Source organism: Dryas octopetala, chromosome 1, assembly GCF_963921425.1.
Source record: "Dryas octopetala chromosome 1, drDryOcto1.1, whole genome shotgun sequence".
Classification (NCBI taxonomy): Eukaryota; Viridiplantae; Streptophyta; class Magnoliopsida; order Rosales; family Rosaceae; genus Dryas; species Dryas octopetala.
The window spans coordinates 12,331,780-12,472,074 of NC_141366.1; the positions used below are offsets into that span (position 1 = coordinate 12,331,780).

The 140,295-nt window shown below is 38.0% G+C and overlaps 16 protein-coding genes and 5 pseudogenes across 22 annotated transcripts; 10 read left to right on the plus strand and 11 right to left on the minus strand.

Annotated features, from left to right (window-relative positions):
- The first annotated feature begins 2,316 nt into the window (after positions 1 to 2,316).
- Positions 2,317 to 4,903, plus strand: HCF243 (Serine/Threonine-kinase pakA-like protein). The gene has a single exon (XM_086230110.1). It carries the CDS (start codon positions 2,471 to 2,473, stop codon positions 4,688 to 4,690), a length of 2,220 nt encoding a protein of 739 aa, XP_086086236.1. The 5' UTR covers positions 2,317 to 2,470; the 3' UTR covers positions 4,691 to 4,903.
- A 2,351-nt stretch (positions 4,904 to 7,254) lies between these two features.
- On the plus strand, positions 7,255 to 8,059 carry LOC147297969 (uncharacterized). Its single transcript, XM_086229838.1, has 2 exons — positions 7,255 to 7,422; positions 7,529 to 8,059. The coding sequence occupies exons 1-2, from the start codon at positions 7,255 to 7,257 to the stop codon at positions 8,057 to 8,059; spliced, it is 699 nt and encodes a 232-aa protein (XP_086085964.1).
- A 525-nt stretch (positions 8,060 to 8,584) lies between these two features.
- LOC147297970 (uncharacterized) lies at positions 8,585 to 10,523 on the minus strand. The gene is made up of 4 exons (XM_086229176.1): positions 9,910 to 10,523; positions 9,228 to 9,449; positions 9,070 to 9,095; positions 8,585 to 8,986 (listed from the first exon to the last, which is right to left on the minus strand). Exons 1-4 carry the CDS (start codon positions 10,297 to 10,299, stop codon positions 8,749 to 8,751), a joined length of 876 nt encoding a protein of 291 aa, XP_086085302.1. The 5' UTR covers positions 10,300 to 10,523; the 3' UTR covers positions 8,585 to 8,748.
- A 428-nt stretch (positions 10,524 to 10,951) lies between these two features.
- Positions 10,952 to 12,278, minus strand: LOC147297971 (serine/arginine repetitive matrix protein). The gene is made up of 2 exons (XM_086229175.1): positions 11,594 to 12,278; positions 10,952 to 11,440 (listed from the first exon to the last, which is right to left on the minus strand). Exons 1-2 carry the CDS (start codon positions 12,179 to 12,181, stop codon positions 11,012 to 11,014), a joined length of 1,017 nt encoding a protein of 338 aa, XP_086085301.1. The 5' UTR covers positions 12,182 to 12,278; the 3' UTR covers positions 10,952 to 11,011.
- Positions 12,279 to 14,490: 2,212 nt separating this feature from the next.
- Positions 14,491 to 16,096, plus strand: LOC147297972 (UDP-glycosyltransferase 79B6-like). The gene has a single exon (XM_086229002.1). It carries the CDS (start codon positions 14,549 to 14,551, stop codon positions 15,956 to 15,958), a length of 1,410 nt encoding a protein of 469 aa, XP_086085128.1. The 5' UTR covers positions 14,491 to 14,548; the 3' UTR covers positions 15,959 to 16,096.
- Positions 16,097 to 34,110: 18,014 nt separating this feature from the next.
- On the plus strand, positions 34,111 to 35,830 carry LOC147297973 (UDP-glycosyltransferase 79B6 pseudogene; annotated as a pseudogene).
- Positions 35,831 to 35,940: 110 nt separating this feature from the next.
- LOC147297974 (P-loop containing nucleoside triphosphate hydrolases superfamily protein) lies at positions 35,941 to 46,161 on the minus strand. 2 transcript variants are annotated; one of them, XM_086227835.1, is made up of 6 exons: positions 44,455 to 46,161; positions 42,890 to 43,030; positions 40,960 to 42,721; positions 39,508 to 39,815; positions 37,427 to 38,286; positions 35,941 to 37,341 (listed from the first exon to the last, which is right to left on the minus strand). In XM_086227835.1, the coding sequence occupies exons 1-6, from the start codon at positions 45,736 to 45,738 to the stop codon at positions 36,177 to 36,179; spliced, it is 5,520 nt and encodes a 1,839-aa protein (XP_086083961.1). In that variant the 5' UTR covers positions 45,739 to 46,161; the 3' UTR covers positions 35,941 to 36,176. The 2 variants fall into 2 exon arrangements, with proteins under 2 accessions (XP_086083961.1, XP_086083968.1); XM_086227842.1 differs by lacking the exon at positions 42,890 to 43,030.
- Positions 46,162 to 47,932: 1,771 nt separating this feature from the next.
- On the minus strand, positions 47,933 to 51,994 carry LOC147297975 (Polynucleotidyl transferase, ribonuclease H-like superfamily protein). Of its 2 annotated transcripts, none has more exons than XM_086229260.1 (6): positions 51,624 to 51,994; positions 50,781 to 50,983; positions 50,197 to 50,277; positions 49,214 to 49,339; positions 48,820 to 48,871; positions 47,933 to 48,236 (listed from the first exon to the last, which is right to left on the minus strand). In XM_086229260.1, the coding sequence occupies exons 1-6, from the start codon at positions 51,879 to 51,881 to the stop codon at positions 48,036 to 48,038; spliced, it is 921 nt and encodes a 306-aa protein (XP_086085386.1). In that variant the 5' UTR covers positions 51,882 to 51,994; the 3' UTR covers positions 47,933 to 48,035. The 2 variants fall into 2 exon arrangements, with proteins under 2 accessions (XP_086085386.1, XP_086085385.1); XM_086229259.1 differs by having other exon boundaries at positions 48,748 to 48,871.
- Positions 51,995 to 54,310: 2,316 nt separating this feature from the next.
- HPY2 (RING/U-box superfamily protein) lies at positions 54,311 to 57,893 on the minus strand. The gene is made up of 7 exons (XM_086228752.1): positions 57,713 to 57,893; positions 57,533 to 57,604; positions 56,842 to 56,952; positions 56,558 to 56,668; positions 55,157 to 55,296; positions 54,819 to 54,898; positions 54,311 to 54,733 (listed from the first exon to the last, which is right to left on the minus strand). Exons 1-7 carry the CDS (start codon positions 57,806 to 57,808, stop codon positions 54,588 to 54,590), a joined length of 756 nt encoding a protein of 251 aa, XP_086084878.1. The 5' UTR covers positions 57,809 to 57,893; the 3' UTR covers positions 54,311 to 54,587.
- A 3,889-nt stretch (positions 57,894 to 61,782) lies between these two features.
- HB52 (homeobox protein 52) lies at positions 61,783 to 62,331 on the minus strand. Its single transcript, XM_086229991.1, has one exon. It carries the CDS (start codon positions 62,329 to 62,331, stop codon positions 61,783 to 61,785), a length of 549 nt encoding a protein of 182 aa, XP_086086117.1.
- A 6,380-nt stretch (positions 62,332 to 68,711) lies between these two features.
- Positions 68,712 to 71,397, minus strand: LOC147297978 (uncharacterized protein At4g28440-like). The gene is made up of 2 exons (XM_086241747.1): positions 70,966 to 71,397; positions 68,712 to 69,085 (listed from the first exon to the last, which is right to left on the minus strand). The coding sequence occupies exons 1-2, from the start codon at positions 71,252 to 71,254 to the stop codon at positions 68,895 to 68,897; spliced, it is 480 nt and encodes a 159-aa protein (XP_086097873.1). The 5' UTR covers positions 71,255 to 71,397; the 3' UTR covers positions 68,712 to 68,894.
- Positions 71,398 to 74,651: 3,254 nt separating this feature from the next.
- LOC147297979 (D-amino-acid transaminase, chloroplastic-like) lies at positions 74,652 to 77,669 on the minus strand. Its single transcript, XM_086254800.1, has 5 exons — positions 77,312 to 77,669; positions 77,105 to 77,166; positions 76,184 to 76,359; positions 75,411 to 76,084; positions 74,652 to 75,264 (listed from the first exon to the last, which is right to left on the minus strand). The coding sequence occupies exons 1-5, from the start codon at positions 77,346 to 77,348 to the stop codon at positions 75,164 to 75,166; spliced, it is 1,050 nt and encodes a 349-aa protein (XP_086110926.1). The 5' UTR covers positions 77,349 to 77,669; the 3' UTR covers positions 74,652 to 75,163.
- An 881-nt stretch (positions 77,670 to 78,550) lies between these two features.
- On the minus strand, positions 78,551 to 83,750 carry LOC147297980 (putative aminotransferase TAT2). Its single transcript, XM_086238613.1, has 8 exons — positions 83,475 to 83,750; positions 81,584 to 81,984; positions 80,553 to 80,892; positions 80,255 to 80,473; positions 80,107 to 80,166; positions 79,698 to 79,853; positions 79,488 to 79,581; positions 78,551 to 78,939 (listed from the first exon to the last, which is right to left on the minus strand). Exons 1-8 carry the CDS (start codon positions 83,586 to 83,588, stop codon positions 78,761 to 78,763), a joined length of 1,563 nt encoding a protein of 520 aa, XP_086094739.1. The 5' UTR covers positions 83,589 to 83,750; the 3' UTR covers positions 78,551 to 78,760.
- Positions 83,751 to 91,423: 7,673 nt separating this feature from the next.
- LOC147297981 (putative aminotransferase TAT2) lies at positions 91,424 to 98,921 on the minus strand. Of its 2 annotated transcripts, none has more exons than XM_086243308.1 (8): positions 98,787 to 98,921; positions 96,598 to 96,888; positions 94,980 to 95,319; positions 94,649 to 94,867; positions 93,929 to 93,988; positions 93,264 to 93,419; positions 93,067 to 93,160; positions 91,424 to 91,653 (listed from the first exon to the last, which is right to left on the minus strand). In XM_086243308.1, exons 2-8 carry the CDS (start codon positions 96,843 to 96,845, stop codon positions 91,535 to 91,537), a joined length of 1,236 nt encoding a protein of 411 aa, XP_086099434.1. In that variant the 5' UTR covers positions 96,846 to 96,888; positions 98,787 to 98,921; the 3' UTR covers positions 91,424 to 91,534. The 2 variants fall into 2 exon arrangements, with proteins under 2 accessions (XP_086099434.1, XP_086099426.1); XM_086243300.1 differs by having other exon boundaries at positions 96,598 to 97,113; positions 98,787 to 98,898.
- A 1,637-nt stretch (positions 98,922 to 100,558) lies between these two features.
- LOC147297982 (L-type lectin-domain containing receptor kinase IX.1 pseudogene) lies at positions 100,559 to 101,134 on the plus strand (annotated as a pseudogene).
- A 7,105-nt stretch (positions 101,135 to 108,239) lies between these two features.
- On the plus strand, positions 108,240 to 111,186 carry LOC147297983 (L-type lectin-domain containing receptor kinase IX.1-like). Of its 2 annotated transcripts, XM_086249632.1 has the most exons (2): positions 108,240 to 110,308; positions 110,969 to 111,186. In XM_086249632.1, exons 1-2 carry the CDS (start codon positions 108,264 to 108,266, stop codon positions 111,009 to 111,011), a joined length of 2,088 nt encoding a protein of 695 aa, XP_086105758.1. In that variant the 5' UTR covers positions 108,240 to 108,263; the 3' UTR covers positions 111,012 to 111,186. The 2 variants fall into 2 exon arrangements, with proteins under 2 accessions (XP_086105758.1, XP_086105768.1); XM_086249642.1 differs by lacking the exon at positions 110,969 to 111,186 and having other exon boundaries at positions 108,240 to 110,409.
- A 1,871-nt stretch (positions 111,187 to 113,057) lies between these two features.
- On the plus strand, positions 113,058 to 113,855 carry LOC147297984 (uncharacterized). Its single transcript, XM_086242236.1, has 3 exons — positions 113,058 to 113,093; positions 113,172 to 113,252; positions 113,342 to 113,855. Exons 1-3 carry the CDS (start codon positions 113,058 to 113,060, stop codon positions 113,786 to 113,788), a joined length of 564 nt encoding a protein of 187 aa, XP_086098362.1. The 3' UTR covers positions 113,789 to 113,855.
- Positions 113,856 to 119,810: 5,955 nt separating this feature from the next.
- LOC147297985 (L-type lectin-domain containing receptor kinase IX.1-like) lies at positions 119,811 to 122,406 on the plus strand. The gene is made up of 2 exons (XM_086230192.1): positions 119,811 to 122,012; positions 122,177 to 122,406. Exons 1-2 carry the CDS (start codon positions 119,905 to 119,907, stop codon positions 122,193 to 122,195), a joined length of 2,127 nt encoding a protein of 708 aa, XP_086086318.1. The 5' UTR covers positions 119,811 to 119,904; the 3' UTR covers positions 122,196 to 122,406.
- Positions 122,407 to 123,669: 1,263 nt separating this feature from the next.
- Positions 123,670 to 125,027, minus strand: LOC147297986 (major strawberry allergen Fra a 1.07-like; annotated as a pseudogene). The gene is made up of 2 exons (XR_015120089.1): positions 124,547 to 125,027; positions 123,670 to 124,377 (listed from the first exon to the last, which is right to left on the minus strand). The product of XR_015120089.1 is annotated as a major strawberry allergen Fra a 1.07-like (transcript).
- A 398-nt stretch (positions 125,028 to 125,425) lies between these two features.
- On the plus strand, positions 125,426 to 126,251 carry LOC147297987 (major strawberry allergen Fra a 1.07-like; annotated as a pseudogene). The gene is made up of 2 exons (XR_015120090.1): positions 125,426 to 125,648; positions 125,784 to 126,251. The product of XR_015120090.1 is annotated as a major strawberry allergen Fra a 1.07-like (transcript).
- A 3,409-nt stretch (positions 126,252 to 129,660) lies between these two features.
- Positions 129,661 to 131,850, plus strand: LOC147297988 (L-type lectin-domain containing receptor kinase IX.1 pseudogene; annotated as a pseudogene).
- The last annotated feature ends 8,445 nt before the right edge of the window (positions 131,851 to 140,295 follow it).

The window sequence follows — 140,295 nt, forward strand, 5'->3', positions numbered from 1 at the left end:
TTCTGTTTGTGTTGGGGAAGAAAGAAAGTTGCCTTACAATATGTTTTAAAAATAAAAAAGAATTATGATGGTTAAGACTTAAGACTTAAGTGTGACCTAGGTATGAAACTTTGGGGTATTTTCTCAATGAAATCTCAAATAGTGGCTTGGGTCCACTTGAATTACTTGGAATTTAATTGTGTGTGTTTATATGCATGGTGTTGCATGGCTTTAATGGCTTTGTTCCTGGGTCTGCAGGGTTGGTTTTAGAAGTCATAGCTAATTGGATTGTTTCGGTCTTTTTAACCATTTTTCAGTTCATCTTCTAAAATTCTTTAGAAATTTGTATTGTGCTTTTACCATTTTTGTCAAAAAATAACTTAGCAGTAAGAAAAGAAAAACCAAATTTAATAAGTTGCAGTTTTTTTTTTCTTAGGTCGGAGTAATAATTATTGTTCAGTTCTTTTGAAATGGCAAGTAACCATTGGAGCTTGGATGGCATTTCTTGGTGGTCCTCACTTGATAATACATATTTTATCTTTTCCTCCCTCTCACGCGCTGCCTATGTGCGGTTCTCTATGTCAAGCGTGGGTGTATGGTACATTGAGCAAAGAGCTCTGCCAACGAGGCCTACCGGTTCCAACAACACTGCCCCACTCTCGAATCCAACGCGCGTGGAAACATTACTCCCAAGTACAGACCGTACAGAGGCCACAGTGTTCCCCACGCTCCGCTGCGTCGCGTGGGTCAAACAGACCTTCCACTATCATTATTAAGACCGTAGCCAATCAAGCATGGTGATGATAATCGTCTTCATAATCGTTGGAGTCCGGTCACGTGCGTCTTTGGATTCTTCTCTGTTTTTCACATCGTCGCTGTCGACACTCCCCATGTGATCTCAGTTTAAGAAAAAGGCCGCCTTTTAGCATTTAATATCGAAACTGCCACTGCGTCTTTGTCATTTAGCGGCTGAGGAAGAACCGAAGAAGGGAAAACGGCTAGTGATCAGCGCTGAGTGGGTAGTGAATAGTGATGGTGGACCGCGGTGGTGTGAAAAGCGGAGGAAGAAATTGCCACACGGATGGTGATTGATATTTCCAAGACACCTCACTCATTTACTCATCCAGTCATCCCTCACTTGTCTCATTGCTTTACTTACACTTATCATCAACCCATGTTGCTCCATGGCCCATTTTTCACATCAAACCACACCATCTCATGAAATATTATACCCAACTCTCATTTAATGAGAATAAGAAACACAAGTCCCATTTCATCATCTAGGTTGTGCCATTACTATATATAAATGTCATGGGATTTCGTTTTCGGTCAAATGTTCTATTTTTTATTTATTTTTTTACATGGTATCAGAACTAACAATACATATGTTAAGTTCAATGGTCATATATCATATCAAGAAGCGTTTTCAAAAAATATCACACATCAAAAATATAAGTCATTACCTTAAAATATAAAATACAGTAAGGACTTAGAGTAGTCAAATTGCTAGATTGTGTAGTCGAAAATACCAATAATTTAGCACGAGTTATTGTCTCACCACTCTAAGATAATTGGTTCCAACTCGACTTTAAATAGTCTGAAATTCATCTTTATATTAGTCAATTATCAAAATTATGATAATAATGCAAAAACGTGACCATGTGGTGAAACTTTATTGACTATTGTTGGCTAGGAATACCCACAAACAAAATTATTGATAAGCACGTAGCACCTAATCAACCAAACACACCACTTTTAAAATTTCCTTGAATAGTAGTTCACTTGATGACAAGTAGTTGCCATAGGCAATGTGGAGTTATTATGGAGCTTTATAAGAGTTTAAAATAAGTAATGTGGCTTAAGCTTGCAGTAAGATGTTAATTTGCTCCCATTGAAGTAAAGAGGTATACCATAATAGCATTACTCATACGATAATACCAAATTAGAAATGAACTAAAGAGTACTTTCCTTTGCCCTTTTCATTTATTTGGGTGGTCTTTGGTGTACCTTCTTTTTCCTCGACTTCCCCACATTTGCGTACTAAGATTCGGCACCTAAAGGGCTAAAGCCATAAAGCCACATGCATGCTCCCTACCGTGGATAGATACACACAACACAACACAACACAGTGTCCCAGCAGCAAGTGTCCAAGTGATATACATCATATACTTACACCCACTCAAAGGGCATTATCGTCATGTAATTGTAGCAGCTTGGTTTCAAGGCCCATGTAACCAGATCCTAACACTCACTCACTTACATTTTGATGAAGACAAACACCATTCTGTCACCTTTCAATACCGATAAAACATTAAAACTCATCTCTCTCTCTCTCTCTCTCTCTCTCTCTCTCTCTCTCTCTCTCTAACGCTCTGCAGCCACAATACCCACCATACAAACCAAACAAACCTTCATCAATCATACTCTTCCAACCCCATCTTGCTCTGCCATGTCAATGACCAAAGCTCTGTAAAAAAAATTATGAAAAACAATGGAGTCAGAGAGACCCCATCGCACCAAAAGTAACAGCAGCAGTGGTACAAGCGAGCTCTTCATTTGCTTCAGTACTTCTCGCCTCTCTTCCGCATCTATGAAGCTCTCCTCCAAGTCCATTCTCAGCCCAGGCCGTGCAAGAGAACCTTCCCAAATCTCCCTCTCCACATCTCTCAGCCGCAGGCTCAGAACCAGTGGCAGCATCAAGGGTGGCCAAGCTTCCCCAATGTTCCCAAGTGGTGGCAAAAAAAGAGGCTGCGCATTCGAAAACCCAGAACCCTCTTCCCCCAAAGTCACATGTATTGGTCAGGTCAGAGTCAAGACCAAGAAACAGGGCAAGAAAATGAGGATGATCAGATCGAAGCGCAGGGGTGCTGAGGCCAGTTTCAGAAAAGCAGAGCACAATGTGCAGACCGGTTCAGCTAGTCAACAAGAGCTTCTTCACAATCGGGAAAACTTCCAAGGTTTACACTTTCAGAATCACCAGATCAGTAATAACCAACAACAGGAGTGCTTGCGGCATAGAAACCAGAGGTGGGTTCATCTTCCTCTGACGATTTGTGAGGCTTTGAGGGCTTTTGGGTCGGAGTTCAACTGTTTCGTGCCGAACCGGTCGTCGTGTATGGCTAGTGATGGTAAAGAGAAGGAAGAGAATAAGGGAGTGAGATCGGAGAGTGGTGGGAGCTCATCTTGTGGGGCTGTTTTTGCGAGGTGGTTTGTGGCTTTGCAAGATGGGGATGGGAAAGGGAGGGAGATAGAGCTGGTGGTGGGAGAAGAAGAGAGAACAGAGAGGCGTAGCAGCAGCCTTAGCCAGAGGAGGCAAGTGTTTGAAGGGATTGAGTTCAAGGAAGAGAGAGCTGAGGCTGTGATGGAGGAAGAAGAGGAAGCAGGTAGAGTGAGCGTTTGTGTTCCACCCAAGAATGCTCTTTTGCTTATGAGGTGCAGATCTGACCCAGTGAAAATGGCTGCGCTTGCTAATCGGTTTTGGGAGATACCAGCTCCCAAAGATGAAGAAGGTGAAGATGAGGAGGAGGATGAGAAGGAGGGTCATAAAGATAAAGCAGATAAAGCAGAAGGGGATGTAGAAGAGGGTGGTGAAGTACTAGAAAATGTGCAAAATGGGTTGGAGACTGAGCTTGTTAAAGAGGATGATGGTATGTGTGAGAAATGGGTTTCTGATAGTGAAGAGCATGAAGACCCAGAAGAGCAAGCAAATTTGGTTTTTCAAGCAGAGGAGAGTGAGAAAGATGTGGATTATGAGAACCCAGAAAAAAGGCAACAACTTTATGAGCTACAAGAGTTAGAAGAAAAAGAATGCCAACAAGAGGCAGAGCAAGAAGAGGAACTAGGATTAATGGAGATGGATTCAAACCAACCAGCATTAGCAGAAGACCCTGCGCTAAATGGTTCTTTAGCTGAAGTTCTTGTAGATCCAGAAAAGATAGAACTTGAAGAAAATGGCCATGAATGTGAAGCAACAAACAAAGAACAACCGCAAGAACAAGAAGAAGAGGAAGTAAGAGAAGCAAAGCTTCCTATGTCAGAAAAAGAACCAGAAAAAGAAGATGAACACGAAAAAGAAGAGAAAACAGAGACTGAGGCTGAGGCTGAAGCAAAGGTTACAGAGGAGTCAACGGAGGAAGAGAAGGAGAACAGAGAGAGGCCTTGGGAAGCAGAAGAGACAGTGACCCGAGATAGACCAGAACCCGAATACCCGAATGCCCTCGTGGATGGACCCGGGTCAAAGCGGGCGAGTCAAAGCCCGGTCTTGCCGGACTGCTTGCTGTTAATGATGTGCGAGCCCAAGTTGTCGATGGAGGTGTCCAAGGAGACCTGGGTCTGCAAAACGGACTTCATCCGATGCCTGCCAGAGCGACACATCAGCAACAAAAAAACCAACGGCCCAGATGAGGCCAAGAAGCGGGTCAGCATCGAATCCAAGCCTGCGCCGCCGCAGAAGCAGATAATTCAGCCGCCGAGGTCCTCCTGCTCTTTTCCGGTGCAGGCGGCTCCGGTGTCTATGGCTGCGATGATAGGACAGAAGCTGGTGGGGTCCAATGGATACGAGCCGTTCGTGCTCACGCGGTGCAAGTCGGAGCCGATGAGGTCGGGGTCCAAGCTCGCGGCGCCGGAAAACTGTTTCTGGAAGAATAGGAAGCTTGAGCCGCATCATCGTCCGGGCGCGCTTGGAGTCGGCGCGGCTGGAGTCGGGTTTTGAACCGAGGTAATTAATTTGGGAATGTGAAAAAAAAAATTGTAGGATTGATTAATTAGTTGTATCATCATGTACTGGGTGAGTAATCATGTACTGGGTGAGTGTAGGATTTCAGAGTGATGTTATTGCTCTCTCTTGTTTGTAAATTATTATTTTAATGATTTTCTATAAATTCTTTTATGTTTCTTATATAAATTTATAATTCATTTCAGTTAACTTTTTTTGTTTTTTGTTTTTCTTATGATCAGTTAATTTGATGATTTTTCTGTAAATGATGTGCTTGCCATATACATACATATCAAAACTTGTATAGTGGTGATTTTATTGTTTAGAAATTGAATAGTAGTACAGTACCACTTTTTTTTGTCTTTCTTTTGGCTTACATGAATAAGGTGAAGAGTAACGCTTTGAATAAATACAATTACTCGCAAATCATTTGCATCATCTGGTAAGTTCGAGCATTTCATTGCTTGTGAAGTTCGAACTCAAGGTGTTGCCACTTGATTTTATCATTGGAGGGTTGCCACTTGATTTTCTAGTGTCACTAATTTATGGGTTCCTCTATTTTCTCGTTTGGTGAATGAATGATGATGCAGCTTCCTTTTTGGTCATCAATGGTGATACAGTAAGAATTAGTTTTGCCATGTGCAGTTACTTGTTGGTGGTTCTGTAAAGGAGCCTTATTTGGTCCGTGTGCTAATAATGATACAGTGAAAAATAGTTTAGCTCTGTGCACGTTTGTAAGGTGGTGAAAGTGAAACACTATGGGCTAACTTAGAGCAGCGTGTAGAGTGCAGTAACAAAATGCGGTAGCAGAGGCCAGAAAGCGACCATTGAGCCAGAGTCAATTTAGAACCTTTAGATAGGGAGTCGAGCTACTACAGCTGGAGTCATGTTGGAAGGTGGAGGAGGAGAAGATGAAAGTTGAACTCTTGTTATAAATGTGGCGGTCTGCCACGAGCACGAGGAGAAGGAGGAGATGAAAGTCGAACTCTTGTTGTAAGTGTGACGGTCTAGTGCTCCCCCACAGAAATTAATAAGTTAACATTTGAAAAGGCAATTAGAGAGAGATTGAGAATTAGGAGATTATCAAAGTTGGCCAAGTTGTCACATTCCAATATCAACGCTGCTCTGTATTGCAATTTGCAAAGCAAGTAGCAACCAACCCAATGTGATTTGGGGAATCAACATTTAACAAGAAAAGTATATTGCTGTTTCATATCAGCAAGTGCTAGAATGAGTGTTTATTGACATTGTTTTTTCAAGTGACTGATATCTCTCTCTTGAAGTCTTGAAACAATCATAACTTGGAGGACTGATCTATTTCCAAAGCAACAGACAGTAGTGACTTACTGACTTGTATCTTTTACAGAGATTCCATCTTTTCCTAGACAACGATTTTCTTTTCTTTAGCTATAGCGGGTCCTTTTAAGGTAAAGACAAGAATAAAGATATATAATAATAAAATGAATACCAAAAACAAGAAAAGTGGGGGTTGTGCATTTGCCTTAGAGGATCTATAATGGGGCTGTGGAGAGTACACAGTTTCCCACTGGCCTTGTTATATATCTGCAGTTTGCTCATCCACTTAGAAATGGCAAACTCCTATGCTAGTTGTTCAAGCTTATGAGGTGACAATTGTGTTTAGGTCGTATTATTTTATAATTGTGTAGAATACTATTTAGTTCTAATCCACCTAAGCCTTTTATGTTAAGTAAGCTGTTATGGAAACCCATTAAAACAAGACCTACACTAATCATCACATCAAATACATGTAGGCCGCAAGCTCCAAGTTGAAGGGCCCAATTAACCCATTTTCATAAATGTAAATCCAATTAAAATGCCCATCAATGTCCAAATGCATATGAAAAATCAATCAAAAGTCAATATATACATTACATGCATGTAGTTTCCTTCGATTTAATACTTCTAAATAGGCATCATGTGATATATGGACTGCACTGTTTCCATAATTTTGGTACGTTTTAAAGTTGTTAAGAGATGTCGTTTGTAATACGTTTGATTACAATGACAAATCGTGGTGGATTGGTTTTCCTTTGTTCTTCATTCTTCGATCTTCTCTTTCTTTTAATCGTCGTAGTTGTTAAAAGATGTACGTAAATGTTGTGAACCAAACTTCTTGTTTAGTCTTATGTGTTCAGTGTTCCTAACAATAAAAACATGTGTCCTCAACTTTCATTTCCATGTGAAGCAAGTAAAAGCTGGTATTTATGAGCTCTTTTTTCTCACTTGCTATTTTAGTATTTAGAAGTAATTGTTATCCATAGGTCAGCATCATCATCTTTATTTAATCACTAAATGAGAGGTCGGTCAAGAGTAAAACCAGCCTCTACTTAACCAAACCCACTATATGGAGCTTAACGTTTAGCCAGGATAATATATTTATACAAATTTTATGAATCTTGGCCAAAAACCAACCAAACCCAACAATATATTTGATCTTATTAGTTGAGACTTGAAAGAGAGACCAACCAAAGCCTACAATTTGTTCCTCTTAGTTGAGAGAGAGAGAGAGAGAGAGAGAGAGAGAGAGAGAGAGAGAGAGAATGGTTTGGAGGAAGGAGTACTTAGATTTAGTGCTGGTCCCAACTGGGTTGCTAATCATGTTTTGCTACCATCTCTTTCTTCTCTATAGATGCCTAAGACATCCTGAAACCACAGTCATTGGCAATGAGAACCACTGCAGAAAAGCTTGGGTTGAGAGAATGTTGCAGGTCAGTAATATATATCTGAACCAAATATAAATATCATGTTAACCAGTAAATTCAACTTTAATTATGATCACCTCCATAACTTTGATGGGTCTTAATTAATTTGCAGGTTGAAGAAAAGGACAGAGGTCAGTCTCTAACAGTAATCTCCAGCACCATAACAGCAGCAAATTTCTTAGCCTCAACCTCTTTAGCATTAAGCTCTCTGATTGGAGCATGGGTTGGAAGCTCTTCATACAACACCTTCTTGACTAGTATTATATACGGTGACACGAGTCCTACCATAATTTCTGTCAAATATATTAGCATTCTGGTCTGCTTCCTACTGGCTTTAGCTTCTTTTTTACATTGTATAAGAGATTTTGTCCATGCCAATTTCCTCATTAGCATGCCAGACAGTGACATTCCTGTGGCTCATGTGCAGAAGGCAGTGGTAAGGGGAGGCATGTTCTGGACATTGGGGTTGAGAGCAATCTATTTTGCCACTACTTTGCTCCTCTGGATTTTTGGTCCAATTCCAATGTTTGTTTGTTCAGTGACTATGGTGTGGATTTTGCACTTTCTTGATTCAAATTCCACTCCATTGTATCAGTTTAAACCAGCCAAGAATCATAATATGGTCAGGAAAATTGGTGAATAAAAAAACAGAAGGGAAGGGGTTAGGGAGCAACATGAAAGATCACACATGGATGGAAGCAGAACTCAATAATGTAAAGATTAAGTTCAGAGGCTGCAAGTTAAACTATAGGAGAAGAGGTTTGGAGTATAACAGTAAAGAAAGAAAGAGAGAGATCTAGAAAATCGCATGTTGTGTATTGCTAATTCCTATCTTCATTAAATTTTTGGTAACAATATTAGACACGGTCTGTTGAGTTTGGTAATTTTCATTATTTTTGAATTTTTAAGCATCTTCTTACTTATAGAAACCCCTTAAAAGGATTAATTACCATGGACATTGGTTCTTTTGGTGAAAAATGGTGGAGCTTTGGGTGCGAAGATTCTTGTCAATATTAATACAAGTCTCAAAAGAAGATCAATGGATACAGAGAATTCATGTTGAAAAAGTCAGTTTCCTTCTTTTCACTGATTTCAGTTGACTTACAGATTCTAAAAGACAGATTTTCACATTGGTATACAAGTTGACAAACATTAATAGAAGCTGCTATGAACAATTGCATCTTTTGCAATAATATATTAATAATTGCATAGAGGTTCCACTATTCGGAGATTAATGAATTAGGACATGGCTTCATTCAAAAGACAACGTTCCTAGTAATAAGTTGAAATGAAAAAAATCTATTCCTCTGCGTCAATATTGGTTCTACTACTCTATTTTGCCTCATCTGAACTTTGATCCCCCTCGCTGCTGTTTGCAACACTATTTGTCGGATTCTCAACCGTTGAATTCAGTGAGCCTGACTGCTCTTTTCCTTGATTCTCAGTTTCTGTACTAGTAGATTCTTCCATGATGGAGTTGAAGGTGAGCTGACCAGCATAAAGGACTAAACCAACAGCATTGATGCCAAAAACAAATGTTGCAAGGTAGCACAACCCATTGATAATGGTCCTGCAAATAGCAGATTAAGGGTGATCATTCTTCAGATGAATAAAAAGCAAGGCACACTGGAAGGAAGTAGTGGTAGGAGCTACCTTATGGTTATTGTAATCTGACGAACCTGAAATGAAGTAAACAAGTACTGTGTTCAGAGTCTGGGATGAGTATAGTCGAGTAAAAAGACCAGTACTCTCAACCAATGTACAAGAAACAATTCAATCAAAAGTAAGAACATGGCAATCGAGGAACAAACCGAAAAATTATCAGAAATGGTTTGGCGGTTGAGAGATGCCTCAATTGTGGTAGTGAACTTGTAAAGAATCAGTGCGATGACACCAGCCGATATTCCACCCAACAATGCCTGAACAGGTGAAGGTGTTGTAGGCTTCCCTTCAATAGAAGCTGAAGTCATTGCTTTCAAGCTATCCAAAGCCTCATCCTTCAATGACTTCTTCACTCCAGAAGACCTAAATTTCTATGTACCAAAATCACTTCATCAAAGGCCACATATTGGCTCACAATTACACATAAAACCTGGAGCTAAAATTGATGGCCTATCAGATCCCAAGTTAACCACAATGGCACATTAAATTGTTATATAAAAACAAATAGAATCCAATTAAAATCATTCTTCAAAGTCGAAAATGGAACATAAGAATACTTGAAATGTGGGATTAACCTATTGAAGTTAATGGATTATGGAAGAGCATCAATAAGACCCAGCTGACAAAAAATTGAATTCAAGTTTAATAGTGCATAAAGATGTGGCACTGAAGTTAAAGCAACAAAACCCAGTTCCCCAATGTGTAAAACTGAATCATCAGTTCATCAAAAATACAAAAAACTTATAACTGAAAAATTCCAAACTACAGCACAATAACTTATAAATAACCAATTATTGTAAGCATAAATGAAAAGAAAGGTACAATCTTTACCAGTTCTCTGGCACGCTTTGCTCGGCGTCGTAGAGAGCGAAAGAGAAAGATAGTGATGGCTCCAGTGAGAAGAACACTGGTAGCCACTTGTAAAGAAGAAGGGTCATCGTCGGTAGCAAATATTGGAGTAGAAGATGGCAACAATTGTATGGGACCCTCTGGCTCTGGGTCTGCTGTAATAGTGGTTGTGATGGTGGGTTCTGGAGCTTCGGCTAGCCATTGTACGGGTTTGGGTGTAGAATGGGTTGAGACGGAGCAGAGACTGATGGGTCTGTAGAGAGAGTTGAGAGGAGAAGATGAGAGATTGGGAGGAGAGAGAAAGTGGGTTTGGGGGAGATGAGAGAGACAGATGGGGGAATTGGAACAGAGGAGGTGTTGGGTCTGCAACATTTGATGAGGGTTTTAGAGAGGGAGAGCTGAGCTTCTGAGCTGCTGTTGAGTTTGGTTTGGTTGTTGATTATTACTCTGTTTCTTGGGTTTTCTCTCTCATCAATCAAGAAAATCTCCTTTGCATATTTTGGATATTGGTGGGCTTTGATATTTGAAAATATCTGCTATGCACTTTGGATTTTTGTTTCTTGGTTTTTTGGTTTTATCTTTTTTTTTCGGTGCTCTGGGGGCCAAATCCCAAAAGAAAACAAACAAACTACACTACCTAGGCCTTTCCAAAGCAACATTAAAAGTGTGGAATTTTCAAGAATTCTATATTTTGGATTAAAAATGCAGAATTAATGTAGAATGTGAAAACTAACAGAGTAACGAAAAATGTACTTAAAACTTGACGAAAGTATTTTCGATGTACGAAAACATAATTCCATCAATAACATTCAATTATTTACAATTTCCATAATTTTGAATGTTTACAAGATGAGAAAACACATGAAACCAACCAATCCGTCACTGATCCAATTATGTTGGATTTTTAACTTTGGGACCATATCCGATTGCCCGTTTATTAGAACCAATTAATTTGATTGGATTAAAATAATTAGTTTAGATGAATTAAATGTTACTGATTTAACAAAACCATACACAATTGGCATGCAATTCAAGTTATAAATCACAAAAATCTCCAACACATATGTTATTTTCTTTAGCATTCCTAGCGCACATTAGATGCCACAGCTCTAGCCCAGAACTTGATCTGTGCCTTCATGTCTTCAGCAGACCTACTTGCACCCAAATTTGGAGTTGGAGGGGCAGCACAGCTCTGCACCAGCCATGCCTCAGAAAGATAAGGCCTCCTAACCTTTCCCAGTTCTAATTCCTCAGTACCTTTCTTGTCCTGCAAACCAGGCAGTATGTTAACAACACTAGGGGCTAATTGGTCTTTGTTGTCAAATGTGAACCCCAAGTCCTTGAACCCTTGCACTTCTTCATATTCAAGATCGGTTAGGCTCTTTCTGGACTGACTTTTATTAAGGAATCTACGTCTCATTTCCTTGCCTCCATCTGTAGTACTTATATTGCTTTCCCCTTCTGTGTTTCTTGGGGGCCTACATCTTGGAATGCTACAACTTTGTGTCATGCCCTACAATATTCGAATGTTAAATATGTTATAACATTGTAAGAATAACCAAACAATAGTTGGTCCATGATTTCACAAAATTCAACTCATTTAACTATGAAATTGATTATACTGGTATATTATGTTGTCAGACAGTTAATTGATTATAGCTAGTACCTTATGTCGCGGTGGAGCACTTTCTTGGTTTCTCTGATCTTCCCTTCCTATACGTGGTGCAGGCAAGGATGGTGTCCTTAGCAGACTGCGATGCCTTGATTGCCCATTTACTTTGCTTCTTCTATCATCACTTTGTCTATCTTGAATCTCTTCTGTCTTGCCTATACATGGTGGTGGTTTGGTTGGTGTCTGCTGAAGCACTTTCTGATGCGATTTTTGCCGAGTCAATTTGCTCATACTCTTCTCAATTTGCTTTACTTGAAGCACTTCCTCCTCTTCTCTCCCTAAATGAACTGGTAAAGATGGTGTTCGAGCCAAATTGGGACGAACATCAAAGCCATCATTGCCTTGTGTGACCTTACTTTGGCCATGGGAAGTAGTACTCTTCACTGATATTTCTTGACCAAAATTTGATGATGATGAAGAGCAATAAGGATCAGAATGACACCTTAACATCCTCTGTTTTCTGTTGAGCAAGTTGTCGAAGAACCAACACTCTTCCAAAAGATCATTAGCTTCCACTTTTTGGTTGCTACTTGAAGAAGAAGAACAAGATGCCTCAAAAGAGCCATCATCAATAGGCTCCATGGCTCCACGCAACACAAGTAGTAGCACTACGTCTCTGTTTTCAACCAGTTAAAGGCACCCACATCACACATGTGTGTTCTTGTATTGGTTCACCTAGACGCTTATTGGTTTGTTATTTAGCTATATATTCAAAGCTGCCAAGGAACTCAAATTAAACTATGGGCAACAGCTGGGGTGACTAGGGAAGCCACGTGCTTGGAGTTCAGAATTAAGCATATTTTAGTGTGGTAAAAGATGTTCCATGTTCTGCTCAGAGATAAGAATTAAGATTTCAATGATAGGGACTGAGTCTTACAACTAATAAAATAGGGGATGCAAATTGATGACAGCCCACTCCCCCATGTGATGGGCTTTTGTTTATAGACTTTATATATTGTTTTTTTCTCTCCATGATATTAATGTACAGCTAAGGTCTAGGTATTATATTCGAAATATAGCCTCCCCTTTTTTTTCTAATATTGTTAACAGTACTCACAATATTTGTTGGTTACAACTTACAAGTTTTAAAAAAAAAATACAAAGGAATCAGACATTAATAGAATTCATCAAGAAAAAGAACTATAGTCCTCATCAAATTCTTTTTCCTTTTAATAGAGTCCTAATCAAATTTAACCATTAAGTTTCAGTATTTATACACTATTACACTACAAGTTTTACTCTACTTGGGTTTCAAATACTGAGTTATCTGATTAAGAAGAGCACGCATGGAAAAGCAAAGGATTAGCATCAATGGATATAATCACTGAAATGCTTGCAAGACTTTCCTGTCAAGTGACTCAAGTCCTTACTGAAATTTAGATGTGTGTGCAAGTCATGGTGCTCCTTAATCTCAAATCCTCAACTTAACAAAAACACCTAACTTTATCACCATTGACAATGACAACACTGCCGGCCACTACTACTACTACTACTCCCAAAAGAATGATCATGAATCACATAAGTTGGCCTTACAATCTAATGTGTTACTCGCTTTATTCCACACCCCTTCATGATCAAAGTTCAACATCGAGGAGCTTCATTATGATATTATCCATACAAAAATCTCGAAGTTGATATCATAGGTTCTTGCCATGGTCTATTCTTTGTAAGAGTCCGTGGCGAATGTTTCTTGTGGAATCCAAGCACAAGGGACTGCAAAAGATTACCAAATGTTCAGCACTACTAAAAATGAAACGAGATTTGGATGTATTAGGTACGGATCTGGGCATGACTACAATGGTGACGACTACAAGGTGGTAATGGTTTGCCAAACTCAATCCCACATTAAGTTCATGATTAATTTACAGTTCAAGAACAAATTCTTGGACAAGGATTCAGGACTATAATCCTGTTGGTGGTAGTACTGAGTTTGATGAGTCTGCTATTTGTGTAAGTGGGGTTCTGCATTGGATGGCAAATCCAAGAAAAATTCGTACTTCCAAAACCAAAAGGGTGATATTATATCTCTTGATTAGATAAGTGAGACATACATGGAATATTGGAAGTGCCGAAACCTGATTATGATGGGGCTGATTGTTTGGAGTATTAAGTGGGGGTTTCGAGAGGGTGCATGTGCATACTTGTGTGCCACAATTTCAATGAGTGATATTTGGGTTATGAAGTAAGGACAGTACTTGGGGGCCTCCTGGGTACCCCAAGGTCACCTCACACAATTTCGGTAATGTCCCCCCCCCCCCCACAATTTCGGTAAGGTCACTCCAAAGTATTTGATATCAAAATTATCGAAATGCAACCGAAAACTGAAGTTTACCAAAAATTACCAAACTGAAAAATACCAAATTTTTTGATTTTGATTTGATAAACCCCAATATACCCATCTGAACCGACAGATGAGCAGACCTAATTCTCACTCATACACACACACACTCTCTCTCTTCCCCACTTTTCTTTTTTGTTATATTTTTTTTTCATGTTGGTGAGGTCATTTTTATATTATGAGATGTTGTTCGAAGTCGAACATTAAAGATAGAGATTATAATATTTTAAAAAATTCTAGCATAAGTGTCTAAAGAAGTTGGACGTCCAAAAAAAAAAAAAAAAGCTGAATGTCCAAATCAAAAAATGAAAGAATAGTTGGATGTCAGAAATGTTGGTGTTTCCATTTTTAACCTTATATATACCTATAGTTTGTTGGTGTTCCAATTTTTAACCTGATCCTTGTAATTGATAATGCAAAATTGGAATAATAGTGAATAAGCATTAATTTGATGTAATAGATTACACACTCGGTCAAAATCTTGGCATCATTCTCGTGCATAACATTAATGGAATACAAGTTTTACCTTGATACACGTAGACTAATGGAGAACAAGCACCCTAAAAATTTGCATGCATATAGCCTCAGGGTGAGGCTCGATCTTGGAGCAAATGATCAAAAAAGCAAGTAAAATGGCAGAAGGCAATAGGTCAAGTTTTGAGATAGCCATGTTCCCATGGTTTGCCATGGGCCACATGACCCCATTCCTCCACCTCTCCAACGAGCTCGCCGCAAGAGGCCACAAAATCACTCTCTTGGTGCCCCGAAAAGCTCATCTTCAGCTCCAACACCTCAACCGCCACCCGGACCTCATCACCTTCTGCCACGTCACCGTTCCTCACGTCCAAGGCCTTCCTCCGGGCTCCGAGATTGCCTCCGAGATACCAATTCACCTGACCCGATTCCTCGTCGCCGCCATGGACCTCACCCGCCCACAGCTCCAACATTTCATAAGCGTCAACAAACCCGACTTGGTTTTTTACGACTCGGCGCATTGGGTACCCGAAATTACCAGACCCTTCGGGGTTAAGTCGGTTTGTTACAATGTCGTTTGCGCTGCAGCGCTCGCCATCGCGCTCGTGCCGGCCCGTAACGTGCCCACAGACAGGCCCATTACGGAGGCAGATCTCCGGGACCCGCCTCCTGGGTACCCGTCATCTAGTGTTGTGCTTCGTGGGCCTGAGGCCCGCTCTTTGTTGTTCATTGCGATGCCGTATGGGGATCATGGGATCACATTTTACCACAGGATCACCACCGCCATGAAACAATGTGATGTGTTGTCGATTCGAACATGTAGAGAAATCGAAGGTGATTTCTGCGACTACATGGAAGCACAGTATAACAAACCTGTGCTTTTAACTGGGCCTATTTTGGGCCTCGACTCTACTAAGAAAGAAGTCTTAGAAGACCGCTGGGATAAATGGCTTGGTGGTTTTGGGCCTGGGTCGGTAGTGTTTTGCGCATTTGGAAGCCAGTACATACTTGAAAAGGCCCAATTCCAAGAGCTTGTTTTGGGGTTTGAGCGAACAGGGTTGCCATTTTTGGTGGCCCTGAAGCCACCGGTGGGTTGTAGTACGGTCGAAGAGGCGTTGCCTCCAGGGTTTGAAGAGAGGGTTGGAGGGAGAGGGGTGGTGTTTGGGGGCTGGGTCCAGCAGCCGTTGATACTGGCCCACCCTTCAGTTGGGTGCTTTGTGAATCACTGTGGGTTTGGGTCAATGTGGGAGTCTCTGATGAGTGACAATCAGATTGTGCTGCTCCCACACTTGGGGGACCAAATCTTGAACACCAAGTTACTGGTTCACGAACTCAAGGTGGCTGTGGAGGTAGAAAGGGAAGAAAATGGGTGGTTTTCCAAGGAGAGCTTGAGCAAAGCCATTACAAGTGTGATGGATAAAGAAAGTGAGGTGGGTGTTATGGTAAAGAAGAACCATGCAAAGTGGATGGAAACACTATCAAGTCCAGGGTTTATGAGTGGCTATATTGATAGGTTTGTGGAGAAGCTCAAAGATCTCGTAAGTTGACTTTAATTACTCTGGTTGATATATAGCTAATAGCTGCAGTACTACTCAGAAAGACTGGTGTTTGATTTTTTTTTTTTTTTCTTTCCTCGTTTAGTTTGGATGTGGTTGTATTGTTATTTAGGCTTGTATTATTATATGATCGGGATTTTCAGCTTGTTTTCTCTCTACTAATTGTTTGTGGGAAAATCCACATCAATCCGAACAGCCAGTCACAGCTCGACACGTGGCTGGTCAAACATCCACCTCGGAGTCAATTCTCAGTGGTCAAACTTTGACTTCCACGTCATCATTGATCAGCACTTCCTCAATCAGCTCAGACCGGATCTCCACACCGCCCCTCCTTGTTCGGTCCGAACCGAACCGATGATCTTCCATGGGATCGAGTGTCCATCTTCCCACGATCATCCCGGCTCGGCTCGGCTCGGCACAAGAGATGGCTTCCTTCCGAGTTCTGGCGTCGACCAGTTAGGGCTCGGAAAGACTCCAATCTATGGACCGGCTCGGCCTGGAATCCCATGTCCGATCCGACCACATATGGACTTCGTGTCTTCGCATGGGAACATGTGTTCGTATCGGCTCGGCTCGGCTCTCCGCCGCCGTTCCCAGGAAGATCACGCCAGGATGTACAACCACACTTAAATGCACCTGACACATTCTTCTGACAGATAGAATATCAGGCCTGCATTCATGAATGTTGGAGCAGTCTATCTGAACCCTCCAACCTTGCATTTAATGGAGCATTCAATGCAGCATTGAATGCTGAGGAAGCAAGCAGCTGAGCATGCAACTAGGTCTGACCAGGTGCGTGGGTCTCTGGCAACCATTCATTCACATGCAGGTATCTTACTCATTAAGGTTTCCTTTGCTTATATATACCAAGTCATATGTGCAAAATGAGGCATCTGGTAAGCTACTGATATACAGGAAAAACACTTGCATTCCCATCCACAAAAGAGCCTACCTAACTTGCTGAGAATAACCCAGAACATTTGCCTTGTTCTTCCCATTCTCCCAAGTTCTTCCTTTGTTCTTCCTTACCCACCATCAAACATCACCACTGATTTCATCATCGGAGTGTGTTTGGCTGGTACCACACCGGTCCATCTCCTTTGATCTTGTTTTTGTCTGCAGGAAGATCTCAACCAGTATCCACTTCATCATCCAGCGAAGCACCTGATCAGCCAGATCATCTTATCTAAGTTGTTGCATCTACCCTACGAGAATTTGCATCAACAGATTGGCGCCGTCTGTGGGAAGATCGACTTCAGCCGTTGTGCTCATCACTGCAAGCGCTGAGCTCTTCCTTCAAACAAGTCATCATGGCTACCGTCTATCGGGACACCAGTTCTTCTTCAGGAGCGTCTCAGAATGATGAACAACATCAGCCTGAGACACCTGAGAAAACGAGGGGAGCACAACTCCCCAGAACACCAAAGTCCAAAGGCTCCTCCAAAATCCGAGCCGCTCACAAACTCCTTAAGGAGAGTCAGCGACACCTGGCCGCTGAGAATGCACTCTTGAAGCAGAATAACGAGCTGCTCGCAAAACAGGCCGAGCTGGCCGGGGAACTTGCACGCCATCGTGCTCAGCTCGAGAACAGTGAGGGATCGGGTTTCCGATCGCGCCGGACCCGAACCGAGCAGGAGGTCCTTTCACCGTCTCCTTCTCGGCAAAGCATTCCTGCCGAGCCGAACGACCAGACCGATCGGCAGGATTCTGATTACGTCTTCCCGGGCTTCGGAGACATGCCCCCGGCCGAACAGGCCGAATGCCTGAACGCCCACCGTCTTCTTCAGCAAAAACAGGCGGCTTTCGGGAAGCATGCCCCCAGGAACTCGGGCGGAAACCGTGCCGACCCGAATACAAACCGACGACCCCCGGCCCAATCAAGATTGGGGGCCAACAGTCCGGCCGGTTCAACTGAAACCAGGGGCCCGATTCGGGATAGACTCGGCCCTATCGCCAACCAGGATCCTTCCCCATCAGGAGCTCACTCGGGGAGGCGATCAGTGAGCGACCGACTGGGATCTACCATGATCATGTCCGATCGGCAACCGGCGAGCGAAAGGCTCACTCGTCAGCCGGTGAGTGAGAGACTCGGCAACCGGGCCGAGTGCTCAGGAGAGAATGTGGCCGAGCCGACCCCACCCAATGTGGAAAATCTTGTTCGGACTTTGGTCCAGGACCAAATCCGAAGCGTCCACGATCGGCTCGGACATGTCGAGGTCTCCAGGGGGTACACTGGTAGGGCCGACCACGGAGAGGAACTCCCCCTCCCGTACACCAGCAGAATTATGGATGCTGAGGTCTCTCGTGACACCAAGCCCCCCAAGATGGACCAGTATGACGGGACCAAGGATCCCTACGACCATCTTGACAGCTTCAGATACGCCATGGAGGCCCGCCAGGCATCTGAAGCCACGAAGTGCAGAATCTTCCCTTCGACCTTGAAGGGCTCGGCTCGGAGTTGGTTCCGAACCCTCCAACCGAACTCCATCGACTCTTTCCCCGACCTCCGGAGAGCCTTCCTGGCGAGATATCGGGTTGTATCCGAACGACTCTACAACTTGAACGATATGTCGCTCATCAAACAGCAGGAAGGGGAGAGCCTCAAGGCCTATCTAATCCGCTTCAACATCGAATACACGAAGTGCGACGATTGCGACGATAGGTCAGCTAAGAATGCCCTTATGCAGGGTCTGCACGCCGGGGGACTCCGCTCCCACCTAATGAGGAATCCTCCCTACACTTACGATGAGCTTTCTGCCGAAGCCACTAAGTGGGCGCGGGCTGAGGAGTGGGATGCCCAGGTGGAGGCCCTGAATCCCAGGCCGACCTCGGCCAAGAGGAAGGAGGGAGAGGTCGCAAGTCCCAAACCCCAGGTCCAACCCAAGAAGACCAGGACCGAGGAGCCACGCCAACTTCTGGGCAAGGGACCCAAGTTTGTCCAGTACACGGAGTACACTCCCCTCAACGCCGGTCTGGAGACAATCTACTCCAAGGTCAAGGATCAACTCCCAGTCGCGAGGGAGATCAAGGGACCACCCCCGGACAAAATCAAGGAGGGCGTCTTCTGCAAATACCATTCCAATCACGGCCACGTCACGGGTGATTGCTACGCCCTCCGCGACGGGATTGAGACTCTTGCCCGGGCGGGTAAGATCAATCAATTCCTGGCCGGTGGGCCTAGGGTGCCCAAGGCCGCGCCGAAGAAGCCCACCAACACCATCGAGGTCCAGGATGCTGCCATCGGATCAATCGGCGGGGGACCGACCTTCGTGGGAAGCTCTAACCGATCCCAGAAGGAGTATGTCAGACAGGCGGCTCAAGCTCACGAGTCCCTGTCGATCCAGGCAGATCAGCCCAACACTTCAAAAAGACAGCGGAAGGACTGGGCGCCGGTCACCTTTGAGCCGAACGAGGCAAACGAGATCATCTTCCCCCACTATGATCCGGTCGTCATAGTGGCTGAGGTGGCCGGAACAACCGTCGCGCGTTCCTTCGTCGATGGAGGGAGCTCAGTCAACATCCTCTACCACTCTGCGTTCGCGCAGATGGGCATCGGCGAGGATAAGCTGGAGACCGATACACCTGCCTTGGTCGGGTTCGGGGGAGAAGTGGTTCAACCCCTCGGACACATCTACCTTCCCCTTTCGCTCGGGAAGGGGCCGATCAAGAAGACCTGCATGACGTACTTCATTGTCGTCAAGCGGCCGTCAGCCTACAACATCATTCTGGGCAGACCGGCTCTGGTCGACCTTGACTGCATCGTCCATTACGCCAACCTTCTCATCAAATGTCCGGTGGGCGACGACTGCATTGTCATTCAGGGAGACCAGTGCTCGGCTCGGTCATGCTACGCCGCTTCGATCAAGCAGAAGGGTCAGCTGCCGAACTCGCAGGAGCTTGACTCCATCGCCGATTCGGGCAGGTGGCCGAGGGCGGAGACATTCGACTTCACTTCCGAGCCGAGCTCAGATTCTCGGCCCCTCCCCGCCGAGGCTTGGGAAGAAGTGCCGATCTCGGCCGAGACACCGGATCGGCTCGTCCGAGTGGGGACTCAGATCAGCCCCGAGCAGCGCTCCGCCATAATTGACTTCCTCCGTGCCAACGCGGAAGTGTTCGCCTGGTCTTACGATGACATGCCAGGCATATCGTCTGACGTGATCACCCACAGGCTGAATACTGACCCGGGATGCAAACCGGTCCGTCAGAAGAGGAGGTCATACGATCCGGTTCGATACGCCGCCATGGCTGAAGAGGTAACCAAGTTGCAAAACAACGGGTTCATCCGGGAGGTCAACTACCCCGACTGGCTCGCCAACGTGGTCATGGTGAAAAAGAACAACGGGAAGTGGAGGATGTGCGTGGACTTCACCGATCTGAACAGGGCTTGTCCCAAGGATAGTTTTCCCTTGCCCAGAATAGATCAGCTCGTCGATGCAACAGCAGGACATCAGCTCCTCAGTTTCATGGACGCCTACTCTGGATACAACCAGATCCTGATGCACAAGTCCGACCAGGAAGGCACATCTTTCATAACTGATCGCGGCATGTACTGCTACAAGGTCATGCCCTTCGGCCTCAAAAACGCCGGAGCCACCTATCAAAGGCTGGTCAACCACATGTTCCGTTCTTCCATCGGCAAATCCGTAGAGGTTTACGTGGATGACATGCTGGTCAAGAGCATCAAGGCGGACGATCACGTCAAGGACCTCTCAGACATGTTCGGAGTCCTGAAGGAGTATCAGATGCGGCTGAACCCAGCCAAATGTGTCTTTGGGGTTCGGTCAGGAAAGTTCCTGGGCTACCTGGTCAGCCAACGGGGGATTGAAGCCAATCCGGAGAAGATCCAGGCTTTGATCAACATGAAGCCCCCAAGGACACGCAAGGAAATCCAGAGTCTGACTGGAAGAGTTGCCGCCCTGAACCGGTTCATCTCAAAATCTACTGACCGGTGCCTCCCTTTCTTCAAAGCCTTAAGGGGAGCAGGGAAGAGCATAGAATGGACCCCCCAATGCGAGCAGGCCTTTCAAGATTTGAAAAGGCACATGGGGGAACCTCCCATCTTATCCAAACCAGAGGAAGGTGAAGAACTTTTTCTCTACCTCTCTGTCTCTGACTCGGCTCTCAGCTCAGTTCTAGTGAGAGAGGTCGGCGGTGTACAACACCCCGTCTTCTATACGAGCCGAGCCCTCGCCGATGCCGAGACCAGGTATCCAAAATTCGAGAAAATGGCTCTCGCCCTGGTTAGCTCGGCTCGGAAATTAAGGCCCTACTTCCAGGCTCATTCCATCGTTGTCTTGACGGACCAGCCGCTCAGACAAATCCTGGCAAAACCAGAGACTTCGGGTCGGCTCATCAAATGGTCAATCGAGCTCGGCGAGTTTGACATCATCTACCGTCCCAGGACGGCCATCAAAGGTCAGGCCATGTCGGACTTCATCTGTGAGTCGACCACCTCGACGGAGGATCCACCACGCACCGACGCTATGACAACAGCAGCCGATCCGAACACAATCGGCGAACGCGGCCAGGTTGATCTCCTCACCTGGACCCTCTATGTGGACGGATCTTCCAACGCCATGGGAAGCGGAGCACGGCTTGTTCTGATCTCCCCAGAACAAGTTGTGATGGAGTATGCTCTTCGCTTCAGATTTCAAGCATCAAACAATGAAGCAGAGTATGAGGCACTCATCGCCGGGCTCAGATTGGCAAAGGAGCTCGGCGCGACCAAACTAAACATCTTCAGCGACTCTCAGCTAATCGTCAATCAGATTCTGGGAGAGTATGAGACTCGAGAGTCCAGCATGACTGCTTACCTCGAGAAGACTCGTCTGCTACTTGGGAACTTCCACGAATACAAAATATCCCAAATCCCGAGGGCAGAAAATTGCAGGGCCGACGCCTTGGCACGCCTGGCCTCGGCCACAGACACCGGATCCGCCAGGCATGTTCCAGTCGAAATCCTGGACAGACCTAGCACCGCCGAAACCGAGGCCGCAATTATGCAGACCGAGGCCGAGCCGAACTGGATGACGCCGATCATCAGCTACTTGGTCTCCGGGATCCTTCCCCCGGAGAGGGATAAAGCACGTCTCATCAAAACGAGGTCGGCTCGGTTCAGCATGATCGATGGTCAGCTCTACAAGAGGAGTTTCTCCCTGCCTTACTTACGGTGTGTCACTCCCCAAGAAGGTCAGGATGTGCTGAGAGAAATCCACGAGGGGATATGCGGAAACCACTCTGGAGGAAGAGCCCTCGCCTACAAGACGATCAGACAGGGTTACTTCTGGCCAACACTGAACAAGGACGCAGATCATCTGTCTCGCGCTTGTATCAAATGCCAGCAATTTGCCGCGGTTCCCCATCAACCTCCCCAGTTGCTGACCTCCATATCCAGCCCCTGGCCGTTCGCGCAGTGGGGACTCGATCTGATCGGCCCTATGCCGAAGGCAAAAGGGCAAGTCACCATGGCAGTGGTAGCAGTCGACTACTTCACCAAATGGGCCGAGGCCGAGCCCCTAGCCACAACCACAGCCGAACGGATGGAGACCTTCGTCTGGAAGAACATCATTTGCCGGTTCGGCATGCCGCACACCATCATTGCGGACAATGGCAAGCAGTTCGACTGCAAGAAATTCAGGAGTTTTTGTTCACGTCTGAACATCAACTTGCGCTTCACCGCGCCTTACCATCCGCAGTCGAACGGACAGGTCGAGGCCATCAACAAGATCATCAAGAAAACCCTCAAGACTAAACTAGATAATGGTAAGGGAAATTGGCCTGAACTCCTGCCAGAGGTGCTTTGGTCTTATCGAACTTCCTATCGCAACTCGACGAAGGAAACACCCTATGCATTGGCGTTCGGAACTGACGCCGTCGTCCCGGTCGAAATGGGGACTCCTTCATTCCGGACCGGCACATACAATCCCGAGACCAATGACACCGGACTTCGGCTCGGCCTGGACATGGTCGAGGAGAGGCGAACCGACGCCAATCTCTGCCGAGCCGCCTACCAACAGAGGGTAGCCAAGTACTACAATCAAAGGGTCAGACCCAGAAGCTTCGGATTGGGCAATCTCGTCATGAAAAAGAATCCCCTTGCCATCAAAGAGAGCTCATTCGATCCGAACTGGACCGGACCATACAGAATCACGGGCATAGTCAAGCCCGGCACTTACAACTTGGCCACTCTGGCTGGTAAGCCTCTCAAGCATAGCTGGAACGCTGAACACTTGAAGACTTATTACCAGTAAAAATGTAGTTAGGGTCGGGGACTGTCCGACCTAACACCCATTCCAATCAATGAAAGGATAAACACATTTCTACTCATTTTCCTACTTATTTTTCGAAGCAAACACTGGGGACTCCACTCCTATACACTTCTAACAAAGAGGAAAGATCTAAGTGTTTCCTTCGAAAAAAATAGTAAACCCATGTGCCGAGCCGAAGTGCCATTTTCGGCCCGACGCTCGGTGCATTACAGACTCATCAGGTCTATAAACTCATGTGTCGAGCGGGCGCGCCATTTCTGGCCCGATGCTCGGCATATTACAGACTCATCAGGTCTATAAACTCATGTGTCGAGCGGGCGCGCCATTTCTGGCCCGATGCTCGGCATATTACAGACTCATCAGGTCTATAAACTCATGTGTCGAGCGGGCGCGCCATTTCCGGCCCGATGCTCGGCATATTACAGACTCATCAGGTCTATAAACTCATGTGTCGAGCGGGCGCGCCATTTCCGGCCCGATGCTCGGCATATTACAGACTCATCAGGTCTATAAACTCCCGTGCCGAGCTAGCGCGCCACTTTCGGCCCAATGCTCGGCATGGTACAGACTTATCAGGTCTATAAAAATCCCTGTCTGAGCCGAAGTGACTTCCTACAGTCCTAACGTTCAACAGGATATTTCTAAAAGAAAAATATACACTCCAACCAAAACTTTCATCGTGCATACCGAGCCGATCTGAAAGTAGGTTTGAATATTTTTCTCAAAAAACTGCATTCCTAAATATCTCAATGGGTATGCCGAGCCCATCCGAGATGACTAGGGTCTTTAAATTTTTACTTATCTTGGTTATGCTTATCAAGCTGATCCGAAGACAAGTTCTAATTTATCATTACCATTCATTTTCATCACGATCGACATGCCGAGCCGATCTCCAAGTTCTAATTTATTATGTTTTTCATTTTTATCATTTTCTTGTCCATGTGTTATTAGTTTTGTCTTTAGCTTAATTTCCGAGCCGAACTGACAACAACTTGTATCATAAAAAGAAAATACTGATAAAATTAAACGAGATAAATCCAAAATATAATCTGTTCCAAAATTAGTCAAACCCGAGCCACACCTCGGCTCGGGGAGAAATATAAAAAAAACATAAACTTTACAATTAAGCAAAATAAGCCATCATGCAGATCGCTCGGCAGGGCCTTCCTGGATCGGCTCAGTTGACTCCTCGGGCGTCTCCTCGCCGAGCTGCACCACCTCAACCCCGCCGATCTGCATCTCAGCGTTGGGATCGGATTCGGGGACCGGGGGGATCGGGGTCGGCTCGTACGCAGGCAGTGGAGGGTCTTCCGGAGTCGGCTCGGCTTCTGCGGGGACTTGGCGATCGAGAGGAGGAAGCTCATCCTGATAACTCCCCTGGGTATCTTCCCCCTCGTCATCGGACTCGCCGAGGAATGAGACATCCCAGTCCGGCCTCTTCGCTTTGATCGCCTCCAAGAGCTCCTGATACCCATCAAAGTGGGCATCAGCCAGTGCTTGGGCGCTTGGAAGCCCAGCTCGACGCCGAGACTCGGCCGCCCTTCGTTCAGCCTCATCAACATCCCGCTGGAGCTGGTCAGCAAGTTGCCCCAGGTCGGCCACCTTTTGCTCTGAAGAGGCAAGCTCCTTGCCGAGCCGAGCGACCTCCTCCTCCTTCCCGGCCAGCCTGGACCGCAGACCCTCCGACCGTTCACGCTCGGCATTGACCGTCCGCTCGGCCTCGGCTAGCTTTTCTTTTAGCTCCAGGATTCGTGCCCGAAACCTCTCCAGTTTCGCCTCGGCATCGACGGCGGCCTTGGCAGCTTCGAACTGCCTCATGGCGAGCTGCAAAAAAAAAAAAAAAAAAAAAAACAAACAAAACAAAACAAATTCATTACTAATCCGAGCCGAGCGAATAGACGAAATCCGAAGTAAAAGAGACTTACCAACATGGCCTGGCGGGATGCGATCAGAGCCTGGTGGCTGAAGCCCGGCTCGCCATGATCGGCCCACAGCCCCTCCTGCACCCTCGCGGTCATCACGCGCTTAAGGCCCGTGACGAACGGCTCGAGGCCGGGGTCTACCTCCACCGCCTTGAGGGGCGCCGAACCAGACGCTCCGGCACCAGAACCGCCGGGCTCGGCCCGAGCCCTCTTCTCCACCGGGGCCTCGGCCTGGGGAGCCTTCCTCTTCTCCGCTTGCCGAACCGGTCTCGGCGCAGGAGATCTAGGCTGAGCTGCCGCTGGGGCAGGAACCTGGACCGGCTCGGCGGGGGCCCGTCCTGCGGCCCTCCTCTGGACGCTCCGAGCAGCCTTCCTCCTTAGGCGAGCCTCCAGTTCGGTGGGCGCCATTCCCCTTTCTGCCCGAGGATTCCACCTGGGTACAAACCAGGAGATCCCGCTCTGTCTGATCTGGGTTTCCCCGAGCAGAAACTTGGTTGACAAGTATTCTGCTGGTGAGTCCCTGATCGCGGCGATCTGGTCCTTGAGCTCGCCTCGGAGCTTGTACTTGCCCCAGCTGACTGCAAAGACGAAACCAAAAAGAGTTAGGAAAAATACAATTATTACAAGACATATACAAATTGTCCTCGGACCGGCCCCAAACTCCCAATGCCCACCTGGAATTCTAAAAGCTCTGGGGACCCGAGCCGAGGTGATTCTGTTCGGATCGGCGAACTCCCAATCCCCAGAGACAAAGAAGTATCTTTTCTTCCATGTCTTCTGGGAGGAGGGATTCCCACCGAAGAGTGGTCCCGAGTACGCCTGGAGGTTATAAAATCCGAGCTCGCTCTGCTTCGACCTCAGCGCGTAATTGCAGAACAGGATATCCTTGTGTGGCACACACTTGTGCACTTTGTGCCACAAGATGTGCATGGACAGGATGATCCTGTATACGTTCGGGTTCAGCTGGTGCGGCGCCGCGCCGATCGTCGCGAGCCAGTCCTGCAGGAAGGGATGCAGGGGAAGCCGGACCCCATTTTCAAACATCTCGGGGTACATTGTCACCCATCCAATTGGGGGTCGGCTCGGCTTCTCCCCCTTGTTCGGCAACCTCATCAGCACGGAGTCAGGGACTGAGTACCTATCCCTCAAATCCCTGAGATGATACTCTGTCATCTCATTGGGGATTTGATCGGCCTTCCACGCCAATTCTTCGTAGAAGTCCGGGTCGATCGGACTCCCCGTCACCCCCTGAGCCGAGGTCGACGCCTCGTGACCCCTGTCCCTTTCATCCGAGCCTGAGGTGAGTCTGCTCGGGATGGTGGCGATCGGCTCAACGTCGAGAGGCTCTTCGTCGCCCCCTTCGGCCGTTCCTTGTTCCCAGTCAGAACTCAGTATCTCGGGATTTTCTTGGTCCCCTCGGGCTCGGCGCTCTCCGCCTGGATTGCGATTTAGTGCCGAGCCGGCCTCGTCCAATTCTTCGGACAACCCGTCCCAACTCGCCTCACCCGCAGGTGGGCCTCGGCTCGGCTCGGCCTCACCCACCGATGGACTTCGGCTCATCTCGGCCTCACTGTCTCCTTCAAAGGCTTCTCCCGAGCCGAGCCGGCCACTCGAGTCAGTCTCAGACATTACAAACACTTTCTCACTTTTCTCTCTCTTGCTTTTTGGATCAAAAGACAGTCTCTCTCAAGAACACCAAGAACACACACCCACAAACCCGAAAATACAAAAAACTCAAAAGTGAGGAGAATCACTTACTGGTTTTCCTCCGCCCAAAGTCTCCACCCCTCACACACTCAGACCAACCTCGCCTACGGCCACGCTCGGTCGGAACTGCGGCCGGACTGCTGCACTGACGACGGAGATAGCAGAGGACTCGCGGTGGAGGAGAGGATTCGCAGAGAGAGAGAGTGGAGATTTCTGGAAAAGCTGGAAAGTGAACAGGAAGAGAGAGAGGGGGGCCTTTTATACCCCATGCAAATCAAATCTCAGCCCTTCATTTCTGGCGCTTCGCATGCCACATCTTGACACCTGTCAAGCATTCAAAAATACCCATAACGAGGTGACCCTTACGTTCCCCCATGCAGAAAACCAAACGTCCCTTCACATGTCCCTGAGATATTTTGGCCAATCACAAGTCGTCTTGTGTTCGGATCTTCGGGAATATGGGCTCGCAGGGTTCGACTCGGATCGAGCAACCTGCTATCTTTGGGGTAGCCCTTACACTTCAACTTCCAATCCACGACTGCCCGCTCGGATCGGAAGTTGGGGGACTCCTGTTTGTGGGAAAATCCACATCAATCCGAACAGCCAGTCACAGCTCGACACGTGGCTGGTCAAACATCCACCTCGGAGTCAATTCTCAGTGGTCAAACTTTGACTTCCACGTCATCATTGATCAGCACTTCCTCAATCAGCTCAGACCGGATCTCCACACCGCCCCTCCTTGTTCGGTCCGAACCGAACCGATGATCTTCCATGGGATCGAGTGTCCATCTTCCCACGATCATCCCGGCTCGGCTCGGCTCGGCACAAGAGATGGCTTCCTTCCGAGTTCTGGCGTCGACCAGTTAGGGCTCGGAAAGACTCCAATCTATGGACCGGCTCGGCCTGGAATCCCATGTCCGATCCGACCACATATGGACTTCGTGTCTTCGCATGGGAACATGTGTTCGTATCGGCTCGGCTCGGCTCTCCGCCGCCGTTCCCAGGAAGATCACGCCAGGATGTACAACCACACTTAAATGCACCTGACACATTCTTCTGACAGATAGAATATCAGGCCTGCATTCATGAATGTTGGAGCAGTCTATCTGAACCCTCCAACCTTGCATTTAATGGAGCATTCAATGCAGCATTGAATGCTGAGGAAGCAAGCAGCTGAGCATGCAACTAGGTCTGACCAGGTGCGTGGGTCTCTGGCAACCATTCATTCACATGCAGGTATCTTACTCATTAAGGTTTCCTTTGCTTATATATACCAAGTCATATGTGCAAAATGAGGCATCTGGTAAGCTACTGATATACAGGAAAAACACTTGCATTCCCATCCACAAAAGAGCCTACCTAACTTGCTGAGAATAACCCAGAACATTTGCCTTGTTCTTCCCATTCTCCCAAGTTCTTCCTTTGTTCTTCCTTACCCACCATCAAACATCACCACTGATTTCATCATCGGAGTGTGTTTGGCTGGTACCACACCGGTCCATCTCCTTTGATCTTGTTTTTGTCTGCAGGAAGATCTCAACCAGTATCCACTTCATCATCCAGCGAAGCACCTGATCAGCCAGATCATCTTATCTAAGTTGTTGCATCTACCCTACGAGAATTTGCATCAACACTAATTTTAATTATTTATAATAAATCTACAAGTGTAGCAGAGAATCCATATCCATTTATCCATGATTATAATATATCCAATGCTTGTAACAAACCACAGAACGCACAGGTCTATCTAGCATTACTTTTTTATTTTCTAAAGTCATTCATACATTACTTTTTAGATTTTTGTTCTCAAAATCTGTATTCAACATTCCTCTTTGGTACCTGAAATATGGATTCAACCATTATTTTTGTTCAACATTATTTTTTCATACCAAATCCTGAGAACAAAAATAATGGCATACCAGATCCATGAATCCGTATGCCATATATCCATGGCCAGATCCATGTTCTCTGAATATTCAACATGCTCATTCTATTCTTTAGCCAACCAACCCCTCTCTGCTAATAATGGTACCAGATCTAATCAGACCAAACCCAACTCCATTGCTTTGGTGAATTTTTTTTGTTTTTCTATTTTCTTTATTTTGTGGCTGGGGTTGGGTAAAGATTAAGAGGAAGAAATAATTGTGTAATTTGATCTCATTTGATTATGGTTGAAATTATCACAAAGCAATGTGCTCAATGTATCTCAAAACCAGATCTAGATTCCAATGGAGAATAAGAAGAAAAAGATGTAAAAATTGCAGATGTGAAATTTTCGGTGGACAATGTGAAATTTTCGGTCTACAATCTTCTTCTCCTCTTATGTCGACCGAAAATTTCACATTGTCCACCGAAAAATCCACATATGCAATTTTTGCATCTTCTTTTTATTCTCCATTAAATCCAGATCTGGGGCAGTTGAGTGTGGGCATGTTCGCCGCTTACAGATTCAATGGTGTAATCAAGGAGTTAAATTTTGAATTTCTCGCTGAAAATTTCAATTTTTTGGGGTACCGAAATTTTATTACACTTCCATCAATATTTCGTAATAATTTCGCTGAAATATTCGAAATTTTTGTATTTTGATAACAATTTCCGTCGTTTCCGTCAAATTTTTGTTGAAATTTAAAAATTTTTGAAATTTCCATCAAAATTTCCTCGAAACCCGAAATTTTATTCCTTTAGTGTAATAACTGGGAGATTCTTTATAGGAGACAAACAATTTGTATTATTGATATAAATATATATATTAATTATAATAAATCCAAGGAATAAAATTTCGGGTTTCGAGGAAATTTTGAAGATTTTTAAATTTTGACAAAAATTCTATGGAAACGACAGAAATTGCTATCAAAATACGGAAATTTTGAATGAAACTTTACCATATGTTTATTTAACATATTATCTACTACATTGATAAAAAACATTGAAGAAACTAAATTATATGGTAGGTTTCATGTGATATGTGATGAATATAATGCGCGCTGGAGGCAAATACTGTTAAAAAAATGCTGCAGTAATTAATAATTACTTCAATAACATCTCAATTTTATTTATACTACAATATTACCACATGAATTACAAAAGTAATAAATACCACATAAAGTTTCTAGAAGGTTCAAAATTTTTGCTGTCTTCAGTATCATCATGTCCAGAATAGGTGTAATGCGAAGAATATCATCCCAAGATACTTCTCCAACATAATTTTGATACAATATGTCATACAACCAAAATCAAAATCATACAATCATATAAATAATAAATTATATAATTGTACAATATGTCAATAATTAATGATTTATAGCTAGAAGACCATAAAATAAATCTGATATATAGAGAGCCAACCTCCCAATTGGCTCTAATTAATAATAAGCAAATTGAATTAAGAACTAGCTATTTAGGACTTGAACACCCGCGTGCATGCACTTAAAACTTTCAAAGTTAAAAAGGGAGAAAATATTTTTTATTCAATTTAATTATTCTCTTAAAGATCATTAAATTGTTGGATTGATTGGTTGAATGAGGACTAGTCCGACTGGACTTCTATTTTATCTATATCACTATATCTACATGTATATTTTATATGCTTTTACAAATTAGCTTACAAAATTTACAAGTCTTACAATTTATAAATTATAAATTATAATAGAGTATAGATTTTTGAGCCCTCTATTTCTCTACAGCTCATGCAAACACTAAACACCCCACTAATTCTTTGAGTATATAGAAAAGGATAAAAGAAATAAAATAATAATCAATGGAGGAGAAAAATGCTTCTGTCAGTTCTGTAACTTTTGTTCTTTTTGTTTTTTTATTTTTTTTATTTTCCAATGGAAGAAGTGAAGAACCGACATAGCAACTTTCAATACATAAGCACATGTGAAGAATGAGCAAAGGAAATGACCGAAGCCATAATGAATGTGAAAGGAAGCCATTAGGCATCGTGTAAGTGTAACTCTTACCAGGCAATAGATCTGATCTACGCGCAGGGGAGGAAGCAAGCTTCGAGATGGCTGGGGGAGGACAGCCGGTGGGCTGGGCCGCCAAGATGTGACGGAGTTGGTGAGATCGCCGATGAGAAGACAAAGAGAAAGAAGAGAGGAGTCCAACAAGGAGCACTGCTGCAAGTGTAGATCAAGTTTCTGAAATTCTGGGTAAGTCAGTAAGTTATAGGGAGTTTCGTCCAAATTTCGCTAAATTTCGGCGAAATTTTTCGCAAATTAAAAAAAAATGGCCTTGAAGAGTGTTTGAAATTTTGCGAAATTTTGAATATTTCGGCGAAATTATTACGAAATATTGATGGAAGTGTAATAACATTTCGGTACCCCAAAAAATTAAAATTTCGCCGAAAATTTTGAAATTTAACTCCTTGAATAAACCTCTCATAATTTTTATTAGAAGAAAGAAATTGGAGATGTGCGGCAAGTGGATTGAAAAGAAGAAAGAAAGGAAAGAAAAAGAAAAGAAAAGAAAGTGGCTCAGGAAGAAAGAAAACGAAAGGAAATAAGAAAGAGAAAGAAAAAATAAAAAGAAAGTGGTGTTAAAGATGTGATTAAAGAACTAAAGAAAAAAGATGATCTGGGATGAAGTGGGCGGCGCGATTATCTGGAAACCTAGATGCAAGCTATGGGTTTCGTTAGGTTTCGGATGCAAGCTATGAGTTTCCATCTAGATTAGCTTTATAAATCACAACTAACACCTTATTTTTGCTATCAATTTTTGCAGTTAAATTTCATGTGGAACCCCAGGCGTGAATTGCTGTAGTCTTCAATCAGATGAAGGAGGGAGAGAGCGAGCGAGAGAGATGTGGACTTTCTAGTGAAATTCTCGGTCTATAAAATATATATATAAAGGGGTATTTTGGTGACAACAAATACAAAAGAGCTAGTAAAATAAGTTCTTTGGAGAATGCTGCTATTTGCACACCTCATTTCTTCTTTTTGCACACTGTCATAACTTAATTAGTAAATTTACAGAATTATCCCAATGTAAAAAGACCCTAAAGGACATTTACCCCAAAATCAAAATTTGAATTTCATTACTCTCTCTCACCCTCATGCGCCTTCTTCATTTCCTCCCCCGACAACTTTCTTCCTTTCGCTGCAACTTGATCACCATCAGTTTCCTCAGCCCGGCGGCGTTCTCCGAAAAACCAGGCGACGAGACACCCACCAAACACTTCCTCTCTCTTGCCTCTTCCTTTCCACACCCGCCAACCACCCAGAAAACCAGTGACGGCGTCGAGATCGAAAGCACCACTCCCGCGGAGTTGGGAGACCAGACCACCCTCCTCTTTCTCAAGATCGGCAACCACCCCGACCCTCCAAGCCCAGCCTCGCCATGCCCCGCCCCGAGCCTTCTCCTCTCTCCGGCTTCTCTCTCTCTATGCAGTTGGTTCGGCAAACAACCACCGAACGAAACTAAAAGTTTCGGCGAACCAATGCCGAACGAGGTCTGAGAGCTAAGAATTAGCTCATCCTCCACTTTCTGAACCCACCACCCCAAAATCCATTTTGGAGACTCCACCAATCTACAAAACGTTTGTAAAGCATGAGTTCATAAGCAACAGGAGGAGAAAAACTTTCAAAGAGTTGGATGAGAGAGACAGTGAGGCGCATCTTGAGGGAGGGTGGGTTCGTACTGAGAGAAGAAGAAAAGATGGGGTGTGTATGTTTTTTTTTCTTTTGGTAAGAGTTGATGGGGTGTGTTGGGGTGAGAAATTTGGTGAGATGAGGGTATTTTGATAATAGAAGAGGTATGTTATGAGAGATTTCTAATTTAAGAGGAGTATAAGGGGTGTATTATGAGAAAAGGGTGTGCAAAGAGAAAAAAAATGAGGGGTGCAAATAGCAGCTCTCTTTTTGAAGAGGGGGTAAAAAAAATTAAGTTTGATTAAATAGGACTAGTTAATTAAATTACTCAATATATTTTTACATGCATAGTTGTTTCCTTAATGGTGACGGACACGTGGTTTTTACATGCATAGTTGCTTCCTTAATATATGTCATAGAAGTTAGCTATATTTAAATTTTTATATTCAATACATTTAATTAAAATTTTAATTCATTTTTCAATTGAAAGCCCATAGCTACACATTAACCCATAAAATTTTCAACAATCCTTTTTTAACCCAGCAGCGCCACCAACACCCTCCTCCCCTCCGGCCAGTCCACACCGGTGACCTCCCACCCCTGGCGACGGCGCCGACCACTCTAAACCCTTAGCAAAACTAGGATCTCTGTGTTCTCCTCCCATGGATTCCCTTAAAGAGAGATTTTTTCTTGTTTTTTTGGTGAGATCAAACAAAACCCATATTCCAAATCTCTCAAATCTCTTTTGGAAGTGCAGAAAAACCCAATTGATAGAAGCAGCGATTCAATTAGAGAGAGGTAGGAGTAATCTTTTAATTTTCAAACAAAATGTGGAGGAGATAGTGGACAAGCAGTGGTGGTATAGTGCTAAAGCAAGTTGGAGTAAGCAACAACCTCTATGGGAATGCCCAAGGTTCCAACCCATGTGCTGGGCAAGCGTTGGGATTGAGAGCTTTTGCTAATGAAGAATGAGGCAGAGCTCATACAGAAAAAGTTAAGAGAGAACATAAAGAGGAGAGAAGACGAACATAGCCAAAGAAAGAAGGGTTCATGGTGGCCGGCACCGGCGCCGATAGTGGAAGGTCACCGGTGTGGACTGGCCGGAGGGGAGAAAGATAGTTGGTAGCCAGCTGGGTTTGAAACGTGAAAGGGTTGTTGAAAGTTTTTGGGTTAATGTGCTTTCAATTAAAAAATGAATTAAAATTTAATAAATGTATTGAATATAAAAATTTAAACTCTGAAGTGTAATTTATTTTAATAAATTAGTTTCACCATGTGAAAAAGTACATATAAATTGTATTTAAAAATTATAATTATTGATCTAAAGCCATTGAACTACATCACAAAAAATAAAATTACAATTCAGTTCAATGGATGTCAAAACAGTTTACAAAATTGAATATTAAACAACCATTTCGGATGCTCTAAAAATATCTTCAACATGAATTGAACACTGCATCTGGAATTAGTAGGTGTCCAACGCCCGACGTCATGAATTCGTTGCTTATATATCTTTTTTTTTTTTAATTCTTTTGGTCCGAATAGTTTTTTTTTGCCAACTCCAGCTTCTTCCCTCAGCCACTTGCATATTTTGGACAAATAGAATTCCAATATTTCCTTTCTAACGTGGCGTTAAAAGTAAGCAGGTCCTTCATTGAGACACAAAAGGTCAAAAGCGTGAACATTGAAATATGAGGAGGACCCTTCCTTTCCAAAGTGGTCCAAAAAACTGAATTATTAAAAGCAAAGATTTATAGAGTGATTGAGTAGCAGCAGAGCAGGAGTTGGTAAGATGGCAGAAGGCAATAGGTCAAGTCTTGACATAGCCATGTTCCCATGGTTTGCCATGGGCCACATGACCCCATTCCTCCACCTCTCCAACGAGCTCGCCGCAAGAGGCCACAGGATCACTCTCTTGGTCCCCCGAAAAGCTCAACTTCAGCTCCAACCCCTCAACCGCCACCCGAATCTCATCAGCTTCCTCCCCGTCACCGTTCCTCACGTCGAAGGCCTTCCTCCGGGCACCGAGACTGCCTCCGAGATACCAATTGACTCGACCCCAGTTCTTCTCGCTGCCATGGACCTCACCCGCGACCAAATCAAAGATTTTCTAAGCCTCAGCAAACCCGACATGGTTTTCTACGACATGGCGTATTGGGTACCCGAAATTGCCAGAGCCTTCGGGGTTAAGTCGGTTTGTTACAGTATCGTTTGCGCTGCAGTGCTCGCGATCGCGCTCGTGCCGGCCCGTAACGTGCCCAAAGACAGGCCAATTACGGAGGCAGATCTCCGGGATCCGCCTCCTGGGTACCCGTCATCCACTGTTGTGCTTCGTGGGCCTGAGGCCCGCTCTTTGTTGTTCATTGCGATGCGGTATGGGGAGGATGGGATCACATTTTACCAGAGGATCACCACCGCCATGAAACAATGTGACGTGTTGTCGATTCGAACATGTAGAGAAATCGAAGGTGATTTCTGCGACTACATGGAAGCACAGTATAACAAACATGTGCTTTTAACTGGACCCGCTTTGAGCCTCGACTCTACTAAGACTGCAAAATTGGAGGACTGCTGGGCTGAGTGGCTGGGTCACTTTGGGCCTGGGTCGGTGGTGTTTTGCGCATTTGGAAGCCAGTGGGTACTCGACAAGGCCCAATTCCAAGAACTTGTATTGGGCTTTGAGCGAACTGGGCTGCCATTTTTGGTGGCCCTGAAGCCGCCGGTGGGTTGTAGTACGGTCGAAGAGGCGTTGCCTCCAGGATTTGAAGAGAGGGTTGGAGGGAGAGGGGTGGTGTTTGGGGGTTGGGTCCAGCAGCCGTTGATACTGGCCCACTCTTCAGTTGGGTGCTTTGTGAATCACTGTGGGTTTGGGTCAATGTGGGAGTCTCTGATGAGTGACAATCAGATTGTACTGGTCCCACACTTGGTGGACCAAATCTTGAACACCAAGTTACTGGTTCACGAGCTCAAGGTGGCTGTGGACGTAGAAAGGGAAGAAAATGGGTGGTTTTCCAAGGAGAGCTTGAGCAAAGCCATTACAAGTGTGATGGAAAAAGAAAGTGAGGTGGGTGTTATGGTAAAGAAGAACCATGCAAAGTGGATGGAAACACTATCAAGTCCAGGGTTTATGAGTGGCTATATTGATAGGTTTGTGGAGAAGCTCAAAGATCTCGTAAGTTGACTTTAATTACTCTGGTTGATATATAGCTAATAGCTGCAGTTCTACTCAGAAAGACTGGTGTTTGATTTTTTTTTTTTTTTCTTTCCTCGTTTAGTTTGGATGTGGTTGTATTGTTATTTAGGCTTGTATTATTATATGATCGGGATTTTCAACTTGTTTTCTCTCTACTAATTTTAATTATTTATAATAAATCTACAAGTATAGCAGAGAATCCATATCCATATCCATTATCCATTTATCCATGATTATAATATATCCAATGCTTGTAACAAACCACAGAACGCACAGGTCTGCAACTACTTAATGATGAAAAAATCAATGAAATAATAGTGTCAAAATGCTAATTACATGTTGATTAGCTCCTCGGGGAGCCAAAAACTTCAAAAGGGTACTTGGCAGAAAAGCTTAGACTGACACCAAATTCTGAATAAAATATTCATTTCATTTTTAATGACTCGAGAAAATTTTCAGTCTAAATCCTGCAACAGCACAAAACTTTGCCATGGGCAAGCAAGTAATCCAAGCTGTGAAATCATCAAATCAATGAAAAGGCTTCTTGGTCATTACTATCAACTCTAAAAGTGAACAGAGGCACAGGGTCTCGAATTTACAGTGAAAAGAAACATCCTTGTCAGGATCCATATGAACCAGTACACCATCTCTGAATATAAAATTTGAATCAAGCCTGACCTTAGTATTTGGGAAAGCATTTGCTTTTGCAGTTGTGCTCTCGCTGATGGTGTGACAACTACATTCCACCGGCAAAAGAATCTTATTTCCTGAAAATTTGCATTGACATGCTCCCGAGTCCGGCCTTTCAAAACTCTCATTATTTCTGTGTCTCATTTTATCATCAAATGAGTTGCTGAAACCTCCAGAAACATGAATTCTTCTAACTGCTGAAAGAAGATCCACAGACAGCGAAGCAACGATATCATGAAAATCCTCTACTGTCGATTGGCTCCTATTTGATCCCCATTCGTGAATAAGAATTTTCTGTGTCAAACTGTGGAGGTTATCAAGGCACTCGGAGCAACAACGGTATGAGCATAGAACCCCAGACTCTATAGAAAGACTGGTTTTGCTAGAGGCGAGGTTGAAATCTACAATATGCTCATCAGCATCAGACTTTCCATCATTAGGTCCAATGCCAGCCTCTGTTGAGGACAAACCATTAAGCTGGTTGCGGTCAGTCCTAGATCTAAAGACCTTAACACTGCCAAGTCCATCAGCACTGAGACCATCCTCAGACATGACAACAGATTCAGTGCACGCAAATCCATTTGAATGTTTCAAGGATCCAGAATCTCCATTCACAACTGCATGATTGTCATTTTCTGACTCATGTGTTTTAGGGTTCGCCCCATTCTGGTCATTCAAAATTTCATTGGAATCATGAAGAGATTTATCCAGCGTAGAATCCAATAGGGCGATTTTCTCTCCAGACCAATCTGATATTGCAAGGGTACCCTCAGAATTAGGATAACCCAAATCACCATCTTCATTCAAGTCAATACTAACTACTTTTTCCGTATCTAACCCTCGAGGGCCAATTTCCAGAACTTCAATCTCATTGGAGCATTTTCTAGAAAACTTTGGCTTGGATTCCTCGCTTTGAACTTGATTATCCACATGGTGATCATCTGAAGGTCCCACTTCAGTTGGCTTAGCATTTGCCATTTCCATTGGAGCATCCAGCTCTAAACTGAAATTGGAGCAACCGTTAGTAGATAACAACCCATGAAAATAAAACAAACCCACAAGCACACTAATAGCAATAGCAACATTACCTGTGCAGCGTGTATGCCCAGCTATTAACCACATCTTCCAGATAGGCCACTTGTGACAATAGGCGAACATATTGATATCTATCTTTCCCAGCTTGAATTTTTTCATTGATCTGCTCAACTAGAAGCTCAAGAACCTTCCGTACCTCAAAGGAGACTTCTCTGAGTGATGTGTACACACCTCTGTATGCTGACAAACCAACAGCAATCAGGCCTCTAACTAGACCAAATTTTTCTTTGCTTTTAATATTGCTGGAGTTACAGGCAACAGCTACCTTTTCCAGTGAGTTATTAGGACGAACTATACAAGAATTGAATGGCCAGCCCTTCCAAGGTCCACTTATGTCTGCAGAGGGACCTTCTTTGAGTTTTGAAGTGAACCAACAAAGTTCAGCAAAATGAGGATATCGCAGAATCTGATAGCCAAATGAAGATATTGCTAGCAGCAAGCTTGATTTCCCCTTCACAGTTCTATTGTTAGGTGGTGGAGGAGCTTTAAGAAGAGATTCATCAGGAAATTGTGTTACACTGTTGTTTGCATCAGCTGATCCATGATCTGCACTGTGATTAACCATCTCTGATTGACCATTTGTAATATCAGAAGCTTTATACTCCTTGCAAGAGATTTTATGGATGTGAGATGTTTGATGAATTAACAGGACAATCTGTTGAACTATATCCCTTAACAATTCTGTTGCAGATAGATTGATCACCAAATCATGGTTGAAATTCCCATTGACCTGCACAGAAAATCGGGGAACTGTATGCTTCACAGGAATTGACTGATGGTCATTTGAAATGTCACTCTTGAAGAACTGACTTATTCTAACTGGAAGTATTGGATCTGGAACTTCAGATGTAGCCTGTTGGAAAATTAAAAAGCATTACAAATTAAAAATTCTATTTATTTAACATAAAACAACAATATCATGAATTCATTAAGTATTAATTTACACAAGTTCAATGACAGAAATGAAGCTGAGCGAAAAGGCCAAGAGACAGACTTTATGCAATATATATTAACATTTCCATGATTTTATCTTGTATCAGTAATTTATTGTTATTATTTGGAAGATTGTTCTAAAAGCATGTAGCTTCTTTTCACCTCTCCCCATTCCCAAAATCAACCCAGGAGGGACCATCTCCTCTTATGAAACTGTGAAATACTGTTCACCAGTTACTAGGAACTTATATTAGGGATTAGGTTTAAGGCTTTGGGAAGAAGAGAGAAGCAGAGGATCCCTCCATGGTGACAGAGTTGCACTTATCATTCACCATAAAACATGCTGTTCTTACATAGATTAGAACTTAGATATTGCCAGACAAAAGTAGCTGGTGTTTTTCCATCTGACTGATTTGTCAGATAAGTACTCAGATAATGCCCAACTCAACTAATCAAATTTACTGCCACATAGGTTTGTTTATTTATTTTGGTTTACAATGAGTGTAAGGCCCAAAAAGAAGAAAATTTACAAAATCAAACTAGGCAAGTCCTAGAACTGGAGAAACCTATAACATCTTGCAAGGGCAGCTCTTAAAGGCCTGAAGGGGGGCTGAAGACAATTGGAGCCCATTTGTTGTAGACTTAAAGTAGCCGTGACATCCACAGTAGTTAGTTCTCTGTAGGTGTGGTTGATAGAAATTCCCACCCTATTTATCACATCTGTTCACATAAATTTATTTCGTTTCTAGCAAAAGATTGAATTCAATGCTGACTTTCTAAGTGAGACTTTCATTTGGCCATCATCAGGAGAGGGCATAAACAAATATATATATATATATATATATATATATATATATATATAAACAGTCGAAAATTGAAATCTTACGCTTTTATAAAAAAAAAAAAATACAAGGGGAAACATCTAAATGAATATAGCCATAAGAGTGGGCAACTGTATTATTTCAAATGCAGAAGAAGCCAAAATGATTGAGGTTATTAGCTTAATATAAGCCTTTGCCAACAGAAAAAGTGGCCAGAATCAATACCCTGACAGCAGCTACATGCTACACCACAGCTAAAGAAGCTCTGCAAATATTTGGTAGAAGGAAATAAAAAAGAGAAGAAAGAAAAAGCAGCCTACCAGAATCATCAAGGATGTAGAGACACATATAGATTCCACCTGCTCAACAAATAAGTTCCAGGCATGTGAAGCACTATGAGCAACACCTTGGCACTCTACCATTTCTTCTGAATTGCATTGCTGTGAAGTAGACCCACTTCCCTCTTCAACAACTTGACAATGTGCAGAATAGGATTTTTCATTTTCTGGAAGTTGATGGTTTGATGAATCAGAATCACTATCCTCTGTAACTTGATGAGGTGCCTCCACAGCCCACAAATCAATTCTTGGCAAGTAAACTATACATGACCCAACACTGGCACATTTCACTGCAATAGAAAATAAAAACTGCTCACGTTATTTAAAATTTAATTACCCTTGAAATTCAAATGTTCGTGAAATCTCCATGAATGTGTGTGTGTGTGTCAGAGAGAGAGAGAAAGAAAGAGAGCTATAAGTTGAGCCCAGTATCTCATCAAAAAACAAAAAAACAAAAATTATCTCAGTAGAGCTGGCATCATTAAAGTAAAAGTAAACTTCAACTGAATTATATTTCTTTCTTAGTTCAGAAAGCACATTTTCTGATTTCCAAAATATAATCAGATCACTCGCTATTTTTTTTAATGGCTTTACGCACTCTTATTTGCAGTATCAAAATATTTCATTGAGATTATGATCAGAACTTCACAAATAATTGGCGTGTTGGCAACATCTTCAATGAAAAAATTTCTATAACGTGACTATATTAAACTAAAAGGAAAATAGAATCTTTTCTCCAGGTTCAATGGTTGTTCTGACAAATCATGATGGTGCCTTTATCACTACAAATTTTCTACTGTGAATACTATTATACTCAGTAGAGGTGCTGGTAAATTTCAAAAGATATAAGGGTAAAGCTACCATTTATTGTTCAAACCTAATAGACAACCAACAAAAGAAGTTGCAAATACAAAGCTTGCTAAACTAGGAACCATTCATTGCAAGTGGGACAAAGTCACATCACATTTGAAAACATTACCCCAACATAGCTGTATCAATTATCAAGTGCATGGACAGAAGCTGATTAATGAGCGCAAAGACTGGCCGAGGCATCAGACATGAATGAATCATGCATGAAAAAGAAGAATCCATGTAAACTGCATGGTTTCCTGACATACTCATCTCCCCCCAGGCCCACCCCAGGCCCAACTTATGGATCCACTTCAGTTAGACCCACACCTAACATTTGAGGATCTTATGGTACAAACCCTAAAGGCACAAGCTATGTAAGAGAATTCACAGTAGCACTACCATTCCAGCTTGGTAAGAGAATGTACAGCCACACTACTATTGAGCTTAAAGCATTATATGACACGGGAGTAGGGAAGCATTATCGGTGATAAAAACTCATGTAGTTCAAACTCTATAGCTCAAACTCTATGCTACCAACAAACAAGAAAACCTAAAATATAAGATAAATAGAGAGGAACATACTTAATATTTGTGTTATCCCTTGCACCATATCTCCATGTCCTTCTTGTAAAACTGTAGCCAAATCAACCTTTTGAATTTCTACATTCCCAACAAAACAGTGAAGAAGGCAAGAAGCAAGATGCCTTTGACCAGATCTGGGACTTCCAGCAATCAATATCCGAAATCCTGATCTGTTTGTTGAGGCAACTGATACCTTTTGCAGCAAACAAGGACGAGTACCGCCATGGTGTTTAACAGAAGGCTCAAACTTCAAAACGTTGTCATCAACATCATCATTACAAGCATCAGAATCAGTAAAAGTAGAATCTCTAATTAAGATGCCAGTATGCAAAAGCTTTCTCTCTATGTCCTTTGCAACCTCTGCTTCCTGAAGTAAAACATCAATATGGGACCACCAACGATCACTGGGAATCTTATTCTTATTCAAGACAGAAACCATCACACTTTCAATCAATGTTGCAGCTTTTCTGAGAGGAGCCGGCAACCAGAGGCGTTCATCAAGATGAAGGGAAACAAGCATAGTAGATAATGGTTGTAGGAGACATGGAATAAGGTGGGTAGGAAGCGGAGAGCATACTACATCATTAGCAGCTATTCCTGCTTCTCTACGAGAGCAGGGAGGCGGAGAACATGTCAGAGCCTCCAACCAATCCCTGTCCTCCACTGCAAAGGCAGGAAGAGGGAGGCGCTTATGGTCAGAAGCTTTCTTTCCAGCAGCAGACAAAACTTCTTGCAAAGGAAAATTCCTCTTCAAAGAAATGATGGCTGCTTGAGTACAAAGAGCCTGCAGATCGGCACCAGCAAATCCAGCAGTTCCTTTTGCAATCAACTTAAGTATGGATCCAGTAGCTGGTTTTGGCCATTTTTGAGTGTGAAGTGAAAGAATGGCAGCTCTGTCCTCAACTGATGGCAGCGGAAAATAGATTTCCCTATCAAATCTTCCAGGCCGCCTTAATGCTGGATCAACAGCATCAGGACGATTTGTAGCACCTATCACCACAACTGAACCTCGAGATTTCAAACCATCCATTAAAGCAAGCAGCGTTGACACAACTGAACTATGTGTCTGATCTTGCTGCCTTGTTCGGCATGGTGCCAACCCATCTATCTCATCAAAGAATATTATGGAAGGTTGGCATTTCTCAGCAACCTGAAACAAGAGTCTCAGCTGGCGCTCAGCATCACCAACATATTTTCCTAAGCAATCCGCACCTTTGCGAGCAAAGTATGCTATCCGTTTATCACCACGCGCACATGCACCTATTAATGCCCGCACAACAAGAGTTTTACCTGTTCCAGGATACCCATGCAAAAGAACACCTCTAGGAGGAGTGAGGCTGAGACTATCAAAGAACTCTGGATATAAAAGAGGCAATATGACAACTTCCTTCATGCATCGAATGACATCTTGAAGACCTGCAACAGATTCCCAACCCTGAAATAGTTTTCCACTCTCAGAGTCGGAGCCTCCAATGTACACAGGTGCAATTCTCACCAGGTCTCGATGAAGCCTCTTGCTTTCACGTTTCAAAAACTCTTCATCCTCACCACAATTCTCCAACCATTTTTCTTCTGCCTCAATATCCTTTCGCCAAGAATCATTTGAAAGTTTTCTCAACTCCAACTTCATTTTCTTAGCCTTCAACTTCTTTATGCGAGCTAAATACTGATTACCAAGAGGTTGGAAGAGATTCCGGTGATCAGTACATGCGATAAGAAATTTGCGATGATCAAATACGCAACCCATAGCTCGTGCACAAGGCTGCAAGACACAGAATCTATAAGCCATAAAATATATTTGAACTGAAATATATATTATGGTTGCAGGTGTGTGCGTGTGTTGTCTGTGTACATATAAAACAAGTATAGCACATCAATTCATATTATAAATTAATAAATTTCCTTTGATGACAGAGAGCAAACAACCAACCAAGTGGTAAGTTCTTGGACACCGATCAACACGGCATCCAATAGTCGCTCCTGGCCTTCCACAGCGAGTGCATTTTAATGCTCTCCCTCTACACAGAGCAGCCCTTACATTTTTTAAGCATCCTAAACCAGCAAAGTAAACCTGCAAACACAAATCACATAGAGATTTATTGTAACATGAGAGATGACTGAGCTACCTAACACAAAGTGAAGAATACAGTTTTTTAACTTACAGGAGCAGATCTATCAAGCCGATTAAAGTTAAGAATACAAATAAATAATTGCATATATATATAGACAAAAGTTGTTGATGATCAAGCAATAAAGAATGTTGCTTACTTCCTAATTACTTGTCCATCACAAGGCAAGACAGAGATGGTAAAATGTAGATCCCTAATAATCTGATAAAAACACAGCATCAGTGAACATTCATGCAAAGGTAACCATCGTCTAGATCACCAAGAGCAGAGAGCCAACAAACCCAAACTAACCAGCCAATATTTTCATCAGTATAAGTTAAGAGCAGGCTACTGTATAAAGAACACAAATCAAAGAATAGAACTTAAGAATTTTGGAATGAAAAATTTTTCAATATAATTTCTGTAAGATAATAGGGATTATCAAACTTATCCCTCAAATTTGAGAAGCAGACTTAAGAAGATAAACAAATCCCTCAGTGCCTTTTCAACTTGAAAATAACATTTAACTAAGGACTATGCAGTCTGTAAAGGTTACTAGAAGTTTTGAAAGAAGTAAATGAGTGACCATATATCTTCCTAATGCAGAATGCAAGTTTTTTTTTTTTTTTTTTTATTCAACAGGTCATGAACCCTTGTCATGAGCCCTTTAGACAAACCCTACACCAGCACATATAGAATTAGAATGCATTTGGTTCAAACCAATTTAATCTGTCTAGGAATAATGACAAACCCTTCTGTCATTGGAAGAGCCTTCCCTTTGATATACTTATCATGAAAATAAGGTCCATAACACTATGATGGATCACTCAGCTGAATACCATTTTTAAATCATTTCCTTGATGATGTTGTTCTGGTAGTAACTTTTTTAATACAATAGGCATGTCGCATGTTAGATATACCAAAATTTGACATTATTGCCATGATAAGAGTAAAGAACTATAAATAAGCTATATGCTTGTAAATTTTTAATAAGCATTAAATGCAATGATGTTGTTATAATAAAAAATACAAAAAAACAATCAGTGAATACATAATGTTAAGGTGTGAGAAAGCTCCATGAAGGAGTCAATATGAAAAAATGGCATTGATATGTACGTGGACAACTTCAAAGTTTATCCTTTCAAGCTGTGGACTAGTCTGGAAGAGTGTGGAAGGAGCACCAAGAAGTTCACAACCAAACAATAATTTTTGAACACTTAAAAATTAGATTATCCAGTTCCTAAACTCTTTTCCAACCTGGAAAACAAACAATACTGATACCAAGCAACATGAACATGTTCATAAAGCTTAGTTATTAAAATCCAAAATACAGATCACCTCATGATTAAAAGCACAAAATGTTTAAAAGTCAGTCAAGAAACCACACCTCTGGACTCCACACAGCACAGTGTTGATGAACCCATATTCCAGCAATACCATAACGATCATTTATAGGACCCAAGAGACGTCCAAGCCAGCCTGGTTCATCACCAAAACCATCCCATATGTTATAGTTAGATTCCTCGGAGGCTGAACAGCCACTATCTGCCTCATTCTCACTCTCACCCGTATCCTGAGCTAATCTTTTTGGAGGCATACCGTCAGTCCCTCCCCCACACAAACCACAACGTCTACCCTCCTTAATGCGTGACTTTCCAAGGGTATCGCATGAAGTATGTTTGGACTTATTCACCTCAACTGGAAGCTTTTCATTAAGCTTGGTCAAATTGGAATCTTTCTCGTCATGACACTCTCCAACTTCCACTTCATTTCTTGAAACTCCAACAGCTTCTATGGCGTCAATTTGATTTTCTCCTTCAATCACGCACTCTAATTGTTCCACCAGTTTATCATCATTTTCTTCTTCAACAACACACACTGATTGCTCCACCTGTGTATCAGCATGTTCCATGGTCTCCAGATTGTCCACAGTTTCCACATTCTCGTTGCCAATGCACCCCTCCTCTAATTGTGAATTCTCCACTGCCTCAATTATCTTTGTGGAGTCACCCTCCACAGTTTCCCTCTCAATCCCACCATCCATCCCGCTATCCAATTGCAGAATAGCATCTTCATCCATCCTCATCACCTCCACTTCCCCCACAAGTCCATCTTTAATCACAGGCAACTCATTCTCTTTCTCTTCATGCTTTGAACCATTTGTTGCTCTAATTCTCCCCGGTCTCTTTGATTTAACAACCCTAGGGCTCCCACTTTCCAATCCCCCATCATCCAACTCAGTCCCCACTATCTTCTCTTCATTTCTACCTTCACTCATCTCTTCAAAAAGCTTCCTTTTCCCTTTCACCCCAAAACCCACATTTCTACCCCTCGATCTCAACCTTGATCTCCAACTTCCCGGTGTTTCCAAATCCTGCTCCTTCACATCCTTCTCAGCACCCAATATCACATTCTTATCAATCCTACGCCGCTTCTTTGGTGGCGAAGGCGAGACATCGAGCAAAACTGGGGGACGGCGAGCCCTAGAGCTCCGGCGGACCTCCAACTCACCGCTCCCAGGCCCTGGCCCTGCCCCACCATTACCCTCATTCACTTCAACATGGTTTCTATTATACTCCTTTTCACATATAGCATCAAGCCTCTTGTGCTTCTTCCGAAGCCGAGGTCCAGACCGATTAGTAGCCTCACTTTGCTTTGACGATAATCGCATGACAAGAAGCACACAAAATTTCTGTACAAATTTATATAAGTGTGTGTAGGTGTGTGATTGTATGCCAAAATATATATAATATATATAAATATCTGAGGTTTTGGGCAAATGGGTATTGATGGATCGCTTTGTTTGTCCAATTGGGTGCTCGATTCAGCTGGGATTCAGAAAAGAGAAACTGTAATGAAGCAGAGCTGAGTGACTCACCAGGTCATAGCTGAGCTGATCGGTTCTTGATGAAAACAAAAAAATAAACAGAAATTGGAGAAAGAAATAAATAGAAACCCTAAAAATAAATTTGGGGAAGCATATTTAGGCTTCCTTTAGCTGTTGGGTGGTTCCGTGAAGATTGGGTCATGGGTTCAGGTTTGGGACTCTGTCCCTCTGAAGCTTTCTCTTTTCTCTGCCTCTGAAATTTCTCTGTTTCCTCTGTTAAGTTATAGAAAAGACTAGGGCGAGAGAGCGCAAAGAAGAGAGCTTCGCACTGATTTTTCTTTTTCTTTTTTCGGTGTCTTTCCCACGCGCTATGAAAAGCGCGTGTAATAAAGCTTTGTGATAATCCAGATTATGGCTCTTTAATCAATGGTGAAAATTGTTTTTCAGGGCCTAGGGGGCATGGATTCAGCATTATTAAGAATTGAGTGGGGCTTAACAGTGGTTGGTCTTGGTGAGGTTGAGTACACGCGCGTGGGGAAAGAGTGGGGGTGTGTAATCTAACTAGTGCGATTTTGCTTATTTGCTTCAAGTTTATCTTTGTTGCTACTTGTTGCCGCCAAATATGTTGGTTTCTAATTTCTATAGCTAGAAAGGATGGAGGGGTTTGCAATATGTATGGCTCTTCAAGAGCACAAGTGCTGCACAACGGCTCTTTTTTTTGGTGCCAAAATCTAATTGGGATGATGCCTTTTGTGGGGCTACTTTGTGAATATTCACCATTTTGTAACTTTTATTTGGAAAAAGATTCGGATCTTTTGATAGAGTAGATTTCCTTTCATTGTAGCAATAGGGTAGTTGTTTTGGTAACTCTTCACCAAAACAACAATTTGAGATCTCTACCTCCTAAAATGGGTTGGGCATATGGATTTTTTTAAGATCCTCATTCAGCATATTTAAGAGTATGTCCTACCCACCTACAAATTTTAAGAGTAAAGAGGATAACTAGGATTATAGTTGGATTACGATTAGTAATTATCATTTTTGGAAGTAGATGATCCCAACAACCAATTTTTATATTGATATTATGCTTAACGGTAAAAACCCACAGTTTTAAAATTTTTGATTTAGGGTTTACACAATTTTTAAAGTTTTTTTTTTTTGGCCAGTACACAAATTTTAAAGTTTAAAATGGCTTTGTTTTTATCATAACTACAATATTAACATGATAAATGTATATAGGTCAATCCGCGCTTCATGGAAACAAACCATTTTATTCATGACACCACACAATAACCAAAGCCTGGTAAAGAAGTCACATGAACTAAGTATTATTACTTATTGAAGAAAATAATTGACGAGGTATTCGTTCAATTCATTTCCAGCATATAAATTCCAAAAGAAAAAAAGACGAAGAGAAACATATTTTTTTGTGCTAAGAAAAAATAAAACATGCATTCACAATGAACTTTGATGTGTAAAAGTGTTATGAGCTGGCTCACTCGTCCAGTCCAAAAGAACTTCTGGTTTAGTCCCTGCTTGATAGACCCATCAGAGAATATAATATGGTAACATTTTGACAACATTAGAACCTAAAACACATTTAAACCTTGTATAGTGGCAAATCCCTTGATTTAGTAACAAGATGCCATTTCCAGCCAAAATATTTTACTACTAAGAGAATCACTACATTGAAGCTTAAGATCAGTACAATAAGCACAGTAGGGTTTATATTTATGGTACTAATAAGTTCTTGATAAAATGCAATATGTGGCATCCTCAGAAATTTTTCAGATCTTTTAAGAGGTTACGGGGCAAGAACTTCATGTCACCACAAAGTTTGGCCAGTCTTATTTTCCAGTCCTTGCTTTGCATTTTAACGGTGACGAGAGGGAAAGAAAGAAAAATACTACTAGGGTAGGGCCGCCAGCTGAGACTTCAGAATTGATAACCAAGGGTCTCAGATTTGAATTACTGGATTATTGACACATGAGGTTGCCGTACTTTTGGTGTGTGTGTTTGTGTGTGTGTGTGTGTGTGAGAGAGAGAGAGAGAGAATCTTGAACCGAAGAATTGAATTTTTTTTTTTTTTCGTTGTGTTATAACTAAGTTAACAATTTTTGAAAAAATCCATCTAGAATCAGCTACCTTATTCTATTCTTGCATAAAAATTCAACCTTCTCAGGAGAATCAGGATTCCTCCTTGCGGTAATCTGCACAAGTGCACCATCTGCAAGCATGTTTTGCAAAACCCTTGCTATGTTCTTTGAGTCATCAAATCCAAGATGGTGACTTCCCAACAATGGTATCTGAAGTTCCTTCATCATTGCCATCATTCCTGTGGCCTGTCATCCATAACGAAACAAAAACATTAATGTTGTGTTTCAATTTATAATTTAGAAGAAAATATATGAATTTGGATTTTTAGTGTAACTTGTTTAATAAGAAAATAGAATTATTGATTTTTAGGTTAATGAAATTCACATGTGAATTTGCTATTTTATATATGATGAATGTCAAATACTCAAAAAACAATGCGCTATTTTAAATTCACGCCCTAAATAAATTCAATATAGAATTTTCTTCTCAATCGAAATAAAAAAGTATCAAACTCTTTTATGTATATTAAAATATTTGATGTAACAATTTAAACTAAGTAATCAAATCCAAATCCTTTTTAATCCACTTACCCAAATGCAACCAAAAAGAATTGAAGACAGAAAAACATCCTAAAAAAACATCAAAGTTATAGTAAAGGCAGGTAACATTCATTCTTAAGTTGCATAATGACATATCATTGAGTAAAGACGGGTAACAATTTTTTAAATTTCAAAGAAGAAATAGTGTGAACTTTACCCTCCTCTTGTAAAAGTTTAGATAGACATCTTTGAGATTGATCCATTCCATAAAATATGAGGGAAGCTTCACCTTTGATACTTTGCATTGCTCAGGAACTTTTGTTTTCAAATCCCAGTTTCCACTGATACAAGTTTAACAAAGATATGTCAGAAAAATCCAGAAGTTGTTATGCCTCATCTCAATTGAATAATATAATAAGAGAATATTTATAACAGTTTTTTTAGCAGAAGTCATGGGGTAACTAAATAACGACCTTTTACTAAAACTTGAGGGTATTTACACCCCATGGTTCCATTATGAGGTTTACTGGAAAGCGATACTTCTATCTTGCACAGTCAATATCAGAGCATTACCAGCATCATTTACAGTTTGACATAAAAGAAAATAGAGGAAAAGTTTGATATCATAGGAATAATAAAGTGTTAGGCAAGGTTAATATTCATACAGGAGCAAAGAGATTTACCAAGTTACAAATGCTGCTCGATTAAGACACCCACCCAACTCTTTTCCCCATAACTGATGCTGAATTAGCCATGCTTCAAATTCTTGAAGAACATCCTTAAAAGGTATAGCTGTATCATGCCAAACACTGCAAGTATATGTAAGTCATACTGATGTCCAGTTGCACCATATAAAGGAAATTACAATTGTCTTTCACTAAGATTATTACCATGATTTAGCAATAGAAAATAACATATGGAATAGTGCTCAATCTAACACTGCAATCCTAGTTTATAGTCAGTTCTCTATTATAGAACAACTCTCGTCAATCTCTATCATTGTCGACCCAGTATCAACCTGCCTCTATAAGTCAAATCACTCTCTTCAAGAGTTACCCCCTTGACCACGCCCTTCTTGGATTTTTACCCAAACACTCATTCTGAGCAATCTCTTCCAAATCAGCAGCCTCCGGATCTGGAAACTTCAGCTCTTCTTGTTCAAGGGCACCTAGAACCGCAAAAGGATTCATTCTGACTAGGTCCAATTTGGTTTCTTTCCACTAGCAGAAGTTGTCTACAGATTTATTTGTGCCAGATCTTTCACTTATATGACGTTCCCTTCCTAGATTACGTCAGCAGACATCAGCTCTGTAATTGCATCCAATTGGAACAATTTTAATTACCTACTAATAAATGTGAACCACAAATTAAATGCTTCACTAAAAAAAAAATTCCATCATAGAAGCATATCCAATATGACATATAAATATCTCCGTGTAACCATATTAAACATTTTTTTCCCTTCATCTAGCTTTTGTTAATGTCCTTTCTAAATTTGTCTGCATAGCTTGATCTATTTGAGGTTGCTATTCATTTTCTTTTGGTTTTAAAGGGTTCTCTCTTATATATCCTGTGTATTAGGGGTTTAACTACTAATGAAATCTCTTTTCCTGATCTGCCAATAATGATGTGATAAATGTTAAGCAAATCTGAATTACTAGCATACCGATCGACTCCAAATTTGCCATACTTTCCTTCAATATATTCATTTATTCTTTTCTCGCTCATCTCCGTTGGCCTTACAAACCTGCAAAAGAATAATGTAAAAGTTAGAAAACAAAATTAGCCAGTTCTAGAAATCATGCTCTTCAGATGAAAAAAAACCTTTTTCAAAAAAAAAATATACAGTATGAAGAGGAATGGACTTGGAGGGGAAAAATAAAAAGAATAAAGTAGCATTCCTAGCCAAATTAAGATATAGTAATAGGTACCCCCTTAATTGTCTGAATAATGCTTCTTTACAGACATACCAGACAGAATCATTGTTCCTCCAGGAACATGTCAGATATATTGTTAATAAAAGCATGAAGAATGTACGAGAGCAAATCTTGCGAATAAATTTAGGGAATGTAAAACAAGCAATTGGTGGAATTAATAATAATGATATAATAAATAATAATATAGTAATAATAATATTATTAATAATAATAATAATCTCTGGCTTTCCTACACAAAATACAAAGTCTCAGCTGGAAAAGGCAGATTATTAATTGCATTTCACTAAAATGCCGTGAGGAAGTAGAGTAAAACCTGTGGAAAAAGTCCACAACATCCATGGTTTTTGCATCAATCATCAGAACTGGAAACTCAAGAATTTCAATTTTGCCCTCCAAATCAAGCACAAGAAAAAAATCTAAGTGCTGTAAGCATACGCGGTTTGACATGGAATCTTTCACTTGAAGATCTCTGGAGCAATCATGATTGAACTTCTCCATGTGGATAGGATCCTCCATCTTCAAAACAAAGTAACTTTAATTAGACTACAAGTTTTTATGTATTTGAATAAAAGGCATGAAACACAGTATCAAGCGTATGAGTCCTAATGTTACACTAAATCCAATTTCAGATTTTCTTCTTTTTACATGATAAAATATTAAACCATCAAACATGCATCCTTTCTTCTTAATTATGTTTCTTCGAAGAGAACCTACAAATATCTACCTCAGAAACTGTAAGTTCTGCCCTTTCTAGAATGCCCATATACTATTGCTATCAACGAAAGAAGAAATTTACAGGCTGCTAAACACATATCTCCCATAATTTATTGGTTTGACATATTACTAACCAGTATTTCCCATACAGAGGTTCAAAAAATATACATTCAAGCAGGTGGCCCAAAATTCAAATCGGTTCACAAAGAAAAAAGGCAGCACATTTAAACAGCATCATAATTTAGGACTTACTTTGTTTGAGACATTCAATCAAACAGATGGAATGCAAAAAATATACAGTGCAATCGCAGCGCAAACATTCTCCAAAACGTCGAAACAACAAGATAACCAGATAAAGCTTTCACTAAAACAAATTCATGTGCATAGGTGAATTGTGGGCAAAGATTTAAGACAAGAGGTGTTAGTGGGTTTGAAGCTATACCATGGTGCACTTGCCTTGCGTGTAATACAAACACATGGGCTTCCATGAGTTACCGCTCTTTCTTGGAGACAGGAGCGAAGGAGCTGATGGTGATGGGTCATGGGCTTGGGAAGCTGAGAGAGAAGCAAAGGGGGTGAGGGAGCGCAGTGGAGGAGGGCGTGGCCGTGAGTGAGAAATGGGAATGAAGAAGGGTTTGAGAGTGGCTGAGAAGAGTGAAGGAAGCATTGGCAGAGCAAGTCTTGCTCTGTGAAATGCCATTGCTGCTTTGCTTTGTGGCTCTCTGGGGTTTTTGGGGTTAGGCTTAAAGGGTTTAAGTTGGTTGGGGAATAACGGTCTCTTGGCGGGTAATCGTGAAATGGAAGGAAAATCCAGTGAACCAGTCTGTTCAAGTATGACCCGATGATCCAATCTGATATTGCTAAAAAAATAAAAAAAAGGGTATAAATTCAGTCCAAAAATATTGCGTCATAACCTTTAAAGTAAGGGTGTTTTAACTTTTAGGCATAATTTCAATTTAGACACATAACTATATATGTCATTTCAACGGGGTCCATGAACTTTAAAATATTTTAAATATACACCTAATTTATTATCTAAATTGAAAAATGAACTTTCGTCCATGATCAGTTAAATGTCAGCTTGGTTTTTGTTGACGGAGATTAATTGGCGACGTGGTGCCAACTCAGCATACCTTTCCTGCCAAATGAGCGACATATGTCCATCTGACACGGGCCCACACACCCATCACCTCTTTCTCGCTCGTCAAACGCTCTCCTGACCATTTAGTCTCCTAAAAACATCAGGTTTTTCCCCAAATTCAAATATAAATCCCTCACATGTGTTCGACGAGCGAGAAAAAAATGATGAGTTTGTGGGCTCGTGTCAGGGGTTAGGTGGACAAGTGTCACTGTGTCGCTCATTTGGCGGGAAAAGTTTGCTAAGATGGCGTCACATCGCCAAGTAATCCCGGTCAGCAAAAACCAAACTAGCATTTAACAGATCTCTTAATGAATCAATGGACGAAAGCTTATTTTTCAATTTAGATAGTAGATCGGGTGTATATTTGAAATATTTTAAAATTTATGGACCCCGTTAAAATAGCATATATAGTTATGTGTCTAAATTGAATTTATGCCTAACTTTTAAGTAGAAGCAAAAAATGAGAAAGAAATTTATCTCACTGTCCAGAAGTCCAGAAGCCCAAAAATTCTATCGAGCACTCGGTGGTTATTACCGAGTGTTCAGCGATTCTTGCCGAGCACTCAGTAGCTGCATTTACAACTTAAAACATGCATCTACAACTTAAAACATGTCATTTGAGATAGAGGATGTAGATATAGATGGAGGATGCATCTGCATCCGCTAAGCACTCAGTAGCTTGTTTTTGGCCTCTAGGTGCACGCATGTGAATAAATTGGGTTTTAATTTAATTTTTTATTTTACTGGATTTTCAATTAAAAATCTTTCAAAAATTGGATTTGAGAGTAATTTCCTAACAAATTTTCAAAATATTTTTTTTATTTTACATATAACATATTTTTTCATGATCTTATATATAAATTTGCATACCAATAGGCATGTTTGCTTTATATATAAGATCATGAAAAAAATAATAAGGCTTTTTTGCACTAATAACAACCAGACTATAGGGGTGTGCAAATTTACCACCTAAAAAAAAGTTACAATTAACCATTCAAACTTCACTATATGTGACAATGTGGCACCTACAGTCACATCTTTTGTTAAATCTTAAATTTTGTCCCAAACTTCCCATTTTTTCCTTGAGCACAATTAAAAAAATAAAATTCATTTTAACAAGTATTTCTATATAATTATACAATTTATACTCATAAATCTATTTTTTTAAATGTCTAATTTAAATAATTTTGCCTTTAAATTATATTTACAAACAAAAAAATAGAAAATAAAAAGAAGAAAAACAAAAATTGTTCTTTCTTTTATGAAACAAAATTTTTCTATCTCAATAATTTTGCCTCTAAATTAGATTAAAAATAAATAAAAAAGTGCTCTATCTAAATAATTTTTCCCCTAAGTTAGTTTTGAAAAATTTTATAAAGAAAAAAAAAGTGTTTCATCTAAATAAACTTTCCTTAAATTAAAATTCAATTAAAAATTTTTTTTTAAATGTTAATTATATGGATTGACCGAAATACCTTTTGAGTTAACAAAAAAATTGACAAAACTTTATGGTAGGTGCCACATTGTCACATCTTGTAAAGTTTGAGTGGTTGATTGTAAAAAAAATAATTTTATGTGGTATATATGCACACCTCCTATAATTTGGGTGGTTTTAGTGCAAAAAACCAAAATAATAAATGTATTTGTCCTTTGAACCTATAAGTTATAATAAATGAAGTGAGGGCTTAAAGCTTTAGTGGTTAAGAGCATTTTGCCCCTACAACTAAGGCCAGAATTCAAATCCTCCCTCCACCTTTTTCTTACAAAAATAAACAATAAAAAATAAAAAACTTATAAGTTATAACTAATGCATTAAGCATTCAAACACTTGCAAAGAGCGTTTGAACGCTCACAAAAAATTTGCAGCAAACATTTCACTTTATAATTAAGTTTTTAGAATAAGGATAGTTACTTCCTTTCTTTCGAGTATTGAAGCATACGACAACTTATTTTGACCCCAAAGAAAAAAGGTTATAAACATCGTCCCAACTCCCAAGTGAATTCACGTTTAAATTGAACAATTTGAACCATCCCCAATATTAAATATGAATACAAGGAACTTCCTTTCCTTGAACTGGTTTCCAATTCCCAATTATAAAAACATCCACCGGAACTGCTTTCAACTACTACATATACAAAATCATAAAACCAGGACACTCTACACCACAGCATTCTAGGCAAGGCACGTAGCAATGCACTACAAGCATGTAAAAGTAGCTAGCTCAAAGGCCGTTGTAGAGACTTTCCAAATCCTGAAATCATCAATCACTCTTCATCATCATCAAGCTCAGTGACATCCTCTATTACGTCAGTCATAACAGTCTCTTTCCTCATTGCGCGGAATTCTTCAATTTCGACTAGTAACAATGGATCACACACCACTTTTTCTGGCCGCAGTATCTTAGGGCAAGCTGACAGGAAGAAAAATGCCCAAGGTTGAAGCTGGTTCACCAAAGTATAAGATATTTCTTGAAGGGGAACAAAAAGTAAAAATACCTGCAACAGGGCATCGTGTGTTCTTTTGCCGCAAGTAAAGCATGATTGCACTTTTGTCATAAACATGCTTGCATTCAACACTGCATTTGGGGTAGAAATACACCAAGAAAAAAACTTAAAATTGGAAAGGGTCTACAAAAGTATAGTCTCAACTATCAACAACAACATGCATGAAACCTGGGTCTGCATAATGAAAATTCCTAAACAAGCATAATATATTCAATCTTAGAACATCTATGCTACAAGCCTACAACAACATTCAGCAACACTGAAGAACCTTATAAATTCTAATTCTCCCAACAAGAGAAAAGAAATGTTTGAAGTGACTCATACAGCACCTGCGAACTGGATCCTGCAGTTCAAGGACGGGCTTTCCACTTAATGGGCAAGTGATATTCAAAAGATTGGATTCAGTACTGGTCATAACGATGTCCTCCTGCTCTTCCCCTGGCATAGACTGTCCTGCATGATGAACGTTCTACAGGAAAAGATTAAGAACAACGATTTTTCAGAAAGAAAACCTACTTTAACTAACAGACGATATTATATGACCAATAAAACAATTCAGTATCGTGGTACTTGGTAGGAGAGGTTACATATTTGAAGTTCTTTTATTTTTTTCCTTTTGGAAGTGTGTTTGTGTGAAGGTGTGTTTGTGTGTGTGTGAGAGAGAGAGAGAGAGAGCACAAAATAAAATTACAGGGGACAGAATGATGGAAAATGAAACATGCACCAAGATAAAAATCAAGAGTAAGAAGAATTTACTGAAACCTGAAGGCTATAGTAACCTTACAAGTTTACCACAGTTAACACTTCTGGATGATCTTGCAAATTTTCAATATGCATCAGACTAGGTAAAATTTATAGATATTAATAAAGTAATTCTATTAGTGTCCTTCTTGCAGAGCAGGGATATACTATATGACAACCTATTTTCATAATTGGATTTCTCCAGAATAGGATTACAACAGCACTATTATTCATAATCTGTTGAATGCCTTCATTTGTTTAGAGTCTAGCGTACTCTCACCATAGAAGGCTCTTTCTACACTTGAAGCATACATCAAAAACTACTTTAGACAGTCTCTCCTTGGATCATTTTGATTCTGGAAAGAAAATACACTTAAAACTATCAATTCTCATTTGAAGTGAGACCAATCCAATATTCTTATAATTGTAGTTCTCCGAAAACTTTATTTTGGAGTTGACAACATTACAACCAATATTCTAACACTAAAATAACACTAGATTCATTGCCTAACTTCTTTTTCCGTCATTTATGATTCTATTCATATTCATACCAGCGGTTACTTCCAATGCAGCACCAAGGTTACAGTAACCACTTACAACAGTCTTAGAATTGACAACAATTACCCTGAAGAGAACTTAACCAGTGAAATAGTTGCTCAGTTTCCTCAGAAGTATATATTCATTTAACCATATACATATAATATATTAAGCATTTCCTTCAAATGCAGGAATAAAATAATTAAGTAAACTATTGCTAGGCAGAAAAGTGTTTTCAAATTTTCATCAAGTGTTTGGTTTCTAAACTAGTTGGCATCATTCCAACCAGAATTGCCTGTCATAAAATAGTTGAATAAAAGTTATTACTAAAATCAAAATAAACTTAATGACATTTACTAATTCGTTATGCTTGCTTTATTTAACATTTTCCGACATCAGTGAAAATTTTCAATTTCTTACTTTGTGCATTTAAAAATAAGAAAGACTCATACCCAGACAGCTTCCCGGAATTGGCGTAGCATAGGATGGTTTTGTGGAACTGAAACTGAATTAACCTTGAGCTTTGCAACCTCATCATTGTACAACTTCTTAAAATCAGTAAGCTGATTTTCAAACATCAAATTTACATATCAGTTTGATGTATTACAGAAAAAATTAAACAAGTAAATTAAGATCAGCATAAGAATTTCGCCAAAAAAAAAAAAAAAAAGATCAGCATAAGAATAAGCGAAGTCACTGAATGACAAATTGCGCATGATGAAGAGAATCCAAGCACCTCTGGGCCAGGTTGGTATGTATCTCCAACTGATTGAATTGCTGAGGAGAAATGTGTACAGTCTTCATAGGTAGCCAACAATTCAACAACAGCATTTTCAAGCTCCTTCACCTGTTCAATATTTGGGGTTTTCATATCTTGAGAAAAGATTCCAATCTTGTATCTATGATAACATTAACTACAGTTTCTAATCCAATTTATCTAAAACTACAAGCTAAAACTCAGGAACCAAATGTCATTACAATAGATAGTGTATCTCAGCAGCTACCTTCTGATAGGCTAAAACCAAAAATTAAAACAACTCCAAGATTTCAGAAATTAGCTATAGTTTTAATAGCACCTACAAAGTTCAGACTGATAGCTATCAACCATATTTATGAACTCAGAAGAAAACCTTAAACCCCCACTTGGGTGTTCCATAAACCCATAAAAATTTAAAGAAAAAAGATATATTGAACATTATGTCAGGTCACATTACAATGGTGCCAAATAAAAATGTAAAGAAATGTTTATATCAACAAATTGGCATGTCCTAACGAAATGTTTATATTAACAAACGCTGGTTATCAAATCCATCCAAATATAGGAAAATAGTATCCAAAATTCCATTGGGGGTTAATCTACGTTTTCTTAATAACCAAACAGAGCTTAAAACCAATTTTCGTAAGAAATTTAAAAAGAAAAAAAATACCTTCTCAGACTGATTATCCCTCTCCAAATCAACTGCAATTTCCTTTATCACAGTCACAGCTTTTCGAATATCCTGAAACCAAAGACTCATTCATAATAATAACAATAAAAGCCCTTTTTACTCCTAATTACTCTTTTTCCTGGAAAAAAAAATATCTGAGTATTATAAATAACAGCTTACGGCAATTAGAGACTGGTTCTCGGAGTAGAGAGTGGTTGTAGCGGTTCGGATCCGACCCGCGACGCCGTGAGTCCGAGAAGCGGAGGTCGAGGCCATGGCGGGCTTTGGGTTTTAGGGTTTTTGGGCCGAACGGTTGGCGGTTTGGCGGGTACTTTGCCGGTGAGTGAGGCCACGAGTTCTTTTTTTTTTTCGGCCATGTGTGAGGCCACGAGTTCTTAAATACAGATATATGGGCAATTTTGGAGGGAGTTTGAAGGTGGAAAGAACATTATTTCCAAAACGCAGCGTTTTGCTCTCCTGAACTAAAAAGCATCGTATAAAAATTCAAGAGAAATTCTACCAACAGAAAAATTTTCAATCTTAAACTTTATTTCTGTGTCAATTCATGACATGAATTATGTATTTTACTAATCTGCCACCTCAACTTTAATTTGGATGCTAATATGTCACTTTCGTTAACTCAATTGCAAATTTTGTCCGAAAGTTATCATATGTCATGTACGTGATCACTTTTTTATGGATAAATTTGTCATTCCACTTCACTCATGTGATCATTTTTTGGATAAATAATGTAATTGAATTAACATAAGGGAAAAATTGACTTCAAAATTAAAGTTAACTCATAATGGACAGGATCAAAGTTTAAATTTTTTTTTTAAAAACATTTTCCCTTCTACTAATACTCTTTCTTAAGCCTTGGCAAAAGAAATAAGCAAGAATACTATTTAACAAAACTTTTCATCCAATTATTTACTTTTAATATTGTTGTTTCCTTTTTTCAAAATAAAATGATGTGATAGGCATATCATGCCACATGGTTGAGAAAAAAAAAAAGTTACGATACTAAAGGTACAACTAAGGAGTTAAATTTCGTTTTTTAGGAGTATAGAAATTTTAATACATATTCGTTAACATTTCATCGAAATTTTTGAAATTTCAGAAATTTCGCCGAAATTTGCAGAAATGTGCCAAAATTTTCAAAATTTCGCTCTGTCTTCTCCAACAATTTCTCCTTCTTTGTCTTCTCCAGTAGTTTCTCCTTCTATGTCTTCTCTCTTCGCAAGAGAGGGAGATCCCAGCCAACTTCGGCCAGATCTCAATGGCCCAAGAGAGGGAGATCCCAGGCAGATCTCGGCGGCCCAAGAGGGGAGAAGAAATCGGGAAAGAGAGGAGGAAGAGATCGGAGAGAAGAAGAGGAAGAGAGGGAGAGGAGAATGAGGAAGAGATTTATGCGACTGGGTTGGGGCTTGGGAGAGAGAAATGAGAGGGAAGAAGAGAGTCTCTGCCACAGGAAGGAAAAGGAATTAAGGAAAGAGAAACAAAAATAAAAATAAAATAAAATTCACTCACCAAATAATATTCAAGTCAGCTAGCTAGCTAGCTAGCCTAGCTGTCCACCTATGACCCATGGAGCTTTTATTTCTTCTTTTTTGGGGTAGGCCAATGCCGACAAAGCTAAGGTTCAAGTACTTAATGGATACTATTGTCATGTGAAGAGAAACAAGAAAGGTGATGTGTCATGTACTTAATGGATACTATTATCATGTGAAGAGAAACAAAAAAAAAAAAAAGTTAAGGGTTGATTGGGGTTTGGGGTTTGGGGTTTGGGACAATTAAAAAGATAAAAAAGAGTTTGGAGTTTCGTTTAATTGTTTTTAAGTCTTAAACCCTAATATATTTCTATTTAAAAAATAATAAAAATACCCTAAGGGGCCTAAACTCTAATATCTTATGCCATATCATAAACAATATAGAGTATAGATTATAGAGTATAAAGAATATACTAATTCCGTTTATTCATTATACTAAGTTTATTTAACAGTATTTACCTCATACGTGCATTATATTTATCTTATATAACATGAAACATACTATATAATTAGGTTTCTTCGATGTTTTTTTATTAATGTAGTATATAATATGTTAAATAAACATATGGTAAAGTTTCATTCAAATTTTATGTATTTTGATAGCAATTTCCGTCGTTTCTGTCTAATTTTTGTCAAAATTTCCATCGAAATTCGAAATTTTACTCCTTGGGTACAACATTTGAATCTCATACCTTCAAATGTTATAGACCCTATATTTTGTATTGAGTTCAAATAATGTAAAAAAAGTCATGTGAATGTATATGAAAGGAAAAATTATTTTGTATAACTATAATCCAACTACGTTGTGTAACTACTCCACATATTATAATATATAAGAAATTTTTTTCAAAAATAACTTAAACTTTACCTTATGTTTCAATTCAGGATATGAATTATGGGTTATATTAATTTGACCTCTCAACTTTATTTTTGATGCCAATATGTCATTTCTGTCAACTCGGTTGCAAATTTCGTCCAAAAATGATCACATATATCATGCACGTGACCACTTTTTCATGAGTAAATTCATCATTCCACATGTAATACAAGTACAAAGAAGTCAAACTACTTCACATACATGACCTTTTTTTGATGAAAAATATAACAAGACTAATAGAAGGGGCAAATTGGCTTCAAAATTAAAATTAAAAGAGCACATTGATACAACTCATAATACGCATCTTGAATTGACATGGTCAAAGTTTAAGTTATTTTTAAAAACATTTCCTAAATATAGATGGACAATGTACATATTTATAAATTTATATATTATTAATAACGTTCATTTATAATATAATATGTAAATTAATTATAAAATAATTTCTCCATAAAAAATGAGGATTCCAGTTATATCATTGCCCTCAAGCTCCCAAAAACTCACAACCGACCAAATTGGGAGAAGAGTCAAAACAAGTAACATTATTTTTCATCCATGGACGGAGCTACTAAGGGATAGGGGGGACACGTGTCCCGACCCCCTCCCATGTTTTTCTTATACCTTTTACACATAGATAACCCAAACATTTTACATATATTTTCCTAATTTTTATTAGGATTTAATATAAATTTCATTTTCCTTCTCGATCTTAACTTGTTTGTTCTCTCATTAATTCCTCTTTTTTTTTTTTTTTTTAATGTTTAAGTGGGTTATTGTACCTTTTTTTTTCATGGATTATTGTACTTAATTTGTTGTGGTATACGCTGAATTCTTTTGTACTATTTCCAATCCTATTAGCTTCAAATTTTTGGATAGAGAAAATAATTTTAGAGGTTTCTTAATGATATATCATATACATATTGCTAATTAGAATAAGATTTTAAAGAATTTTTTTCTCTTAATAAATAAGTTAATACCCAAGGGTGCCCCTCCTAGCCTAGTTATCTAGCTCCGTCCCTGTTTCCATCTATAGCGCCATGTTTTCCGTACATCTTACCAATAAAGATGAAAGTCCACTCATACATGAAAATAGCGATTGTCAGAATTAGACAGTTAGGAGTTCATACTCATAAATGATCAAATGCACAAATTAATAGAAATTATAATCACTGGCCAAAAAATGAAATTATTAGAATTAATCAAACATTGTGAGTACTGTTCATAATATTTCCCTTAAAACCATTCATATAAACGTTAATTGTACAACAAACAGATTGTCACACCAAATAATTAATTCAAACGTAACACTTGATAAAAGGTAATCAGAACTCAGGCTAACACTATGTGACATAGCAACATAGAATTATGAATTTATTTAAATTCTAAACACATGCATAGTTATTAAAAATAAAAATTAAAGTTTAGGATCTTATGCATTAATAATTATACATTTGTTATAATTTCAATGAGTACTTCATAACTTCATATGAATATACCAGGCATGCAGTGTTACTATCAAAGATTTCTCAATTTACTGATCGATCCCATTCCACGTGTTCAAATTTAACAAGAACTACCTGTACACAAATTTGTATTATTTGTAATGTCCTTTTATTCATTATCCTAATGACAATATGGTTCACCATGCAATTAATTAGTTGAGTGATATATTAGGAGTACGTGCTAATTCTCGATCAAAACTAAAAGGGTGTGACTTATAACCCAGTACTGCTCTAAAAAAAAAAAAAAAAAAAAGAAGAAGAAGAGGAATATATATATATAATATAAAAATTGAACCCATATCAATAAACCCATCAGTAGTACTACATGCCAATCAAACAAGCATAGAGGTCCTCAAGCTGCTTAACCTCATGATCATGATGATTATTATGATTATTCACATCCTCGTGCTGCAGCTGGCTAGAGCTGGCAGCTCCCTCTTCATCACAAGCAGAAAACATTGAGCAAATCACAGGAAGATGAAGATGATGCTGAGCAGGCCCTACTACTTCTGTTCGGCTCAAAGCCAACACCACTTCATGAGCCCTCTTCAGCTCTCCTCTGAGCCGCTCCACATCTTTCTCGAGCCTCCTCTTCTCGGCCAATGCAGTCTCCAGCTTGGCTTGGATTGCACTGTAGCCGAGCTCCATGGTTTGAGTTTTCCAGCGGGCGCGCTTGTTTTGGTACCAAATGGCGACCTGTCGGGGCGGGACTCCGAGCTGCTTGGCCAGCAGCAGCTTGCGCTCCGGCTCCAGCTTGCTGTTGCAGCTGAAGCTTCGCTCTAGGAGCTTCACTTGGTCTTGGGTCAGCCTCTTTTTGTTGGGGTGGTGGATTAATGGATGTTTGGGTTTTGGGTTGTGGAAGAAATCCATGTTTTAATTAGTTGTTGCAGATGGAGTTGTATGAGCTAGCTTGGAGATTTGGGAGATATTTGAAAGGATATTTGCATGAGGGATATATATTGTGGATTAAATAGATTGGTGGGCTTATGCTGTTTTATAAGGGTTTGAAGCTTGAGGGAGAGACAGAGTTCATGACCCTGTGGTTTTCACGTGGGAGTAGCCCTACCCCTACTCCATCCATGATCGAGATCAGTTTTAAAATATTATCTCTTTTATGCCTTTTGACTAATTGTTAACTCTCTATATTCACAAATATAATATAATATAGTATGCTTGCATTTCATTTCTATATATTTGAATAGATTGTGTGTAAGTCTATGAATTTCGTGCAAGTGGGGAGAGAATGTGGAGTAATGAGTTATAGTTATGTTAGATTCAGAATTTGATTGCATTCAATATAATAAAATAAAAAATCAATTGTGTACTAATATTCATGCAATTAATCTTTTGTATATATAAGTTGAAGTAATTAGTGGAGTGTCCATATATATATATATATATATATAGTACGTGCTGTTTTTTTTTTTCCTCACAACATGGATCTAATTAATAGAATAATATGATCTATTGATATTGTGTTTGTGTCAAAAACGTTTTGAGTCTCGAATTAAGCATTAATGTAGAGTTTATATTGCAAAGTTAGTTAAATGGAAATATGATGAAGCAACATAGTACCAAAGATCTTAAGAGAAACTTGGACTAGAATAATAAGCGAGCCTAAAGAAATTATAAGGACTTTTTGAAAAAATGAAATAGTACATACTTTAATAAGAAAAAGTGTTAAAATGTCGTGCATGGTTGTGAATCTTTTATAATAGATGGGCTGCCAATTTTTCTAAGGCTTATTCGCGCCAATGCCCCCTGAAAGTAACTTCGATTTTCAATTTGCCCCCTGAAACTTCATTCCTCCCACTTTGCCCCCCGAACTTTACAAAATACTATATTCCGTCATGTCCGTCTATGGATCCGTCAAAGCAGCTGACGTGGCGGGGCAATTAGGTCTTTTACCTGATGCAAAGCTGATAAGCCTAAAAATTAATATAAAAAACTAATTAAACTTAAAAAAATGATATAAAACATAAAAATTAAATAATTAAATATAAAAAAACCAAAAAGAGGGTGAAAGCCCAGCAACCTCGCAGCCCCCAGTCCTGCCTCCCCTGCGATGGCTACCCAACCTACCGACCTCCTTCCCCCTTTTCGGCGCCTACCGGTAACCCCTCTCTCTCTGGAAGACTTATCCGAAGGTGAGCTACTTTGGGTTTCTGGCGACTTTGGGTTTCTGGCGATCAATCTTATTGTTTCTTTAATCTTCATTCTCATCTCCACCGTTGCTTCACAGCCAAGTGCTCCGCCATACCCACAAGAACTCATCAACCCCCTCAGCCCCGCTTTTTCCACCTCCTTCTTTTTCTTCAATCTCTTTGAACCCAACATCATCTTCAACAACCCCACAGGCTCCTCTGGTCCCTGTGTTCTTCGTCATCGGCGACTCCTCCGTCGACTGTCGTACCAACAATTTCCTCGGGACCTTGGCTCGTGCCGACCGCCTCCCTTACGTCCGAGACTTCGACACGCACCGCCCCACTGGGAGGTTCTGCAATGGCAGAATTCTTGTTGATTATCTTGGTAATGTTCCTTTTTTAAACACCACCCTTTTCTTGCATAGTGGGAAGTTCAAAATTCTAATGGTTTTTTTGTTATCTGGGTTATATCTGTGTTCTTGGTTCATTTCATGTTCTAATGGTCCTTTTGTTATCTGGGTTGTATCTGTGTTCTTGGTTCATTTCATGTCAATGGTTTCGTTGGTTGGTTTTTTTCTTGAAGATTTTGGTTTTCTTAGAACTCCAAATGCCTGAAATATAAAATTCAAGGAAGAGAGAGAAAGAGGAGAGAAGAGAAGAGAGAGAAAGATAGACAGAAAGAGGGAAGGGAGGTTGGCCGGTGTCTGGGTGGGGTGGGGTGGGGTGGTGCGTCGAAAAGAGGAGCTGCTGCTGGTGGGGCCAACAGCTGGGTTTGAAGTCTGGGATATTCAAAGGGAAGAGGAAGAGAGAGAGACAGAGAGATATTCAGAGGGGTCCCACTTAATGCTGATGTGGAGCTGATTTGGCATCTTGTCAGTCTGATTCAGCTTTGCATCAGGTAAAAGACCTAATTGCCCCGCCACGTCAGCTGCTTTGACGGATCCATAGACGGACATGACGGAATATAGTATTTTGTAAAGTTCGGGGGGCAAAGTGGGAGGAATGAAGTTTCAGGGGGCAAATTGAAAATCGAAATTACTTTCAGGGGGCATTGGCGCAAATAAGCCTTTTTCTAAATTGTTTGATCATATATCATTGGCCAATATTTACTATATATATACAATACTTTCCCACCATATCAATCTCTTTGGTTATTTATAAAGTATAAATTAATTAAAAAGTAGTTAGTACTACAAAAATAGAAAAAAAATGCCTTACGTACATTGCCTCTCCCATATTAAGGGAAAGCAGAGTTTGAAAAATTAATAGCCGTCTTTGAAAATTATGGCAGTGGTTGAATTCGACCGTTAATCTCAATAGCAATGAAAGCTAGAAGTTGACCGTTAATTTAGTTTTTACCTGTGATGTGATGAGACATGCATGATTTGTGAGAGCTGAGATTTTGAGGGCTGAGGAGGACACCTTAATGTTACAAGTTTAGTAGACATGAACAAATAGACAGTTGCCACGTACTGGCCAAAGAAAAAAAAAAACAAGAACAAATAGACAGTTGCCAATGTTGATATTAATTAGTGACTTTGGTGTGTCTTATAGTTGCCTCCTATACCTATCTTCTGGAAGATTAATGGCTCTTTTAATTTAGCCTAAATGACAAATTCTAGACCCAACATATCAAAATACAGTGTCTTTGAAAATGAATCTATTACAAACCCTTCATCTCTAGAAGCTTTTGATGGCTGGTGTATATGAGTAAGTAATGCATGCAAAGATTGATTTATATGGGTAAGTATTTGATTATGTAAGCTTATTACTGGCTAAAGATGCCAGATGAGTAATGTTTAATTAAGTGATGTTTTAATGTAATATTTAATTATAAAAGTTTTGTTTAGGTTAAATTTTATTTGATGTTTTGTTATGTTATTTATTTGAGAAAAATCAAGTGAAGGTGTATAGAATATCGATTTCATTTTTATGATTCGCTTTGAACCCCGGCCTAAAATCCTAGGGCCGGCGCTGATTGAAATCTAATGTTTAATATATATCTTTTGATTTCTAATGCTTCCCTTGTAGGTAGTGCGTGTACATGAGAGGCTTTCCATGGCTTCTACAGTGATTTGCATGTTCTTGGATTGTAAGCAAAAGGTGAGACATTTTGATGGGTGCATGCGTCTAAAAATCTAGTAACTCTGAAAATGCTAAGACCTTAATTGGATTGTAAGCTAATTTGCTATTTTGACGAACATGCATGCATGTTTGATAAGATGTTGTCCTTTTTTTGAATTATAAAATATTCTATGAGTAGGGTCACTCCCTCAAGCCATGGACCTCAAGTTGATTGATGATATATACTACTTGCTTTTGCCTCCACATTGAAAAGCTATATATCATAGTGTAATTGTCTAACTACAACATCCACTTGTAAAGCCTTTAAATTAAGCTGAATATGATGGACCACGAGGTAAACGTAATAATTTGAATATCTGTACAAAGACAATTGAGATTGTTTAAAGGTAAGAATTTGAATACCTATACAAAGTTGATTGAGATAGTTTAGAAAATACATATTTTTATAAATTTGAATCCAAAATTAATTGATATTGTATAGATGAATAGGCTCAACATACAAATTGATCATATCGAGATGATGTCAAATACGTGTGATTAGAGTTTGACATGTAGATAAGTAAATTATTTTCTCTATATAATCATCAAAGTTAGATTAACAAATTAATGAAGAGATTCTAGATTTTATATTCTAAGATGTACGTATTTCTCTTTTTGATTTTATAAGAACTAAGATGTAAGATTTAGAATACCTTTCATATTTTATATTTCTAGTGATGGGCTGTAGAAACATGACTACCACTTATCGTTCTATGGTCAACTATAAAAAAGCTGAAAATCTGAACCAATTAATGAGTAAATTCACATTTTAAATATTAAATCAAAGATTCAACCAAGAAATTAAAAATTCTTGAATCAAATTAATGCTCACTATTGTATACGTTTGAAAAATGTGATGGTGTCGTTTGGAGGGGCACACACTCTTCCCCACAACTCTATCACAATGGTTTGGTCTTTGGTGGTTGGAAATTTTATTCATGCACCACCGTACGTAATGTGATACACAAAGATTAGGGCTTAATTGGAACTATTAATGCCTTACGACTTACGTTACTCATTCAATGTTTCCATGGACGCTTCCCATCTATAATAACAAATAAGTGCATGAACGAACTTTAACCCGCCGTCACGAAACGACACCATTTTGACCCACCATCACACCCCAGCGGCCCCAGCCACCAGTTTCGACCTTAATTTCTCTATTTCCTTTCGGCCTCTTGTTCTTTTTCCTTTTGTGCTATTTTTTGGTTTTGTTATTTGGTAGTTGTCTGTTACTAACCACCAACTAGTGTCTAGTTTTGAGTTAGAAATCCCCTCCCTTCAAATTAAAGTATGTTATAACTTCTGTAGCATAAGAGAATTTTTCTCTAATGCGGGACAAAGAATGCAGGAGGTAAGAGAGTGTTGGCTCTCTCATATACAGTATTGTTTTCACATCTATATATATCTCGTATTTTTCTAACATTATATGTGTGTAAACAAACTCGAAATTTGAAATTGTACCGAAAAAAGTCTAAATATGAATAATCATATTGTAATTTTTTTTAATCTAAATCATACTGTAATTTTTTAAAATACAAAGTCTATTTAGAAAATGTGTTAAATTTCAGAAGTATCCACATATAGATATATATATATATATATCTCTCTCTCTCTCTCTCAGGTATATATCTCTCTCTATTTGGATATGTATATCAGTATATGTGTGCTTGAAATAATGACTCTATGAAGTTCTTTCAACCTAACCAAAAATAAATAAAATTACAAAAGCCTAATATGTATAAATAAATAGCACATCTTTTGCACAAATTCCGCATATATATATATATATATTTCGCAACAGAGAAAAACGCTTTCTGATTGATTTTCATTCAACATCAAAGAAAAATTCATCTTAATGTTTATAACAATACAAGCCATGTGATTCAAGCCACAGGCACACCGACCAATCTCCAATGTTGAGCACAATTTTCAATAACCTTGAGAGTATGTAAATATGTAATGCACATAATTTTTCATTTTATAGTGCCAAAGAATGGAATAATTGGATTTAGAGAAGCATGTAATCTATAGTTAATTGGATGCTAAAGATGAGAAGAAAGAATTGAATCACTTGCTTAGTGCAATTGTTTATATTTCCACCTTGTATAGACACAAGCTGTACTTCCTGTCCACATCTAATAAAACCCTACCAAGCTAAAGCAACAATAACATATTACCAAGAAATGAGAACAAGATCAACCATATCAAAGCTTTATATATAAATTTTGAAATTTCTGCCAAAATATACTAGCAGCCAAGAGATCTCATTGATTCCTCCAGCTTAAATTCAATAAAAGAAAAAGTCAGTATGGCCCATTTATAAACTGTTAGTTTCATGTAATTTCTTTTAATTTTTTCTAATATCTTAAATATATATCTAAATAATGGATCATTTCATATCAATTCAATTTTTTTTTTTTATATTGATAGTATTTTCTAAAAACCCTTACATTGGTAGTTTTTATACAGTTATAATTATCAGACACAAATTAATCTATATTTGTTTATAAGTTAGAAAAGTTAATTCATCATGACCATCTAATGAATCATGTAAAAGTTATTGAAGATCACATTTAATGTGTTAAAAAATATTGCATAATTTAGTGAACTTGACATCATTCATCTATTTTAAGTAGTTGTTGATCTTTATAAACTATAAGTGTAATTATATTGAAAAATAATTTATTGTTTTGTTTTATCATTAAATAATGCTCTTATGAATTTTGATAGTATTAATTTTAAACAAATGATATTTTTGAATTATTTCAAAAATTTCACCAAACCTCTTACATGTATAAAGATAAGTAGAAAAGGTCATTAAGGCCAACCGGCCAATTGGCCTCCATTGGTCTAATTCGTGATTGGAATTATAAATTTCACATCGAGCATTTCAAGACAATGTGAAATATGTCACTTTTACAAATCCATATACATTTTTTAATTTGATAAAGTGATCATTGCCATAAAAAAAAAGGTAAAGAGATGAATACTCAATATCAATATAGCCAAACATATAAATTATCAAATCCGACATTAAATCAAATTTAGCCAAAGTTGTACTATATTTATCAACTCCATAATCAATAAAAAAGCTATAGGAGTCGGTAGACCCATTGCCCCCACCATGTCTTTGCCACTGAACAACAGCCCAAGAGAAACCATTCATTCCTCTACAACATTCACCAATTCATATTCAACTAACGACAGATTATTATCCTCCTTGACTACAAATTTTGCAGGCTCAGTGACCTCAATACGTCCCCATTTATCAACTGCTAGCCTCATAGATCCCTTGAACATGTCAATCTTTGCATTGCGGAGAATAACAGTTGCACCAGGCTTCATCAAGTCAACTGAGAAAAACAAGGAGATAAATCATTTTTCAGTATAACAAATACATTAAGAAACTGTCAAGCTACATTTAGTTGTATAATACCTTCCTAGCAATTTCACAATAAATAATAACATGTTGGCATCATAATCTTATAAAAGAAAAGTTGCACAGGAGTAAAATTCTTTGCCATGACTATAACTTTCTACAAACAAGTGAAATTTTATGAAGATTACTACTAGTTTCAACGTAAAGACATTGTGCAGATTGATCAAAGTTTCAACAAGATCAGACTATTCTTATGCCCAGGAAATGCTCAAAAGTTACACCATAACGTTATATCAAGATGACCAACTGTCAACCTCTAACCCAAGAAAGGATTACTATGTAAAGTGCAAAAGAAGAATATTTAACTAGATTTATGCCCAATTTCCAAAAACCATCTTGCGATTTGTTGAAAAAAATCAAACTGAACTATGGCTTAAGAGAGCAAGCCAATTTTCATGTTCAACATAGGATTAAAAAATAATGTAGAAATGATAAAGCATTCAAAACAGAATGATAAATTAGCATAACTGCATAAGCATCTACTTCCCAAAACATAAATAAGCATCTGCAACCCTGTAAACCATAGCAAGTTAATTATGACTACTATCCCTAATCACCAAGATTGGGTAAGCACAACATCTATATGATGGGGCAGCCAAAAAATAAAAAATTTAAATAGATAGGGTGTGCTCACTATTTGGTAAAATAGAAATGTTTCACAAGTTCAACAGGGCATTTGCCATCAACATACATTAAAGTTTGCTTTTGTACTGAAACATGTATACAAAATGCTCTGCTAGAGTACAGTTTAAGGTCTCATATGCTTAGATGATATGTTATATTAAGAAAATGATGAGTTAGACTAATAGCACTTAATAAAGTATCTTCTAGCTCCAAACCCTAACTTCATTCTGCCAAACATATAAAAAAAAAAAAAACAGAACTTCCATATCCCAATTCTTAATATATTTTCATCTAAGTTTTATGCTTCAATACCCTGCTTAATCTTCCCACCTATATCAAATCCACCACAATATCAATCATAAAGCTATTTCTTTTGATTCAGATTTCTTTTCATAGTTAATAAGAATTATAAAAATTTAACTAAAGAACCACAAACAGAGAGTAAAATAACAAAATAAATTAATACATGTATTGGAGGCGATAGCACTTCACAACACCAAGCAGGAAGAACTCAAAGAACAGAAAACTATACAATTCACAAAGCTTGTCACTCCATTTTATCCGTTCAGAACTTCACCAAGCAACAACAAAGAGAATAAAGAATGTGTAACTTTTGACTTCTCTAGAAAATCAAATATTTTTTAATGTAATAACTAATAAGCAGATATTTACAAGTGGCATATACACTTGTTCCATTTTTGGCAGCAAAGATCAACACATATACTGCTTTACATGAAATATTCCGTATTTGCAAAACACAAACAATGGAGAAACATATAACAAAATTTCCATTTTAGACAATCCAACACTTATTTTCAGGGCTTCATAAAACCAAAAACACTGAACAATAGTTCATTGATTACAAAAAATGCCTACATCTAATTCATTTGAATTTAACATTTTCTTAACATCCATATCCATCAAAACCCATAAATCCCAATGCCCCATTCTTGTTCGAATCCTATTCATTTTCGGATCAACCAGTATATAAATAAAACTAAACATAAACGAAGAAATTTATATACACACAAGCACGGATATATCAAACCCATTGACCAAATAAAGTCAATTTCTAATAATCCAAACAAGAAAAAGTATAAATTAAATTTCCCATCATTTCCTCGATTTTCCGAGAAACCAAACAAATAGGGAAAAGAGAAATGGATATACCTTGATCATTTCTGGCAGTGAAAAGAATGGTCCCAGTCTCATCCCCAATGAGGCACTCGGAGATTCGGGTGTGGCGGAGGTGCTGAGACACCGATCGGCCCTTCTGCAAGACAGGGTCGGAGGTGAGGACCTTGACGACGAGGGTGTGGCCGCTGGTCTCTGGCTTGAGCAGTTCCACCTTGGTGAACACGGGCTTTCGGAGCACCGGCTTGGCATTGCTCTGCTGCTTGGGTTGCTGCTGCTCCTGCTGCTGCGACGGTGTCGTTTTGGCTGTGGTGGTCGTCGACATGGTTCTCTCTCTCTCTAACTCCAAAAACCCTAAAAAATCCTAACCCTAAAAGTTGAAATGTTGAGGTCCTTGAGGAAATGGAATTTCTTTTTTGATTCTCTCTGCGACTCACTCTTCGCTCTTTGCTTCTGCGTTCCGTTTTTCATGTGCTTTTATTAGTGTTATTGACTGTGACGCTTAGAAATTTGCATTTAACTATTCATCACCACTTTTAGGATGTGGGTTTTGTGAGTTGTAGTGACTATTTGGCTGCCCTTCCTCTTATTGGATCTGTGGGCCTGTTGATGCATTTTTGGGAACAAGAACCATGGACTTATTTCATGCAAGCCCATCTAATATTTGGGCCTTATGCAATTTATCCACCATTCTCAAATGCCTCATTTGGAAGCCCAAAAACAAGTATGTCCCATGTCCATGTTGTTCATAATAAGAGGAGGAGGGATTCTATTCATCCAGAAAATTGTTACCACTCAAATTGGTTTCGATTTACCAACTAGTTATGGATTAGTGATATTTCTTTTCACAATATTGATGAAGTCTTAGATTTAAATTCTCTCTTCTAGATTAAAAAAAAAATTGAATTATCATTCAAAAAGCTAGTTCACAAATTTAGGATATTAATGAAATGGAGAGTTAATTAGAATGTAAAATAATTGTTCATATATTTTAACAACTTGAAATTTTGAAATAGTAGTAAATGAACACACTTTAATAGGGAGAATAGACATTTGGAAATTTAATTGACCCCACTTGATTCAAATGATATGTTACCATAAGTATGTAGCCTTCCAAAAGCATGTACCTTTATCCAAATACATGAATCCACTAATGCAATTGCAAAACATCCCCAAAACAATACATGATCCTGAGAAAGACATGAACTATTTATATGAACTAAGACAATTCATGAACCTTCCAGAAGAATACAAAGATTTGGTTTATTTTATAGTCCTTGATTATGTAGACTAACATTATAAGTTTAGGGAGCATTAACAGGGTCAGTTGGATACTTCTTTTCACAATGTATAAATGAGAGTAGCTAGTGTCAAGGAAACATGCCATGTTTCAAGCAAAAACTTCAATAGTTGGAGTTGTATAAATCCCACTGCAGATCAGATATAAGTGATAAGGTTACTAGACCTATCATAATTTGCTGAAGTTTTTTAGTAATGTGTCTGGGTCAGTTTTTGCGCATCAAACAAAAATCTCTTTGACCTATCATAGGTTGTTGAACTTTTTAATGCTTGTCTTTTCTTATCTAAACTCTGTTAAACTAATCCTGAAACTAAGGAGTAGTCGAGACATATGCCATTTGAGAAATGAGAATAACTTACCTGAAACGAAATATTCCTCTCTCTTTATCTCTCTCCTTTCTCTTTTTTCTCTCTCCCTCCTCTCATTCTGCTTTTTCTTTCACTATCGTTACACAAGCCCCCCCGCCCGGTGATAGGGAAAGGGAAGTTATTTGGAAAACAGGTTCCAAATTCAACTTCAAGTCTTCTTCTCAAATCAATTGGGTGGTGCCTCCTTGGAGTTTGGTGAAAATACACAATCCTATATTTTCACTCTTTTTTTTGTCTTACTGAATTTTCACTCTACAGCCATAGCTATGGCCCAAACACATCCTGACATTTTCACCAATTATTAATTTATTACACATAGAACAAGGGGCCATAAAAATTAACGACAGGCATCTCTCACCATCTCGGGGAATAGAAAAAGTCAGAAAAGATGGCCAGCAAATGCCAATAGGCTATTACTGCCTTACTGGCATGTGATGATGCGCACTTCCCCACAAAAAGGCATCCCCAGATGCTGACTAAATACCAAAAGTGGGCACAACATGATTTTTTTTTTTTTGGCCAAGAGGGGCACAACATGATAAATGTGAAGAAAGATGCCCTTTCTATGCCCTCAAAGGCTCAAACTATAACTCTTGCATTTCAAAGAAACCCAATTACTTCTCTAGAAATACCCCTAAACCCTGCCCCTACACCAGATCTGAAGATCTTGCTTTGGGAACTTGAAGAAACCTCATGTTATGTTTGTTTGAAGACACACTTCTACGGGGGATAAGATGGTAGATCTATGGTCAGAATCTCTCCCTGCAGGTGATCAATCTTTGCATATCACTTACTTAGAAGATGAAGCAGAAGTCATAGATTCATGGAAACCTCCGTGGATATGGCTTATGAAATTTGAATCTCGATTTTTGGAATGGGTGGCATCGGTAAATTTGTTTTTCACAGTTGATGAAGTAGTAAAGAGCTGGGAGTTGTTCTGCAACGACCAATTGACTGTCTTCTTCGTCTGAAAAACGTAAATCGCTTCGCATGAAAAAGTTCAAATCTCCTCAATGATATTATAGCGTGAGAAGAATTGTTGCTGTAATATTAACAAAATATTTTTCATGATAGGCAATGATTATTCAATATTACTCAAATACAATTAATATTTTAATAGTTATTTAGGGCAAAAACTAGTCAAGAAGCAAGATTTACAGATTTGTGTTTCAGATTGACATAAATCTACTATGAGCATTCATGTTGTGTTTGATAAAATTTTACTTATGTTCATGTTTATTTCTATGTAAAACCCAGAAGCCTAGAATTTGCTTTGTGCCAATTAAGATTAGCTCTGTAATACATTTATGTACCTATAATCTAGGACCATTTGATTTATGTGTATGCGTTTTAGCTCATAGTTGGATTGAATGTACCTCAAAAACAAATTGTAATGAACATGGTGATTTAGACAAATTGGCTTTATAATATCGTAAAGAAATTATTTTTGCAAATATGAGAATATTGAAACACCAGAATGCATACCTTGGCATGTGGTATGTGGAACATGATTCACAGCATTTTGGTAAACAGGTTTTCTAGCCATTCTTCAATTATTTTCCCAGCGTGTTCCTTTCATTCCTACATGGTTTTACAATTGGCCTCATTATGTTTAACACTTGATTTGAACACTTTCTGTGAGATCTCCTTTGTTCCCATGTCCCTTGCTTCTCATTTTGTTTTAAAAAAGGCAAGATAAGTTAGTCTGGGACTCTCAGAGTATAAATCTAGAAGGCATATGAGACAGGGCTAATGGTGCTTAAGCAGGATAGTCATGCAACTTTCAAGAAAAAATATGATTCCACTAATTGTTGCTTCATTTGAAAGAAAAAAATAAATAATACGATGCATATATCGTTAAAGTTTTTTTGTTGAAGTATATCTTATTTTAAACATAATGAGGTATGACTTGTTAGACTCACTTCATATTGTAGTTTGATTATCGAAACCGTCTATTTTCTAAGTTTCTATACAAGGATATTCATCATTGCAAAAAAATTAGATAAATCAGAAATTGTTTAATACTTTGATTAAAGGGTCATCATTTCAAGTATTTACATCACAATTAGATGTCTTAATGGTTTATGACTTCTTTACTATTTTGCAATGATGATCCTTATATAGAGACTTATAAAATAAATGATTTCGATTATCGAATTACAATGTAAAGTAAACCTCATAAGTCATACCTCATTGAGTTATACCTCAATGAAAGGGTCTACATACACCATACACATCTTTGGGAGGAGCTTAATTAAATCCAACCAAAGCATCTCATGCTAACGACTATGAATCGAAGCTATTCCTGTGAACTTTAACAACAATTAAAGGAGTTCATAGCTAGAATATTGTGTTATGCTCCTCTGCTAAAAGCCTAAAAGATTTTCATTTCAAGAAAGCTTTCTAAAGTATTTTATTCAATGATGTTTTTTCCATGTTCACAAAAGAAGAAACCGAAGATGAAACATGCAAAGACAATTGCAACTCCAGAACAAAGAACAATCAGGCAGCTAATTGCAAGAAGTAGTCTTCCTTCAGCCTTCTTGATTTGATCACTCTGTGTTCCCTACATGTAGGGAACAGGAATCCTCTGCGTTTCAGCTGGACCTGCTACCATATCATTCCAAACCAGATCTGAGAGTGCCATTGTCAATTCTCCCACCTTTCCTGTTATAAAAAACAAAAATAGAAATCCATTGGAGCTTGTAAGAAGCAGGGGAGGGGATTTTAGTAAACAAAAAACTAGGGAGCCTCAATATCAAAACCCTCTACTCATTGCAAAAACAAAAACAGTTTTAAGAGAAAGTCATTACCATCTCCAATGGGTTGTTCATCCCACATGATAATTGGCAACAGAGGAAGTGTGCTTCCTACAAACATCATTTCAGCTGAGCTTTTGCCTTCTTCCACAGTAAGGTTTGTAGTTCTCACACCTTTCAGACGCCCCTGCTCAACCAACTTGGGTGCTAGTTCAAGAAGCCTTACCACAGTACACCCACTAAGGATCTTATCAAAGAAGGGTACTACAAGCTCCTTCTCATGGGTTATAAAAGCAACATTCACATTTGGACCTTCTGTTATATAACCTTTCTCATCAACCCATATGGAAGCAAATGCTCCCTTCTCTTCAGCTTCCATGATCGAAAGGACGTTTGGAAGGTAGTTTACATTCTTCATTGTTGCAAATTCTGGTGACTTCATGGGAATAGTGGATGTAATCACTTTAACCCCATCTTTGCGCTGATTAAAGTCCTCATCAATGACTACTGCATAGAAAGCAGATGTAGGGCACCTTGCAGGTGAGAGCAAGAAGTTCCCAGGACCTGCACTCAACCAATATCTTAGAGTTCCTTTCTTGCACTGTGATGCTGCTGCCAGTTGCAAAAGAATGCTTCGAAGAGTTGTTCGAGGGAAGGGAGAGGTGATCCTTGCTTTTGAAGCTGATCTGAGAAACCGGTTCAGGTGGACATCCAGTTCATAGATATATCTGCAGGAATCACAATTCAAATTAGTAACTTAAACCATAAGCCACAAGAGATGTATCAATATGAATGTCAAGAACCAAAGAGGAGATTATAATGCCTACCCATTTAAGATAATCGCTGTGTCAAACACACCATGCCCTCGATGAACCATGTGATCATCTATTGGAATCACCATCAAAGCTGGATCAAGAATAATTCCACCATAAGTGCTGGAATACATGGCTGGGTATGGTGGTTTTGTAACTTGGCTCCACTTCTCATGCAGCTTCTCAAGCAACTGATTGATAAAACAATATCAACGTAAAAGTTGAGTATTCCACCAGTAACAAATTATCAGCTAGTGACAACTTCAGGAGCTTATCAGGTCAGTAGGGAGATTAAGGAACTCCTCTACAGGTTATCCTTGCCTAGGGACCATTATTTTATAAATACATACACAATTACAGTGTAATTACCCCCAACAACTCTTTCTCTCTCTCAGTTTTCTTTTTTATCTATATCTATTTTCTATGATTTTCATTAACTCAAGCACATTTTGGAACATATATACTGAGAAATTTGAAGCCAAGCTACAAACAACTCCCCTCTATAATTGTATGCACAAAACATGTAGACTAGTGTAGTCTTTGCGTTTATAACAGCCAACATGGAAGATTTTATGACCAGAAATTAGCACTCACTATATTATTCAAAACCGTCTAAACATTATAATCTCCAATCAGATGTATCTTCAATTTAAGGCCATAGTAGATTAACAAGGTTCACAATGATAAAACAATCTTTCATTCACTTAATGTTCTTTCCAGAACGTAATTGTACTCTACCTGTACCTATAAATCAAATATCTGACAGAAAGGTCTTTCCAGAATGTAATTTGTAACATGACAAATGTTGCTCCTACTCATGTAATTAGTAAAACTAGGGGGACACAAGTACACTGTAACAACCAGTGCCTAATCATAGAGTAACTTAAGAAAACCCAGGTAGGGTGTGATATAAAAATGGAGGTTTTGAGTTCTCACCTCGGATGATGATTTAAACACATGAACTTGAAAGTCATTGACTTCTCCAACCTCCAATGTATCTTCACAACAACAACAACAACAAAAATTAATAGCAAGTACAGTACATCAACAACCAAACCCCCAATTATGTTTTTAGATGATCTTGATCAAAGAAATTACAAATGGGACAACCCAAAAAACAAAATACACAGAACTAAAGTTCACCTGATTTCGGGTCAGAAGAAGAGCTGTGGCCTTCCATGGATTAGCAGAAGCAGAAATTAACAGAGTTAATTACAAATAAGCAACAGAGTGAGGAACAGGGGTGATAGCAAATGAAATGGTATGAACTGGTTTTATTGGAGTTAACTACATATTACAATCAATTAAAAATGAAAGAGAATCCATTTCTGTTTCAACCCTTTGCAGTTCGTCTTGCAGTGTTTTGGAGAGTAGTAGTGTCAGGTGACTGACTTTTGTTCTTTCTGCTGTACCCTTATTGATGGAGAGATTCTATATCTAGGCACCTTGTGACGATTGTAGCAAAGTAATAAATCCTAAATCTTCTTATATGCTATCATTTTTCATTAGTTGAGATAAGAAAATCAAATTCTAGTCAAATGAGATATGAGCCAAGATTTAGTTCATTGATGTTTATAAAATGACAAAGTTTGTTCTCTCTGAATCCAGAGTATGTTAAAAGGTAAATTTGGTGTTTCTTTCTTTTTCTTTTTTACTATGAATTATTTTCCCACTTTATCTTTAAATCATAGCTTTTGGCCTATTGCAATGATATGTATATTGGACACTTCACCTAAAAATGAATAATGTCAAGCCACACACGTGAAAAGCTTTGTTTTGTTCTGTATATCTGTGTTGGAATGTAATATTTTCTATGCAAACGAGTCTCTTGGCATAGTGTGGCCTCTTTTTTTCAAATAGACAATAATGATTATGTGGAACTAAGACTATTCTAAACCAAGCTGCATTATTACAAGTTTAAAACAAAACTTTGCGCTGGCTTTATGTATAGCCAAAGATGAGAAATAAGACAAGTCTGAACGCCAATAGCATTCACATGTCAAATCCTAATTGGTACTTCAATTTGTTTACCAGAATTGCTTACCATCTTTTGCTTTGTTGGGAATTTGGATCTCAAAAAGAGCCAATGGAAATTTCATAAAGTGGGATGGATTTGTTATAGGATGGTCAACTTGGATTGTGAGGTGTTTCCCATTACATGGTTCATACATCACACACAGAATGATGCCTGTTGGTACTTTGGGTTGCTGCTATCAGGACAGTGAAAAATTATTTACATTACTTAGTTTTTTTGGAATGTTAATGATACCATTAAAATTCTCTTGACCTAATTTTCATTTCATGGCTATCAGAGTGGGTGACGTGGTTTCAAATCTACTGAATACCCCTTCACAAATAAGTAAATAAATCGATAAACAAAGGCAACAAAATCAGGAATATAATTGAAATACACATGATTTTACACAGAGATCAATCACATTGAGATAGATTTCCGGTCTGGCTTGAAGTTCATAATGAATCACATATGAATGATTACAACAAAGTAATGATACCAGATAACTTAAGTGGAGGAAGAATAATTTATTTCTGGGTGGTTCAATGTGAACCCCCTTATTTTTGCTAAGTTTCTTGCTAGGCAATCACTCGTGCAGTTATTGGTACCTGCTCCATTGCAGGACTTCTTAGTATTTTAGCTTGTTTCTTTGAGTGCCTTTCACAAAAGGATTTAATTCTTATGAAAGCTTCTTCGATGGATGGTGGATCAGCAGCAAAAGTGAAACGGAGCCAATTTTTCAATCCCACTGTAGTGCCTGGAATGAACATGTAATTCCCAATGTTAGTAAGTGCTAGTGCTACTCTTAAGCCATGACAAGTTGTAGACACAAAAGGAAAGATCACAGCTTCTTTCCTCTAGTAAATGTTGATTTTGAAATTGCAGAGCCAAAATTTCTGTTTTGAAAGAGGAAAAAGAACTATGAAGCTTAAATCCTTAATCCATCTAGTTAGGTAAACCCTTTGTTGATTTGAGTATTTGAACCATTTGTAAGGTTAGAGTTTTAATGAAAGGGGCCAAGGGAGGTTACTTGCTTAACGATTAGGCTAATTGTTTCAATGATTTGTAGTAGACGGATGTGAAAGTTGAGCATGTTATCAACTGTCAGAGGTCATCATCGATTATTAACAAATACATTATACTCTACGAAAGAACAGAGTTTATCAGAATGACTTTAGACTATAACAATAATTCCTGAACAAAGACAGACAAAGAATAGATTCTAGGATATCAGAGAATAGGAATTTAACAAGTAAAACTGCACTTGCAAGGAAAAATTTCAACTTTAATTTGTTAACTTCTCACCTGGAAGTAGGATCACAGACTCCTCTCTGGCCAGCTTGAAACAAAAATCGATATCATCACTGATATCTTCTAGTAATGAAATATTCAGTTTTACCTGCATGGAAATAGTAATATAAATAGTAGAAAGCAAACCTGTTCCAACAAACACTTTTTTTTAAGAGAAGGTTTCAGCAAGCACAATGAGAATTGCAAATTCAACCATTTCCTCACCATTACAGCCATAGATCCCTCCGGTTTCTGCGAGCAAGTAAGGCAGGGGATCTCCTTTATCCTGTGAAAACATATATCTGAGGCCTGCCTTAGTATATCATTGGTTTTCTTGAAGAAGACATCCTCGCTTTGCTCAATGATGTGAGGAACTGCAGCCTAAACCACCAAAATACCAATAAAATGTATTAGCAAGTTCCTCACATGCACAAAATGTAGCAGCTATATTTAAACAGCTATTGCAATGTAATTTCTCCACATTGGGTTTGAAATGGGTGTAATAAGCCAATAGTTGTCGATTTGACAAATGCTAGGACTTGCGTTATCTCAGTGAACAGAAACAACTATACCACTCAAGGAAAATGCATGTTTGCAATTCCAATCTATAAGAAAAACATATAAGATTCAAAACCTGAATGAAGGTTGCCGGCCCCCCAAGAATATCAAAATACTTCTTAGTACGTTCAACAACCTGTAAAGATGTAAATTTAAATTAGTATTCATCAAACAGGTAGTGGAGATTGGTTAGAGAGATAGAGAGAAGTAGAAAGAGGGGACACCTTGGGAGTTTTATAGATTCCATTTGGATCAGTTGTGACAAACCAGCCTAGTCGCCAACCAGGAACTATCCATCTCTTTGATAGAGATCCAAGAGTAAGGACAGGAACATTTGATCCAAAAACTCCCATTGGCACAAACGGATTGCTCCCGAAAGCGAGGTGCCCATAAACCTCATCAGCAATTACAGTAAGGCTGAGCTTTTTTGCAGTTTCTGATATCTAAATGCAACACGCAGACAGTTACAATCTACAGAACTGCAGATATAAAAGAAATGAAGCAAAATTGTAAACCACAAACCTTTTCCAAATGGTTATAAGAGTATACATTCCCACATGGATTTCCAGGGTTTATGATGACCAATGCAACAGTATTCCCATCTGCAAGAGCCTCAATGGCTTTAAGATCAACCTCCCAACCATTTTCAGGAAGAAGATCGAAGTGCCGAACTTCAATATTTCTAAATGCAGCACAAAGTTCATATATTGGGAAACCCGGCCTTGGAATCAAGATGTTCGCACCAGGGCGAGCAAGAGTGGCTAGAGCAACATCAATAGCTTGCGTGCAACCAGATGTGATGAAAACATCATCAGATGATAACTTGTATGGGAGATCATGAGACAGATATTGAGCAATAGCCCTGTAAAAAGAAAAGCAGAGATTAAATTTGATTGGGAAAAAAAAAGTCCAATTCTATCCTAAGCTGCAGTATGACAAATTTGAAAGATGTCTCCATCTTTCAACTATACAAACTACATATCGTGCAAGTAAATGCAGCTTATTCCCCTATAAACGATGGAGTAATAAAAGGGCAATCATTAACACTAATTCTATATTTTTTTAATCAGAGCATTATCTCAATGTTAATACAATCCCACATAGAGAATAAAGCACAAACCATGGATATAGGGAACAAAAGAAACCATCTTTGGGTGCTCTGAGTGATTTTGTTATTGTAAAACACAGTCAAACAAAAGCACACTGAATTTGGCTTCATTGTATCTAGAGACAAATTAACATAGACCCTTTGCACACCGGTTATGTTCATCAAAATACATGATTGAGCTTTAAACATATAATATAACTAACTCACACTAAATATGTAACATCAAACATGGAAGGAAAGTATGCAATGTGTGCACATGATTGTTAGTGATATTGATCCAAAATTCCAAACTAAAAACATTTTCAATTCAACCTACTTAAAAGAATGGTCCCAAAATTAAAAGGAAAACCCAGAAATTTACATTTGTTTCTTCAACCTAGCACATACAATACAAAAAGTAAGTTAAAGCTAGAACAGCATCAACAAAAAAGAAACAAAGAATTACCTTCTTGTTTGGGGAAGACCAACAGTAGGAGCATACCCATTGAACTTCTGAGCTTGAACAGCATCAACAACAGCTTCTACAGCAGCAGGGGTTGTGCTAAAGCAAGAATAAAGAGTAGGGTCACCCATACCCAGTGAAATCACCCTTCTCTCTTCATTTTCATCAATGCTTTGCATCAGCTGAGCAAGAATGCCTTTGATGGTGATATTTTGAGGGGCTTCCACTTCTTGGACAAGATCTCCATCAGTACCAAATGTGATGCTTCCATTTTTGGTGTTCTTCTCTTCCAGTTCTGAGAGTTCTGGGAACTGGGTTTTGGCTTGCTGGGGTATGATACGAGAGAACTTGCCCACTGAAGCATTTTGGTTGCGGAGTGGGAAGGCATGGCCAAAAGCATTGCTCTGAAGAAACAGGGACAAGTGTACGCTCAATTTCACAGAAAGCAGAAAAAATTTTGTAACTCATATAATTCGTTTTCATAGAGAAAATGATTCAAGTGAACAAAATTAAAGCATTTTTCAGTCAAAAATAAAAATAAAAATATGAAAGTATTCAACGATCTAAAGTATAATGTTGTTTAAAATAATCAACATATATGGAAGAGTGTAGATTGGACCGTACATGCACTTTGTGACATACATACACATTTTTTTAACCTTCGATTTTGACGAGTTCTCTTTAGAATTTGATGCAGACCGGTCATGAGATTTGGGTCCAAATCGAACTAAAAAAATGGGACCATTAATCCTTCTTACGTATTTCTTGGGTTTAACAGTCTTTTAGTAGTGAATTTATTTATTCACTACTAAAGTAAATAAATTCACTACTAAAGTAGACATCTTTCTTCCCTTTAGATCTATTTATAGGTTATTCAATATCCATACTATAGGTGACGTATGTACAGTACCACAAATTATAAAAAACTCATTCTCCATCATACACCTTATAATTTCTTGTGTGAGAGATGTAAAAGTACGAATAAAACTTTTATGCAATGACTCTGTATATTTCATATGCCTACCTCTCTCAATAATATATATCCGTGATAATTTTTTTTTTTTTTTTCAAAAGCAACATGTTGGCCCCAGTAAATATTTAAATATGTATTCATCAGCAGACAGCATCTGTAACATTGTAAATCTAGCTATCAAAAAAAAAAAAAATGTAAATCCCAATCATATTTATTTTGTTGATCTCACAGGCACATCATATGTATCATATGGTATGGAGTCTATGGATCCCAATTCCCACGTACATAAAGTTGAGATATTGTATAATAATTATGTTGACGATCATAAGGAATATTTTCTCCTCTGGCAATGAGTGATGTGTCCCCTAACCATGCATGATGCATGCCATATATGAAAGGTTTCTAGAAGTTGAGATTTGTGAGTAATTAATTCCATTATTTCTGCTTTTCCGGTGTAAAAATCGACTGTTTGCGGAAATAAATAGTAAGTTAATTACAGTGTAGATATCTGCTTCCAGCCAACAGATTCAGAACCCAAGTTTTGAGAATGACAGGTCTTGAAACTTGGGTTGGTATGGTTACTTTTTAAATTTGTAAAGGACTGAAATGGTATGCTAGCTATATTTATATATGCATTAAATTGTAAGACTATGAATGAAACCGCAAGTAATAAACAAGAAAATGACTTCGTCCAAAAAGAAAAACGTACTAAACAAGCTAGAAAAATACCATTTGGCCATTTTCATGTTTTTTTTTTTTTAGAACTCAAAACACAAAACTAACCACTTCAATTCCTACGAAGAAATCAACAAGCTATTAGTCTAGTGATATGAAGAAATAAAAATTCTGCTATTATATAAGTCCAAGAAAGAGAGAGAGAGATAGATATATATATATATATGTAGATATATGCATACTCACTGAGTTCAAAGGGAATGAAAGAGGAAGCTGGTGATGTGATTGTGAGTGAGATTGTGACAGCCTTATAGTTTCATTGGGAAGCAATGAATATGCAGTTGATATCTTGCTCAACATGATGACTGCTAGCTCTGTAAAACTATATATATATATATATATATATATGATGATGATGGTGATGATGATGATGATGGGGCTCCTCTAAATCTCTAATGCTCTGTTTGGTGTGGAAGGCAGGGAGGGAGGACCTGGAGTGAGTTTGTGAATGGAGCTACACAACCCTCTCGGCCACAGAAAAACATGGCATACTGGTCGTATTTATAATCTGAAGAATGCCCGCATTCAAATCGCAGTGAAAGGTACCCTGCCCACCCGAGAAAAATAAGTAACAATAATGTCGATTCAAACAAAAATTCAGGCTTTTTTTTTTTTTTTTTTTTAATATTAAAAGATATTCGTAGTTTTTTTAATACTAAAAAATATTCATGATTTTGACCAAGCCAATTATTATTTGGTCAATATATAGTAACTAGTTATTTAATATATACGATGTGGTTAGAAGTGTGAACACAGATCTAAGTGTATGCACAGCAAAAAAACGGGTAGGATTGAAAAAAAAAAGAAGAAGAAAAAAGAAATTAAATCCTACTCAATTTTTTTTTTCAAAAATTAAGATTTTTTTTTTAAATGTGAGTTTTCAAAATCAATTTTTAAAATTTGAAAACGTGTTTGGTATGAAATTTGAAAACAATTTTTAAATTTAAAAAATGATGACATCTAAGAAAAAAGGAAGTGTAAAAAAAAATTGAGAAAAACGATGTTTTATCATTTTTAAAAAGAAACATGTTTTTGAATTTTTTTAAAAAAATTATTTTTAAAAATGGTCTATCAAACGCGTTTTCTTAACTAAAACTTTTTTTTTTTAACAAAAAATAATTTTTAAATAGAATACTAAACATGCCCTAAGAGCTTGATGGAAACATTTGTTTAATTATTGGCATGGGTTAAAATTGACTATGTTTTCCCTTCCCCATATAAAAGAAAATATCTATGATATATTTAATAACTTTTTTTGTTGGTTTGACATAATAATGACAAGAAATATATATATGCCAACCTCTCCAGCAGGTCGAATAAAACTAAGGCAATCTCTTTGGAAATACAAACACTTTTATAATAGTGTTATTTCATAAATGATTTTTCTATGTTAGATCGACATATGGTTTTCATCTATCAAAATAATTATAATTAAGATGCTTTGTCTCCTATAAGGGACACCATTTTGGTTAGGAATTAATTAGTTTCTATGAAGTCATATGTAAAGGTGCTCAAGTCATGAAATGATTATTATTTATTTATTTTTCTTATCTGTGAGTGGGGGATTTAAATATGGAATCTCTTCAAAATTGTGGGAAATAGATAGTTGATAATCAAATTATATTCATGTAATTTTGTTAAACAAATAAGCAAAAGGAAGGAAAAAACTTCATGAAATAAAAGAGTTCATATAAACACTCTTTGATAATGAACTAAACGATCATGAAAGAAAAAAGTCTATATTTATAGGAGACAAATATAAGTACTTATGATATTTAAGTATATGAGACAAATAGAAAAGAGTTCCCACTACACCACTTAACCACTTATGATATTTAAGTACATGTAATATATTTATAGGCATACTCATACTTGAAATATAATAATTTATAAAATTATAATTGGTATTCTACACTATAACCTTATACACTAAACCATAAAGTCTGAAACCTTATACCTTAAAAATTTACTCCAATAATTTTAGTATAGAAACTATAAATTATAGTTTTGAACTTTTAGTAATATTTTTGCAATATATAAACTATAAATTATATAAACTATAAACTAGTGATATTTTTAGACTTTTTGTAATGATAATATTTAAATAGAGACCTAAAATAATATCTTAAAAAAAGGAATGATATATAAAATATATTTAATTTTATAAATTATTATATTTCAAGTATCAGTATGCCTATAAATATATTGCATGTACTTAAATTTCACAAGTGATTAAGTGGTGTAACATGAATTCATACTTTGACTCTTCTCACAAGGTCATAGGTTCAAACCCCCAGCGTGTGCAAAAAACAACTTACACATTTTTTATTCAATATATATAACTTTTATATAATATAAATATATATAAATAATCTGGTTCGGTTCGGTTTTTTTGTCAACATGATTTTGTCTATCATTTTGTATGTTTTTTGTTAGTTCATGGACCAATTTGAAATGAACCTTATAGTGAATGAGAAAATTTGAAATGTTTTATAATTCATGGACCAACTTGAAATGAACCCTATAATTAATGGGAAAATTTGAAATATTTTATAGTTCGTGAACCAATTTGAAATGGACCCTATAGTTGGTGGATGTAAATGTACTTGAACCTTTTTCTTATTACAAACTTTGAATAAGAGGTAATAACCCGTACAAGTTTTGGAGAAATTATTTTGTGTAACCGTTATATTGACATGTGGTATAACTAGTCTATTTGTTATAATATGAGTGGATGTTATTAATACTATACCCTACTAATATAAACACATCGTCCAGTAATACCCTTACACGTTGGATTGGTTATACCACGTGGCGGTATATCGGTTATACCTTATAATTTTTTCAAGTTTTGTTATTAATTAGCTAACTATATACAAGGAGTAAAATTTCGTTTTTTAGGGGTATGAAAATTTTAACACCATATCAAATTAATTTCGAAAATTTCGCCGAAATTTTCCGAAATTCTCGAAATTTCGCCGAAATTTTCCGAAATTTTTGAAATTTCGGCGAAATTTTCGATATAGAGACCGGAGAGAGAAAGGGGAGGCTACGACCGGAGGGAAAGAGGCAGAGCCACCGCCGTCGCCGTCGAAGGAGGGAGATAAGAGATCCGGGGAGGGAGAGGAGGAAGAGAGGGAGATCGGGAAGGGGGAGGGAGAGGGAGCAGAGAGAAGAGAACATGGAGGAGGAGGGAGTGAGGGACTAGGAGAGAGAAAGAGAAGATGAGAAATTGAGAACTGAAGAAGGAAAGAAAAAAAAAGGAAGAGGTCAAACTGGTTAGTCACGGGCAGGGGAGGAAGAACTGAAGAAGGAAATAAGAAGAAGAAAAAGAAAAAGAAAGAGAGAGGGAGGAGAGAGAAGAGAGAGAATGAGTGTGTCATGGGTAGGGGGTAGGCGTGAATCACGGGGGAAGAAGAGGAAAAGGAAAGAAAAAAAAAATTCTTTTTTTTTTTAAGATAGATTAAGATTTGGAGTTTTTAGGTAATTGGAAAGAAAAAAAAGGTTTGAGATTTTATTTGGGGTTTGATTTGGTCATTTTGGTGTTTCGTTTAGTTGTAAACATAAATTATGAAAAAGAAATTTATCCCCTTATCATGAAGTTTCATTTTCTTAATGTTTGGTTTTCTAATTATGATAATTGTAAAATTGAAATTTTAGGTAAACCGTTGTCATCACTGCTGTCATCGGATTGGTTCTATTTTAACCCAATTCGGCTTAATTTAACTATCGGAGACCATTTCCAAGTCCCTTTGAGTAAGCTTGCTACTTTCCGTTGCCACATTGGTAATTTATTCGTGTAATTTTATTATGTAATTATTAATTAGAGAAGTATTTTTTTAACAGTATTGTCTCCAGTTCGCATTATATTCATCATATATCACATGAAATCTACTATATTATTTGATTTCTTCAATGTTTTTTATCAATGTAGTAGATAATATGTTAAATAATCATATGGTCAAGTTTCATTCAAAATTTCCATATTTTGATAGCAATTTTCGTCGTTTTTGTCTAATTTTATCGAAATCGAAATTTTAATCGAAATTTTAATTGAAAATTTTCTCGAAACCAAAATTTTACTCCTTGACTATATATATGGAGATTTAATTAGAGGTCATCTTATTGCGACACATATGGCATGCAAGTTACATCAGATGCATGGCTAATCCATATATGCAACTTATCACGACTAATCCATGCTTGACTCGGGCAGACAAAACTTATGTGATGTTGGTTTTATCATATGAAATTAATGCGCACTAAAAGATGACATATGTTCGCGAAGAAAAAATTATAATTAAAATTGGATACATGTCATTTTTAAGTGGACTTTCTTACTACTCAAACAATGTAAGATGGTAACAACATATTTCCACATAAGTTTTTCTGTGAATGGCTTACGAGATTCTAATAAACATAATTAATTAATCTACTGCATTCTACTTCAATATAAAATTATAACTGTAGCTTGAATTAAATTCAATGCATGGAAAATGGTGTAATTTTTTAACGTAAGTGTCACACATGATATCTTTTTCTCTTAACAAAAAAACACATGTATATTATCATATAAAAATGATCAAACACATAGGGATGTACATATATGTGACATGTATGTGACTATGAGAAAATTTGATAATGATAAATTGTATTGAAGTAAAATTTACATGAGTGTACAACACTAATATACAGCAAGAGTAAACTTGGCTAGCAAGAATACGATCCTACATCTAAGGATTCTGATCCTAAGTCTAAGGGATTTCCATACAAGAAAGAAAATATTTACAATAGACTATCACATATAATAATTTTTTTAAAAGATTAGCTAAATCTTAAAACACACTTAATCCTAACATTAATAAACTCAGTAATGCTACACTTATCATATTTTTATTCCACAATTTCATATCATCTTATATGACATTTATACATTGAACACTAAAAATTAAAAAATAAAACCTAAAAAAGAAAAATGAAATACCTTTCCACTAAAGTAATGACACATCAAATAAAATACAAATAAAAAAAAAAAAAAATATAAGACGATTAGCATTATTGAATGAACTAATAGCGTGACTAGCTGTACGCGTAAATTACCTACCCAATGCTAAGACTTAAGACGACCAATCTACTTCTTGGCCAAAAAAAAAAAGACGACCAATCTACCACAGATATTCTTATTATGTCATATATAGTACACGCTACTGTTTTTCCTAAACAACCAATAGTCAAGTCACAAGTGCTCCCTTGGCACGCAATTAAATTGAACAAGTCCAACTAGTTTCATACTTTCATGATATTGTTTATCATTGGGCCAAGTGTTGACAGCACCTCGTTATTCATTTACATCAATTTGTTTCAGTGATGGTTGCGAAATTGTTATGTATATGTCCACAAGTCTTTTAGAACTTCTGAATTGACTTTGCTATAGAGAAAAGAAAGAGAGAGAGTCTCCAAAACATGGTGCAGTTCGATGTTTATATTCAAAAGTCAAAACTATGTTTTGTACAATTCAATCAAACATGCCTCGTGATCGAACTTGAGGCATTTCAGGGTAAATGTTAAAGGATCTGAGGATGGATTTTGAGAAAAAGAAAAATATACTCGATTTTAATACTAACAAAATTATAATATTTATTTAAGAATTAGAAAATTAGTCATTTTTTTCATATAAATAATAATTAAACGTATTTGCCTAACATTATTCGTTTAATATTCATGATAGTATATACTATTCGTTTAGTATAAATAATAGGAGCAAATAATCCTCGGTAGCTAGTGTGGTTTATTCTTTTTGTATAGGGCTTTGATGCGACGGATACATGTTCACGTCAAGTAAACTTTCGATTTAAACAAATATTACTAATTTGATGTTGATTTCGATCGAGTCATACTATAATATATGCATGTCATGCTTAAAATTAAGGCTCCGAACTACCACAACATTAAAATTCAGTTTCTCGTCCGGCCAAACTACATTAATGGGGCCAATTTTAAGGGTCAGACTTTTATATTTAATTCTAAATTTGCTCAAGTACAATTATTCATGTGTGTACGGAGGAGTAAAAAACAAAATGAAGAAAATAAGAAAAAGGCAAAAAGAAGTGATTAAATAGGAGAAAACTTACCTGATTAAAGACTTATTTGACAATATTTTTAGAATGCTTAAAAGCATTTTTAAATAGTAAAATAATTAAAAGAACTTAAAAACGTTTTCTAGTGAAGCATAGATTCTTAAACAGCGCTTTCAACTACATTAATAAGAAAATTTTGAATATTTTTTTTAAAAAAACTATAAGTTTTTAACAAAAGTACTAAACAAAAACGCTTGGTGTAGAATACTACCAAACAAGTCATAAAAATAAGTTGGTGACTAATGAGCGCCAGAAGTTGTATTCTCTAGCATAAAACTTGAATAATATTTAAGAAGTCCCATCAAAGGGAACAGTTGGCGAGTAACTTCTCCACCAACTCTCATAGGTCCCATCACCGCGGCTGGGTCTAACCCTAAAGGATTTTTTATCAGCAATGAACTGTTTTAAGTATGATTTGATTGTTCATGTTGGCCTCAAATTAAATTTTGTATAGTGCATCATTGTAGCACCAATATAACCCTCAAAATTTGGTATTTTGCATCAATGATTTTAATTTTTTAGGCATGACATATAGTTATCTAACATATATGATATTAGAGCCTCCATTTTGTTTATTTCTAATTGTTAGTATATGTCTACTCTTTACGTGCACACACGTGATTCTCTTTAATTTCTAGGAGCATTTTTTTATCAAACGACACCCTCTTTCTCTTCACTCTTTATTTTTTCTCCTCCCACTCTCCCCTGCCACCCTCTTTAGCTTTGTTACCTGTTCAATAATTTCCAGAAGTTTAGACCCAAACGTTGCCTGACGATTTCCCCCCAGTTGTAGAGTTGTTTTAACTTTTAACATTATGGAAACAATGGTTTGCATCTAAGTATCTAACTCACTTTTCAACTTTTGTTGGTCCCAATATTGATTGTCACTTTATTATAGATTTCCCCCTTTTTGTTTTGGGCAAGAGCCAAGAAATACTTTTCAAAGCAGTAAAACCTTTCCAGCATTTTTGCCGGCCATGATCTACACTAATTAATATCAAAGTATACGATGTCCTTCTTACCAAAAATAAAAAAGTATATGATGTCCCCAAACCCACTAATTAATCTCACTTATTTTTTTGGTAAATAATTAATCTCAAAGCCTTTATTCTAATTGGTATTATAGCAATAATAATTGAACCATCGCATTCGCGCCAAAATATGAGGTAATAATAAAATTTAGTAGGCCACACGAGGAGGAACATATTTGATGCTTAGCATAGGAAACTTAGGATACTCTGGGGGGGGGGCACACCATTAATTTGCACCACACAATAACTGACCCTACAAGGAGCTGATGAGAGAGTACAAAACAGCCGGAACTAAGGGGGGGTAAATCCCACCTACTCAATCCTTCTTCTGGCTGGTGCCTTCAAATTAATATAAAGCTGAATCAACAAATTAAACTGATGACCAAGTTTCAAGCACATGAAATTAAGCAGCTCATGTCATTCTGTGTTGGGTCTTGATCTGATCATACATGATGACAGAACTAGACAATGTTTTCTTTTCAAACAGTCTAGGAACTAAATCATTGATTTTTGTCTATACATATAGTTCAAATTTACAATTTAACAATATTTAGTTCAAATTTACAATTTAACAAGATAAATATCTTCCATTGTTTGGCAACATTAAGTATCTTACATTATCAAACTATTTGACAATAGAACATTACCAACTTAATTATCAACTAGTTTTCAACAAGGGTTTTTTTAGGTAATGCCTTAAATTTCCAACAAACAACTATTATTGGAGATTGACAAATGAGAGAAAGTATTGTGTGTGACCGTAATACCACATAGTATAATGACGTGGTGTTATCAATTCACTCAAATTATAACACGTGTATAATACTTAATTTCTAAAATCCTAAGATCTAGAAAAAAAAACCCTTAAAATCGTCTACGTGTTATAATTTAAGTGGATTGATAAAACTACGTCATTATGTCATGTAGTGTTATGGTCACATATAATAATTTTTCCACAAATGGACCGTGGAAGAACAATATTTTCATTACAAAATGCCATCATTTATCAGCAACAATAATTTCCAGACAATTTTATTCATTGGCATATACATAAATATATGTAGGGTATGATTGGTATCTATGATTTTCTGGCATGCCTTTGATAGAATGATTTTGTCCTCCTGAAAGCTTCTTCAAGAGATGCTGGATCAACAGCAAACGTTACACGTAGCCAATTTTTCAGCCCTACTGCTGTTCCTGCAAAAACAGAAAGCAATTTAATCCCATTTGTTAGTAGCTAGTCTTTATTATGGAGATGATTCTAATTAATTTAGCCCCTGCAAAATCATACCTAATTACCTACTTTGTGCTTATTTTATGCAAATCTGCAACATGCTCTAATTATATAACCACAGTTGTGTTAAATTTGGAACCATCTATATAATATTATTTAATTCAATATTTTGATGTACTTCAAATGTCATAAGTTTGAGTATAGAAGAACAATGAAAGCAACACAATAATGTCTATATATTCTTGATTGATATATAGACAAAAATAGTTACAGGAGCCAATCCCATAATTAATGCCATCAGCGACTTTGAACCTTATTTATCGAATCTCTCAACCAACAACCAGAAGACTAGGGACAAGTACCGGACAACTAGGCTTAAAAAATATATATATATATATATAATTTTTTTCTTTTATTTTGTTTTCAATCTATGATGAACAACTTGGCATGTCAACTACAATAAAAAACATGTGGGAAACTTTGATAGGACATCAAACAGGGATTTCTTATTTAGAAATTTCTTGGAAGGCCAGATGCAGAGTATGACAGTATGTAATGTAGTGGTGGTCCTGGTAGACTGTTCAAATCAGAAATTCAATTAAATGAACGAAATTAAATCTGTCACCAACATCTTTTGAGTGAAGCAATATATATTATAAAAAATGAAGAGAATCAAAGTGGGATCTTAAAGAATAAAAATGGATCAAATAAACTGATCCTAACCTTTAATTTTTTCTTTTTTCAAATTTTGTTAATCAGTAAGCAACTTATTAATCACACCACCTCATCTCCAACCAGAAATGGACCTGAGAGGTAGTGGAGTATAATGAATGCCTTGGGAAGTTGGGAATGACACTTTGGTCCAGAGTGGATTCATAATTGAATAAAACAAAATATTATTGACAAAATTTTGTGAGTGTGGCAATACTCTTTTTCCTTATGAAAAAAATGAGACTCATGGCCCATATTTGAATAAAAATGCTCTATCGTTTGGTGAACAAAACTTGGTTTATCTAACAGTACTTAAGTTTGAAACATCATTTCAATCCAAATCTTAAGCTAGCTAATGGGTTTGGGTCTAACCGACTGACATCTATATAACCCTCTTATTATGCTGTAACTACTTTCTGATGTCCACTCACATGTGGTATACTTGCCGACATGACTTGTGTGTTTAGATATTTGATTTGATATGGTAACAATCGAATAAAAAAGAAGTTGGAATGTGCCAAACATATCACATTCACAGAAATCCTAAAAGATATTAAATAGTTTCCTGGAGAAAGACAAGTCACCAACATCTCCTTGAACTGATGCAACAAAACAAGTAACCCGACATATAAAGTAAGCACTATTTATGTTTTCAAGTGTCTGACCTGGAAGAAAGATCACAGATTCTTCTTTGGCCAGCTTGAAACAAAACTCAATGTCATCACTAATGTCTTCCAGTAGTGAAAGGTCTAGTTTCACCTGCATCACATAAAAAATAAATAAGCAAGATTAGATGCAAATATGAGAATTAATGGTAAATTCAAAGCACAGAAAAAGTATAACTCTGCTACTGCTTCCTCACCATTACAGCCATAGATCCCTCTGGTTTGTGTGGACAGGTAATACAAGGGATCTCCTTTATCCTATCACAACAAAGATCTGAGGACTGCTTCAGTAAATAGATAGTCTTCTTGAAGAAAACCTCTTCAGTTTGCTCAAGGATGCTGGGAACTGCTGCCTATAACTTACCATATATGTCATTGTGAAAGAGAGATAAAAAAAAAATAAGTTGATGTTCTGACATGAGTAAGCAAAAGCTTGCATAATCCGAATATTCCGCAAAAATTAATGTCTACATAGTCCTAAAACTTTTACTGGTGGACAAACTAAGACCTCAAGCATGGACCTATTTGTGAGTTGTGACATACCAAACTTGTTTCTGTATTTGTTCAGAGTAGTTGCAGGGAAATGTAAATTCATATTATGTTTTTTATGTTTTGGCTGCAATTCCTCAGGATGTGTGACTATTGAACTTTACTACTTTAGGTACTGCTTAATTTGTTTTTGAGATTGCCTTAATTTAATCATACCAATCTGGACAAATTTTTAAGGAAATAGTAGCTTTGGAAGACAGAGAACTGCAAGTTGCATAGTCTAAAATCAAATAATTTTACTAATCAGGAAAACTAGAATTATTGTACATGTTGGAAGTTGGAACAATCCAAAACAATCATATGAGGTACAAACCTGAATGAAGGTTGCAGGCCCGCCCAAAATATCAAAGTATTTCTTAATGCGCTCAATAATCTGATTAGAAGAAAAGTAGGGTGAGTTTACAACTTTACATCACTACTTGAAGTGGATGATTTGATTACAAATTATGACAAGTTACGATTAGCAGCTCAAATTTTTGAGATGTGAATAGGCAAAGCTCATATCTATAATTTTATAAATGTTTATGCTTTCATCATGAATGGAAAATGTCTAGATTGGTGAATTTATGAAATTAGTAGTGGCCAATGTAACCGGTATAACTGGGAAGATTGAGCTTGACAACATCAAACTACTAAACTCATGGATCAGCAAACAATTGAATCTACAACAGACTTGCTGTTATTTCTTGTCATTCAGAAAATCAGTTACAGACTTTTAAGATAGCATTTAGTACCGTTTAAAATTGGTTTAGAAAGTCCTGAGATCATAATCATGAAATGCACTACAATGGCAGAGAGAGAGGCAATGTCTACTCAATATATGATGCACTGTGATTGTTTAAAATTGTTCACAAATCACTTTAAATGGAGTTCATAATTCTGAGATTACTAATAACAACCAACCAAGGACAGAAATAAGATTCCCTACCAAAGATATACTATTATCATAAATACACATACATGTGTGTTTTGTGTGTGTGAGTGAGAGAGAGAGAGAGAGAGAGAGAGAGAGAGAGAGAGAGAGAGAGAGAACCTTGGGTTTTCTAAACATGCCACATGGATCACACGTCACAAACCAACCAAGTCGCCATCCAGGAACTATCCATCTCTTTGATAGAGACCCAAGAGTAAGAACAGGAACAGTTGATCCAAAAACTCCCATTGGCACAAATGGTTTACCCCCAAAAGCAAGGTGCCCATAAACTTCATCCGCAATTACAAGAATTCTGAGTTTTTTTGCAGTTTCTGCAATCTAAATGCAAACAAAAATAATAAGTTACAACAATATCTAATATCAATAACAAAGGCATGGTCTCTCAATGTACAATCTTGTCTTCTGACCCATACCATAGACCACTACTAACCTTCTCCAAATGTTGGTAACTGTATACGTTCCCACAAGGATTACCAGGGTTTATGATAACCAATGCAACAGTGTTCTGATCTGCAAGAGCTTCAACAGCATCAAGATCAACCTCCCAGCCTTGGTCTTGCAGCAGATCAACATGTCGAACTTCAAGATGTCTAAAAGCAGAACAAAGTTCATAAATAGGGAAGCCTGGCCTTGGAAGCAGGATATTTGCACCAGGGTGAGCAAGCATTGCCAGTGCAACATCAATGGCTTGTGTGCAACCAGATGTGACGAAAACATCATCAGATGTTAACTTGTATGGAAGATCGCGGGACACATATTCAGCAATTGCTCTGTCATGAAGTGAATTGTAGCAAAAAATTAAAGATACATGTGCTGTATGTCATACTTAAGTACTGAATAAGGATCATGAACATGATTAAATTGAAATGCCCCCTTAAGGCCAGATGCCCTGATGTTTGCTTGCCTTATAAGCCTGCAATGTATAATCCAACATATGCCTCGAGTGGACTGGCATCATTTAAGCATGGCTTTGTCAAGAGTTGGTTTTCAACTAATAAGAGGAGGTCCAGTTAAAGACTTTCTTTTTTTGGTAAAACCAGTTAAAGACTTCCAGGTAAACTAATTGCATCCCTTAAAGAATTTTCTATTACTGCAATTTTACCAAATCTGGATGATAGGTGTTTTAGGTTAATTATCATATTGCCGTAGACCTATTAGTGAGTGCTTTTAAAGTTCACTGGGCAAAGTTTTACTTGTTGGCAAGAATGATACTGCAGGCTTGGCGAGCTTGCTTCTTGGATAAGGGCTATAAGCCATATGTGCAACACATGACAAGAAACTCAAAAGAGAATTGTAGTCTGTGAATGAGAAAGAGTCACAAGGTAGCAGAATAGAAAAGGGGATAAATTGAAATCAGAATGTCACATCATCCATTAAACTAATTAATAGATAAAACCTTATGAAATCAATCATGCATTTGCGAATCTAAAATTTAAAATATTTTAGTAGGCTCAAAATTTTACCATTATTTTGTATAAAAATTTTTGCTCGTTTCTTACCTGACAAGGCACGCTTATTGCTCGTACTTGATTTGCGTGTACCACCCTCCACAATCCATATCATGTAATAAAATATTTTCATCAAAAATTAATTAATAGAGTATATTGTTTGATTAATTTTATATTTTCTCTGTTTTGTTTTGTTTTGTTTTGTTTTTTTTTTTTTTTTTTAAAGCTGTTTCTACTTTCTCTGTTAGAATTGACAAGCTGGTCAAAAAAATTAAAAGCCTGATTACCCGGAAACTTTTGAAAAAAAAAATGAAATTATATATATAAATATTCAAATTGAAAAGGCATAATGAAAGTAATACGGTGAACAATACAACAAAAGTGCTAAAAAACATTCAAATGCAACTGAAAGCAAACAACATAAAACCCCAAAACCCACTTAAACAACTAATTAACAAGAAAACAACCCACAAACCCAATTTGGCAGCACTTAGGATTAAGGACAGAAATTAGATAAAAACAAGAAGTCCATTAAAGAAAAGGGGCAATTAATGTCAATAAATTCATGCAAAACACCCAATAAAATGAACAGAAATTAACCTTCTGGTTTGAGGAAGACCAACAGTGGGAGCATAGCCATTGAACTTGTCAGATTGGATGGCATCAACAACAGCTTCTTGAGCAACATGGGTTGTGTGGAAGCATGAATACGCAGTTGGGTCACCCATGCCCAATGAAATCAGCCTCTTGTTATCATCTTCATCAACATTTTGCAACAGCAAGCTGAGAATGCCCTTTATAGTGATTGTTGTAGAGGTTGTATCCACGTTCACAGTACCATTTTCCATGCTCGATTTGGTGCCTTTTGGTACTTCTTGTGTGCTTTGGGAACTGGGATTTTGGTTTTAGGGTCAGAGAAGTAGAGAAGCGAGAGATAAAAGGGACAGAGAAGACAAATGGAGTGGTTCAGAGGAAGTGCATGTCCAAAGACCACACGTTGAACCTCTATGCATATGCATGGAAACAAAACTTGGCAACTACTGGATGGAGTTTCCAGTCCAAAACTATTAAACTTATATAATTATATGGTTTATAACTTTATGCAGTACTAAAAATCTGCAAAGATTGAAAAAAGGGGAATCAGTTTCTCGGAGAAAAAATTTCAGCAGATATGTTTTTCTCGCAAAACAAAAAGAAATATTATCTGGGTGTCATGCTAAGTTAAATAATTGTGTCCTTACAAGCCATAATTTTATTATGTGGTTGTGGGGATTTTCTTTGTCACCAAACAAATCATAGGAGTACCCAATTGAATTGGTTGGCGTGACTCATCTGAATATATTGAAATTTTACTACTTTATATAATGTGACAAAACTGTCACATACAATCACATCTTTTAGTTGGCAACGAAATTCTTTTGGGTCGAAAGCTGGTTGGACCCAAACCAGGTTTGCCAAATTCTTTGAATTGTAGCTTCTACGTTTGTCCTTTCATCAAATAGGTTGGAGGCGTGCACACCGCACACATCTACTTTTACACAAGAAGAAACCGACATGGGCCAAGTCACTAGGCTTACACCACATGCAAACATGTAGCTATTGAGTAGCCAACTTTCGAGTTTGGTCTTGGTTTGAACTTTACAAGTAATCATTTTCCTTTTCGTGAAAATTTGTTGAGTTTTGAGAGGAGAGGGTAACTTGAACGTGGGCTCATTGTGCCCAGAAAAGGAGATTGGGAGAAGATGCTTCTATTGTCCTTAAATGTTACATCGGTTTTTTTTTTTGTCGTTTAGGATAGGTCAAGTAGCAAGAGAGGATGAGAAATTGGTGAGATCGAAGTCTAGTGGTATTTCTCACTACTTTATTATATGAGATTCTAAATTCGAATATCTCCCCAAATGAAAACTTAAATTATCATATATTAAGGGTTAGATAAAAAAAGTTAAGATGAGCTAGATTTGGTAATTGTTAAGTAGCTCAGTTTGAAGTGTCTTAAAATTATCCACAATACACCTAAGTTTGATCCCCTATCTCCCAACTCAAAAAAAAAAAAAAAAGATGAATTAGATTCGGAGAAGTTTGCTTCCAGTGTAACCAATAAAATATACAAAAAATTGTCAAACAACAAAGTGATAAAAAAGAGTTACAGGACTAGAGTTTATTTTTAGTACTAAAAAATTATTGTCCATAAGATTTGAACTCAAGACTTCCTTCTATAAAAGAAGGACTAAGTGCCACTAGACTAATTGGTCATTGACTGTTCAATAAAAGTTAGATTAATAGTATAATAATATGTCAAATTGTCTAACAAGAAAATATTTTATGAACTTAGCAATTATTGTCCCAATTCTCAGCATGGTGCCATGCCATCTATAGCAAATTTGGGCTTAAGTCTAGGGGGTTCTGTAAAGTCCATCACACATGGGTTGGTGGGCCTTTCTTAGACTTCGCATGATCTTGATGGACCTAGTCTAAGACCTAAAGTAGGTCCAAGTTAAACATCTTTTTCTATAAAAGCCCATGACAAGAATCTTGTTCTAGTTTGTTTCAAATTATGGGCCTAGCCCACCTCCTATGCTGTGTGTACCTGTCACACCCTATTCATTTCCTCTAACAAAATTCATTACTGAAGGCTCCTCCTAAGTCCTAAGGAATCATAATACTCCACACTCATTCACTGCATTTGGTTGAATCTATGAACACAAAGTTCCCAAGTTCAACCATAGCACCATAATAACAAAATTTAAAGCATAGAATAGAAATTAAATGGAAAAAGAAAAAGAGGGTACCAGTGAATTGGAAGAAGCTCCCTTGTGTGGCTACTTGCTTCTTGACGAGTGGTGATGAAATCTACTCCAGAGGTCTTGGATTGCTCAACTGTATATGCATAAATATAAGGGTTAAAGGGTTCCACTGCATTTCCAATCTTGCAGATAAGTTTGATGATTCATCCAATTGTTTGTTTTATTCGTGGAGAGAAGACTACTTTAGGACGTCTATTCAACTGGGAAGAAGTAATCAGATGCGCTCAAGCTCATGCGAGGCTAACTGCATCTAACTATATAACTTGCATTTGTTTACTTATTAACAGTTTATATAGGGTAAAGGAATGAGTTTGGATTTACCAGATGCAGAGGATGCCATAGAATTTTAAACAAAGGCGATGAAGAATTTTTTTTTGATGCATTTGGATGAGGAATTAAATTTGGTATTTAGGGATTTATCCGGATTTGAGAACGTCAATCTCTAATTTTCTCATTTGGTATCAATTTTTTTTTTAAATTTAGTATTAAAAAATGTGAAATTTTAGATATGGTAAAATTTTGGTTTTAAATCTCACCTAAATAGTTATCATTTTTACCAACACCGCGGCCACCACCACCACCTCACTCCACCACTGCCAACTTTGTCATTACCTTGCCATTGTCTGTTGGCTTCTGTTGAAAGTAATGTAGAGTAATGTCTCATATCGAAAAACTAGAGTTTAGTTATCTGCGTGTAAAGCCCAACAGTTACACGTGCTCCCACGTCACCCAATATAATTTATCCACGTGTTAAGCTCAAAATCTCGCTACACATGCGAGGGCGTGTTGAAAGTAATGTGGAGCAATGTCCCACATCGGAAAACTAGAGTTTAGCATATGTGTTTATAAAGTCTTGAGCCTCTTCACCCATTACCAATTAATTTTTGGATGAATGCTTAGGTTTCTTTTGATTTTGTGCATATCTGTGGTCAGCCTCTCCACCCATTATCAATAATGTATGTGCCATATTGGCCACTGCTACAAATTGTGTTTCACCATTTCAAAATCTAATAAATCGTACTGTTTGAATTATTGGTCATTACCGTCAGTTTTTTCGTAGTAAAAAAAAATTACATTTACAATATGAGGCTGTTCTTTTTCACTTTTGATCCCGTATAAGACTGTTTGATGAAAGATAAATGATAAACATCTCATACGGCTCTCTGTTTTAGATTGTTTTGTCTTTTATGTCCCCGATGTGGATTTGTTAATCCTGAAAAACTACTACTTTAATGGACATGGCATGATGGCAATCCGAAGATTGTAGTTTTGCTTCATGTACATTGTAATGGGCATATGGCAACCCATACAGCAACTAAACAATCCCAACATAAAATGCACACATACATGTCGATTACTTGTATGTCAAATCAAACAAGAAAACCCAATTGGTCATTTTTATCATACACTTTTTTAAAACTACATAAAAACAAGGTCTATCTCAACTAGTCCTCTGAGGAAAAAGACTTTATCTGATTTGCTAAACCATCCATGACTGTCTAGTACTTTAACCTTAGATGATAAAATGCTCTCTCTTCTTCAGAAAAGCTAAAAATGGCTGTCCTTTTTAAGTTAACCAGATTATGTTTCTTGTTGCTGTTAAGCCCTTGTGCAACTCCACTAACCTTTGATTTCCCCACTTTTCCCAACGGCATCAGCACTGTTTCTCTCGATGGAGATGCTTTCATCGACAGCCAGTTCCTCCGCCTCACCAAAAGCTTGGAGAGGGAGGATTTGGTGGGGTTTATAGAGGGTTTATGAAAGAGTTGAACTCATATGTTGCTGTTAAGAGGATATCAAAAGGATCTAAACAGGGGATCAAGGAGTTTGCATCAGAAGTAAAAGTCATCAGTCGACTTAGGCATCGGAATTTGGTGCAACTCATCGGTTGGTGCCACGAAAAAGGAGAATTACTCCTTGTTTACGAGTTCATGTCCAACGGTAGCGATTCTCATCTTTTCAAAGCAAAAAGGACCTTGCCTTGGGAGGCAAGGTACAAAATCGCTCGACCCAAGGCAAGGTACAAAATCGCTCGACTTGGGGATTTTGGGTTAGCTCGACTTGTTGACCATGGAAAACTGTCGCAAACAATGATTCTAGCCGGAACCATGGGCTACATGGCTCCGGAATATATTAGGACAGGAAAGGCTAGCAAGCAATCGGACTTGTACAGTTTCGGCATTGTGGCCTTGGAAATAGCTTGTGGGAGAAAATCCATCAATCCCAAGTTGGAAGCTAGTCAAGTGATCGAGTTTGGTGGAGTGGGTTTGGGAGCTTTATGGAGAAGGGAAAGTCCTCCAAGCAGCAGACCCAAAATTATGTGGAGATTTTGATGCGAAGCAAGTCGAGTGCTTGCTGATTGTTGGGTTGTGGTGTGCTCACCTAAATTGTAATATCAGGCCTTCCATAAACAAGTGATTCAAGTGCTTAACTTCGATGTTTCATTGCCCATTTTGCTCCTTTAATGTCATTCTCAATGTTTCCTAGTGTGTTACTACTAGTTTTGAAATAGGTCCAACCGAGTATTTAATTTGTACATGATTGTAATACAAACGTTGGACTTATATAAAAGAATACATTGAATATCGTGTTTTAATTCAAGATATAAATTTTGTTTTGTATTAATATACAGTTATACACTCATAACTTTCATTTTATATATATATATATATAAAAGATTTGGTGCATTTTGAAGATTTTGAGTATTCTGTTAGAATAGTCAATTCCCTGCTGAGTCACCTGCCTAGTTAGTCCAGGTCTCATATGCTGTGTTGCTGCCATCTGTCAGTTAGATAAGGCTAGCTGCGTTTGTTTAAGTCTGGTGTGCTTGGTTGTTGTAAAAGTGGTTGTGCAGCTTAGACTACTTAAGGCTTCACTCTCTCTGTAATTGATTAATCAAGAAAATCATAAAATCAGTTTTCTATCAAATTCTCTCGTTTCTCTCTCTTTTTCTCTGCTTCTATACTTTCTCTGTAACTTTCTCTGAAACCAAACATATTCCACATCACCATTGAGAGGAATTAATCAAACAGTACCACCATTCAATCAAATATTTGCTTAACCATAATTTGTGCATAATCATATTGGAAGTAGGTAGTAAGTTCTTCCTACAATAATAAACAAGAAGGAAAATCAAGAATGAACGGGCATAGGGTTCGATCAGATTCTTGAGTGTGAGAAAGAAATTTTACCCTTCCACAGCCTTGAACAAGAATGGATGTGCCATTAGCCTTTGTTACAAATTGTGGATTTTTGGTTCACCATTTTAATATCCAATAAACAGTTTGGATTAATGGTCCTGCCAGGCTGCCATTATTTGTTTCAGAGTCAAAATTCGATGTACATTTATCTCTGAAATATAAGAAATTTTCAAATTCATGCACACAATGGAAACAGAGGTCTGCTCGCAAGACATTTAACAAGAATGATATATAAAACAGAACTTACATCTTTCTATTTATATGGACATGGCAATCCTTATACGGACTAAGAGTCTCTGTGAGAAGAATCCAAAGATTAAATGTACATATATGTTGCAACTTGCCAATTTAACATCCATCCTGCATGTCGATTACTTGCACTCTGTCGTGTAGACTGTGTAGTGAAAGATGGATTATGTATGACGGTCCTACAGATGTTTTTCCGATAAGGATCGCCGGCGTATGTAACAGTACATTTATGTATGACATGCCAAACCAATTAAGAAAAGCCAATTGATCATTTTCAAACACATTTTTAAACTACATATATAGTAACAGGTCTCAAGTAGTCCTCCAAGGAAAATGAACTTATCTGAATTGGTAAACCATGCATGGCTGTCTACTACTATAACCTTAGATGACAATTTTCTCTGCGAGCGAAAGCTTCCTAAAACTGGTTCTCAACAACTCTGGAATCATCCTTCTCCAGTCACCAAAGCTTCACTTCCTCCTCCTCTTATTTATGTTAAGCCCTTTTGCAACTCCACTAACCTTTGAGTTCCCCACTTTTCCAACGGCATCAACATTTTGTTCTCAACTAACTTTTCTCCACTAACTTGATGAGTCTGACCCACACCATCCAGACCCGATATGCCAGTATGCCACTATCCAAATAGTACAAGTCCCCTTTCCTTTTACCATTGCCAATTTTCTCCTTGGTATGAATGTCTTGATAAACTCAGTGAGTAGGAAAGAAAACTGCAGCCACACAACCAAGAGAGTTTGTTAGTTGACTTACGGACAGTAAATTGCAATTAGGAGATGAAACAATAAGGTATTCGACAATGACAAAGAAGAAGAAATAGACACAGTGCCAACTCCAACAAACCGGAGAAGACACACATTGGCATTTGTAATAAAATGTTTCGGACTATAAGCAGACAAAGACCGGAAAGCATATCTATCACATGTCATATGATCCATTACCCCTGTATTAATTATCCAAGCATTGTCACAAGAAAATAAAGTTCTGAAAGCACAATTAGATAGACCTGGCTTGGCAACAAACACAGAAGCAATAACAGAATTTCCCTTTGGAGCTGGTTCATCAACCTTGAAAGTCAAAGTCCCTTGAGATGCCTTCACCCATTTCGGAAGCCATGCAACTGAAAGCACTTCTCACGTAACGTAGATGATTACAATGTGTGCACCACAGGGATATCAAAGTCAGCAATGTCATGTTGGATTCAAATTTCACTGCGAAACTTGGGGATTTCGGGTTAGCTTGATTTATGGACCGTGGAGAACAGTCGCAAACAATGATTTTAGCCAGAACCATGGGTTACATGGCTCCGGAAAGGCTAGCAAGCAATCCGACGTGCACAGTTTTGACATTGTTGCCTTGGAAATTGCTTGCGGGAGAAAATCTATCGAACCCCAGTTGGAAGAAAGTCAAGTTAGTATGGTGGAGTGGGTTTGGGAGCTTTATGGAGAAAGGAAAGTGCTCCAAGCAGCAGACCCAAATCTATGTGGAGATTTTGATGAGAAGCAAGTATAGAGGTTGCTGATTGTTGGGTTGTGGTGCGCTCACCTAAATTCAAATATCAGGTCAGGCCTTCCATACAGCAAGTAATTCAAGTGCTTAACTTCAAAGTTCCATTGTCCATTCAGCATATATTCTCCCATCATTATGATGATGAAGCATATCAAGCCTTTTCTAGAAACATGGAGTTTGCAAACTTCGAACTTCATCGATCATCACCACTTTCAAGTAATTCAAATACTATAATTTCCGATTTCGTATAGTTAAAGAGTCTTAACACAACTTTTTAACATGTATAATTACTTCCCAACAAATATTAAAGAGTCTTATGTCTTTGCAAACTTCGAACTTCATCATCATCACTTTCAAGTTAAACATATCAACATAACATATCAAGCCTTTACTAGAGACATAAAGTTTGCAGAAGTTGAAATTATAAACCCATACCCCAATTCCCTAATATATATCTTAAATTTTGAAATTTTTTATTCATATGCAGATTGACAAACAAAAAAACCTCAAAATTCTAATATAAACAGAGCCATCAATGTTCCATTCAAGAGCCAAAGCCATCAATCTAAGCACAAGCAACCCCATACCCTGTTCTAGAATATCAACCATGGTTTTTTAATTTTAAGACTTACATCTCAAAGATTACAGGTTATAAAGCGTTGGGTTTCAGAAAATAACCTCCACTCCAGTCGCCGTCGTCGGTCTTCGGTCGACGATGGCTGTGTCGGAATTGAAGTTGCTTTGGCAGTTTGGCTGAGAAGAGAAGAGAAGACGTGCTGCAGAAAGTGCTGACTTTTGGGTTTCCATTAAGTGAATGTGAAAAATTTCTTAACTGTTTGGTAACTTGGTAAGTTTCATTTTTTTTTTTTTAAAGAAAAAAAGACAGCTGGTAACATATAATTGGTCTATATAAATGAGGGTGGATCCAAGTATTGCCCATTAATATATCGATGTACTTGGTAGACATAGTTTTAGGAGAATGCTTAGGTCACTCTTGGGGTGTACTTAGGGCTGCCATCGGTCGGTTCAGATCAGTATTGAGACTTACCAAAATCAAAACTAAAAAATTTGGTATTTTTCGATTTTAATATTTTTTAGTTTCGGTATTTTTCAGTTCGGTAATTTTTGGTAAATTTCAGTTTTCGATTTGATTTCGGTAATTTTGGTATTGGATATTTTCGGTTCATTTTCGATTTACTTCGGTATATCTTCGGTTCATTTTCGGTTTACTTCGGTATATCTTCGGTTCATTTTAGTTTAATTATAATAATATTAATTATTATATACCAATATAAATTAAAATTTAATCAAATATGATGCATAAAATATAATGTTTGATGAATATATATTTGCACGAGTAGTATTGGTAGTTTAGTATAGTACTAGTATTTTTCCCTAGTAATAATATATACTAGTATAATTAGTTTAATAATATGTATTAGTACATATCCTATTAATTTAGTATGTATATATATGCATTACTTACCTAAAGATGAGATTTTTATTTTCCTTAAAAAAAATAACATTTACTTTATTAGAGAATGTCTCTATATCTTAACTCACACTTTTGATAATATTAATATGATAACATTATATAATTATATTTTTTTATAGTTGTTTAAGATATTAGTAGTTTAATATTTATTGTACCACTAACATAATAGTATTATATAAGCATATATAACTAAATTTCGGTAATTGTTTCATTTTTTTCGGTATATATTTTGATTTTTTTGGTAATAATCGATTCGGTTTCTTTCGGTAATAATTTTCGGTAATCGGTCAATTTACCAACTTTTTTCGGATATTTTCGGTTTCCGATTTTCGATTTTCGAATTGTGAAAATCGGTATACCAAAAAAATTCGGTCGGTTCGGTAAAAACCAAACCAAAGGGCAGCCCTAGGTGCACTTCCATATTTGTCCCAACTCATATATATAAACCAATTATATTCTTACACCTATTCTATTATATAAACTGGCCAATTATATAAATTGTACACAATAATATTTATTATTCTCTTACTTTACTTTAACTAACCTCTCGACATACTAGCGCTTTCAAATAGGTCTTTTTAAATATAAAAATTAGCAAAATAATAAATTAATTGGAAAGTGAGAGTGATATATAGGGAGAGAGTATTGAATTAGTAATCGGAGCCGGCAATAATCAAAGTCGGAGCCGGTATTGAAACACCCATACTTGCGGTATACCGAACCGATATACCCCACCACCACCATTTCAGCCTCTCCCACTCATGCTGCTCTCTCTCTCTCTCTTTGCAAAACCCATCACCAAATGCCATCAAAACTCATCGTCGACGCCTCTCTCTCCCATCTCGCTGCCCTCTGCCTCCCTCTCTTCCGGTCGACAGTTCCATACTCGAAATCGACTTCCACCGAGCGAAACCGACAATGAAATAGTCGAAAATCGACAACCAGCGGTACGATGGTGGCTCTGTTTTGTGCCATTCCGCTGGTGGCAATTTGGTAGGCAGTTTTGGCCAATCGGTTCGGCTACCAAACCGAACCCACCCCTTGGTAAAATAGTAAATTTTAATTTTATTTATTGGTTTAACTTCTTTAAATACACTTTCTTCTCTTAATACCAAAGAGAGTTATGGGTAATCCAAAATTTGGTAAGACTTGTAACACCAAACGCTTCTTCTAGCTTTATAATAGTATAGCTAGATAGATAATGTCTTGTCATTCTCAAAACCTTCAAATGTGAGGGGCCGGTTGTTGGGGATGATTTGCTTAATAATGGAAGTGCTTTTCCAAAGTCAGGTTGGAATGGAAAGAACATAGAAATTGTAGGGAAGAAAGAAAGAAGAAAAAAAAAAAGAGGAAGAGGAGGAAGGAAAAAGCAGATAAATAGAAAGGGATTATGGTAGGGAAAATTGAAAAAGTAAAGCACTTTTTTATTGCTTTCTCTCATAAGTATTAGTCGTTTTTCATTTAAAGAAAAAAAGAGGGATAAGAAAAGGATTGGTTGACGTGAGTTTGGGTGAATTGGAGGCGAATTAATTAACCAGGTGACCTAATTAAGTATTATCCATAGTTTAATCCGTTTTAAACTGCAAATCTGCAAATCTGCTTTGTATTAAAGTTGTGGCCTTTTCTCCACGAATTTGAGAAGCAGCATGGGGGCAGCTTTCAAAATCTGTTGTGGAAAGAAGCATGCGGAGCCATTAATGAAAATTTCTAAATACCAATAACACCCTTATTTAATTTGTTCTATGATAGCCTTTATCCTCCCTTATCATCATTCACATATACAAAAAATATTTATTTATTTAGTGATTAATGCATTTTGGTTAAGTGAATATGAACATAAATATTTAGATAAAGAAAAAATAAAATGCATAAAATCAAGTAAAAGTATTTTTCTTACCAAATAAATTAATGAAAATAAATTTTAGTATCATATTCATTTTAATCTTTATATATATACATTCACAACATTTTAACATTAAAACTTAACAAACACTCAAAACACTATTTTTGATATGCATGACACTTTTAAAAACACAATTTATTCAACACTTATTTTCTTTATTTTACATTTAATTATTCTTACATTACAACTGGAAAGTGATTTTTCTTTTTTAAGTCAAAGCAATACCAAACAGACTCGAGAATGGTGAACCTGTCAATATCAATATGAGCGTGGGACCAAGCAAAGACAAAAGACTCGATGCTTTTGTCTAAACAGTAAACACAACTGTTCTTCCATTGAATATAAATATATAATTGACTAATTGAGAGGACTTTGAAAAAGAAAAAAAAAATTCATGATTACTTCCCTTCCTGTACCGCTGTACGTCGGTGACAATTCCTTCATGGTTACTTCCCTTCCTGTACGACGGTGACAATTCCTTTATTATTACTTCCCTTCCATAAGTTTATTAATAATCAATGAGTTAAAATGTGCTTGGCCCAAAAAAAAAAAAAAAAGAGTTAAAATGTGAGTATATCACAACCAATATCCATCACACAGATCCCTTCACAGTAGTACTCCCGTATTCACCATAGCTTCAACAATTACTCCGCTAACCTTCAATTTCTCCAGCTTTCAAATAGTGAGATCCACACTTTAGCCCAGTGATTGAACAAATAAAATATTAGCACATTAATTAAGATTGATAAAGTTGGGATGGTAACTACTTTGCAAACAATAAACAATTAAACACTAATCAACAGACTGGAAACAAAGAAACAAAAATACAATACAAAACGAGTCTCTGTCAGTGTCTCCCCATCGAACGCTTTATTTCTTTCGAGTCAGTCAACCTGCAGGTCTAAGTCCTCCATTGAAAATTAATTTAATGAATTTGAATTGGAAAAATGATCGAACACTGCATTCATACATGTCTACATTAATTGTGGTCGATCTCAGTCTCTACTTAGACGATAATGTTATTTCTGCAAGCTTGCTATTATTACTAACATTACTTTCAGTCGCAGTAGTCCATCTTTTACTGTTAGAAATGCAACTCACTCTTCTTCTCTTGTTTCTGTTAACCCCTTGTGCAACTCCATTGACCTTCGATTTCCCCAGCTTTCCCAATAATGAGTCCAACACTCGAATCATCCCAGAGGGAGATGCTTCTATCGACGACAAATTCCTCCGACTCACCAATTGCGCTGCCGACGCCTCTAACAAGAACGACAGCGTCGGCCGAGCCACCTACTTCAAGCCCTTCCTCCTCAGCGAAAAAGCCACCGGAAGGCTCGCCGACTTCACCACACATTTCAAATTCGTCATCGATTCCCAAAACAAAACAAAACTCTATGGCGACGGGCTCGCCTTCTTCATAGCGCCAAGCGAAACCAAGCTCAACAGCACACTGGGAATAGGCGGCAGTATGGGCCTCCCCGTCGACAGCTCCTTCAGCTCACCGCAAAACCTCACAGATCCGTGGAACCAGTACCCCTTTGTGGCGGTGGAGTTTGATATTTTCCAAAACATAGAACAAAACATCCACGATCCCAAAGGCGATCATGTGGGTATCGACATCAACTCTCTCGTGTCTAAAACGACAGCGTATTGGAATGGTAGTATTCCGGATGGAAAAACAAATAGTGCTTGGATTCGTTATAATTCTAGCTCAAAAAATCTTAGTGTTACCTACACTGATTTTTCTTATACGGTGGAGGAGTATCGTACTTTCTCTTACATACTGGATCTGGAACACTACTTGCCGGATGAGGTCATTGTTGGGTTCTCCGCTTCAACCGGTGATCTAGTTGCTCCACACAAGATCGTCTCATGGAGTTTCAATTCAACTGAACTCAAGAATGCAACAAAACTAGCTCTAGTTCCGGCGCCAAGCCCCACTTCTGTCAATCCCAAGTTCGGAGATGGCAAGATAGGACTAAAGATTGGGATAGGCAGCTCTGGATGTGTTCTACTTTTCGGTTGGTTGGGTTTGGTTTGGTTCATCTGCTGGAAGAAGAGACCGGAAAGTAGTGGAGAAACTACTGATGAAGATCCTGTTGTTCGTGACTTGATTGACGACAACGAATTTGAGAAGGGGACTGGCCCAAGAAAGTTTTCGTACGCCCAGCTGGCTCTGGCCGCAAGTAATTTTGAGGAGGCAAACAAGCTTGGAGAAGGAGGCTTTGGTGGGGTTTATAGAGGCTTCATAAAAGACTTGAGCTCAGATGTTGCTGTGAAGAAGATATCCAGAGGGTCTAAACAAGGGCTCAAGGAGTACACAGCAGAAGTAAGGATCATCAGTCGACTTAGGCATCGGAATCTGGTGCAACTCATTGGTTGGTGCCACCAAAAGAAATTACTACTTGTTTACGAGTTCATGCCCAATGGCAGCTTAGATTCCCATTTGTTCGAAGCAGAAAGCGTGCTACCTTGGGAGACAAGATACAGAATTGCCAAAGACTTGGCCTCTGGGTTGCGCTATCTACACGAAGATGGGCAGCAATGTGTGCTGCATAGGGATATCAAATCCAGCAACGTTATGCTGGATTCCGATTTCACCGCCAAACTTGGGGATTTCGGGTTAGCTCGACTTGTGGACCATGGAAAAGAGTCGCAGACGACGGTTGTGGCTGGAACCAGGGGCTACATGGCTCTAGAATACATAACAACAGGAAAGGCTAGCAAGGAATCCGATATCTATAGCTTTGGAGTTGTTGCTTTGGAAATAGCATGTGGGAGGAAACCCATCGCTTTCAACTTGGGAAGTAGCCAAATCAATATGGTTGAGTGGGTTTGGGAGCTTTATGGACAAAGGAGAGTCATTGAAGCAGCTGACCCAAAACTTGGGAGAGATTTTGATGAGAAACAAATGGAGTGTTTGATGATTGTTGGGCTGTGGTGTGCTCAACCAGATTATAATTTCAGACCTTCAATAAAACAAGCGATTCAAGTGCTTAACTTGGAAGTTCCATTGCCCGATCTCCCATTAGAGATGCCTGCCTATCATCCTCCAATGACCAACTCAACTCAACTCAACTCAACTCAGTTCACCGCATCTTCTACGACAAATTCTCATCCGTCAATTTCTACAGGGTAAGTAATAAGTTATCAACTTTAATAATTATGATAGCTTGTCATCTTTAAAACATGTTTTAGTAATTAAAGTGGGGTTGCTTTGTTTTATGTTTCTTTGATATGAAAATATTCATTATTCCAATAAAGCAATAAGGAAATTACATCAACAATATCAATACCACATTATAGTCTCAAAAGTTGCTGTCCATCAAATCCACATTATATCTCAATACTGTTTGCCTTAATAAAGAAAGACGTACAAATGTACAATTTGTCATATACTTCCTTATCATGCTTTCTAAATTGTTTCAATTATCATGCTTCAATACAGATAATTCTGAACATATAATATCATTCAAAACGTATGGTACAAAATAGTCTTATCTTTTCGACATTATTATTGTGTGCATGCTTCTCTTTTCCTTATAGTATGCTGAATTTTTCTTTGTCTGGAGTTAGTACGTATAGATTGACTTGAATGCTAGGTAATAGTTTTTGTCAGTTAAGTTATATATATAGTAAGAATTGATATTGTATACATCTACTTTCTAATTAACCATTATAGTAGGGCATGCATCATATATTTTGTAAGCCACAACTAGAACCGTACGTTTTAATGTTTTAATGGCATCTAATTCAATGTTCCAGTAATTTTTTAAATTGATTTTTGTTGATTAGGTCTCATGATCGTGAAAAAGTCTTAAATGATATCAACGAATGACAAAGATGACGCCTTGCTCATTGTTTATGTTTCACTAATATTTAAAAGTTAAGTACATACGGTGTTTTGATGAAATAATTTCTATTTGTAAAAAACTATGATAGTATTAATTTGTGTTAAACATTTGGGTTTTACATTGTTGAAGTTTGAAATTTAAGGATATATTAATTTGACACATGCCATATATGATATATATATATGCTTGCGTTTTTTCTTTTTCTTTTTATCGAATATGTAATATTTACTTTGGAAATGAAATAAGTGAAAAGAAATTATTCTAGCTTTCCAAACTAAATTGATTCATATATATATAATAATTTGGAAGGGTTAATTACCAAGCAATTTTATGTTGGATACAAATTAATTTCACAGCGAAACTTGAAAATTTTGGGTTAGCTCGACTCCTGAACCATGGGAAACAGTCGCAAATTAATTATCAACGATGCTAGCCAAAACATTGGGCTAGCAGACAATGAATAAAAATACCATGTTTGAACAAGACAGCAAACAACTGGAAAGTTCCATTGCAAAGAATAAAAACTACTCAACAAATTAGTAACAAAGAAGAAAAATACAAATAAACTAGTCTCCTGTCTCCAGTCTCCCCATGGAAGTCAGTCAACCTGCATGCATGCAGGTCTAAGTCCTCAACTGAAAATTCATTTAATGAATTTCAGTTGGAAAATGATCGAACACTGCATGCAGTACTCTACATATATATTGTGGTCGATCTCTACTCTAAAAATAAAAAATAAAGTATTTTCTGTTAACTAGCTAGGTATATATATATATACACTACAAGAAAAACATATTTGGGCGACCACACTTTGGGCGACGAACATATATTCGTCGCCCAAAGCAATTTAGGGCGACGAACAAGAAAATTTGTCGCTCAATGTGTGGTCGCCCAAATATGTTTGGGCGACGAATAACACGTTCCTCGCCCAAAGTTACTTTGGGCGACGAACTCATCTCGTCGCCTAAACAAACGCAACAAACAATTAATTGAGAAATACATTGGGCGAGGAATATACATGTTCGTCGCCCAAAGTGTCTTTGGGCGAGGAAAACGTAAATTGGTCGCCCAAACTTACTTTGGGTGACAAAATATTTCGTCGCCCAAAGCCTCTTTGGGTGACGAAATTATGTTCGTCGCCCAAAGGGTCATCCTGTTTTGTAATAATGGTTTGGGTGAGGAACCTAACATTTCGTCGCCCAAAGTGACTTTGGGCGACGAATTGTGAGGTTCCTCGCCCAAGATCACTTTGGGCGACGAAATTTGTAGTTCCTCGCCCAAAGTAAGAATAATTTTTTGTTTATAATTTTATATATGTAATAGCATACGATACGATTGTATTTCCAAAGATCATAACCATTCATTTTTTAATTCCCCACTCAAGGATCATCCATGCAAAAAATTAGCTCAATCGGAGATGTAGAAGTTAGGTAACGGTGGTTGAACTTATGAACGATTGTAAATTTTCTAATACGAATCGAAGTATGAGATGAATTCCGATTTAGCCGATTTTTTGCAGGGATGATCTTCCAGTATAAACGAATAGAATGAACGGTTCCGATCGTTGAAATCACATTGTAGTCTTCACAAATTGTTGAATCGCCAAAATTTCTACCCAAAAGTTAATATAATTATACTCTTCAGGTAAACTATGACATTCGGATGGAGGATCCGGATGTAGCTAGGTATATGGAGAAGTTATTGAGAAAAGTGTACACACAATGGAAGCACGAGCTGCACAGAGAATATAACATGTTTGGATCGGCAGATGAGGCATTGGCCAGCCCTCCTCCGGAGATGGCAGCTCGGCTTGATCAGTGGCAGTGGTTGTGCACTCATTTTCAGAGTCCGGAATTTTTGGTATGTTATATCATTTTAGGACTTCAAAATTATTTTTTCTTATGTTATTCCTTTATTGTGTATACACTAATATGTGCATTTCCAATTTGCTTAATATTTAACAGAGGAAGTCGAATGCCAATCTTCAGAACCGGAAAGCGCCCGCAAGGATTGATTATCATGGTGGTTCCATGCCCTTCTCATACCGGGTGGAGTCGTATCGTCAGGTGCGCTATTATTTAATTTAATATATATATATTCCTTAGTATTGTTTGAGTTTTTGTCAACATTACATTCTTTTTCAGGCTGGTTCGCAATTTCCGGAGGTCGACAACTACGAGGATGTTTATGCCCGACCCGGCAACGACAAGGGCAAGGCGAAGCACGTTAGTTTTTTATATTTTAGTTTTATTTCACAAATTTAAATTTTTGTATTTGATTTCTTAATTCCTAACTTGTGTATAATATTTTGAAGGCTGAGATGCTCGCCAAGAAGGCGAGTTATTTGGAGGAGGTGGCTAGCCAGTACCCTCCGGACACTCCGTTGGAGTCGATCTCAGTCCCCGATCCCGATGCCGGTCTTCGTATTATGACGGAGACACTGGGTGTTAGGCGTGGTAGGGAGATACGCGGAATGGGAGCGGGTCGGGTTCGTGATCTCAGCGCCGGGTCTTCATCTCAGCCATCTGCAGAATTAGTCAACCTGACCACTGAAGTGCAGTTGTTGAAGGGTCAGCTAGAAGAATCGAAAGCGGCATATGCGGAGCAGACGAGTAAGGTGCAGCAGATGCAGCAGATGCAGCAGATGTTTGGCCAGTTGGCCAGGATTGTACCTGGGTTTGTGCTGCCGCCCAACATTGACCAGTGCATGCCAGACTCCTCCACCGGTGTCGATGATGCTACTGACCTAGGGGGCCATTAGTTATTTGTATGTATGTATTAATTAAATTGTTTCTACTTTGTATGGATATTTTGGATATATAAATTTATTAATTTTGTTTTATATAGTTTTTGAATAAAGATTTTTTTTAAATATTAAATTCATATATATAATTTAAATAAAAAATTTTAGGCGACGAACACCCTTATTCGTCGCCCAAAGCATGTTTGGGCAATGGACAAATGTCGTCGCTCAAACATGATTTGGGCGACGAATAAGGGTGTTCGTCGCCCAAACCCTCTTTGGGCGACGAAATTTGTTCGTCGCCCAAAGCACGTTCCAGCGAGGAAATTAGTTATTCCTCTCCCAAATCTTGTTTAGGCGACGGATAATTTCGTCGCCCAAACATGCTTTGGGCGACGAATAAGTGTGTTCGTCGCCCAAACCCTCTTTGGGCGACGAAATTTGTTCGTCGCCTAAACATGCTTTGGGCAACGAATTTTATGTGTTGGGAGACAAAAAAAATTCGTCGCCCCAGGTGTCTTTGGGCGACGAAATTTATGGGTTCGTCGCCCAAACTCTTGGGCGTCACATTTTGGGCGTCCAATTGCTCGACGAACCAATTTCGTCGCCCAAACGTTTGGGCGACGAAACTCTACTTTGGGCGACGAATTCCGTTCCTCTCCCAAACCGTTTTTTCTTGTAGTGATATGCAATTGGTGTGCTACAAACGTGATACAAATTAATATACCTATGTACGTGGTATAGTTGGTTACTTGGTTTTATCGGTTTTACAAAAAGTGTTATTACTTATTAGACAAATGCATATGATGTTGGAAAAAAACTTGAATTTCCGCAACTTGAAAGGTATGAACGTAGTATTCTTCCATGCTGGCCTGGCATGCATGTGAACAGTTTCTTAGAGTCAAGTAGCTGGTCTAAGTCCTCCACTGAATGAATATTGAAGTTGTTTAATTTGACTTCAATTCCAACTGGAAAAACTTACTGTACTGATCAGTCTCTGCACATTCATTTTTTCTATTTTTTAATGACAATTACAAATTTCTGCAAGCTCACTAATTAACTCTTTCTCTCGATCACCATTGCACAAACTACTCACCACACCCACAACAGCTCATCAGAGCATTCCCACAATAGGAGTGTGGAAAATGGCTGAGCTTACACATATTATACATACCCATGGTAATTAAAATATCTTCTAACGGAACTATTTCCTGCAAGACACAGCTGTACATACAGAAATTAATGGGAAAATTTTATTCCTCAACACTGCTCTCTCCTTTCTCTTAATTTCATTGGTTCTGTATTTCTTACTCTGCTTAAAACCTTTTAACTCTCTCTCTCTCGATCTCTCTCTCTCTCTCTCAAAAATTAGAAATGGTTGTCACAGTAGAGCCACCTACCACCTGTTTGTTTTCTGAGAAAATGCAGATAAAACAGAGACAGAGAGAGAGAGAGAGAGAGAGGATTCTTGATTTCTTTTTTTGTTTTTCAGAACTAACTAGTAATTACAAGAATAGAGCTTATATAACTGTGCTAAACTAAAACCGACTTAGCTAACTAACCTTAGCAACTTAATAGCTGTACTAACAACATTACAACTATGCTAGCTGATTGACGTGGCAATCGCACAGCCAGACAAACCAAGCCTATTAAACCATGTTAACAGCCTCCCTCAATCTCAGGGTGGTGCAGCAGGCCTGAGATATATTGCTTCGAAGGAACCTGATGTCTCCACGAGTAACTCTCTCTCGCACAAAGTGAAAGTCAATCTCGATGTGCTTTTCTCGAGAATGAAACTGGCCGGATTGGAAGACAAAGCTATAGCAGAAAGATTATCATAGTGCATAACAGGTGGAGAAGACAAGAAAACATGAAGATTAAGCAACAGTTGACGTAACCAGGCTAGCTCTGCAGCTGTGAATACCATTGCCCTATATTCGGCCTCTCTAGAAGACCTAGAAATAGTTGGTTGTTTCTTAGAACATCATATCATGAAATAGGATTGTTGCCTAAAAAGATAATGAGATTGCCTGCCCAATCAGCATCACTATATATAGGCAGTGAGATCTAGAGGTCCAGGTTTAAACTGAAGACCAAAATCCATAGTACCCTTTAGATATCTCAAGATACGATGCATGGCTTTGTTGTGCTTATCAGTGGGGGCATGAAGAAATTGACATACAGTGTTCACAGAGTAAGCTAGTATTGTGGATGGACGTAACAATAATAGTATGTGCTTGGATTCGTTATAATTCTAGAACAAAAAATCTTAGTGTTGCATGCCTTCACTACTTATCTAAGTGATGGTACCCAAGTGATGGGTCATCTTTGCTACCAATTTGATCTCACAGACCACTTGCTGGTTTGAGTGCATAGCCATCCTTAAAAAATGTTAGAAGGACTAAATTCTAATTTTTTCTATTTTTTTTCTTTGTAATCTGATGGGTCGAAGCCCAAACAAAGAAATTACAAAATCACTAATTTGGCCCTACTAGGACTAAATAGATCCAAATCTAAAATTGGAACAATAGAGGGGGAGGGGAATCAAGGGCATGTAAGCCCAGCCCAAAACCACAACTAAGACCAGCAAGATGGTCAGCAGCAGCATTGGCTTCACGAAAAATGTAAGAAATATATGAAACAGTTCCAATCCCTCTGCAGCAATTAATTAATTAATCAAGTTAAAAAGGGGATGACAAGCTTCCGCAGCATTGTTGATAAGAGGAACCACAGAGCCAGAGTCACACTGATCAACTTCAACTTGCCTAAAGCCCTCCAATAGTATATTTCATTTAGTTATATAGTAATTAGAATTGGTATATATTTTACTTTCTAATCAACATTTAAGCATTACAGCTAGCTAGCAGTACTGCGTAAAAAAAAAAAAAAAAAAAACGGTCTTTCCACGTGGCGCTGAGAGATCGAGAAGGCCATATTTGGTAAGGGGAGGAAAGGAAAACAGTACTCCTTCACTAGACTCTTTGTAATTTGATCGCAAAAGAAGTCAGCAAAACTTGTTTGACCTCATCAATGCATGTGGACTGGAACACTGCATCAGCAACCGACAAATCGATCGTATACATCGGGAAGACGTACAATTCCATAATTAAATTCCAAAAAGATCATATAAGAAGTCAGACAACACGATCGGTCAATTAGGAGAACCTTTATGAGCCTAGCCTGCAAGTGGTGGCGAGATTTTTATTTTTTATTTTTTGTATTTAAACAAAATATAACTTATATATTGATTATTGACAAGTACTCTCGCGATGTTTCTTTGTACATTAATTCTAGCTCGTGTTCATGACTTGACCTCTTATTTTACGAATTCGAGACTTTTTAGTTTTTAGAGAGTTTCAATCTGCAAGTCTTAAGTCCTCCAGTACTAGCCAGCTGAAAATTATTTTACTTAATTTAAATTGGAAAATTAAGTCGATCTGCAAGCTTGCTAATTACTTTCTCTACTCTCATCAGTGACATCTAGTAGTAGGATCTCGATCTCCACAAAGATGTAAGAAATGGTAATTGTGTTAGTAGCTAGCAAGGCATCATATATTTTGTAAGTCAGAATTACCACCATATGTTTTGGTTTTAGTGGCGTCTAATCCATTGTTAATTTCATGTAATAATTGTCTTAATTGATTTTTGTTGATAAGGTCTTATAAATGTGAGAAAGTCTTAAATGATATAAACAGATGACAAAGATGATGGAAGATATGGTGTGAAAAAACTGTATCTAATGGAGCCTACTTGATTGCAGCGTTTGGCGTGAAAGGGGAAAAGAACTGGATAAAACTGTGTTACTGGGTCCACTATCCCCAAGTGCAGGGAGAGACCTGAAACCCCAAGTGCTTCGTCTCTAATACCATCCTATGAAATAGAGAACTAGAAAAACAAGAAGCAGCAAACTCTAAGAGAGAGAGGCACTTAACAAGATAGATAAACTCACTTTTACTGTAGATTAATTTGGATCAAACATCAACTGTGTTTTCCTAGCTTACATAGACATATAAATATAAGAGCACGAACTTGGACTAAAACCAAGTTCATTGTACCCAATTAATAACCTAATAAATAGAAATAAAATTAACCCTTCAAAACACCAACAGACGCAGAAATTAAATCTAGAGTCTTTAGTGCTTCGTATCCCATAGCCTTTAGTGCTTCTTATCCCATTGGTGCATGAATGTAGATGCTATTGTGTCCACATCACTACTTGCCCAATGCCATAAAACAAGACTCTATCCAAAGGTACGGAAGGAGTTGTCAATGAAGGTGTGCTTCAGCAAGAGGACAAGAAAACAAAGAAGGATATTGGTCTACTACTCAAGGACGGTTGGGATCGAACTAGCAATGCGAGCTGCTCCAGCTGTCGCCCTGAGCTCGTTTAAGCACATAAAAATATTGAGTTTACAACCCCATTGTGTACCCGGAGATGTAAATACCTCTTCACGCCGCATAGATTCTTAGCTTCTAAAAAAGATTTCGTTTCCTGGATGAAATCGAGGTTCTAGTAAGTGGGGAGTTGGAGTTTTTTGTCGGGCTCTACTTACTAGACCATGAAAAAAGTTTCGTTTTGGCGCCTTGCTCTTTGTTTTTCTTCACCAATATGTTTTGATGAAACACTTTCTATTCACAGAAAATTATGATTGTATTAATTTGTACTGGACATTTGGATTTTACATTGTTCAAGTTTGAAATTCAGGGATGTAAGTTGATACATGTTATTCTTGCATTTCTTTTTTCTTTTTCTTTTTATGGAACATGTATTGTTTGCTTTGGTAATTAATCAAGTGAAAGTTATTTATTCTAGCTTGCAAAACTTAATTAATTCCTAATAATTTGGAAGAGTTAATTACCCAGCAATCTTATCTTATATACGAATTAATTTGATCACCACAAAATTTGAGGCCGGGATTTCGGCTTTGCTCTGACTTCTGGCCGGACTATGAGAAACAGTTGCAAACAACAATTGGTAATTATCAATTTGGCCTAGTATCATGACTTTGATACAAAGAAGGAAATGAGAGTATCAAATTCAAAACTAATAGGTAATAAGTAAACAAACCTAATATTTTATAAATTACTATGCAAAATTATAAATTTCAGTAAAACAACACTTCACATTCTTACAAATATAAATTATTTAAGCATGATCCGTTACTATCCATCTGAATATATGCTCAATGTGCCTATGGTATAGGGGATGAAAGGAAAAGAATGCTCCTCCGCCAGACAATTTGTAATTTGACTCCAAAAGAAGTCAGCAACACTTGTTTGTTGTGGTCATGATATCATCCACTTGGTCCAGTACTGCCTATATACATAAAAAAATAAAAAAATAAATCATGTTTTGGTCGTGATATTAATGAAGGCACCATCGTGACTTAATGAAAGCTACCCTACACCGGACCGGAATCTCCATCCGGAACCAAAAAAAAGCTATGGTTAAACAAATATCTCACTGGTTGTGCAATAGAAATAAGGATGATTTGATATTCTACCTCAATAATATGATGACCTTATCATCGTTGCTTATTGACCATGTATTTACGACCAAGTCTAGGTGGGTGGGGTGTTTTTTTCGTTAGGAATAACAATCTAATTAAGAGAAAAATTTGTCTATAATAAAAATAGGAGCTAATTTGACATTTCAAATATAAATTTTTTTGAAATCAAAAAATTTATTGTTGATCAAGTGTAAGAGCATAGTGATGTCATAAATATTATTAGAATGAAATATCAAATCATCCTTATCCTTTATTGCAAGAAAGTTTATCTCCTCATCAATGCATGTGTATCGGAACATTACATTACCTACAGACAAATCGATCATATAACAAGAATAGAACCTAGTTTTAGGGGTGGAGCTGCATGTGGACTTGGTCCCAAGTCCCAACCCAACATGTGGAAATTTCTAACTCCGCACTGAGTAGGTTGACAACTGAGAAAACACGACTGGTCAATTAGGAGAATCTTTATGAGCCTGCAAGTGGTGATGAGACTTTTATTTTTGTATTTTCTTATTAAACACAAATATAGCTTAATTATTGATGACTTACTCTACTCTCATCGACCACAGCTACAGCAAGTAGTAGTCTCGTCTCGATCCCACAAAAAATAAGGGATAAGAAATGGTAATTGTGAGTAAGTATGGGAATGGGATGATCATCCAGTTGTCCCCAAAGCAGCTTCAATTCATTGTTCTTGTCTTGTTTCTGTTAACCCCTTCAGCAACTCCATTAGCCTTCAACTTCTCCAGCTTTCTCACCGCTACCAACACCAGCATATCTCTAGAGGGAGATGCTTACATCCACGACCACCAATTCATCCAACTCACCAACAGCACTGCCGGCAGCGTTGGTCGAGCCACCTACAGCCAACCCTTCCTCATCCGCGAACCTGCTACTGGAAAACTCGCCGACTTCACCACCCATTTCACATTCATCATCGATTCCCAAAACACAACCCCCTACGCCGAGGGGCTTGCTTTCTTCATAGCACCAACTGGTTCCTTCCTCAACCGCACACTGGAAATGGGTACTGGCAATATTGGCCTCCCTGTCGACACTGACGCACAGAGTAAATATCAGTACCCATTTGTGGCCGTGGAGTTTGATATCTTCAATAATCCGGGAAAAAACATCAACGATCCCGCGGGCAATCATGTGGGTATCGACGTCAACTCTCTCATCTCTAAAGTTACTGCGTCTTGGAGTGGTGGTATCGAACAAGGAACACTAAATAGTGCTTGGATTCGTTACAATTCCAGCTCAAAAAATCTTAGTGTTATCTTCACTGATTATTCTCAATCTCAAGTGGAGATGAAGTATGTTTCTTACATAGTTGATCTGGAGAAGTACTTGCCGGATCGGGTGATTATTGGGTTCTTGGGTTCAACGAGTGAGCTGATTGCTCTGCATAAGATCAGCTCATGGAGTTTTAGTTCAACTTCACTGCTTGATGATGATCATAAGAGCATTACTGCATCTGGGCCAAGCCCCAATTCGAATCCCAACTCATCAGGAAACGATGATGATGGTGAGAGTATTAATATAGGACTACTGGTTGGGATGGGTGGTGTTATCTTGGTTGGAGTATTAGGCCTGTGTTGGTTCATCTGGTGGAAGAAGAAGGAAAAGGCAGGAGATAATCAAAGTAGTGATGATGAGAATCTTACTGGTCATGACTTGATCGACGACAACGAATTGGAAAGGGGGACTGGGCCAAGGAAGTTTACGTATGCGGAGCTTTCTCGAGCCACTGGTAATTTTGATGAGGGAGAGAAGCTTGGGGAGGGAGGGTTTGGTGGGGTTTATAGAGGCTTCATAAAAGACTTGAATTCATATGTTGCTGTCAAGAGGATATCCAGAATGTCTAAACAAGGGCTCAAGGAGTATGCAGCAGAAGTAAGCATCATCAGTCGACTTAGGCACCGGAATTTGGTGCAACTCATTGGTTGGTGCCACGAAAGAAAACTACTACTTGTTTATGAGTTCATGCCCAATGGAAGCTTAGATTCTCATCTGTTCGTCAAAGAGAAAAGCTTGTTGACTTGGGAGGCAAGGTACAAAATTGCTAAAGGCTTGGCCTCCGGGTTGCTCTATCTACACCAAGAATGGGAACAATGTGTTCTCCATAGGGACATCAAATCCAGCAACGTGATGTTGGATTCGAAATTCAACGCAAAACTTGGGGATTTCGGATTGGCTCGACTCGTGGACCATGGAAAAGAGTCGCAAACGACGATTGTGGCGGGAACCAGGGGCTACATGGCTGCAGAATATGTTACAACAGGAAAGGCTAGTACGGAATCGGACGTCTACAGCTTCGGAGTTGTTGCTTTGGAAATAGCCTGCGGGAGAAAACCCATTGAGTACAGCCTTGGAAGTAGTAAAATCTATATGGTGGATTGGGTTTGGGAGCTTTATGGAGAAGGGAGAGTCATTGAAGCAGCAGACCCAAAACTTTGTGGGAATTTTGATGAGAGACAAATGGAGTGCTTGATGATTGTTGGGCTGTGGTGTGCTCACCCAGATTATAAATTCAGACCTTCGATAAAACATGCGATTCAAGTGCTTAACTTCGAAGTTCCATTGCCCGATCTCCCATCAAAGATGCCAGTGGCCACATTTACTGGTTCTGAACTAGGCCAAACTGAGTCTTCTTTTGGTAAAAGCACCAATACCTCACAATTCACCACATCTTCTACAACAAATTCTCACCCGCCACTTTCTATTCGGTAAGAAATATAATTCTAGTTCAATAATTATGATAGCTCATATATTCAAATGTTTGGAAATTTATTTTAACAGCAGTACGAAACTGCAGTACAAATAGTTTTATACTTTCTGTCTAATGCAAGGTTCCAAATAATAATTGTCTCCGTTGATTTTCTTTGGTCAGGGGTGACAGTTCTGTGTGAGAAAGAATGGTTGATATGAACAGATGACAAAGATGAAGATGACGCCTTACACTTTACTTGTGCTTCTCAAGCTAAAATTGTTAAAAGATTTCACTAATTGTGCTTCATTGAAGAACTTATTATTCAAATAAATTATGAATTGTATTAATCTGTGAATAACATTTGGGTTTTACAGTGTTCAAGTTCACAATTACAGTAGATTTGTTTTATATGTTTTGCTTTTAATAAAGGATGAAAGTGGATACATAACTAAGGATGTCTTGTACTTATATTTCAAAGAGTAAAACTATATAGGGCCACAAAAAGTAAAACTATCTAGGGCCAAAGTTTAGATTTTGAGGACCGGAGACGAACCATAAAAGTGGGTCATTACCCTCGTGTACATTCACTTGATTTTATTTATTTTTTCCTAGTAAGCAAATTGCAAAACAGAGCACCCTGCATGGTCTCCTCTCCCATCCCATGTAAACTCTCTTGAATAATCTAGATGCACAATTTTTATTTCAAGATGACAGTAAATAACTGCAAAAATTCCCTTTCTCTGTACTACGTAACAATTTCTGCAATGCAAAGTTTTTTACTAACTCATCTGTCCAAAAAATTGGAAATGGTTGTCATAGATACACACTCTTGGAATGAGAATGGGAATGGGATAATCTTAGTAGTAGTCCAGTACTACTCACCAAAGCTTAAATTCCTTCTTTTCTTCTTCAGAGAGTCATCAATTATCTTGATTACATGGTTGATCTGAATCAGTACTTGCTGCCGGATAGGGTCATCGGTACTCTGCCTGCTCTGCACAAGATCAACTCATGGAGTTTTAATTCAACTTCATTGCTTGATGAGAATGAAACCAACCCCAACTCAGGAAATGGCAATATTAAGGTAGGACTATTACTTGGGCTGGGTGTTGGTGGATGTCTCATCTTGGTTGGTGGCTTGGGATTGGTTTGATTCATCTTTTGGAACAATAGAGAAACAGAGAGAGAAACAGAGGAAAGTAGTGATGAAGACCATATGGCTATGATAGGATCAGATCAAGTTGGTTGAGTGTATTTGGGAGCTTTACAGAGAAGGGAAAGTCCTAGAAGCAGCCGATCCAAAACTGTGTGGAGATTTTGATGAGAAACAAATGGAGTGCTTGATGATTGTTGGGTTGTGGTGTGCTCACCCGGATTATATAACTTAAGGCCTTCTATACAACAAGCAATTCAAGTGCTTAACTTTGAAGTTGCATTGCCCATCCTAATGTTGTCTAGTGATGCTACTAGTTCTGGAAAAGGGGATCAAGTAGTTTTTATAGTTCACCTCATCTTCTACAACAAATTCTTGTTCATACATATCATTCTGGTAAAAGCCATATGTCTAATTTAACAATTGTGATATACCTGCATACAAATGTCTTGTAATTTATTTTATAATTGTAATCGTTTTCCACTTTCCAGAATACCCAATCCAATTAAAAAAAACTAGAAAAGAAAAAGGGTGGTGTAGTAAACTTTCCCCCTTGTTATTTCCTTGGTTCTAGACCAGAGACTTGACTTCCATTCAACAGTGGCTGCTGGATTCAACACCAAATACAACATTACTCTCTGATTACCTAACAGCAAAAGTTCAGTAAATGGTGAACTTAATAATAAAGGACTGCACATATCTAAGTTCACCATTATCCTTTAACTTATATACTCAAAAGTGAAAACATTGCATTCCAAATTTGCAAAGACTAGCTATCAAATGATTTGGCTTTATTATTGAGACTCAAGTCAAATACAACATATATCTTTGATCATAACACAAAAGTGCAAGATCTGGCTTAATTGGTAGAAAAGAAACAGGAAAAAAAATATATGAAAACCAGGATCATAGACAACATTAATTAGTTGTAGGCATCAGGATTTCCCAAAAGGTAGTTCTCAATAACCTTGAACAAACCAGAGGCCCTTTCTTTGCCAGCCTTAACATGCTCTTCCTTGATCTCAACCTCACCTATGGTGTGGTAGTTACTGGTGCTCTTTATGATGGAACCTCCATCTGGAGATGCCACCAATTTAATCTCATAAGAGATTTTCTCAATTTTGTCTGATATAGCATCCCCTTCAATCAAACTATAGCTGTAGTCTGTAGACAAAGTTATCTTTGTCAATCCCATCAATCTTGTGCTTCACATAGCTATATTCACTTCCTGCATAAATGTAATGAGAAAAATTTAAGAATGGTTGTAAACCTCTGTTTTTTTTTTTCCTTTTTTTTTTTTTTGCTTTGAATGTGAACCCAATAAATATCATTGTAGTGCTTTTCTTTCTAAAATTATGATAGTTCTTTCTGCAGGAGTTAATGGGGTGCAAACTAACCTTCACCAAGGTTGATCTTCTTGATGGTTCCAACCCCTCCATCTCCTTCAACAAGTTCTGCACTTTTCACTGCCTGTGGAGCAATCTTTGGGATGAGGTTGTCAGCATCGATAACAAAGGCCTTGAACAATCTAGGTGGAGGGATGACGGAGGTGAACTCAGTTTCATAAGTGAAGACACCCATGATGATGATTAAGAGTTTCGAGAATGATCAAAAAAAGGTATGGAAATTTCGAAGGATTGTATAATTGGTATTGGGGGTGTTTTGTGATGTAGGAAAATGTGAGCATGGGAGGTGCTATTTATAGATTTAGGCTGAAGCTCCTAATGTTAAACTGTAACGTGTCTCCTGCAGATCAAAGAGTTTAGACAAGTGAATTTTTCAATAAATTATTGTCTCCATGTGGAAAAGAAAGTTAGAATTCTCAATTCAATGAATTAGGATTATTGAGTTAGCACACCAGTTGAGTTGTAGTATTCTGATCATAAAAAAAAATGCAAGTAGATTCAAAATGATATCACCGGGAATTTAGAATGGAATGTGTACGTAGACATGTGTTTTAGAGCATTCCATTAGAAATCCCGATATTATTGACTTTAGCAAATTAGCACACTAGTTGGTTCTAATAAGTTGAATTCAATTTTTCAATCATACTCAAGAGGTGGCTTTCTTTGACTAAAATATTAATGTCATGAATTGAAAATCATAATTTCCTTTTCACATGGACAACAACCATTAAAAAAATAAAAACTTGTCCTAATTGCTTTATCCATTGGGGCCACTTTACACAACATTGCCTTTGCCCTAAACCTATAAATACCACCTCCAGGCTCATACTTCCCCACATTCAATATCCTCAATATACATTTATTCTCTAAAGTTCCTCCACAATTTGTTATTTCTTTCATCAATTTATTAACTCCAAATCATCATCATGGGTGTGTTCACTTATGAAACTGAGTTCACCTCTGTCATCCCCCCACCTAGATTATTCAAGGCCTTTGTCCTTGATGCTGACAACCTCATCCCAAAGATTGCTCCACAAGCAGTGAAAAGTGCTGAAATTGTTGAGAACCATCAAGAAGATCAACCTTGGTGAAGGTTAGTTTGCACCATTTTGATCTCCATGAGTCCATGAGTAGTTTGTTTGATATACATCATGAAAGAACTATCATCATTTCCATAAACACAAACATTGAGGTCACATGTATTAATTTTCATTATACATTTATGCAGGAAGTGAATACAGTTACGTAAAGCACAAGATTGATGGGATTGACAAAGATAACTTTGTCTACAACTACAGTTTGATTGAAGGGGATGCTATTTCCTACAAAATTGAGAAAATCTCATATGAGATTAGATTGGTGGCATCTCCTTGTGGAGGCTCCATCATAAAGAGCACCAGTAACTACCACACCATAGGTGAGGTTGAGATCAAGGAAGAGTATGTTAAGGCAGGCAAAGAAAGAGCCTCTGGTTTGGTCAAGGTTATCGAGAACTACCTTTTGGGCAACCCTGATGCCTACATCTAGAAGTATATATGATGCTGGAGACAACAATCATGTGTCCTTTCCTTTCTCTGTTTATTCATGGGTGTGGCTTTCCTTTTTGTTTTTCTTTTCTGTCAACCTGCATTTAGAGTTGTGATTAAAGAGTATAATGTACTTGTATTTGATTTCATATGAATCATATCTAAATAAATAAAACAAAAATCATTTGATGATAAACAATTGACCCAAAACTGTGTGGGGACTTTGATGAGAAACAAATGGAATGCTTGTTGTGATTGTTGGGTAGTGGGGTGCTCACCCAGTGGCCACTTATTCTGTTCCTCCAGTCACTCCTAATGTTGTCTAGTGATAGTACTACTGGTTCTTTTTTTTTTGGCCATGTACTACTGGTTCTTTTTTTTTTGGCCATGTACTACTGGTTCTTTTTTTTTTTGGCCATGTACTACTGGTTCTTAAATAGGCCAAACTGAGTCTTCAAGCAATGGTGATTGTAGTACCGATTCCTTATAGTCCACAGCATTTTCTACGACAAATTCCTTATAGTCTAATTTAATAATTGTGATATGCCTATATACAATTTTTTGTAATTTATTTTATAATTGTATTTAATTTAAAGGGAAACTATATTCATACCCTGTTATTTGCCCACTAGACCTCTTTAAGAGGAAGAGAGAAATGGATGAGGAAGGGGGTGGCCAGCAAAGAGGAGAGGGGAGGGAAGCATCAAGGGCTGGGGTGTGGAGAGGGGCTTGATGTATCTTTTTTTTTTTATCTTCTTAGTTTTTTCTTTTTAAAATTTAAGTCCATTGAGTTTAGATACCAATTCACAATAATATTTCATTTTAACTTCTAAAATTTGTTGATATTTAAGTTTAACTACTAGTTAAAAAGTCAAATGACTACATAACATAAATGATATCGACTATTACTATATTAGCCAATATTACCAAGCACCCGTACGGGAAAACGTTGCCAGCGTTGCAGATCCGGCGAAGACCGCCCCGACTCATAGTGATCAGCTTTGCGTCCTCATCTTTGTAAAAAAACGTTGCAGATCTTATCGAGAGTCGCTGAAAGTAAGACACAAAACAGCCTTTGAAATGCATACACTCTTACGGAGCCTCGAACCACTGTTTATGGTGGTATGATGAATCTGATTTTGTCGCAGAGATGACAAAAACAAAGAGAGATGACCATTAATTAATTACATCATGCAATTGCTGCCTCAATCCAAAATCGAAAGCACCCTCCTTCATCAATTAATCCCTTCAAACACAGATCAAGTACTTTCATGGCATGTAACCAAACCCAACTTTCAAGCCTTATGTATGCACATGTTTTTATAATGACTCAGTTGCAAATTATGTCTGAAAATTTCATTTTGGTGTTTCATTTGTTAAGTTAGTCACAATTACATTATGATTGTTATGATTGTATGATACACAACTGTAAATGTGTGACAGTCACAACTGTGACTCTCATGTAGTCATAATTGTGATAGTCACACTTTGTAGTAATCACAATTGTGACTGACATGCAATCACCAATGCGGCTAAGTCACGGTTATACCAACACAAATCAGTCAAAATTATATTAATATTTACACATACACTAAATAATTTTACTTAAGATCTCGTTTTCACTTAATGTTTAATGCATGTGGTTTTTTAGATACTAGAGGCGTACTGGAGAAGAGCAAAAAAACAAAAGAAGCAAAAATTATTAGAAATAATTAAATAAAAGAGAAAAGAAAAATTAATAGGTAATAAAAAAGTGGAAAAAGGTTGAGTAATAAAAGATAAGGATAAAAATAGAAAAGAGTTGTCAAATTATTTTTCTCTCTCATCATTATAATATCAGAAATAATTAAATACAAAGGTTCATTATTTTAACTACTAAATTTCAATAACTTTTTAGTTTAGGTACCAAAATTAAATAGCATTTTAGATTAGATACTAGTTGAAAAGTTAAACAAATTAATAAAGTAAAAGGTATTAGAATTTATAAATATTACATCACATGCCACTACAATAAAAAAATAAAAATAATATTTAATCACAAATATTACATTAATTTATACTATATTGTATTAAAAAAAAAATCAATTCAGTCACAACTTAACTGTGACTGTCTTGGTAAATTGAAAGAGACAACTCACACCACTATATTATATATTATTTTGAGTAAAAGTATTATTTTGACCTCTATTTATACTATATTGTAGTATAATTTTTCTAAAAAAAAATGCAATTAAGTCACAACTTAACTGTGATTGTCTTACAACTTAGATTTGACTGTCATTCAGTCACAACTAAATTTGAAGTTGTGAGTATCGTACAATCACAACTAAATGTGAAGTTGAGACTACATTAGCAAATTTTCAAGATAATATAAAAGCCTCAAGGGCAATTTTGTCAAAACCTTATAAATTTTAACTAACACTCATCATATATGGGCCAAAGGATAAAAATGTCAAATGGAAAAGACTCATATCAAAGAGGCCATAATCTAAAAAACTACATTTAAATTTGGTAGTTCAATTGAAATATTATATGGTCTTCATGCTATACCAAAAAATTATTGGGATTTGGTATTTAATCCTAATTTTCTATAAATACAATAGATTAACTCATGGTTAATTTTTAAAACACATGGCAGCATTTTAGATGGGAGGTGAGCATACACCTTAGATAAAGGAGGTGAGCAAACTGCTCTCAGTAAAGAAAGAATAAAAACTAAGTGAAAGAAAGTGATTGGTTGAAAAAGTGTTGGGTCACATGAGGAGAGAGAGGAAATGATATTCACATGGATTAAAAAGGTTGTAATAAGAGGCATGAGGATGAACAACTATCATGAGTTAATTGGCCATGTATTCAAATTTTACAATTCCTAAATTTGACTTTGACATGAAAAATACTAAAATATTAATTTGGGTATTAAACTAATAATATTTAAATATATTTAATATTAGGCCCATATTAAATATTTACAATGATATAATTATTAAAATAATTTAATATATTTAATTTAATTTATAAGGATATATAAATATATTAAAAATATAAACATACTAACATATAGATATAGCTTATCTACCATTAAAACAAAAAACACAAAAAGCATATAATATAGCATGCTAAATATTAAAAATCATGCTAAATATAACATATAATATAGCATATTGCAAAAAGCCATTCAACATGCTCTACAGCATCTCCAAGCATGAGCCAGACGTTCAAAGCAAAATGTCTTTATCAACCTACGCAAATGTGACCCTTGTACATAAAAAATTTTCCATCTTAAAAGTTTCTCACTCCGACACGTACAGCAAATGATTATAGGACTTACTATTATATTATGTACATATATGTTTTAAAAATCAATATGCTTTAATAGTTACAACAGGAAACAGCCAAACAGGTGGCTGCAAAAAAAGTATTTAATTATATTTTTATTTATTTAATATTCATTGATCCATGTTGTTTACTTTTGAGCAATCTTTACGTGCTCGGAAGTAAGTCAAAGATGGAAAAATGATCGAACACTGCATGCAGTACATGTCTACGTTAATTGTGGTTGATCTCAGTCTCTACTTAGACGATAATGTTATTTCTGCAAGCTTGCTATTATTACTAACATTACTCTCAGTCGCAGTAGTCCATCTTTTACTGTTAGAAATGCAACTCACTCTTCTTCTCTTGTTTCTGTTAGCCCCTTGTGTAACTCCATTGACCTTCGATTTCCCCAGCTTTCCCAATAATGTGTCCAACACTCTAATAATCCCAGAAGGAGATGCTTCTATCAACGGCCAATTCCTCCGACTCACCAATAGCGCTGCCGACGCCCCTAACAAGAACAACAGCGTCGGCCGAGCCACCTACTACAAGCCCTTCCTCCTCAGCGAAAAAGCCACCGGAAGGCTCGCCGACTTCACCACAGATTTCAAATTCGTCATCGATTCCCAAAACAAAACATCCTATGGCGACGGGCTCGCCTTCTTCATAGCGCCAAGCGAAACCAACCTCAACGGCTTACTGGCAGGCGGCAGTATGGGCCTCCCCGTCGAAAACCTCACAGATCCGGCAGTATGGTACTCCTTTGTGGCGGTGGAGTTTGATATCTTCCAAAACATAGAGAAATACTTCAACGATCCCGACGGCAATCATGTGGGTATCGACGTCAACTCTTCCAGGTCTGAAGTTACTGAGTCTTGGAATGGTAGGATTCAGGATGGAATAACAAATAGTGCTTGGATTCGTTATAATTCTAGCTCAAAAAATCTTACTGTTAACTACACTGATTATTCTTATACGGTGGTGGAGTATCGTACTTTCTCTTACAAACTGGATCTGGAACAGTACTTGCCGGATGAGGTCATTGTTGGTTTCTCCGCTTCAACCGGTAGTTTGGTTGCTCTACACAAGATCGTCTCATGGAGTTTCAATTCAACTGAACTCAAGACTGCAACAAAAAACCCATCAGTTCCGGCGCCAAGCCCCAAAATAGGACTAAAGATTGGAATAGGCATCTTTGGATGTGTTCTACTTTTCGGTGGCTTGGGTTTGGTTTGGTTCATCTGCTGGAGGAAGAGGCCGGAAAGTAGTGGAGAAACTACTGATGAAGATCCTGTTGTTCGTGACTTGATTGACGACAACGAATTTGAGAAGGGGACTGGCCCAAGAAAGTTTTCGAACGCCGAGCTGGCTCAGGCCACAAGTAATTTTGAGGAGGCAAACAAGCTTGGAGAAGGAGGCTTTGGTGGGGTTTATAGAGGCTTCATAAAAGACTTGAGCTCAGATGTTGCTGTGAAGAAGATATCCAGAGGGTCTAAACAGGGGATCAAGGACTACGCAGCAGAAGTAAGGATCATCAGTCAACTTAGGCATCGGAATGTGGTGCAACTCATTGGTTGGTGCCACCAAAAGAAATTACTACTTGTTTACGAGTTCATGCCCAATGGCAGCTTAGATTCCCATTTGTTCAAAGCAGAAAGCGTGCTACCTTGGGAGACAAGATACAGAATTGCCAAAGACTTGGCCTCTGGGTTGCGCTATCTACACGAAGATGGACAGCAATGTGTGCTGCATAGGGATATCAAATCCAGCAATGTTATGCTGGATTCCGATTTCACCGCCAAACTTGGGGATTTCGGGTTAGCTCGACTTGTGGACCATGGAAAAGAATCGCAAACGACGGTTGTGGCTGGAACCAGGGGATACATGGCTCTAGAATACCTAACAACAGGAAAGGCTAGCAAGGAATCTGATATCTATAGCTTTGGAGTTGTTGCTTTGGAAATAGCATGTGGGAGGAAACCCATCGCTTTCAACTTGGGAAGTAGCCAAATCAATATGGTGGAGTGGGTTTGGGAGCTTTATGGACAAAGGAGAGTCATTGAAGCAGCTGACCCAAAACTTGGGAGAGATTTTGATGAGAAACAAATGGAGTGTTTGATGATTGTTGGGCTGTGGTGTGCTCACCCAGGTTATAATTTCAGACCTTCTATAAAACAAGCGATTCAAGTGCTTAACTTCGAAGTTCCATTGCCCGATCTCCCATTAGAGGTGCCTGCGTTTCATCCTCCAATGACGAATTCAACTACTGGTTCTCAAGGAAGCCAAACTGAGTCTTCGTATGGTAATAACACCACAACAAATTCCTCGCAGTTCACCGCATCTTCTACAACAAATTCTCATCCGTCAATTTCTACAGGGTAAGTAATAAGTCATCAACTTTAATAATTATGATAGCTTGTCCTCTTTATATTTTAGTTGTGTACCATTGCTCTGGGAACGGGTTTTTTTTTTCTAGTAAATAAAAAGGGCTGCTTTACTAAGGTGTTGGAGGAGTTGGTTTGGAAGTGTAATTGTAAATTCAGGCACTCGAGTTCGAGTCTCTGTTCGACCCTTGGAGTTAGACAGCAAGAGAGGTAAAATCTTTTGTGAATCTTCTAGGCTCGGTGTGGATTGTTTACCTTTGACCGACTCAAATGATTAGTTTGACGCTCGAAAACTGATTCAGGATCCCTTCAGTTGCAAATACAAAACAAAAATGGGACTGCTTTGTTTCGTGTTTAGTGTTTCTTTGATATGAAAATATTCATTATTCCAATAAAGCAAAATAGTCTTATCTTTTGGACATTATTATTGTGTGCATGCCTCTCTTTTCCTTACTGTGTACTGAATTTTTCTCTGTCTGGAGTTAGTATATATACAGATTGACTTGAATGCTAGCTAATAGTTTTTGCCGGTTAAGTTATATATAGAGTAAGAATTGATATTGTATACATCTACTTTGCATCATATACTGTTGCACTACAGCATAAATTGTTGTACTTGTTGTAATTCATTAGAAAGGGTTTAGGGTTAATTCATTAGAAATTTTTAATTAACCATTATAGTAGGGCATCATATATTTTGTAAGCCACAACTAGAACCGTACGTTTTAATGGCGTCTAATCCAATGTTCCACTAATTTTTTAAATTGATTTTTGTTGATCAGGTCTCATGAATGTGAGAGAGTCTTAAATGATATGAAGGAATGACAAAGATGATCGAAGATGGTGCCTTGCTCTTTGTTTGTGTTTCACCAATATTTAAAAGTTAAATACTGTGTTTTGATGAAACAATTTCTATTAGTAAAAAATTATGATTGTATTAATTTGTGTTGAACATTTGGGTTTTACATTGTTGAAGTTTGTAATTTAAGGATATATTTGATACATGTCATGCTTGCGTTTTTTTCTTCTTCCTTTTATCGAACATGGAATACTTGCTTTGGAAATCAAATAAGTGAAAAGAAATTATTCTAGCTTTCCAAACTTAATTGATTCATAATAATTTGGAAGGGTTAACTACCAAGCAATTTTATGTAATAAGTCATCAACTTTAATAATTATGATAGCTTGTCATCTTTATGTTTTAGTAAAGTGGGGTTGCTTTGTTTTGTGTTTCTTTGATATGAAAATATTCATTATTCCAATAAAGCAATAAGGAAATTACATCAACAATATCAATACCACATTATAGTCTTAAAAGTTACTGTCCATCAAATCCACATTATATCTCAAAACTGTTTGCCTTAATAAAGAAAGACGTACAAATGTACAATTTGTCATATGCTTCCTTATCATGCTTTCTAAATTGTTTCAATTATCATGCTTCAATACAGATAATTCTGAGCATATAATATCATTCAAAACGTACGGTACAAAATAGTCTTATCTTTTCGACATTATTATTGTGTGCATGCTTCTCTTTTCCTTATAGTATGCTGAATTTTTCTTTGTTGATCTTGATGGAATGGATATTGATATTAAGAGTCCAAGAGAAGAAACTTGTTCTCTTGACTACGTAGAAAATTTTGTATAACTGAAAAATGCTTCTGATATTGATTCTGCAGTAGCATACAAGACAAGGTTTAAATAGCTAGACTCTCTAACAGATAAGACTGCCCACACAACATTAAATATTACATAGAAAACTGAAAAGACACATATAGAAAAACAAAACACAGCTAACACTTAATTAATTTCAACCACCATAATAACTAGAGAAGTCTAGATTATTCTCAACAGCCCCCCTTAAGCTAGACTTCTTTAACTCCAATTAAAGTCCTCATCTTGACGAGCAGGTCCTTCTTCAATAGTTTAGTGAATAAGTCTGCAAGTTGGTCTTGAGACTTGCAAAACTGAACTTCAACTTCTTTTCCCTTGATTAATTCTCGAATAAAATGGAACTTAATCTTGATGTGCTTACTCTTGCTGTGAAATATTGGATTCTTGGATAGACATATGGCAGATTTGTTATCACAAAACATCCTGGTAGGACCTTCTTGAGCTTGATCCAATTCTTCCATGATGCTTCTTAACCACCTAGCTTGACAACCAGCAGAGGTAAGAGCAATATACTCTGATTCTACAGATGAGAGAGCCACAACAGGTTGTTTCTTGGATGACCATGAAACTGCACTTGAACCAATGCCAAAAACGTAACCTGAAGTTGTTAGTTTCTAGGATTTGTTATATTGGCTATTTTCCTTGTCAAAACAATTGTATTTATTTTTATTTAATCACTCACAAGCTCTAGGCTAGATTAAGGTCAAGTTCAGCTGTATTGAAGAAGTCAAGAATGAACAAAGACTCAAGGTATACTGCACTTCATTCATTTCATGAAAATATCAGTTTTTTGTCTATTTGACTAGTCATTCACTGATCATAAAGAATAATGTTTTTCACGTACAGTGGTTGATACTTAAGTCACAGTCACTACAGTGGGTCCATTTCGGGTTTTACTTTTAAAGCCCATTTCATTGAAAGCCCATGTTCTGTTTTTTACTAAACATGCATGTGCATTGCACATGGCTTGGTTCCCCTACTGTATCAATCAGATCTGATTGCATCTTTGCCATTCACGCCACACACCTTCACACATCAGCACTATTCATCATCTTTCCCATTTCTGATTTTTGCAAAATAAAGCAAAATTCTTTTTTACAGCTCCTCATTCCTATCCTTAGTAATACTAGGATACCCCTCTAGGACAAAGAGAATATGCCCCTCATTCGTCTCTTGTGGACAACCATTGATTGGCTTCCACGTGGCTTGGGCAAACATGAAAGTTGCGTGGGTGTGTGCGGGTATATGGTGCATTCTGTTCAGATCTTTTTGGGTGTGTGGATGAGCATTTTGAGCGTGCATTTTTTGGGGTTTCACGTCTGGGTATTTTCGAGGTTAAGTGCTCATCTTTAACATTTTCAGAAAATGGTCTTTTAATTCTTGAAAAATCAAAAAGATTTTCTGAACTTGTTTTTTGTTTCATCTAAAATTCTAAATGGGTTTGAGTGTTTAAATCTTCTTATATATTCTTCAAATACCTTCATTTTAGTTTTTAGTTGAAGGATTCAATATCAACCTTTTCATGCCTCTAGCTTGAGAAGGTTGATCTTCTTTTTAAGAATCCTACATTGGCATATCATGTTCATGCATTGATGAATCTACTGGGCTTGATGCGAATTGGTGCCATGGGTTGATGAGCTTGGAGTGGAGCTGCCTTCTTCATGAATGACCGATTGCCTTGCTTATGGAAGTTGCACAAAGGGGTAAGAAAGCTGCCACTTAGTCTAGGACTTAGTGATTGAGCTTGTGTGCTGTGTGCTCCCTTTGTATTGAACTTCTCATTTAGTGGATTGCTTGGTCAGCTGGATAGACCCCCAGTTTTTACCCTTTGTGGTTTTTCTGGGTGAACATCTTGTGTGCATTTGTCTTCCTTGTTTGTGTTGTTATGCTTACTGACTCACTCAACTTTTAAACACAAATCTGTACTGTAGCTATATGCTTGAAATTGATATATGCCTTATATAACTGTCTAGCTAAACACACACCACTGTAGTTGTGGATAACACTGGGATGCCTACTGTGATGGGTCCTCTGAGTGTATAGGATGTCACTTGATCCTTGGTGTGCTTGATTTGTGTTGTTTACAGAAGTGATTTTTGGTTTTTAGAAGTCAATCTGGAGTTTCATATTTTCGTTACTGAACCGTCTGAGTTGTGTTTGTTTGACTAGTTCCTGAGTGATCACATAAACCAAAAATTGGAGTCCGATCACTGAAAGTGAAATTAATCAAGTTTATTAAGTGAACAGATCACCTAAATTAAATTTTCAGAAGTGCTCTTGCAATCATCAACACTTCCAGCCCAATCACTATCATTGTAACCTATCAAATTTGAATTTTTCACAGAATAATAATGAAGGCCATAATTGAGAGTTCCCTTCACATATCTCAGTATCCTCTTTCCAAGCTCCCAATGAACATCTCTTGGTGATTCCATAAACCGACTAAGGAAGCTCACAGAAAATGCAAGGTCTGGTCTTGTAGTAGTTAGAAACATAAGACCACCAACAAGACTACGAAAGAGTGTTTGATTCACTTTTGAATCTCCATCATTTTTCCCAACTTTAACACCAACTTCCATAGGAGTACTGACTGACTTAGCATCTTCAAGTCTGAATCTCTTCACCAATTCCTTGGCATATTTCTTTTGAGAGATACAAATACCATTTCCATTTTGTTTGACTTCAATTCCAAGGAAGAAATGAAGCAAACCCAAATCTGTCATCTCAAATTTTTTGGACATGGCTAACTTGAAATCATCACACATTTTAACACTACTTCCAGTAAAAATCAAGTCATCCACATACAAGCAGACAAATAAAATCTCACCTTGGGAATTCTTCCTTCTGTAAAGAGTGTGTTCATATGGGCATTTGTGAAACCCATATTCTTGAAAGAATGCATCGACTCTACTGTACCAAGCTCTTGGAGCTTGTTTTAATCCGTACAATGCCTTCTTCAATCTGCACACTTTTCCTTCTTCACATTTCTGCACATAACCAGGAGGTTGCTCGATATATACTTCCTCTTCCAAGATGCCCTGCAAAAAGGCTGACTTCACGTCCATTTGAAAGACAATCCACTGATTTTGGGCAGCAAGAGCTAACACCATACGAATGGTGTCAAAGCGAGCAACTGGAGCAAACACTTCATTGTAATCCACTCCATAACTTTGCTTGTAGCCCTTAGCTACTAAACGAGCTTTGTATTTCTCCACTTCTCCTTAGGCATTCAACTTGGTTTTATACACCCATTTCACACCAATGGGCTTCTTTTCTTTAGGAAGATAAACCAGCTCCCATGTGTCATTCTTCTTGATGGAATCAATTTCTTGATCCATAGCCTTCACCCATTTTTCATCTTTTGAAGCCTCTTCAAATGTAATAGGATCTGCATCTACAAATAAAGCAAAGGCTGCACCATCGTTAGCGATCATGACATATTCACTAGTTGGATACCTTGTGGATGGTTGATGAGGCCGAGTTGATCTCCTTGGTTCCACGTCTTCTTCTTCGCTGTTCTCATTAGAAAAAGATGATGATGAGACTGGTGATGATGGTGCTGATGATGGTGGAGATAAAATTGGAGTTGTTGGTGGAGGAGATGATAAGTTTGAAATATCCAGCAACATTGAACTTCTCTTTTCTGCTCCATTCTAATCTCAGGCTTCTTCCTCATTAAATTTTACATCCCGGCTGACAACAATCTTGTTGGTCAATGGGTTAAATAGCTTGTAAGCTTTGGCCTTCTCACTGTACCCAACCAAAATACACTTCTTTGACTTGTCATCCAATTTGCTTCTTGTTTCATCAGGAATATGAGAATAGGCTATGCTGCCAAAGACTCTCAAATGGCTGATACAAGGCTTTTGGCCACTCCAAGCTTCTTGAGGAGTCTTGTCTTCAACACTTTTGGATGATGCACGATTTAAAAGATATACTGCACACGCCACTGCTTCTGCCCAAAAACGATTCGGCATTCCTTTGGCTTTCAACATACTCCTTGCCAATTCCATGATGGTCATGTTCTTCCTTTCGGCGACCCCATTTTGTTGTGGGGTGTACCGTGCAGTAAACTGATGCCTAATCCCATTCTCTTTCAAGAAATCATCAAACTCATTAGATGTAAACTCACCACCTTGATCTGACCGCAAGGTTTTCAAGACAAATCCACTTTGCTTCTCAACTAAAGCTTTGAAAAACTTAAAGTAAGTAAACACCTCAGATTTTTGTTTGAGAAAATAAACCCATGTCTTTCTACTGTAATCATCAATGAAGGTCAGAAAATAACGATTACCTCCAGTGGATGTTGTGTTCATGGGTCCGCATACATCTGTGTGCACAAGCTCAAGTGGCTGAGATGTTTTCCATGATTTTCCAGTCTGAAATGAGTTTCTCTGATGCTTTCCCAGTACACATGCTTCACAAACTTGCCCTTGATGCTCTATAGTTGGCAGCCCTCTCACCATATGTTGTTTCCCCATCAAAGATAAAGTGCTGAAACTCAAATGGCCATAGCGGAGATGCCATAACCAAGATGAGTTCTTGATAAGAGCACTCAAGCAAGTAAAAGATTCATACTTGATATTCAAAGCAAACATATTATCTCCTGACATCTGCACCTTTGTAATCAGAGAGTTGTACTTGTCTCTAATCACGCAATGGTCTCCTTTGAAAAAAACTTCATGGCCTTTACGAATGAGCTGCCCCACACTTAGAAGATTATAGTTCAAATCTGGAACATATAGCACATTGCAGATTCGTTTTTGTTCTCCTGACTTGGAAAGAAATAGGATATCTCCACATCCTTTAGCCACAAGCTTACCACCATCACCAATTTTTACTTCAGAACTGATGGCATCATTAAAATTGATAAATGCATCTTTATTTCCTGTCATATGGTTGCTACAACCACTGTCCAAATACCATATGTCTGCACAAACTCTTCCCTCCTTGGCAGCTGCACAAGCAAGTAGAACCACATCATCATTTTCATGGTCTGAAGCCTTTTCATGCATAAAGCTGGACTCATCTCCTCCATTTGTCTTGTTTCTGCAGTTTGCTTTTATGTGCCCATATTGCTTGCAATTGTAGCATTGAATATTTGAGAGAAAGGAACCTTGACCTCTTCCTCTTCCACGTCCTTGTCCTCTTCCTCTTGCTGGAACTTGATTGCTTGGAGAGCCTTGAAAATTAGTTTCTTTTTTATCATTCATATAGCCATGACCTGGACTAGTTCTTCCTCGCCCACGAGTAAAGTTGCCTCTTCCTCTTCTAAAGCTTCCTCTGAAAGAGACTTGAGATTGAAAAGCTTGCTCAATAGGACTAGAATCAAATTGCTTCAAGCGTAGCTCATGAGATTGAAGAGAACCCATCAGACTGTCAAGTGACAAAGTGGACAGATCTTTGGATTCTTCAATTGCCACCACAATATACTCAAACTTGCGAGACATGCTTCGAAGAATTTTTTCAGCAACTCTTTGATCTTCAATTTTTTCTCCATTAATCCTCAATTGATTAACAAGAGTAATAACACGATTAAAGTAATCTTCAACTGATTCAGATTCTTTCATACGCAACATATCAAACTCACCTCTTAAAGTTTGCAATCTTGCCATCTTGACCTTATCTTCACCCTTGTAGGATGCATAAAGAGTGCCTCATGCTTGCTTTGCAGTAGTAGCAGTAGAAATTCTTTCAAAAATGACTTCATCCACAGCTTGAAAAATGAAAAATAATGCCTTCTTATCCTTCTTGCGAATCTCTTTCAACTCAGTGACTTGCTGTTGAGTGAGGTCTTCTTGATTTTCTGGCTCCACAAAACCACTTTCAACAATCTCCCATAGATCTTGAGCAACATACAACACCTTCATTTGAATGCTCCACTGGTTATAATTCTTCCCAGTGAACTTTGGAAGTTGGGGCTGCATCATGTTGTTGTTTGAAGCCATGGATCTACTACTGAGCTCTGATACCACTATGATGGAATGGATATTGATATTAAGAGTCCAAGAGAAGAAACTTGTTCTCTTGACTACGTAGAAAATTTTGTATAACTGAAAAATGCTTCTGATATTGATTCTGCAGTAGCATACAAGACAAGCTTTAAATAGCTAGACTCTCTAACAGATAAGACTGCCCACACAACATTAAATATTATATAGAAAACTGAAAAGACACATATAGAAAAACAAAACACAGCTAACACTTAATTAATTTCAACCACCAGAATAACTAGAGAAGTCTAGATTATTCTCAACAGATCTGGAGTTAGTACGTATAGATCGACTTGAATGCTAGGTAATAGTTCTTGTCAGTTAAGTTATATATATAGTAAGAATTGATATTGTATACATCTACTTTGTGGAGAAGGGAGAGTCATTGAAGCAGCAGAGCCAAAACTTTGTGGGAATTTTGATGAGAGACAAATGGAGTGCTTGATGATTGTTGGGTTGTGGTGTGCTCACCTGAATTATATAACTTAAGGCCTTCTATACAACAAGCAATTCAAGGTGCTTAACTTTGAAGTTGCATTGCCCATCCTAATGTTGTCTAGTGATGCTACTAGTTCTGGAAAAGGGGATCAAGTAGTTTTTATAGTTCACCTCATCTTCTACAACAAATTCTTGTTCATACATATCATTCTGGTAAAAGCCATATGTCTAATTTAACAATTGTGATATACCTGCATACAAATGTACGTCTTGTAATTTATTTTATAATTGTAATAGTTTTCCACTTTCCAGAATACCCAATCCAACTATAAAAAAACTAGAAAAGAAAAAGGGTGGTGTAGTAAACTTTCCCCCTTGTTATTTCCTTGGTTCTAGACCAGAGACTT

What these genes read in the sequence shown, in the direction of transcription:
- HCF243 (XM_086230110.1), top strand. Translation starts at nt 2,471, where the DNA reads ATGGAGTCAGAGAGACCCCATCGCACCAAAAGTAACAGCAGCAGTGGT.
- LOC147297969 (XM_086229838.1), top strand. Translation starts at nt 7,255, where the DNA reads ATGGTTTGGAGGAAGGAGTACTTAGATTTAGTGCTGGTCCCAACTGGG. An exon ending in GGGTTGAGAGAATGTTGCAG is followed by an intron (nt 7,423 to 7,528) that starts GTCAGTAATATA and finishes ATTAATTTGCAG; the next exon opens with GTTGAAGAAAAGGACAGAGG.
- LOC147297970 (XM_086229176.1), bottom strand. Translation starts at nt 10,299, where the DNA reads ATGTTGCAGACCCAACACCTCCTCTGTTCCAATTCCCCCATCTGTCTC. An exon ending in CAAAGCGTGCCAGAGAACTG is followed by an intron (nt 9,450 to 9,909) that starts GTAAAGATTGTA and finishes TTTGGTACATAG; the next exon opens with AAATTTAGGTCTTCTGGAGT. An exon ending in CAGATTACAATAACCATAAG is followed by an intron (nt 8,987 to 9,069) that starts GTAGCTCCTACC and finishes TGCTATTTGCAG; the next exon opens with GACCATTATCAATGGGTTGT.
- LOC147297971 (XM_086229175.1), bottom strand. Translation starts at nt 12,181, where the DNA reads ATGGAGCCTATTGATGATGGCTCTTTTGAGGCATCTTGTTCTTCTTCT. An exon ending in GTGCTCCACCGCGACATAAG is followed by an intron (nt 11,441 to 11,593) that starts GTACTAGCTATA and finishes CGAATATTGTAG; the next exon opens with GGCATGACACAAAGTTGTAG.
- LOC147297972 (XM_086229002.1), top strand. Translation starts at nt 14,549, where the DNA reads ATGATCAAAAAAGCAAGTAAAATGGCAGAAGGCAATAGGTCAAGTTTT.
- LOC147297974 (XM_086227835.1), bottom strand. Translation starts at nt 45,738, where the DNA reads ATGCGATTATCGTCAAAGCAAAGTGAGGCTACTAATCGGTCTGGACCT. An exon ending in GTCCAAGAACTTACCACTTG is followed by an intron (nt 42,722 to 42,889) that starts GTTGGTTGTTTG and finishes TGTGTCTTGCAG; the next exon opens with CCTTGTGCACGAGCTATGGG. An exon ending in CTACATCCTTGATGATTCTG is followed by an intron (nt 38,287 to 39,507) that starts GTAGGCTGCTTT and finishes ATTTTCCAACAG; the next exon opens with GCTACATCTGAAGTTCCAGA.
- LOC147297975 (XM_086229259.1), bottom strand. Translation starts at nt 51,881, where the DNA reads ATGGCATTTCACAGAGCAAGACTTGCTCTGCCAATGCTTCCTTCACTC. An exon ending in GGCAAATTTGGAGTCGATCG is followed by an intron (nt 49,340 to 50,196) that starts GTATGCTAGTAA and finishes ATATACTTGCAG; the next exon opens with TGTTTGGCATGATACAGCTA. An exon ending in CGAGCAGCATTTGTAACTTG is followed by an intron (nt 48,872 to 49,213) that starts GTAAATCTCTTT and finishes AACTTGTATCAG; the next exon opens with TGGAAACTGGGATTTGAAAA.
- HPY2 (XM_086228752.1), bottom strand. Translation starts at nt 57,808, where the DNA reads ATGGCCTCGACCTCCGCTTCTCGGACTCACGGCGTCGCGGGTCGGATC. An exon ending in GGGATAATCAGTCTGAGAAG is followed by an intron (nt 56,953 to 57,532) that starts GTATTTTTTTTC and finishes AATATTGAACAG; the next exon opens with GTGAAGGAGCTTGAAAATGC. An exon ending in AATTCCGGGAAGCTGTCTGG is followed by an intron (nt 55,297 to 56,557) that starts GTATGAGTCTTT and finishes CTTTTCCTGTAG; the next exon opens with AACGTTCATCATGCAGGACA.
- HB52 (XM_086229991.1), bottom strand. Translation starts at nt 62,331, where the DNA reads ATGGATTTCTTCCACAACCCAAAACCCAAACATCCATTAATCCACCAC.
- LOC147297978 (XM_086241747.1), bottom strand. Translation starts at nt 71,254, where the DNA reads ATGTCGACGACCACCACAGCCAAAACGACACCGTCGCAGCAGCAGGAG. An exon ending in CACTGCCAGAAATGATCAAG is followed by an intron (nt 69,086 to 70,965) that starts GTATATCCATTT and finishes TGTTTTTCTCAG; the next exon opens with TTGACTTGATGAAGCCTGGT.
- LOC147297979 (XM_086254800.1), bottom strand. Translation starts at nt 77,348, where the DNA reads ATGGAAGGCCACAGCTCTTCTTCTGACCCGAAATCAG. An exon ending in TTCTTCTGACCCGAAATCAG is followed by an intron (nt 77,167 to 77,311) that starts GTGAACTTTAGT and finishes GTTGTTGTGAAG; the next exon opens with ATACATTGGAGGTTGGAGAA. An exon ending in TGAACAACCCATTGGAGATG is followed by an intron (nt 75,265 to 75,410) that starts GTAATGACTTTC and finishes TTTTTATAACAG; the next exon opens with GAAAGGTGGGAGAATTGACA.
- LOC147297980 (XM_086238613.1), bottom strand. Translation starts at nt 83,588, where the DNA reads ATGTTGAGCAAGATATCAACTGCATATTCATTGCTTCCCAATGAAACT. An exon ending in GGTCTTCCCCAAACAAGAAG is followed by an intron (nt 80,893 to 81,583) that starts GTAATTCTTTGT and finishes TTCTTTTTACAG; the next exon opens with GGCTATTGCTCAATATCTGT. An exon ending in GGCCGGCAACCTTCATTCAG is followed by an intron (nt 79,854 to 80,106) that starts GTTTTGAATCTT and finishes TTGGTGGTTTAG; the next exon opens with GCTGCAGTTCCTCACATCAT.
- LOC147297981 (XM_086243308.1), bottom strand. Translation starts at nt 96,845, where the DNA reads ATGGAAAATGGTACTGTGAACGTGGATACAACCTCTACAACAATCACT. An exon ending in GGTCTTCCTCAAACCAGAAG is followed by an intron (nt 95,320 to 96,597) that starts GTTAATTTCTGT and finishes ACTTCATGACAG; the next exon opens with AGCAATTGCTGAATATGTGT. An exon ending in ATCTGTGATCTTTCTTCCAG is followed by an intron (nt 91,654 to 93,066) that starts GTCAGACACTTG and finishes CTGTTTTTGCAG; the next exon opens with GAACAGCAGTAGGGCTGAAA.
- LOC147297983 (XM_086249632.1), top strand. Translation starts at nt 108,264, where the DNA reads ATGCAACTCACTCTTCTTCTCTTGTTTCTGTTAACCCCTTGTGCAACT. An exon ending in CATCCGTCAATTTCTACAGG is followed by an intron (nt 110,309 to 110,968) that starts GTAAGTAATAAG and finishes TTTGTTGATTAG; the next exon opens with GTCTCATGATCGTGAAAAAG.
- LOC147297984 (XM_086242236.1), top strand. Translation starts at nt 113,058, where the DNA reads ATGCCCTTCTCATACCGGGTGGAGTCGTATCGTCAG. An exon ending in GGGTGGAGTCGTATCGTCAG is followed by an intron (nt 113,094 to 113,171) that starts GTGCGCTATTAT and finishes ATTCTTTTTCAG; the next exon opens with GCTGGTTCGCAATTTCCGGA. An exon ending in ACAAGGGCAAGGCGAAGCAC is followed by an intron (nt 113,253 to 113,341) that starts GTTAGTTTTTTA and finishes AATATTTTGAAG; the next exon opens with GCTGAGATGCTCGCCAAGAA.
- LOC147297985 (XM_086230192.1), top strand. Translation starts at nt 119,905, where the DNA reads ATGGTAATTGTGAGTAAGTATGGGAATGGGATGATCATCCAGTTGTCC.